The sequence below is a fragment of the Oncorhynchus keta genome, chromosome 35 (genome assembly GCF_023373465.1).
Source record: "Oncorhynchus keta strain PuntledgeMale-10-30-2019 chromosome 35, Oket_V2, whole genome shotgun sequence".
NCBI lineage: Eukaryota > Metazoa > Chordata > Actinopteri > Salmoniformes > Salmonidae > Oncorhynchus > Oncorhynchus keta.
In genome coordinates, this window is record NC_068455.1 from 22,161,621 (window position 1) to 22,305,799 (window position 144,179).

A 144,179-nucleotide genomic window follows, 5' to 3' on the forward strand; every position below is an offset into this window, starting at 1 on the left:
CACAAAATAGATGCAACAATTCAAGCAACATCTCAAAACATCAGTTAAAGCTTGGTCGCAAATACGTCTTCCAAATGGACAATGACCCCAAGCATACTTCCAAATTTGTGGCAAAATGGCATTAGGACAACAAAGTCAAGGTATTGGAGTGGCCATCACAAAACCCTGACCTCAATTCACCCAACTTATTGTGGGAACCTTGTGGAAGGCTACCCGAAACGTTTGACCAAAGTTAAACAATTTACAGGCAATGCTACCAAATACTAATTGAGTGTATGTAAACATCTGACCCACTGGGAATGTGATGAAAGAAATAGAGGCTGAAATAAATAATTCTCTCAACTATTATTCTGACATTTCATTCTTAAAATAAAGTGTTGATCCTAACTGACCTAAGACAGGGCATTTGTACTAGGGTTAAATGTAAGGAATTGTGAAAAACTGAGTTTAAATGTATTTGGCTTAGGTGTATGTAAACTTCCGACTTCAACTGTAACTACACTGACCAAAAATATAAACGCAACATGCAACAATTCATATAAGGTAATTCGTCAATTTAAATCAATTCATTAGGCTCTAATCTATGTATTTCACATGACTGGGAATATAGAAATGCATATGTTGGTCACAGATACCTTTAAAAAATAGTCCGTATCTGGTGTTATCTCCATTTGCCTCATGCAGCACGACACATCTCCTTCACATAGTTGATTAGGCTGTTTTTTGATTGTGGCCTATGGAATGTTGTCCCATTCTTCAATCGCTGTGTGAAGTTGCTAGATATTGAGGGGAACTGGAACACAATGTCATACATGACAATCCAGCACATTCCAAACATGCTCAATGGGTGATATGTCTGTTGAGTATGCAGGCCAAGTAAGAACTGGGACATGTTTCAGCTTCCAGGAATTGTGTACATGTCCTTGTGACATAAGGCTGTGCTTTTTCATGCTGATACATGAGGTGATGGCAGCAGATGAATGGCACAACCATTTTTATTTGACCTTTATTTAACTAGGCAAGTCCGTTAAAAGACCTAAATCTGATTTTCAATGACAGCCTAGGAACAGTGGGTTAACTGCCTTGTTCAGAACGACAGATTTGTTCCTTGTCAGCTTGGGGACTCAATCTTGCAACCTTTCGGTTACTAGTCCAACGCTCTAACCACTATGCTACCTGCCAACAATGGAACTCATGATCTCATCACAGTATCTCTGTGCATTCAAATTGCCATCGATAAAATGCAATTGTGTTCGTTGTCTGTAGCTTATGCCTGCCCATACCATAACTCCACCGCCAACATGGGTCACTCTGTTCACAACGTTGACATCAGCAAACCCGCTCGCTCACATGATGCCATACACGCTGTCTGCCCGGTACGGATCGAAGGTGAGCATTTTCCCACTGAAGTTGGTTACGATGCCGAACTGCAGTCATGGTGAGGAAGACAAGCATGCATGGGGTGGCAGCGTAGCCTAGTGGTTAGAGTGTTGGACTAGTAACCAGAAGGTTGCGAGGTCAAACCCCTGAGCTGACAAGGAACAAATCTGTCGTTCTGCCCCTGAACAGGCAGTTAACCCACTGTTCCCAGGCCATCATTGAAAATAAGAATATGTTCTTAACTGACTTGCCTGGTTAAATAAAGGTAAAATTTAATTTAAAAAATTCAACTAAAATGCAGATGAGCTTCCCTGAGACTGACAGTTTGTGCAGAAATTCTTTGGTTGTGCAAACCCACAGTTTTATCAGCTGTCCGGGTGGCTGGTCTGTGGAGGTCCTGGGCTGGCGTGGCTACACGTGGTCTGCGGTTGTGAGGCCGGTTATACGTACTGCCAAATTCTCTAAAACAATGTTGGAGGCAGCTTATGGTAGAGATATGAACATTCAGTTATCTGGAAACAGCTCTGGTGGACATTTCTGCAGTCAGCATGCCAATTGCACACTCCTTCAAAACTTAAGACATCTGAGGCATTGTGTTGTGTGTTTAGAGTGGCCTTTTATTGTCTCCAGCACAAGGTGCACCTGTGTAATGATCATGCTGTTTAATCAGCTTCTTCTTGACATGCCACACCGGTCAGGTGGATAGATTATATTGGCAAGGGAGAAATGGTCACTAACAGGGATGTAAACAAATGTGTGCACAAAATTTGAGAGAAATACACTTTTTGTGCATATGGAACATTTCTGTAATCTTTTATTTCAGCTCATGAAACATGGACCAACACTTTACATGTTGCATTTATATTGTCACGTATTCCTCCGGTACTGCCAGCCCCAGAGGTCTACGTCACCGGCCACAACAAACCTAAAAAGAGAGGGCCGCCCACCAAAACTCATGGACCAAGCAAGGAGGGCATTAATCAGAGAGGCAACAAAGAGACCAAAGATAACCCTGAAGGAGCTGCAAAGCTTCACAGCGGAGATTGGAGTATCTGTCCATAGGACCACTTTAAGCCGTACACTCCACAGAGTTGGGCTTTACGGAAGTGTGGCCAGAAAAAAAGCCATTGCTTAAAGTAAAAATGTAACAAACACGTTTGGTGTTCGCCAAAAGGTATGTGGGAAACTCCCCAAACATATGGAAGAAGGTACTCTGGATAGATGAGACTAAAATTGAGCTTTTTGGCCATCAAGGAATACGCTATGTCTGGCGCAAACCCAACACCTCTCATCACCCTGAGAACACCATCCACACAGTGAAACATGGTGGTGGCAGCATCATGCTGTGGGGATGTTTTTCATCGGCAGGGACTGGGAAACTGGTCAGAATTGAAGGAATGATGTATGGTGCTAAATAGAGGAAAATGATTTTGGAAAACCTGTTTCAGTCTTCCAGAGATTTGAGACTGGGATGGAGGTTCACCTTCCAGCAGGACAATGACCCTAAGCATACTGCTAAAGCAACACTCGAGTGGTTTAAGGGGAAACATTTACATGTCTTGGAATGGCCTAGTCAAAGCCCAGACCTCAATCCAATTGAGAATCTGTGGTATGACTTATAGATTGCTGTACACCAGTGGAACCCATCCAACTTGAAGGAGCTGGAGCAGTTTTGCCTTGAAGAATGGGCAAAAATCCCAGTGGCTAGATGTGCCAAGCTTATAGAGACGTACCCCAAGAGACTTGCAGCTGTAATTCCTGCAAAAGGTGGCTCTACAAAGTATTGACTTTGGGGGTGAATAGTTATGCATACTCAAGTTTTTTTTGTCTTATTTCTTGTTTGTTTCAAACCCCAAAATATTCTCCATCTTCAAAGTGGTAGGTATGTCGTGTAAATCAAATTATACAAACTCCCCCAAAAAAATCTATTTTAATTCCAGGTTGTAAGGCAACAAAATAGGAAAATTGCCAAGGGGGGTGAATAATTTCGCAAGCCACTGTACGAACAGTATGATCACTTTGATCGTTGTTGCTATAATCCCTTCTCCCATCTTCATGCTCTCCTCCTCTCACCTTTTCCCTTCGCTTGTGGATTTCAATACACAACACATCAGCTGTCAGTGACCAGGCAAAAACATATTTCCAAGCCAAACCCTCATATCATAATCACTTTGAATATCAATATCACAAAAACGTCTACCCCCCCCAAAAAATAGCAAATATCCATTCTGAATTGAAAAGTAATCCTAGAAGTAATAATCTAGTAATCTGATTACAATATTCTTTTGCTAGTAATGTACCTAACGGATAACACCATTGTGACATAGCTACACAGCTCTGAAGCATCATTCACATTACCCATAAGCACTTAGTTACGTTGTGTCGGATGTCATGCATTTCAATGGGAACGTCCATAATGGAGTGGAATCGCAACATCCCCTTTAGTCCAGCCGGAGTCCATGGAAGAACAGGAAGTTATCAAACCACAGACGAAGATGAAAATATGTGGTTTTCATTGATGGCTTTATGGGATTTGATTTGGATCTCTTTTAGTCCCCATTTGGACGAATCTTCCAAGAGTCCTTAAACAGTCGAACACATTTTCACATATAACACACTATTACAAACATAATGACCCAATAAATATTGATTCTTCATCTACTGTAGTCCCACAACATTTCTTTGTATTATATTTAAATGGTTTTAAAATAATGTTTACATTTATATATTGAAAGATTTCTGGTTTGCTCAGTTAATTTATTCAATTTCTTTATTGCTCTAAATCGAAATGTTACTTTGCCTATTTCTCTTTTCTGTCTGGATAACGCATAGATGGTGGACAATCTATTCCTAGTATTTACATAATGTCTGTCTCTTACCAATTGAATACCGTTGTGAATAGAAGTTGGCCGTTTTAAATGATGTATATTATGAAATAAAATAAGCATGTTTTTTCCAATTATCTTCTCGATTGATGACCAACCAAGAACATTGCGCATGACTGCAACAGAAGAACCACATCCCCACCTTTAAAAAAATCCTTGCTGCTTTGTTCTGTGCAATCTGCAGCCTCCGAACTTCACTTGATGATGCATTTCCCCAGACCACAGAACAGTAGTTCACCTGACTCTCAATTTTTCCTGGTAAATATTTAGCTATCCTTCTGATTATGCATGCCGTTTTAATAATTGTTTTACATAGATGAGTTATTTGAGAGGACCATGATAAGCAGTTGTCTGGCTGCACTCCCAATAGTTTGGTTTCTGCCCACTTCTTCAATTTGTACTCCTCCCATAATTAATTGTAATTGTAATCTTAATTGTTTTGTCCTTTTCCTAGTGGAACAGACCAACATAACTTTGGTTTTCTTGGTGTTTAAAACAAGTTTGTTCTGGAAAACCCACTCCTTGATATTCTCCAAATCTCCTTGTAAAGCTTGCTGTACCTGTTGAACCGATTGTCTTGCTTCATAAATTGTAGTATCATCTGCAAATATAGTAGCTTGAGTTTCAGCTAAGGCATAGGGAAGGTCGTTGGTATATGTTAAATAAAGAAGTGGCCCAAGGCAGCTGCCCTGCGGTATTCCACAGTTTAACACATGAGGGGTAGAAAATGAACCTTTGATATAGGTGGACTGTTTCCTGTCAGTTAGATATGACTGTACCCAATTCAATGCTACCTCCTTAAAACCATAATGATAGCTATCAACTGGTAAACAATTACCCATTCCTATAAGTGAGTATTATGTTAATAGTAACAGCCAAAAGCACACCTCCCCAAAATTCGCAACCAACACATCTCCGGTATGCATTCTCAATTAATTTGAGTGTGTTGACAGTTGGAGAAAATGTTTGTGCTGCACTCAGAATTCAAACAGATGAAATCCAACTGTCCAATATTCTAGAACACTGCTGTGTATTGAAAGGAAATACAAAATGCCACAAGACACCCAGAGAAACCGTTTCTCTTATCAGAACTCTGCCACATGCAATGATTGTATTCTAGATTAATGTTTTCCAACAGAGTGATTCTCAAGACATATTTCACAATCCAATGGGTGTTCTTGCAGACAAGTAAAAGTCTTTACATAGAGTTTTTCGAAACGTTTCAACTAAGAGAATGTTTTAAAAGCCATGCTCTGGTAAAGTGTTCTGGAGGGTCTTCTCTACTGGGATTCAAGTCTTTTCTTCCTAAAAATGTTCCACCACAGAGCAGTGTGTTTTTAGAGCCAAACTGCACTACAAAGAGTATTTCCAGAGTCTCGCAGATTGCCTGGAGCCTGTGAAGGGTCTCTCCCCCTCAAAGAGATTGGAGAGCGGCAAAATATCTTTGGAGTTTATGACTGGGAGTTACAAGGTTATGTGAAGGAAAGGCTGTCAAAAACACAAGATATGATGTAGCATGATCTGTGTGTTTGATGTGTGTCACAATGAACAGAAGTCGTGTACGTGATGGACTCTCTCCTCTCCTAGAGAGAGAACAAGAGAACGAGATCAAGTGTTGGACAGACAGACAGACAGACAGGCAGACAGACAGGTTGGAATTATCATCATCCATCTGTCTGAAGCCTCCCTCTCTTCAATTTTCCCTCCATCATCACTGAAGCATGTGTCATCTCAGATGCAGAATTCTGTACTTCAACTCTCTTCCTCTTTTCCTCCCCCTCTACCACATACTACCAACTTCACTCCCCCAATGCCTCCCTCCATCTACTCCTCTAGTTAATTGTACAGTCGTTCCCCCCATCTCTTCCCTTTCCCCATATCCACCTGTTTCCACTCGTAGAGATGCTATTCACACATTCATGATAAATGATACACCTCTACATCATTTCAATCACGTCTGAAGATGATTCAATCTACTGTTCCATTCAAAACTGGCCTCTGAAAGAGCATGTCTGTGTCTCAAATGGCAACCTATTCCCTACATAGTGTGATACTTTTGACCAGTCATATATGGGCCCTGGTCAAAGGTAGTGCACCATATAGGGAATAGGGTGCTATTTGGGATGCAACCATGTCTCTCTGCCAGGTTTCATGAACCAGTACCTGAGGGAGTTGGGTCTCATGTTCCAACCACTATTTAATGAGTTCATTAAAACAATCCTTCACTCAGTTCTGATACATAGCTTCTATCATTGTCAACACTTTCAAAATATTTAGGTTGGTGTATTTGTCATGTAGACTAGAGGTTTGTAATTATGTATCTTCTAGTAAATACACATACCTGCTTTTAGTCTGTTTAATTTTAATTAGTGTGGCAGATTTGACGTCCTTCACACAGGCACTGAAAGAGAACTGATAAACACAGCACCAGTTCCAGAATTACGATTTTTATTTTTAAAGAACAAAGCAGAACCAGCAGGTTACTTTCCTCACAAAGTTGGAGAGAACTGGGAGGCTTGTTTGAATGCATGCATTGCATCCCCGCTGCCTGGCCCTATCCCGTATCTGCTACAAATAACATTTACTCAGTTATGATACGCTGCTTTGAAAATCCCCTCCATAAGTCACTCTTGGCAGCACGTAGCTGTTTGCAGTGAGAGTCTGAATGGAGTTTATCGCTTGACTCATCAGCAGGCGTCCACTCTCCACTTTGCAGCTGGCATGGGACTGTTGTTGTGTGTGAGTGTGTCGGACTGACCTGCTCTCTGGGGTTGGTGTCAAAAGCGTTACAATGTGTTCAAATTCAGATAAGCATTTCTCTGGTACGTTTTCCAGACCGTGGATGTTTTGAATCAGTTTGAAGATTTGTGTTCTTTCACGTTTCCATTTCTCAGGGTTTTGGGCAAGATGGAGAACGAGACCAGAGCTTGCAAAAGGTGTTTAAAGAGGCCTGGAAGCTAAAACATCACCCGAGAGAAAGTAGGTTCAGCCTAAGTATCCTTGCAAATAAATATTGTATCATTCTAATAAATCAGAAAGACTCTTATCTTTGTCTTTAGATTCAGTCTTTATCTTATCAGTCAATACTAGTCTAAAAACCAGCCGTCATAGAAATAAACGAGATCCCAGTGTGAAAGCATTCTTATGAACCATTTCCTTGGAATGTCTCATTTTGAATAGACATTCCACTGGGTACAGATGTCAATTCAACGTATATTCCACGTTGGTTCAACTTAATTTCATTGAAATGATGTGGAAACAACGTTAATTCAACCAGTGTGTGCTCGGTGGGAGGGTCCAACTGCCATAGTGGCAGTGCACAGAGAGAGCAGTTTTGCTCTACTAAGAAGAAATTGCCCTTCTGATTGGTGTGGGGTTTTTTTTGTTGCTAATTACTTTCTATTTTATTTTTAGTCTGTTTCTCTTTTGCAAATGCAACAAATTGTCCATCCAATTGCGCATCCAACTACACTGAACAAATATATAAACGCAACATGCAACTGTTTCAAAGATTTTACTGAGATACAGTTCATATAAGGAAATCAGTTATTGAAATGAATTAATTAGGCCCTAATCTATAGATTTCGCATGACTGGGAATACAGATATAGATATGTTGGTCACAGATACCTTTAAAAAAAAGTAGGGCGTGGATCAGAAAACCAGTCAGTATCTGGTGTGACCACTGTTTCAAGCAGACCTCCATAGTCCCTGTGGCTAAGAACACTAAGGCAACCTGCCTAAATAACTACAGACCCGTAGCACTCACGTCTGTAGCCATGAAGTGCTTTGAAAGGTTGGTAATGGCTCATATCAACACCATTATTCCAGAAACCCTAGACCCACTCCAATTTGCATAATACCCACAGATGATGCAATCTCTATTGCACTCCAACCTGCCCTTTCCCACCTGGACAAAAATAACACTTATGTGAGAATGCTATTCATTGACTATAGTTCAGCGTTCAACACGATAGTACCCTCAAAGCTCATCACTAAGCTACGGATCCTAGGACTAAACACCTCCCTCTGCAACTGGATCCTGGACTTCCTGACGGGCCGCCCCCATGTGGTGAGGGTAGGTAGCAACACATCTGCCACGCGGATCCTCAACACTGGAACTCCCCAGGGGTGCGTGCTCAGTCCCCTCCTGTACTCCCTATTCACCCACAACTGCATGGCCTGGCATGACTCCAACACAATCATTAAGTTTGACGATGACACAACAGTGGTAGGCCTGATCACTGACAACAACAAGACAGCCTATAGGGAGGAAGTCAGAGACCTGGCCGGGTGGTGCCAGAATAACAACCTATCCCTCAATGTAACCAAGACTAAGGAGATGATTGTGGACTACAGGAAAAGGAGGACCGGGCACGCCCACATTCTTATCGACGGGGCTGTAGTGGAGCAGGTTGAGTGCTTCAAGTTCCTTGTTGTCCACATCAACAACAAACTAGAATGGTCCAAACACACCAAGACAGTCGTGAAGAGGGCACGACAAAGCCTATTCCCCCTCAGGAAACTAAAAAGATTTGGCATGGGTCCTGAGATCCTCAAAAGGTTCTACAGCTGCAACATCGAGAGCATCCTGACTTGTTGCATCACTGCCTGGTACAGCAATTGCTCGGCCTCTGACCGCAAGGCACTACAGGGGGTAGTGCGTACAGCCCAGTACATCACTGGGGCTAAGCTGCCTGCCATCCAGGACCTCTACACCAGGTGGTATCAGAGGAAGACCCTAAAAAGTGTCAAAGACCCCAGCCACCCCAGTCATAGACTGTTCTCTCTGCTACCGCATGGCAAGCGGTACCGGAGTGCCAAGTCTAGGACAGAAAGGCTTCTCAGCAGTTTTTATCCCCAAGCAATAAGACTCCTGAACGGCTACCCATACTATTTGCATTGTGTGCCCCCCCAACCCCTCTTTTTACGCTGCTGCTACTCTCTGTTTATCATATATGCATAGTCACTTTAGCTATACATTCATGTACATACTACCTCAATTGGGCTGACCAACCAGTGCTCCCGCACATTGGCTAAACGGGCTATCTGCATTGTGTCCAACCCACCAACCCCTCTTCGACGCTACTGCTACTCTCTGTTCATCATATATGCATAGTCACTTTAACCATATATACATACATACTACCTCAATCAGCCTGACTAACCGGTGTCTGTATGTAGCCTCGCTATTTTATTTTTATTTCACCTTTATTTAACCAGGTAGGCTAGTTGAGAACAAGTTCTCATTTGCAACTGCGACCTGGCCAAGATAAAGCATAGCAGTGTGAGCAGACAACAGAGTTACACATGGAGTAAACAATTAACAAGTCAATAACACATTAGGAAGAAAAAAGGGGAGTCTATATACATTGTGTGCAAAAGGCATGCGAATAATTAGAATTTTGCAGATTAACACTGGAGGGATAAATGATCAGATGGTCATGTACAGGTAGAGATATTGGTGTGCAAAAGAGCAGAAAAGTAAATAAATGAAAACAGTGTGGGGATGAGGTAGGTGAAAATGGGTGGGCTATTTACCAATCGACTATGTACAGCTGCAGCGATCGGTTAGCTGCTCAGATAGCAGATGTTTGAAGTTGGTGAGGGAGATAAGTCTCCAACTTCAGTGATTTTTGCAATTCGTTCCAGTCACAGGCAGCAGAGAACTGGAACGAAAGGCGGCCAAATGAGGTGTTGGCTTTAGGGATGACTAGTGAGATACACCTGCTGGAGCGCGTGCTACGGATGGGTGTTGCCATCGTGACCAGTGAACTGAGATAAGGCGGAGCTTTACCTAGCATGGACTTGTCGATGACCTGGAGCCAGTGGGTCTGGCGACGAATATGTAGCGAGGGCCAGCCGACTAGAGCGTACAAGTCGCAGTGGTGGGTGGTATAAGGTGCTTTAGTGACAAAACGGATGGCACTGTGAGTAGAGTGTTGGAAGCAATTTTGTAGATGACGTCGCCGAAGTCGAGGATCGGTAGGATAGTCAGTTTTACTAGGGTAAGTTTGGCGGCGTGAGTGAAGGAGGCTTTGTTGCGGAATAGAAAGCAGACTCTTGATTTGATTTTCGATTGGAGATGATTGATATGAGTCTGGAAGGAGAGTTTGCAGTCTAGCCAGACACCTAGGTACTTATAGATGTCCACATATTCAAGGTTGGAACCATCCAGGGTGGTGATGCTGGTCAGGCGTGCGGGTGCAGGCAGCGAACGGTTGAAAAGCATGCATTTGGTTTTACTAGCGCTTAAGAGAAGTTGGAGGCCACGGAAGGAGTGTTGTATGGCATTGAAGCTCGTTTGGACGTTAGATAGCACAGTGTCCAAGGACGGGCCGGAAGTATATAGAATGGTGTCGTCTGCATAGAGGTGGATCAGGGAATCGCCCGCAGCAAGAGCAACATCATTGATGTATACATAGAAAAGAGTCGGCCCGAGGATTGAACCCTGTGGCACCCCCATAGAGACTTCCAGAGGACCGGACAGCATGCCCTCCGATTTGACACACTGAACTCTGTCTGCAAAGTAATTGGTGAACCAGGCAAGGCAGTCATCCGAAAAACCGAGGCTGAGTCTGCCGATAAGAATATGGTGATTGACCGAGTCGAAAGCCTTGGCAAGGTCGATGAAGACGGCTGCACAGTGCTGTCTTTTATCGATGGCGGTTATGATATCGTTTAGTACCTTGAGCGTGGCTGAGGTGCACCCGTGACCGGCTCGGAAACCGGATTGCACAGCGGAGAAGGTACGGTGGGATTCGAGATGGTCTGTTTGTTGACTTGGCTTTCGAAGACCTTAGATAGGCAGGGCAGAATGGATATAGGTCTGTAACAGTTTGGGTCCAGGGTGTCTCCCCCTTTGAAGAGGGGGATGACTGCGGCAGCTTTCCAGTCCTTGGGGATCTCAGACGATATGAAAGAGAGGTTGAACAGGCTGGTAATAGGGGTTGCGACAATGGCGGCGGATAGTTTCAGAAATAGAGGGTCCAGATTGTCAAGCCCAGCTGATTTGTACGGGTCCAGGTTTTGCAGCTCTTTCAGAACATCTGCTACCTGGAGAGGCTTGGGCGAGTAGCTGGGGGGGGGCGGAGCTGTTGGCCGAGGTTGGAGTAGCCAGGTGGAAGGCATGGCCAGCCGTTGAGAAATGCTTGTTGAAGTTTTCGATAATCATGGATTTATCGGTGGTGACCGTGTTACCTAGCCTCAGTGCAGTGGGCAGCTGGGAGGTGCTCTTGTTCTCCATGGACTTCAGTGTCCCAGAACTTTTTGGAGTTGGAGCTACAGGATGTAAACTTCTGCCTGAAGAAGCTGGCCTTAGCTTTCCTGACTGACGGCGTGTATTGGTTCCTGACTTCCCTGAACAGTTGCATATCGCATGTCTTTTAACTGTTTTATTTCTTTACTTACCTGTTGTTCACCTAATACCTTTTTTGCACTATTGGTTAGAGCCTGTAAGTAAGCATTTCACTGTTGTATTCAGCACACGTGACAAATAAACTTTGATTTGATTTGCCTAATGCAGCGCGAAACTCCTCTTTCACATAGAGTTCATCAGGCTGTTGATTGTGGCCTGTGTAATGTTGTCCCACTCCTCTTCAATGGCTGTGCGAAGTTGCTGGATATTTGCAGGAACTGGAACACACTGTTGTACATGCCGACCCAGAGTATCCCAAACATGCTCAATGGGTGACATATCTGGTGAGTGTGCAGGCCATGGAAGAACTGGGACATTTTCAGCTTCCAGGAATTGTGCACAGATCCTTGCAACACGGGGCCATGCATTATCATGTTGAAACACGAGGTGATGGCGGTGGATGAATTGTACAACAATTGACCTCAGGATCCTGTCACGCTTTCTCTGTGCATCAAATTGCCATCGATAACTGCCCCACCTCCACCATGGGTAACTTTGTTCACAACGTTGACATCAGCAAACTGCTTGCCCACATGACGCCATACACAAGGTCTGCCGGGTACAGTTGAAACCGGGATTCATCAGTGCCAGTGGCCATCGAAGGTAAGCATTTGCCCACTGAAGTCGGTTACAACGCCGAACTGCAGTTAGGTCAAAACCCTGGTGAGGACGATGAGCACGCAGATGAGCTTCCCCGTGATGTTTTCTGACAGTTTGTGCAGAAATTCTTTGGTTGTGCAAACCCACAGCTTCAGCAGCTGTCCGGGTAGCCGGTCCCGGCCAATCCCGCAGGTGAAGAAGCCGGATGTGCCAATGGCACGCTCCCTCAAAACTTGAGACATCTGTGGCATAGTGTTGACACAAAACTGCACATTTTAGAGTGGCCTTTTATTGTCCCCAGCATAAGGTGCACCTGTGTAATAGCCATGCTGTTTAATCGGCTTCTTGATATGCCACACCTGTCAGGTGGATGGATTATTTTGGCAAAGGAGAAATGCTCATTAACAGGGATGTAAACAGCACACAAAATGTGAGAGAAATAAGCTTTAGGAGGACTGGCTAATTGTAAGGCTGGAATGGAATGGATGTCATACAGGTGGTTACCATATCTTTGTGTTTGATACCGTTCCATTTATTCCATTCTTTAAAATAAGCGCATCCTCCTATAACTCCTCCCACCAGCCTCCACTAACGTGTAATGGATGTTAAATTTTGCCTTCCTATAATATACTTAAACTAAGCCATTTACTTTGTTCGTATTCTTCTATTTTATTATTATTATTGTTGTTGCATTGTCAAGAAGGAACCTGCAAGTAAGCATTTCGTTGCATGATGTACAGTGCAGTCGGAAAGTATTCAGACCCCTTAACTTATTCCACATTTTGTTACATTATAGCCTTATTCTGAAATGTATTTATTTTTTCCTCATCAATCTACACACAAAACCCAGTAATAACAAAGCGAAAACACTTATTTACATAAATATTCTGACTTCAGATTTTCTATGAGAATCGAAATTGAGCTCAGGTGCATCCTGTTTCCATTGATCATCCGTGAAACGTTTCTACAACTTAATTGGAGTCCACCTGTGGCAAATTCAATTGATTTGGAAAGGCACATACCTGTTTATATAAGGTCCCACAGTTGACAGTGCATGTTAGAGCAATAACCAAGCCATGAGGTTGAAGGAATTGTCCGTAGAGCTGAGACAGGATTGCGTCGAGGCACAGATCTGGGAAAGGGTACCAAAACATTTCTGCAGCATTGAAGGTCCCCAAGAACACAGTGACCTCCATTCTTAAATGGAAGAAGTTTGGAACCACCAAGACTCTTCCTAGAGCTTGCCGCCCGGCCAAACTGAGCAATCGGGGGAAAAGTTGGTCACTGACAGAGTTCCTCTGTGGAGATGGGATAAACTTCCAGAAGGACAACCATCTCTGCAGCACTCCACCAAGCAGGCCTTTATGGTAAGGTGGCAAGACGGAGCCCCTCCTCAGTAAAAGGCACATGACAGCCCGCTTGGAGTTTGCCAAAAGAAACTTAAAGGACTCATAGACCATGAGAAACAAGATTCTCTGGTCTGTTGAAACCAAGATTGAACTCTTTGGCCTGAATGCCAAGCATCACGTCTGGAGGAAAGCTGGCACCATCCCTACAGTGAAGCATAGTGGTGGCAGCATCATGCTGTGGGGATGGTTTTCAGCTGCAAGGAATGGGAGACTAGTCAAGATCGAGGGAAAGATGAACGGAGCAAAGTATAGAGAGATCCTTGATGAAAACCTGCTCCAGAATGCTTAGGATCTTGTAGCGTCATACCCAAGAGTCTAGGCTGTAATCGCTGCCAAAGGTGTTTCAACAAAGTACTGAGTAAAGGGTCTGAATAGTTATGTAAATGTGATATTTGTTTTTATAAATTAGCACAAAAAAAATGTTTTTTTGCTTTCTCATTGTGGGTATTGTGTGTAGATCGATGAGGGATAAAAAAACATTTGATCAATTTTAAAATAAGGCTGTAACGTAACAAAATATGGAAAAAGTCAAGAGGTTTGAATACTTTCCGAATGCACTGAATACAATGTGTATTCCATAAAGACGACTTTTAAAACTTCAAACATGTTGCCTCACTTTTTTTAAATTGTTGTTGAGGAGCTTTTTCCACTTTGAACTCCTGCTCCATTAAAGGTCTGTGTATGGCTGTTACGAATCCCTTTTGGCCCGACAGTCTAGGGGAGATGGTAACGAGACCCGTAACATAACTCATGCAAATTATAATAGTGAAAAAAGTAAAAGTGAGAACGAAATAACCACAGACAACTAAATTACCGTCAAACACATGGTTTATTAGAAAACACGCGGTAATGGACAAGGGGCTGAGCTGGACCCAAAGAAAGAAACTATAAGCATCCAAAACACCCCTAATCTAGACTAGCCTAGTTCAACAACAGCTAACTACCTAACCAAAAATACAGTGGGTGGTCCGCCCAGTTCTAACTAGTGTTTAACAAAGTTTACCTACGTGTAGTGTATGCCCATGAGCGACTTGTCTTGGTTCCCCCTTTTCCCACCAGTAAACAAACACCATAACCAAAAACAATACTCACAGGTGAGGACAAAGTGATATGGAGGTGCTCAATACATAAAGAGTGATAGAGAGACATAGTAGGAGAGGGTGAAACAGAGACATCTACAGTCATATGGCCTTTACAGAGAGATTGAGCTCTAGAGCAAACAACTGACAGGGTTTTTAAACCAAGGGAAAGGAACTGTGATTGGGTAGGAAACAGGAGGAGGTGTGTCTTCTGATTGGTGACTGATTGGGAAGTGATGATTTTCACCTGTGAGGGGAGGAGAGAAAAGAACACAGGATACACACACACAGGATACCTGTATCCGTAACAATGGCCCTGCACAGTGATGACTCATGTAGTCATCTGCCTCACAACAGAGCGAGAGAGAGCGAGAGAGGACACATTGAAAATGTAAAGCCTCTAAGCCATCAAGAGTCCATAAAGCCATGCTTAGTATGGAGCAATAAAGTCAAGGCTCTCAAGGTTTTGTGTCAGTGACTCACAGAGTGCTCTAACTTTAGTGCTCTAACCGAACTGTTATTTAGTGCTCTAACTTTAGTGCTCTAACCGAACTGTTATTTAGTGCTCTAACCTAACTGTTATTTAGTGCTCTAACCTAACAGTTATTTAGTGCTCTAACGTAACGGTTATTTAGTGCTTTAACCTAACTGTTATTTAGTGCTCTAACCTAACTGTTATTCAATAATAATTTGCTACTTTGTGCTCAAACTTCACCTCCATTGGGTTCACTGTGTCGCTCCATTAATTCCATCCTCAGGCAGTTTTACCATCTCTGAGAGCTGCATGATGCACATCCAGCATTATTACATTAGACTGCTGTTTCTGCTCTTCACTGAGCATGTGCATTCCCCTCTGGAACTCAATTACTGTCATTAACCACGTTTCCATCCACAGTTTTTACGCGAGTAAAATGTCACGTTCTGACCTTAGTTCTTTGGTTATGTCTTGGTTTAGTATGGTCAGGGCGTGAGTTGGGTGGGTTGTCTATGTTCCTTTTTCTATGTTTTGGGATTTCTGTGTTTGGCCTGGTATGGTTCTCAATCAGAGGCAGCTGTCAATCGTTGTCCCTGATTGAGAACCATACTTAGGTAGCCTGGTTTCACTTTTGAGTTGTGGGTGAATCTTTTCCGTGTCAGTGTTTGTGCCACATGGGACTGTTTAGTTTGTTTTCGGTATTTCACGTTGTTATTTTGTAGTTTGGTGTTCATGTAAATAAAGGATCGTTATGGACACTTACCACGCTGTGCATTGGTCCGATCTCTCCTACTCCTCCTCAGAGGAAGAAGATGAGCGTTACAGAATCACCCACCAACCAAGGACCAAGCAGCGTGTTAACGGGCAGCAGCAGCGATCTCCAGACTCCTGGACATGGGAGGAGATTTTGGACGGCAAAGGACCCTGGGCACAGACTGGGGAATATCGCTGCCCCAAGTCAGAGCTGGAGGCAGCGAAAGCGGAGAGGCGGTGGTATGAGGAGGCAGCACGGCAGCGCGGCTGGAAGCACGAGAGGCAACCCCAAAAATGTATTGGGGGGGGCACGGCTAAGTCAGGTAGGAAATCTGAGCCAACTCCCCGTCCTTACCGTGGAGAGAGGTGGACCGGGCAGGCACCATGTTATGCCGTGAGGTGCACGGTGTCCCTGGTGCGCAGGCATAGCCCGGTGCGGTACATAGCAGCGCCTCGTATCGGCCGGGCTAGAGTGGGCATCGAGCCAGTTGCCATGAAGCCGGCTCAACGCATCTGGTCTCCAGTGCGTCTCCTCGGGCCGGGGTACATGGCACCAGCCCTACGCATGGTGTCCCCGATTCTCCAGCACAGCCCAGTGCGGGCTATTCCACCTCGCCGCACTGGCCTGGCTACAGGGAGCATTCAGCCAGGTAGGGTTGGGCAGCCTCGGTGCTCGAGACCTCCAGTGCGCCTTCATGGTCCGGTCTATCCGGTGCCACCTCCACGCACCAGCCCTCCGGTGGCAGCCCCCGCACCAGGCTGGCTGTCTCCTCCCTAAAGATGCTCCCATCTGTCCTGAGCTGCCAGAGTCTCCCATCTGTCCTGAGCTGCCAGTGTCTCCCGTCTGTCCTGAGCTGCCAGTGTCTCCCGTCTGTCCTGAGCTGCCAGAGTCTCCCGTCTGTCCTGAGCTGCCAGAGTCTCCCGTCTGTCCTGAGCTGCCAGAGTCTCCCGTCTGTCCTGAGCTGCCAGAGTCTCCCGTCTGTCCTGAGCTGCCAGAGTCTCCCGTCTGTCCTGAGCTGCCGGAGCCTCCCGCCTGAATTGTGGTTTATTAGTTAGCATTGCGTAATGTGACTGATTTTACTAATTGCATTAGTACAGTACAAAGTTAGAGGTACGCTATTTGATAGATTCCCCCACTCACCCTACCTCGGTTTGCAGTGGGGAGACCTGAGGTCAATCTACCACTGCCCCCTCCCCATCTCATACTTCTGAGTGGGAGACCTTCCCAGGCAGTAGTCTGCCAAGCCAGAAACTAGAATCAGGGTGCCCACTCCGACAAGGTTAATTGACCCACAGTCCCACACAGTGTCATGATATCATTGACGTGATGTGCAAATGTGCAATAGAAAACCAATGCACAAATGTCACCATTCCGATATTGTTGTTGTTTTTTTGTTTGTTTTTGTTGTGCAGGCGCCCTGTGCAGCCCCCAGAAATATGCCTCCCTGGGCGGCTACCCATGTTGCCTATACCTAAATCTGTCAATGTCGATGCTTGACTGCCATTTGACTATTGAAAATATTCTCGCTCTTATTCATAATAATCTCATCATGTAGACTAGCCTACCCAGTACTCACACAGCCTACCTGCAGAGTATCTGCTAGGTGTTTGCTAAAGCGCATGTGTCAAGACCAGAGTTTAGGAACATTTGCTATTAACTATAGGTAGAGTTGAACATTATTATTTATCCGCAACATGTCTAATTTGTAAAAAAAAAAAAAAAAAAATTAAAACACCACTGGTGGAAAAATGCACATACTGACTTTATGCGGATTTCAGAATATTGGCATGAAAATCTGTCCCCAATCGGATGGAAACCTAGCTACTGTAACAAACATCTTGTGTGTCTATGTTGGGCTATGTGCTAGTGTGTCTATGTTGGGCTATGTGCTTGTGTGTCTATGTTGGGCTATGTGCTAGTGTATCTATGTTGGGCTATGTGCTAGTGTGTCTATGTTGGGCTATGTGCTAGTGTGTCTATGTTGGGCTATGTGCTTGTGTGTCTATGTTGGGCTATGTGCTAGTGTGTCTATGTTGGGCTATGTGCTAGTGTGTCTATGTTGGGCTATGTGCTAGTGTGTCTATGTTGGGCTATGTGCTAGTGTGTCTATGTTGGGCTATGTGCTTGTGTGTCTATGTTGGGCTATGTGCTTGTGTGTCTATGTTGGGCTATGTGCTAGTGTGTCTATGTTGGGCTATGTGCTAGTGTGTCTATGTGTGCGTGCATGTCCTTCTATCTAAACCAAGAAGAGCGATTACATTTTCAGAAATACAATTATGTCAGACACTTCCATTAATCTGGTCCATTGAATTTGAAACATTCTATAATTCATTAGAGAGAGAGAGAGAGAGAGATTTTTTCCCTCAACCCTTTATACAATATTGATATTAGAAAGTAAAGTACATTGAAAACCTGAACTATTGAAAAAGCTTGGTAGAACTGGATCAGTGACAGTAAATCTGTCACAGCAGTTTCACAAGATGCAGATCAGGTCTGAGTTTTCATATAACAGATGAAGAAAGAAACAAGCAGAGTTAAATCTGCAGTGGCAGCATGCTGCAGTGGTGCAAACTGTGTGTAGACTATCTGTAATTAGTTTGTGGCATAGTAGTGCAATAATGAATGAGGTTCAGGTGTCCTCTCCACTCAAAACCCAGTTACATCCTAATAGAAACAAACCCAGTGTCCCACTTTGCTTGGGGGTAACTTTGTTGGCTCCTGCCCTCCTGTCTGTGCTGATGTTGCCGTGAACAACATCTTCCAAAATCTGAATTATCCATTCATCTGCATGTTTTAATGCCCGACAACTAGCCTAGCGGGGACACGCTAACGCAAACAAGCCTCCCCTCTGTTTCTGCTGGTTTATTTGGAACAGGATGCGATACGGTATTAATTCCTCACACACACACACACACACACACACTCATAAACAGACATAGGGGGCCTGCACTGCAGCTGTGGAAATGGATTATGTATTTTTTGAGGTGGAAGGAATCAAAACTCGGAGACAAATGAATTCCACATACAACTTAATGACTATGAACAGGAGGGAAGCAGGGAGAGCACATTCTCTCACTCAGTGTCACTTTCCTTACCCTTCCCTTCCAAAACACACACATTTACATAATGTACATATATCTACACACACACACACAGTCAAAAACCTCCAGGGTCCCAGCTCTCCAGCAGTGATACTCATAAACTACTGTGTTAAGAGAGCTAACTGACAAGCAGTCCATTTCCCATCTCCCTCTTTCTCTCCATCCCTCCATTTCCATCTTCTGTTTTTTTCTCCATTCTTCCCTCCATCTCCCTGTGATCTGTGGGCTGTAGAGACTGAGGACTGGCCGCTCCGTTTTGCTCGTCTTCTCTCCCTCTCTCTCCCCTCCCACAATCTGTCTCTCCATCCCTCCCTCTAATCCGTGGGCTGTAGAGACTGAGGACTGGCCGCTCCATTTGCTAGTCTTCTCTCCCTCCCCTCCCACAATCTTTCTCTCCATCCCTCCCTCCAATCCGTGGGCTGTAGAGACTGAGGACTGGCCACTCTGCTTGCTACAGGCTTGTCTGTCTCTCCCTTCCCTCAATCTCTCTCCATCCCCCCTGTGATCTGTGATCTGTAGAGGACTGGCCACTCTGCTTGCTACAGGCCTCTCTCTGTACTCTCCTCATTAATGAGAATCACTTCTCTCCTTCCCACAATCCCCCAGGAGTTTATCTATAAAAGCACAATTCATCCTGCAGCTTGTTACTGGACAGCCAGGATCTTAAAGCTACAGTCTGGGATTTGGGGAACTGTTCAAGGGTCTTTTCAATTCTTGATATTTACCCACTGATTCTTGAAGAACATGACTTAGAAATTCCTCATGAGCTGAGCACAAGTGTCTGTCTTTATCACAACCCCAAATCTAAATTATTACTCCATTGTTTACAAACAGCAAGAATGTCAACAAACAATGTATACAATGTATAGCTTCAAAATATGATCAAAACAGCCTCTTAGATGTCATGAACTGTCCCTCATTGCACCTACAGTGCTGTATATGGATTTGAGAGAGGTTACATTTCCCTAGCCCCATCCTTCAGATGTATACCAAAAAAAAGTGTCAGGGACACCATTTTGTTGTTTTTCGAATCTCGGACTGTAGCTTTAGTGTAACGGTTTTCTTCCGTTGAAGGAGAGGAGGACCAAAATGCAGCATGGTTAGTGTTCAACATGTTTAATAAGGACAATAAACATAAACACTACAAAATAACAAATGTGAAGGAAAAACCAGTCCTATTTTGTGCATAGACACAAAGACAGAAGACAACCACCCACAAAATACCCAAAGAACATGGCTGCCTAAATATGGTTCCCAATCAGAGACAACGATAAACACCTGCCTCTAATTGAGAACCAATCTAGGCAACCATAGACTTACATAATCACCTAGACTAGATAACACCCCATAAACATACAAAACCCCTAGACCAGACAAAACACATAAATCCCCCGTCACACCCTGACCTAACCAAAATAATACAGAAAACAAAGATAACTAAGGCCAGGTCGTGACATTTAAAGAAGGTATTTTCACAAACAACCAAACAGAGCGCTCAGCTCAGAGCACCACACAGACTGACTGTTGTCCACTGGGCTCCAGTTGTTCATTTCAGCCCTTCGGAGGTGCTCTTAGAGTGGGTCCAACGTCTATCTTAATATCAACTGCAGAACAAAGCCATTGGAGAAGAAACATTTGACTGAGGATCAGCGACTGGGATTGGATCAATTGATCGGGCTAAACTAGATCTAATCAACTAGCAACTCCCTCTTGATAAAACCCACATGTTGTTGTGCTCCATTGCATCTCCAATGAGGACATGCATTTTGTCTTGCCTGCGAAAACAATAGTAGTTACAATAGGGATTATATTTATTTCTACAGCATCATCTGCAGACCGTATTGAGTAGTAAAGCACAATTTATAGTAGAGCGGCTCGGAGGCAGATTTTAGCGGAATTTCACACACAGCTAGGGTAAGCCTGACTAATATTTGGTATGTCAACAAGGACAATCTCTCATACAAAAATGTTCAACCATACTAAGCAGTAAAGCCCCAGTGATTAGTCCTATTTAGCATGTTATAGAGTTATTTAGATTTTTTAAAAGTAATAATGGTAAAGGAAGTCCCAAGTGGCGGTGCAGGAGGAGTGAGACAACATGATGGCTGTGAAGTGACAGAACGACCAACACGGGAAAATGACCAGCAACATGAACTTCACAGTGCATGCAGAAACACGAAAGAGGATCATTCGCTCTCATTCGCTCTTATCCTACAGTCTTTAACAGGGGAGCTACATTTCATTATCTACGCAACAATTCATTATCTACGCTACAACAGGCAGCACACTACTTTATATAGTAGCACATACTGTATGGTGACCTTTATCTTAAAAAGAGGGCATGAAGTACTGTACTGTGGCTAAAACATCACAGCAGCTCAAGAAGCCAGCAGATGTTTTGGACAGACATGTTCTCATTTATTACTCACAAGTTATCACTCTGTTATTTACTCCATTACTAGTCACAGTGACTTTCTCAGTTATTTACTTCGTTACTAAACAGTGACTTTCTCACCATTTATTAGAAAATGTGAAAAAGTTCATACATTTTTCAAACACCAGATGTGAACACTTAAAAAATATATATATTTAACCTTTATTTAACCAGGTAGGCCAGTTGAGAACAAGTTCTCATTTACAACTGCGACCTGGCCAAGATAAAGCAAAGCAGTGCGACACAAACAACACAGAGTTACACATGGGATAAACAAATGTACAGTCATTAACGTCATAGAATAATCTATATACAGTGTGTGCAAATGTAGTAAGATTAGGGAGGTAAGGCAATAAATACACCATAGTGGCGAAATAATTACAATTGAGCAATTAAACACTGGAGTGATAGATGTGCAGAAGATGATTGTACAAGTTTATTTATTTTACCTTTATTTAACTAGGCAAGTCAGTTAAGAACAAATTCTTATTTTCAATGATGGCCGAGGAACAGTGGGTTAACTGCCTGTTCAGGGGCAGAATGACAGATTTGTACCTTGTCAGCTCGGGGATTCGAACTTGCAACCTTTCGGTACAAGTAGAACACTAGTACAAGTAGAACACATATGATTCTTGGTGATGGAATTCCCCCTTGTTTTAAATTCCGTTCATGCTGAATGTATATTAAAGTAGGAATATATTAAACAAACAGGGCTTAGGCCAAACAGTCACAGAGCACTCTGTATCCACCTTTATTCTATAGAAGTGGCACTACTTCTTTATGTAGTGCTACTGAAAGCAAAACACTCACAGCCCTGGCCAGACAACACACTCTGGATCCAAACATCTGTTGTTTAAATGTGGGGAGAGAAAGGGAGGAGCAAGACAATGTAATTGAAGAATCCATAGACTCTAACCACTTCTGGGAAAATTGGAAAACACTAAACAAACAACAACACAAAGAATTATCTATCCAAAATAGAGAGGTATGGATAAACCACTTCTCCAATCCTTTTGGCTCTATAACAAAGAACAAACAGCAAAACATATACATGATCAAATACAAATCTTAGAATCAATTATTAAAGACTACCAGAGCCCATTGGTTCTCCAATTACCTTGAATGAACTACAGGACAAAATAAATTTAAAAAACAAAAAGCCCTGTGGTGTTGATGGTATCCTCAATGAAATGATAAAATATACAGACAACAAATTCCAATTGGCTATACTAAAACTCTTTAGCATCAGCCTTAGCTCTGGCATCTTCCCCAATATTTGGAACCAAGGACTGATCACCCCAATCTGCAAAAGTGGAGACAAATTTGACCCCAATAACCACCGTGGGATATGCATCAACAGCAACCTTGGGAAAATCCTCTGCATTATCATTAACTGCAGACTTGTACATTTCTTCAGTGAAAACAATGTACTGAGCAAATGCCAAATTATCATACGACAGACTACGTATTCACCCTGCACACCCTAATTGACAAACAAACAAACCGAAACAAATGCAAAGTATTCTCATGCTTTGTTGATTTCAAAAAAGTATTTGACTCAATTTGGCATTCGTCTGCTATACAAACTGATGGAAAGTGGTGTTGGGGGAAAAACATACGACATTATAAAATGAATGTACACAAACAACCGGTGTGCAGTTAAAATAAGCAAAAACACACACATTTCTTCCCACAGGGCTGTGGGGTGAGACAGGGATGCAGCTTAAGCTCCACCCTCTTCAACATATATATCAACAAATTGGTGAGGGCACTAGAACAGTCTGCAGCACCCGGCCTCACCCTACTAGAATCTTAAGCCAAATGTCTACTGTTTGCTGATGATCTGGTGCTTCTGTCACCAACCAAGGAGGGCCTACAGCAGCACCTAGATCTACTGCACAGATTCTGCCAGACCTGGGCCCTGACAGTAAATCTCAGTAAGACCAAAATAATGGTGTTCCAAAAAAGCTCCAGACGCCAGGACCACAAATACAAATTCCATCTAGACACCGTTGCCATAGAGCACACAAAAAACCTATACATACCTCGGCCTAAACATCAGCGCCACAGGTAACTTCCACAAAGCTGTGAACGATCTCAGAGACAAGGCAAGAAGGGTATTCTATGCCATCAAAAGGAACATAAAATTCGACATCCCAATTAGGATCTGGCTAAAAATACTTGAATCTGTTATAGAACCCATTGCCCTTTATGGTTGTGAGGTCTGGGGTCCGCTCACCAACCAATAATTCACAAAATTGGACAAACACCAAATTGAGACTCAGTGTACAAATATCCTCAGTGTACAACGTAAAACACCAAATAATGCATGCAGAGCAGAATTAGGCCGATACCCGCTAATTATCAAAATTCAGAAAAGAGACGTTAAATTCTACAACCACCTAAAAGGAAGCGATTCCCAAACCTTCCATAACAAAGCCATCACCTACAGAGAGATGAACGTAGAGAAGAGTCCCCTAAGCAAGCTGGTCCTGGGGCTCTGTTCACAAACACAAACAGACCCCACAGAGCCCCAGGACAGCAACACAATTAGCCCCAACCAAATCATGAGAAAACAAAAAGATAATTACTTGACACATTGGAAAGAATTAACAAAAAAACAGAGCAAACTAGAATGCTATTTGGCTCTAAACAGAGAGTACACAGTGGCAGAATACCTGACCACTGTGACGGACTCAAACTTAAGGAAAGCTTGGACTATGTTATGTACAGACTCAGTGAGCATAGCCTTGCTCTTGAGAAAGGCCGTCGTAGGCAGACCAGGCTCTCAAGAGAAGACAGGCTATGTGCACAATGCCCACAAAACGAGGTGGAAACTGAGATGCACTTCCCAACCTCCTGCCAAATGTATGACCATATTAGAGACACATATTTCCCTCAGATTACACAGATCCACAAAGAATTTGAAAACAAACCCGATTTTGATAAACTCCAATATCTATTGGGTGAAATATCACAGTGTGTCACGCCTGCTCCCGCTCTCTCCCGCCAGCACTCCAGGGCGCCAGACTACCCTTCATTACGCACACCTGTCACCATCATTACATGCAGCAGCGCTCATTGGACTCCTTCCCTTTGTTGATTGCCCCGTCTATAACTGTCTGCTCCCCCGTTTGTTCCCTGTGTCTGCATTAATGTCGTTATGCGTTCATGTCGACACTGTTTTGTCCTGTTCCATGTCTGTTGGTAATTAAATGTTCACTCCCTGTACCTGCTTCTCGTCTTCCAGTGTTGATCCTTATACAGTGTGCAATCACAATCACAGTTGACCTGTTGCCACAAGAAAAAGGCAACCAGTGAAGAACAAACACCATTGTAAATACAACCCATATTTATGTTTATTTATTTTCCTTTTTGTACTTCAACTATATCCACATTGTTACAACACTGTATATATATATAGACATAATATGACATTTAAAATGTCTTTATTATTTTTGGAATTTTTGTGAGTGTAATGTTTACTGTTCATTTTTTATTGTTTATTCAACTTTTGTTTATTATCTATTTCACTTGCTTTGGCAATGTTTCCCATGCTAATGAAGCCCCTTAAATTGAAATTGAGAGACAGAGAGAGAGCGACAGAGAGACAGAGAAAGAGCGAGAGACAGAGACATGGAGAGAGAGAGACAGAGAGAAAAAGACAGAGAGAGAGACGGAGAGAGAGAGAGAGAGAGAGACAGCAGTACTCAAACAAATGAGTCACACCAGACAGCAACTCAACTCGGTAGTGTTTTACATCAGGTTTATTAAAACATTATTAAACACACCAAACCAATTGGCATTCTGTGTGAATATCTGAATATCGTAGAGACAACAATGCACATAATTCCCATCACTACAAACAACTGTAGATTGACTGTTTTCATTATCAGAAGAAAGAAAAAAATGCGTAATTTTTTATTTTAGACTACCATTTTCATACAGTCAAAATGACCATATTTTTGTTATTTTGGCAGCTCAGACCAGAGGGACACACAACACAACAGATCCATCAAGTAACTCATAACACGAACTGTGTCTGAATCTCTCTACTTCGGCTAAGGTAAATGAACAGACTACAACAGAACCCCCTGAATCAGCATAGGACTGTAATTAGGAAGGGAAGTTCATTTTTCACCAGGTGACAGTGGAGCGATTAAGGCTGGCTGCCAGATAGTGCTTGAGGTGGCTGGCTTGTCGACCCCCGGCTGAGGCCCTAATGGCTCTGAGAGCCTGGGAGCAGCAAACAAAGGTAGAGAGAGGATGAGGAACAGTTATGTGATTCAGTGCCACAACAAGAGTCTTACCACCAGATCAAAGTCTCCCTCCGTAGACTATGGGGGAAGAGTGATCAATTGGCCTGAAAGGACAAGGTAAACAAAGTGAAGGTTAAAGGTTTGGAAAGCAAAGGCACTTCCATTCAATAACCACTGTTGTTGGAGGAGCAGGGTGTTTTCAAGTGGTGATTTTTCACACGTTAACTAAATGCATGAACATAGTCATTTGGGTCTATTCTTCTATCTGGCTCTTTCTACAAACATTTTACTAGAGTGGCCTACAAACATTTTCCCAGCCTCACAGTTACTTCTCCACACTGCCTCACAGTTTATAATAGGGGAACAGAGTACAGAGAACAGAGATCTATCCAAATCACATAATCTGCTTGTGGAGATCCATTCAAAAGCTATTTTATTTTATTTCACCTTTATTTTAACAAGGTAGACAGGTTGAGAACAAGTTTTAATTTACAACTGCGAAACCTGGCCAAGATAAAGCAAAGCAGTGCGACAAAAACAACAACACAGAGTTACACATAAACAAACATACAGTCAATAACACAATAGAAAAATCTATGTACAGTGTGTGCAAATGTAGAAGAGTAGGGAGGTAAGGCAATAAGTAGGCCATAGAGGCGAAATAATTACAATTTACCATTAACACTGGAGTGATATATGTGCAGATGATGATGTGCAAGTAGAGATACTGGGGTGCAAAAGAGCAAGAGATGAAGTAATACTATGGGGATGTTGGGTGGGCTATTTACAGATTGGCTGTGTACAGGTACAGTGATCGGTGAGCTGCTCTGATAGCTGATGCTTAAATTTAGAGAGGGAGATATAAGACTCCAGATTTTTGCAGTTCGTTCCAGTCATTGGCAGAAGAGAACTGGAAGGATAGGCAGCCAAAGTAAGTGTTGGCTTTGGGGATGACCAGTGAGATATGCCTGCTGGAGCGCGTGCTACGGGTAGGTTCTGTGATGGTGACCAGTGAACTGAGATAAGGTGGGGCTTTACCTAGCAAAGACATATAGATGACCTGGAGCCAGTGAGTTTGGCAACGAATATGAAGCGATGGCCAGCCAACGAGAGCATACAGGTCGCAGTAGTGGGTAGTATATGGGGCTTTGGTGGCAAGACGGATGTCACTGTGATAGACTGCATCCAATTTGCTGAGTAGAGTGTTGGAGGCTATTTTGTAAATGACATTGCCGAAGTCAATGATATATTTTTTTCACCTTTATTTAACCAGGTAGGCTAGTTGAGAACAAGTTCTCATTTACAACTGCAACCTGGCAAAAGATAAAGCATAGCAGTGTGAACAGACAACAACACAGAGTTACACATGGAGTAAACAATAAACGTGTCAATAACACAGTAGAAAAAAAAGGCATGAGGAGGATCAGTAGATAGTCAGTTTTACGAGGGTATGTTAGGCAGCATGACTGAAGGAGGCTTTGTTTCGAAGAAGGAGGCTTTGTTTCGAAGTAGGAGGCCGATTCTAGATTTAATTTTGGATTGGAGATGCTTAATGTGAGTCTGGAAGGAGAGTTTACAGTCTAACCAGACACCTAGGTATTTGTAGTTGTCCACATATTCTAAGTCAGAACCATCCAGAGTAGTGATGCTAGTTGGGCGGGAGAGTGCAGGCAGCGATCTTTATAGGGCTAGATTGAACAATTTACAAAATCCACAAAACTGAAATAGGAAGCCGATTCTAGATTACATTTTGGATTGGAGATGCTTAAGGTGAGTCTGGAAGGAGAGTTTACAGTCTAACCAGACACCTAGGTATTTGTAGTTGTCCACATATTCTAAGTCAGAACCATCCAGAGTAGTGATGCTAGTTGGGCGGGAGAGTGCAGGCAGCAATCTTTATAGGGCTAGATTGAACAATTTACAAAATCCACAAAACTGAAATAGGAAGCCGATTCTAGATTACATTTTGGATTGGAGATGCTTAAGGTGAGTCTGGAAGGAGAGTTTACAGTCTAACCAGACACCTAGGTATTTGTAGTTGACCACATATTCTAAGTCAGAACCGTCTAAAGTAATGATGCTAGTCGGGTAGGACAATTGAACAATTTACACAATCCCCAAAACTGTACAAACAGATCATCAGTGACCTGCCCAGAACAAACAAGGAGAAAGAAAAAACAATGAAAATCCATTTTCAACCACTTAAAAAATCTCTAGAGTGGAGTGTGATGTATAACTTAACAGTGGATTGGTTTCCAAGGCAACCAGCATTATCTGTCTCTTTGATAGGAGCTGGCTGGCTGGCTTCTGTCTATTTGGTACAGGAATGAAACTCACCTGAGGCTCTCGGATGTTTAAAAATAGAACGCCATTAGAAACCGTATGCAGAACCTGCCGCACGGGCGGGAGGCGCTCAGAAAAGAAAAACTGCCACAGTCAGAACACCTTATCAAATGTTAACGTCAATACACTAGAGTCTCAGCTAGAGAAATATGGTGATGACTCAAAAAATAATGGTCACTTTCTTCAAGCAGCTGTGCTACTTTTCAGACCAAAAGGCAAAAGGCAGAAATAAAACACACATAAAACACAATTTAGACAGATAAAGTCATGAGAGGTGCTGTACTGTACGAAAAACAATAGAGAAGTTATGGAGAACTAACACTCACCTTGCAGCAATAAGATAACAGGGATTTGTTTGCCACTCACTGTTCTGATATAAGCAGGAAGTATCTGATAGACTGCCAATAGACCAATAGTTGTTAAGAAAACACTCCCATTCCTCAGAGGAGACCTGAGCTCAAAAACGTTATCCCTGGCCAACATTCCACAACAGCCCTCACCTCCACAAATGTAAATCCTCACAAAATAACCCTTTCCTTTCTATATTTAAAACATTTTGCTTCACTGAAGAGAAGCATCATATTTTTCACCTGAAAGCCTTAAAACTCTCAAATTAAGATAACGTAACCTGGGGAGTATGGTTACGTCCCAAATGGCACCCTATTCCCTCTGGCCAAAAGTAGTGCACTATCTGTCGTTCTGCCAGTGAACAGGTAGTTAACCCACTGTTCCTAGGCCGTCATTGAAAATAAGAATATGTTCTTAACTGACTTGCCTAGTTAAATAAAGGTAAAATAAAAAATAAACTATATAGGGAATAGGTTGCCATTTGACACCCTATTTGGCACCCTATTCCATATGGACTCTGGTCAAAAGTAATACACTATACACAGAATAGGTTGCCATTTGACACCCTATTTCCTATGGGTTCTGGTCAAAAGTAATACACTATACACAGAATAGGTTGCCATTTGACACCCTATTTCCTATGGGTTCTGGTCAAAAGTAGTGCACTATATAGGGAATAGGTTGCCATTTGGATTCTTCATGCAGCCCTCTGAGGATGCCTGACATGAGACAGGGACATGGTCACAAGATTCAGATTAGAACCGCACAAAATGACTGTTCTTATCCTAATATTCATCCTGTAACTGGCTGTGACACAGTACACAGTAGACCTGCAGTAGATTACCCAAGTGATCAACCCCCCACTGCCACGACACAAAATCCTTGCCCAAAATGAGTTAAGGAATAAGAAACTCAGTCATTTACAACTGGTAGATATTCTCTGTGACAAAACCCACAGACCCAACGAGACTTGCTAAACTCTATTCCAAGGTGAAAACAGCACTTGGTCTGGCAGCTCATCTTTTAACACTTTATGTCTCTCCAGCTACAGCACTGTGCACAACGCAGATGTCTCCATCACTCACTATAGGATATTACTCTTTGGCTGATGATGTAGATCCACATTGTACATAACAATGTATGGATTCATTTTGTTAATATTTCAAAGCACACTGAATGCAAACATGCAGATAGTGTTAAGCATTTGTAGCTTTCTCTGTCCCCTCATTTCACATTGAACACAGTGCTTTATTCATACAACTGTTATGTTTACACATGGTAATACCAATGCTTACCATTGTGTCTTACTGCAAGATGGACATCAAATGGACATTGTTCTATGAAAAAGCTAGCAAAAACGATATCGCCAACTAGAGCTGACAAAAAGCAGTGTAGCAGCACAAAAGTACACAAGGGTTTTTCATTCTAACATCCCTCCCTGATACTGTAAATCAAATGGTAGCTCAGATTATCCACACTTTTCTCTGCTATCCTACTGCCACTTTCCTGATTTGGTGTCTCAGCCCAAGTGGTCAGAGCAGAGGATAGGCTACAGTACCCCCGGATCACAAGGCTCAGCCACAGGCTTTGATTTACATCCCACCAGACAGGCTCAGCCACTGGGTTGTAGGTGTGTTTGTATCCAGGCTGCTGGCTGCATGCGGGGACCAGTCAGGCCCAGGCTTTGTAGTAGGAACTGTCAGAAAGACAATGGGAACATGAGTAACTCCTACACTCTGCCTGTCTGGTGCTGCCCTTTGTGTAAAAGGGACAGTACTGCCAACCTACTTCAGCTGGCCAACACTACAAATGGAATAGGATATTCATGTCTCTCTTCCTCTCTTGAGTAATTGAAGGCCTGTGTGTATGCATGTGTAATGCTAAGAGAGAGGTAATAGTGTGTGTGTGTGTGTGTGTGTGTGTGTGTGTGTGTGCGTGCGTGCGTGCGTGCGTGCGTGCACGTGTTGCTGGGTGTAAGTTATGCATGGGGAAAATGCACATTTGGAATATTAATGGGTTATATAAATTCACTGCCAAAACATGTGGCCCAGGAATCCATTTTACTAAACACAGATAGCTGCAGTGCTTCAATACAGCATCATATGATGGGTGCACTTCATTGGAATGCTTGGCTAATAACATTATTTCTGGACACATTTTGATACTCACAGGCAACATAAGACCATAATAGTGTTTCATACCTTACATCCACACTCTCTCTGCTAACATGTTGGTGCTGTAGCACTTTCCCGCTAACAGCTATAAGTGGAGCTGATCTGAGTGCCTCCGCACGCAAGGGAAGCCGGTTAGGTATAGTAAGGATGGATGATAATGGGTGGTACAAGTCAAGAAAATGGTAGCCTTTTATAGTCACAATCCTGCTGTTGCCATGGCACTGTCTGCAGGTGATGTCTTCATCGTTCTGTAAGGTCTCCAGGAGCGTGTAGTGCAAATCTGTTTTTATCCTTTTAACCAGGGAAGTCACATTGATATTGATATATCCTTTCATGCAGAGCCCTAATTTGAAGTGTGACCTAACCATATGGGCCCTGGTCAAAAGGAGTATGCTATAAAGGGAATAGGGCACAATATGCAACATAACAAAAATGAATGTGTGATGGGATCCACCAATTCCCCACTGGTCAGCATATACAGTGCATTCGGAAAGTATTCAGATCCCTTGACTTTTTCCACATTTTGTTACGTTACAGCCTTATTCTAAAATGCATTAAATTGTTTTTTCCCCTCATCAATCTACAGTTGTGGCCAAAGGTTTTGAGAATGACACAAATGTTAATTTTCACAAAGTCTGCAACCTCAGTTTGTATGATGGCAATTTGCATATACTCCAGAATGTTATGAAGAGTGATCAGATGAATTGCAATTAATTGCAGTCCCTATTTGCCATGAAAATTAACTGAACCCCAAAAAACATTTCCACTGCATTTCAGACCTGCCACAAAAGGACCAGCTGACATCAGGACCGTCTCCTAAAGTTGATTCAGCTGCGGGATCGGGGCATCACCAGTACAGAGCTTGCTCAGGAATGGCAGCAGGCAGGTGTGAGTACATCTGCATGCACAGTGAGGCAAAGACTTTCGGGGGATGGCCTGGTGTCAAAGAAGGGCAGCAAAAAAGCCACTTCTCTACAGGAAAAGCATCAGGGACAGACCGATATTTTGCAAAAGGTACAGGGATTGCACTGCTGAGGACTGGGGTAAAGTCACTTTCTCTGATGAATTCCCTTTCCAATTGTTTGGGTCACCCGGAAAAATTTTTTGTCCGGAGAAGACAAGGTGAGCGCTACCATCAGTCCTGTGTCTTGCCAACATTAAAGCATCCTGAGACCATTCATGTGTGGGGTTGCTTTTCAGCCAAGGGAGTGGGCTCACTCACAATTTTGCCTAAGAACACAGCCATGAATAAAGAATGGTACCAACTCCTCCTCCGAGAGCAACGTCTCCCAACCATCAAGGAACAGTTTGGTGACAACAATGCCTTTTCCGGCATGATGGAGCACCTTGCCATAAGCCAAAAGTGATAAATAATGGCTCGGGGAACAAAACATTGATATTTTGTGTCCATGGCCAGGTTAATCCTATTGAGAACTTGTGGTCAAATTCTGACAAACTCCAAGCATTGATTATGCAAGAATGGGCTGCCATCAGTTAGGATGTGACCCAGAAGTTAATTGACAGCATGCCCGGGCGGACTACAGAGGTCTTGAAAAAGAAGGATCAACACTGCAAATATTGACTCTTTCTCAAAACTTTTGGCCACGATTGTACACACAATACCTCGTAATAACAAAACAAAAACAGGACTTTAGAAATGTTGGCTAATTTATTACAAATAAAAAACTTAAATATTACGTTTACATAAGTATTCACACCCTTTACTCAGGACTTTGTTGAAGCCCCTTTGACAGTGATTACAGCCTCGAGTCTTCTTGGGTATGACACTACAAGAGTGGCACACCTGTATTTGGGGAGTTTCTCCCATTCTTCTCTGCAGATCCTCTCAAGCTCTGTCAGGTTGGATGGGGAGCGTCGCTATTTTCAGGTCTCTCCAGAGATGTTCGATCGGGTTCAAGTCCAGGCTCTGGCTGGGCCACTCAAAGACATTCAGTACTTGTACCGAAGCGACTCCTGTGTTGTCTTGACTGTGTGCTTAGGGTCGTTGTCCTGTTGGAAGGTGAACCTTCGCCCCAGTCTGAGGTTATGAGTGATCTGGAGCAGGTTTTCATCAAGGATCTCTGTACTTTTCTCTGTTCATCTTTCCCTTGATCCTGACTAGTCTCCCAGTCCCTGGCGCTGAAAAACAACCCCACAGTTTGATGAGGCCTTCACCATGCTTCACCATAGGGATAGTGCCAGGTTTCCTCCAGACATGATGCTTGACATTCAGGCCAAAGAGTTCAATCTTGTTTTCATCAGACCAGAGAATGTTCTCATGGTCTGAGAGTCTTTAGGTGGCTTTTGGCAAACTCCAAGGAAGCTGTCATGTGCCTTTTACTGAGGAGTGGCTTCCGTCTGGCCACTCTACCATAAAGCCTGTTTTGTGGAGTGCTGCCGAGATGGTTGTCCTTCTGGAAGGTTCTCCCATTTCCACAGAAGAACTCTAGAGCTCTGTCAGTGACCATCAGGTTCTTGGTCACCTCCCTAACCAAGGCCCTTCTCCCCCGATTGCTCAGTTTGGTCGGGCGGCAAGCTCTAGGAAGAGTCTTGGTGGTTCCAAACTTCTTCCATTTAAGAATGATGAAGGCCATTGTGATTTTTTTTTTCTGTGCCTCGACACAATCCTGTCTCTGAGCTCTACGGACAATTCCTTCGACCTCATGGCTTGGTTATTGCTCTGACATGCACTGTCAACTGTGGGGCCTTATATAGTTAGGCATGTTCCTTTCCAAACTATGTGTTATCAATTGAATTTACCACAGGTAAACTCCAATCAAGTTGTAAAAACATATCAAGGATGATCAATGAAAACAGGATGAACCTGAGCTCAATTTTGAGTCTCATAGCAATGGGTCTGAAAACTTATGTAAATAAGGTATCTGTTTTTTTTTATGCATTTGCAAAAATTCTAAAAACCTGTTTTCACTGTCATTGTGGGGTATTGTGTGTAGATTGCTGAGGATTTTATTTATTTAATCCATTTTAGAATAAGGATTTCCCAAAATGTGGGAAAAGTCAAGGGGTCTGAATACTTTCCAAAGGTACCGTATAGCTAGCAGCATATCTAGTGTGTTCCAGCTTCTTCGGGGTGGCTTTAAGGGACACGCAGCACCTTCTAAAGGGCCCTGTTGTCTCATTAAGCCCAGCTCAACCCCCCTGGCTTTGAAGCTTGAAGGGAAGAATCTCACTATTGATCTGAAAATCGGACTACTCTCCCTAGAACAGCAAACCGCTGACCACTGAGAAAGTACTGCAGCGAAAAGTACACCTACATGCAAGTCAGGAGGATTACATAATTACGTTCCTCTGCATATGACAAAGGGCCAAGAAGAGAAGTATCATAACTTATTATTAACCTCTGAAATTACTGTTGACATAGTTTTTCCAATACGCAGCATACAGTCATTAGCTAACATCTTTCACACAGTCACCTGAACATTTTGGCAAGTACTTGATTTTGTAGGAAGGCCGGGAACCAAATACATAAACAGAACAGAACAGGGCTTCGGGCAGCCGAGCGGAAATGGAGGAAAACTCGCCTCCCTGCGGACCTGGCATCCTTTCGCTCCCTCCTCTCTACATTTTCCTCCTCTGTCTCTGCTGCTAAAGCCACTTTCTACCACTCTAAATTCCAAGCATCTGCCTCTAACCCTAGGAAGCTCTTTGCCACCTTCTCCTCCCTCCTGAATCCTCCTCCCCCTCCCCCCCCTCCTCCCTCTCTGCAGATGACTTCGTCAACCATTTTGAAAAGAAGGTCGACGACATCCGATCCTCGTTTGCTAAGTCAAACGACACCGCTGGTTCTGCTCACACTGCCCTACCCGGTGCTCTGACCTCTTTCTCCCCTCTCTCTCCAGATGAAATCTCGCGTCTTGTGACGGCCGGCCGCCCAACAACCTGCCCGCTCGACCCTATCCCCTCCTCTCTTCTCCAGACCATTTCCGGAGACCTTCTCCCTTACCTCACCTCGCTCATCAACTCATCCCTGACCGCTGGCTACGTCCCTTCCGTCTTCAAGAGAGCGAGAGTTGCACCCCTTCTGAAAAAACCTACACTCGATCCCTCCGATGTCAACAACTACAGACCAGTATCCCTTCTTTCTTTTCTCTCCAAAACTCTTGAACGTGCCGTCCTTGGCCAGCTCTCCCGCTATCTCTCTCAGAATGACCTTCTTGATCCAAATCAGTCAGGTTTCAAGACTAGTCATTCAACTGAGACTGCTCTTCTCTGTATCACGGAGGCGCTCCGCACCGCTAAAGCTAACTCTCTCTCCTCTGCTCTCATCCTTCTAGACCTATCGGCTGCCTTCGATACTGTGAACCATCAGATCCTCCTCTCCACCCTCTCCGAGTTGGGCATCTCCGGCGCGGCCCACGCTTGGATTGCGTCCTACCTGACAGGTCGCTCCTACCAGATGGCGTGGCGAGAATCTGTCTCCTCACCACGCGCTCTCACCACTGGTGTCCCCCAGGGCTCTGTTCTAGGCCCTCTCCTATTCTCGCTATACACCAAGTCACTTGGCTCTGTCATAACCTCACATGGTCTCTCCTATCATTGCTATGCAGACGACACACAATTAATCTTCTCCTTTCCTCCTTCTGATGACCAGGTGGTGAATCGCATCTCTGCATGTCTGGCAGACATATCAGTGTGGATGACGGATCACCACCTCAAGCTGAACCTCGGCAAGACGGAGCTGCTCTTCCTCCCGGGGAAGGACTGCCCGTTCCATGATCTCGCCATCACGGTTGACAACTCCATTGTGTCCTCCTCCCAGAGCGCTAAGAACCTTGGCGTGATCCTGGACAACACCCTGTCGTTCTCAACTAACATCAAGGCGGTGGCCCGTTCCTGTAGGTTCATGCTCTACAACATCCGCAGAGTACGACCCTGCCTCACACAGGAAGCGGCGCAGGTCCTAATCCAGGCACTTGTCATCTCCCGTCTGGATTACTGCAACTCGCTGTTGGCTGGGCTCCCTGCCTGTGCCATTAAACCCCTACAACTCATCCAGAACGCCGCAGCCCGTCTGGTGTTCAACCTTTCCAAGTTCTCTCACGTCACCCCGCTCCTCCGCTCTCTCCACTGGCTTCCAGTTGAAGCTCGCATCCGCTACAAGACCATGGTGCTTGCCTACGGAGCTGTGAGGGGAACGGCACCTCAGTACCTCCAGGCTCTGATCAGGCCCTACACCCAAACAAGGGCACTGCGTTCATCCACCTCTGGCCTGCTCGCCTCCCTACCACTGAGGAAGTACAGTTCCCACTCAGCCCAGTCAAAACTGTTCGCTGCTCTGGCTCCCCAATGGTGGAACACACTCCCTCACGACGCCAGGACAGCGGAGTCAATCACCACCTTCCGGAGACACCTGAAACCCCACCTCTTTAAGGAATACCTAGGATAGGATAAAGTAATCCTTCTCACCCCCTAAAAGATTTAGATGCACTATTGTAAAGTGGCTGTTCCACTGGATGTCATAAGGTGAATGCACCAATTTGTAAGTCGCTCTGGATAAGAGCGTCTGCTAAATGACTTAAATGTAAATGTAATAAAGTAAGTCATCAAAAGAGTATGTCTAACATATATTGTATCTAATGTGGTGGAATGTATACATACTTGGCATAAGTTGATGGTAACAGGCTTCTCCTGTCACTCACTGCCTCTAGTTTCAAACGCAGTGTACGCACATCCAATAACTTGCAGTTGCTTGGAACAAAAAATATCACTGTCCCTCCCTCCCTGGCCCTAGCACCTCTCCGCACCGATGGGCAGCCCTCCAAGAACTATCCGTAACCCACTCCTGTTCCTCCCTCACACAGCATTTCTCTGCCCCTCTTCCGCAACACCCATCTCCTCCAGTGGGCAGCACTCCCAGAACAAACCCGTTCCTTAGACTACTCTACTCCTGTACCATTCAGACCTGGGTTCAACTACTATTTCAAATCTTTCAAATACTTTGAGCGTTTGCTCTAGCCTGCCTGGAGTGGCGGGGTGCAGTTATTGGACTATTATATTGGTTCCATTGTGCCAGGCAAGCTCAATCAAGCTTAGATAAAGTATTTGAAAAAATATCAAGTATTTGAACCCAAGTCTGGTAATGTTTATACAGCAGCTTTCCTCCTGTGGGTCAGTTGGTGGGCCGTTAGGTGGAGGGAGAGAGGGAGGATGAGGATCAATAGAAGGGCTTCCTCGTCCGGGCTCATCCGAGACGCAGGACGCTAATGAGCCGAGAGAAAGAACAGCTGACTACTCACTTTCCGTCCCATATACACCCCGGTTGGACCACAGAGGACTCGGACTTACACACACACGCACACACTGTACTGTGACAAAGTGAAAGCAGATTGCAGGGTGATATGCAAATGAGTTGCTGCATGGATCATTGACTCATATCGGAGCGAACCATGGAGGAACAAAAAACATCATGCAGCCACATTCCTTTGTTTAACCTCTCACTACCCCACTCCATAATGCATAGCAGTAGCCTAGGAATACTATAAAGGTTTTAAAACATTTAAAGGAATGCAGGCCTCTCATTAAAATGAAAGCTAGAAGACAGTTATTGTAAGAGTCTTGTTGATAAATAGAATTGAAACGTGTGTCTCAATATGGTAATTGGTGATATAATTATAGCCAGTTATAATTGTAATAGCAGATAATAAGAAAATACTATAAGTATTTACCTGGCTAAAAGAGAAGGAATAGGGAATATTTCTCCCATTAATAAAGAAATTCAAAAGGGGTGATGATATTAATTAACAGTAATTTTGATCCAAATGTGCAAATTGTCCAAACAGATCTTCAAGGTAGACGGATGATTTTAAATATGTTATTGGACCATAAACAGACATGGCTTATTAACCTATATGGTCCAAATAATAATTTATCAACTCTACAAGCAACACAATACTCTATTATTATGTTGGGAGATTATAATATGGTTTTAAATACCTCTATGGACCGTAGAGGAAATAAATGTCATGGATATATTGGAATTAGTGGATATATGGAGGCTTAAATACCCTGACCTAGTGTGATATACATGGAGGAGGCTTAATCAAGCTCGTCGTCTTGATTACTTACTTATGTCATTCTCTCTGGCACCAAAAGTTTAAAAAGTGTTGATAGGGGACAGAAAGCAGTTGGACCATCACATAATTGGCATATATATTACTCTTAAAGAATTTCCACGTGGGCGAGGATATTGGAAATGTAATCAAAGCCTACTGGATGATAACTTGTTTTTAACTAGGACAGAATAATTTATAACTGACTTTTCCAACATAACATAGGTACAACAGATCCCCTTATTGTATGGGACACTTTTAAATGTACCTTTAAAGGCCATGCAATTCAGTACTCGTCTATAAAACAAAAGCAATTTAGGTCAAAAGAGTCCATATTAACAAAGGATATTCAAGGACTAACAGTACAGATAGATAGCAATAAAAACTGTACCATAGAGGCTCAGAGTAAGTTAGAGGAAAAGCAAAAATAAATGGAGGAACTTATTCAAGTAAAAATAAAGCGAACTGGATGGAATATGGGGAATAATGCACCAAATGATTTTTTAATCTTCAATATGGAAATGCTACCCCAAAGAATGTATTGAAACTTCTTACAAATGATGGAGTCACTCATGATTCACCAAACTACACTGCTCAAAAAAATAAAGGGAACACTAAAATAACACATCCTAGATCTGAATGAATGAAATATTCTTATTAAATACTTTTTTTTATTTACATAGTTGAATGAGCTGACAACAAAATCACACAAAAATTATCAATGGAATTCAAATGTATCAACCCATGGAGGTCTGGATTTGGAGTCACACTCAAAATTAAAGTGGAAAACCACACAACAGCCTGATCCAACTATGATATAATTTCATAGATAATTTATATCCTTAAAACAAGTCAAAATTAGGTGTGTGTGTGTGGCCTCCACGTGCCTGTATGACCTCCCTACAATGCCTGGGCATGCTCGTGATGAGGTGGCGGATGGTCTCCTGAGGGATCTCCTCCCAGACCTGGACTAAAGCATCCGCCAACTCCTGGACAGTCTGTGGTGCAACGTGCCGTTGGTGGATGGAGCGAGACATGATGTCCCAGATGTGCTCAATTGGATTCAGGTCTGGGGAACGGGCGGGCCAGACCATAGCATCAATGCCTTCCTCTTGCAGGAACTGCTGACACACTCCAGCCACATGAGGTCGAGCATTGTCTTGCATTAGGAGGAACTCAGGGCCAACTGCACCAGCATATGGTCTCACAAGGGGTCTGAGGATCTCATCTCGGTACCCAATGGCAGTCAGGCTACCTCTGGCGAGCACATGGAGGGCTCTGCGGCCCCCCAAAGAAATGCCACCCCACACCATGACTGACCCACCGCCAAACCGGTCATGCTGAAGGATGTTGCAGGAAGCCGAACGTTCTCCACGACTCTGTCACATCTGTCACGTGTGCTCAGTGTGAACCTGCTTTCATCTGTGAAGAGTACAGGGCGCTAGTGGCCAATCTTGGTGTTTTCTGGCAAATGCCTCATACCACCCTCATGGAGTCTGTTTCTGACCGTTTGAGCAGACACATGCACATTTGTGGCCTGCTGGAGGTAATTTTGCAGGGCTCTGGCAGTGCTGCTCCTGCTCCTCCTTGCACAAAGGCAGAGGTAGCGGGCCTGCTGCTGGGTTGTTGCCTCCTACGGCCTCCTCCACGTCTCCTGATGTACTGGCCTGTCTCCTGGTAGCGCCTCCATGCTCTGGACACTACGCTGACAGACACCGCAAACCTTCTTGCCACAGCTCGCATTGATGTGCCATCCTGGATGAGCTGCACTACCTGAGCCACTTGTGTGGGTTGTAGACTCCGTCTCATGCTACCACTAGAGTGAAAGCACCGCCAGCATTAAAAAGTGACCAAAACATCAGCCAGGAAGCATAGGAACTGAGAAGTGGTCTGTGGTCACCACCTGCAGAACCACTCCTTTATTGGGGGTGTCTTGCTAATTGCCTATAATTTCCACCTGTTGTCTATTCCATTTGCACAACAGCATATGAAATGTATTTTCAATCAGTGTTGCTTCCTAAGTGGACAGTTTGATTTCACAGAAGTGTGATTGACTTGGAGTTACATTGTGTTGTTTAAGTGTTCCCTTTATTTTTTTGAGCAGTGTATATACCAAATAGAAATCAAACTGGGTGGACATCAGAAATAGAGGAAGGCCAGGACTAAAAACAAACTAAATATAACTATTGTAAAATAGATTGTGTCTGTAAAATGTGTATAGTATGTATAAGCTGGAAGTAGAAGCCTAAGTGGTGTTTATTAGTTTCCTCCAACTGGGAGATGGGTGATTGGGTTTGCAGGGAATACAAAAGGAAGGTATATATTTTTATTAAAGTGTGTGTATTATGTATGTATATATATATATATATATGTGGGTATGTGTATGATATATATATCAATATACAGTTGAAGTCAGAAGTTTACATACACCTTAGCCAAATACATGTAAACTCAGTTTTTCACAATTCCTGACTTTTAAACCTAGTAAATATTCCCTGTCAGAAGTCAGAAGTTTACATACACTCAATTAGTATTTGGTAGCATTGCCTGTAAATTGTTTAACTTGGGTCAAACTTTTCGGGTAGCCTTCCACAGCTTCCCCCTATTCGTCCTGACAGAGCTGGTGTAACTGAATGAGGTTTGTAGGCCTCCTTGCTCACACACACTTTTCAGTTCTGCACACACATGTTCTGTAGGATTAAGGTCAGGGCTTTGTGATGGCCATTCCACTACCTTGACTTTGTTGTCCTTAAGACATTTTGCCACACCTTTGGAAGTATGCTTGGGGTCATTGTCCATTTGGAAGACCCATTTGCGACCAAACTTTAACTTCCTGACTGATGTGTTGATGTTGCTTCAATATATCCACATAATTTTCCTGCCTCATGATGTGATCTATTGTGTAAAGTGCACCAGTCCCTCCTGCAGCAAAGCACCCCCACAACATGACGCTGCCATCCCCATGCTTCACGGATTAGATGTTGTTCTTTGCCTCGCAAGCCTCCCCCTTTATCCTACAAACATAATACTGGTCATTATGGCCAAACAGTTCTATTTTGTTCTCAGACCAGAGGACATTTCTCCAAAAAGTATGATCTTTGTCCCCATGTGCAGCTGCAAACCGTAGTCTGGCTTTTTTATGGTGGTTTTGGAGTAGTGGCTTCTTCTTTGCTGAGCGGTATAGGACTCGATTTACTGTGGATACCAGTTGTACCAGTTTCCTCCAGCATCTTCACAAGGTCCTTTGCTGTTGTTCTGGGATTGATTTGCACTTTTCGCACCAAAGTACGCTCATCTCTAGGAGACAGAACGCGTCTCCTTCCTGAGCAGTATGACGGCTGCATGGTCCCATGGTGTTTATACTTGCATACTATTGTTTGTACAGATGAATGTGGTACCTTCAGCTTCAGGCTTTTGGAAATTGCTCCCAGGGATGAACTAGACTTGTGGAGGTCTACAATTTTTTTTCTGAAGTCTTGGCTGATTTCTTTTGATTTTTCCATGATGTCAAGCAAAGAGGCACTGGGTTTGAAGTTAGGCCTTGAAATACATCCACAGGTACACCTGCAATTGACTCAGATGATGTCAATTAGCCTATCAGAAGCTTCTAACGCCATGACATCATTTTCTTGAAATTTCCTAGCTGTTTAAAGGCACAGTCGACTTAGTGAATGTAAACTTCTGACCCACTGGAATTGTGATACAGTGAATTATAAGTGAAATAATCTGTCTGTAAACAATTGTTGGAAAAATTAATTGTGTCATGCACAAAGTAGATGTCCTAACCGACTTGTAGAGGTCTGTAATTTTTATCATAGGTACACTTCAACTGTGAGAGACGGAATCTAAAACAAAAATCCAGGAAATCACATTGTATGATTTTTAAGTAATTCATTCGCATTTTATTGCATGACATAAATATTTGATCACCTACCAACCAGTAAGAATTCCGGCTCTCACAGACCTGTTAGTTTTTCTTTAAGAAGCCCTCCTGTTCTCCTCATTACCTGTATTAACTGCACCTGTTTGAACTCGTTACTTGTATAAAAGACAGCTGTCCACACACTCAATCAAACAGACTCCAACCTCTCCACAATGGCCAAGACCAGACAGCTGTGTAAGGACATCATGAATAAAATTGGAGACCTGCACAAGGCTGGGATGGGCTACAGGACAATAGGCAAGCAGCTTGGTGAGAAGGCAACAACTGTTGGCGCAATTATTAGAAAATAGAAGAAGTTCAAGATGACAGTCAATCACCCTCGGTCTGGGGCTCCATGCAAGATCTCACCTCGTGCGGCATCAATGATCATGAGGAAGGTGAGGGATCAGCCCAGAAATACACGGCAGGACCTGGTCAATGACCTGAAGAGAGCTGGGACCACAGTCTCCAAGAAAACCATTAGTAACACACTACGCCGTCATGGATTCAAATCCTGCAGAGCACGCAAGGTCCCCCTGCACAAGCCAGCGCATGTCCAGGCCCGTCTGACGTTTGCCAATGACCATCTGGATGATCCAGAGGAGGAATGGGAGAAGGTCATGTGGTCTGATGAGACAAAAATAGAGCTTTTCGGTCTAAACTCCACTCGCTGTGTTTGGAGGAAGAAGGAGGATGAGTACAACCCCAAGAACACCATCCCAACCGTGGAGCATGGAGGTGGAAACATCATTCTTTGGGGATGGTTTTCTGCAAAGGGGACAGGACGACTGCACCGTATTGAGGGGAGGATGGATGGGGCCATGTATCGCGAGATCTTGGCCAACAACCTCCTTCCCTCAGTAAGAGCATTGAAGATGGGTCGTGGCTGGGTCTTCCAACATGACAACGACCCGAAACACACAGCCAGGGCAACTAAGGAGTGGTTCCGTAAGAAGCATCTCAAGGTCCTGGAGTGGCCTAGCCAGTCTCCAGACCTGAACCCAAAATAAAATCTTTTGAGGGAGCTCAAAGTCCGTATTGCCCAGCGACAGCCCCGAAACCTGAAGGATTTGGAGAAGCTCTGTATGGAGGAGTGGACCAAAATCCCTGCTGCAGTGTGTGCAAACCTGGTCAAGAACAACAGGAAACGTATGATCTCTGTAATTGCAAACAAAGGTTTCTTTACCAAATATTAAGCTATGCTTTTCTGATGTATCAAATACTTGTCATTCAATAAAATGCTAATTAATTACTTAAGAATCATACAATGTGATTTTCTGTATTCTTGTTTTAGATTCTGTCTCTCACAGTTGAAGTCTACCTATGATAAAAATGACAGACCTCTACATGCTTTGTAAGTAGGAAAACCAGCAAAGTCGGCAGTGTATCAAATACTTGTTCTCCCCACTGTATATATATATACATATATATATACACAGTGGGGCAAAAAAGTATTTAGTCAGCCACCAATTGTGCAAGTTCTCCCACTTAAAAAGATGAGAGAGGCCTGTAATTTTCATCATAGGTACACTTCAACTATGACAGACAAAATGAGAAGGAAAAAAATCCAGAAAATCACATTGTAGGATTATTAACTAATTTATTTGCAAATTATGGTGGAAAATAAGTATTTGTTCACCTACAAACAAGCAAGATTTCTGGCTCGCACAGACCTGTAACTTCTTTAAGAGGCTCCTCTGTCCTCCACTCGTTACCTGTATTAATGGCACCTGCTTGAACTTGTTATCAGTATAAAAGACACCTGTCCACAACCTCAAACAGTCACACTCCAAACTCCACTTTGGCCAAGACCAAAGAGCTGTCAAAGGACACCAGAAACTAAATTGTAGACCTGCACCAGGCTGGGAAGACTGAATCTGCAATAGGTAAGCAGCTTGGTTTGAAGAAATCAACTGTGGGAGCAATTATTAGGAAATGGAAGACATACAAGACCACTGATAATCTCCCTCGATCTGGGTCTCCATGCAAGATCTCACCCCGTGGGGTCAAAATGATCACAAGAACGGTGAGCAAAAATCCCAGAACCACACGGGGGGACCTATTGAATGACCTGCAGAGAGCTGGGACCAAAGTAACAAAGCCTACCATCAGTAACACACTACGCCGCCAGAGACTCAAATCCTGCTGTGCCAGACGTGTCCCCCTGCTTAAGCCGGTACATGTCCAGGCCCGTCTGAAGTTTGCTAGAGAGCATTTGGATGATCCAGAAGAAGATTGGGAGAATGTCATATGGTCAGATGAAACCAAAATAGAACTTTTTGGTAAAAACTCAACTCGTCGTGTTTGGAGGACAAAGAATGCTGAGTTGTATCCAAAGAACACCATACCTACTGTGAAGCATGGGGTGGAAACATCATGCTTTGGGGCTGTTTTTCTGCAAAAGGACCAGGATGACTGATCAATGTAAGGGAAAGAATGAATGGGGCCATGTATCGTGAGATTTTGATTGAAAACCTCCTTCCACCAGCAAGGCATTGAAGATGAAACGTGGCTGGGTCTTTCAGCATGACAATGATCCCAAACACACCGCCCGGGCAACGAAGGAGTGACTTCGTAAGAAGCATTTCAAGGTCCTGGGGTGGCCTAGCCAGTCTCCAGATCTCAACCCCATAGAAAATCTTTGGAGGGAGTTGAAAGTCCGTGTTACCCAGCAACAGCCCCAAAACATCACTGCTCTAGAGGAGATCTGCATGGAAGAATGGGCCAAAATACCAGCAACAGTGTGTGAAAACCTTGTGAAGACATGCAGAAAACGTTTGACCTCTGTCATTGCCAACAAAGGGTATATAACAATGTATTGAGATCAACTTTTGTTATTGACCAAATACTTATTTTCCACCATAATTTGCAAATAAATTCATTAAAAATACTACAATGTGATTTTCTGGATTTTTTTCCCTCGTTTTGTCTGTCATAGTTGAAGTGTACATATGATGAAAATTACAGGCCTCTCTCATTTTTTTAAGTGGGAGAACTTGCACAATTGGTGGCTGACTAAATACTTTTTTGCCCCACTGTACTTCCATATTTCCAAGACCTGTTCTTGAAGTTCAAGGGGTATAACATTTATTGGAATTCTGAAAGACTTTTGTTTTTAATGTAAAGATATAATTTAATCGTATTATATGTAGTAGAAAGCGTTGGGTTAGAAGAAGCCGACATAAAGTAAAATTTAACATCCATATATGACCGTGTAAACTTGAACACTGACAACTCCTGCAATAGATGTCGTTCAATTGGTAACATACATTGTTCTCTTCCCTAATGCCTTTTAAAGGGAAAGTTATCCAAAAGTAAACAGAATGTAATCAGATTACGTTAATGAGTTTGGGTAATCCAAAAGTTCTTACTGATTACAATTTTGGACAGGTAACTAGTAACAGATTACATTTAGAAAGTAACCTACCCAACCCTGAGACCTCACTCTCCATTAGTAGGCCCAGTAAACCATCGGTATCCTTGCACTGACCCCAAATCAAAAGTCTATTTATTTTCTATACTATTAAATATAATGAACGATGTTGCAGTTGGTTATACAGTCTAGCCTAGTGATTCTAGCAATAATATTGTTTGTCCATGAGTGCTTAGTGAGCAAGGAAAACGCAGATGGGGCTTTGGGTTTTATACCCCTGGGGCACTACTGTCACCAAGTGGACATTACAGCTACTGCACCTCTGGTATAATTCATCAAATCAAATTTAATTGGTCACATACACATGGTTAGCAGATGTTAATGCGAGTGTAGCGAAATGCTTGTGCTTCTAGTTCCGAAGGACTGCATAGAACCCTCAAACTCAATTCTGGACCTCGAAGCCAGTTCCACTGCATTTTTTTATTGTCCCGTGACACTAGGTGTGCAATTAATAATCAGGTAGAACAGAAAACCAGCAGGCTCCGGACCTCGTAGTGTAAGAGTTGAGTACCCCTGGCATAAAACATCCAAAACACCCGTCTTTGCATTCTTGAATTTGACATTGGAGAGAGACTGTGAAACCTTTTGTGTCCAATGTGATCAGCAGAACAGGTTCATTACTTTTTCATCTAGTCACTGTCAAACGGTCCTGTTATCATGAGCTTCATTGTGCATCACCTGTATATTTAGTATCGGACTCGTTCCAAGTCACTTGAGCAGAATAATATAATTTGCATTACCATTTGCAACAACATGACTCTTTGCCTGCAGCATGTTCAAAACCGGACTACCTTTAATCAAGTAATTTTGCAGGACGCAGTATATAAGGGCTGGGCAGTATGGCAGTGAATGACATATTACAGGTTGAATGTACAGTGCCTTCGGAATGTATCCAGACCCCTGGACTTTTTCCACATTTTGTTAGGTAAAAGCCTAATTCTAAAAATGTAATCTACACACAATACCCCATAATGACAAAGCAAAAACTGTTTACACATTTTTGCAAAAGTATTAAAAATACAACTGAAATATTACATCTACATAAGTATTCAGACCCTTTACTCAGTACTTCATTGAAGCACCTTTGTCAGCGATTTCAGCCTAGAGTCTTCTTGGGTATGACGCGGCAAGCTTGGCACACCTGTATCTGGGGAGTTTCTCCCATTCTTCTCTGCAGACCATATCAAGCTCTCTCAGGTTGGATGGGATCGTCGCTGCACAGCTATTTTCAGGTCTCTCCCCAGATGTTCGATCGGTTTCAAGTCCAGGCTCTGGCTGGGCCACTCAAAGACATTCAGAGACTTGTCCGGAAGCCACTCCTGTGTGTGTCTTGTATGTGTGCTTAGGATTTTTGCCCCCCAACCTGCTCCAGGTTTTCAGCAAGGATCTTTGCTCTGGTCTTTGCTCTGTTCATCTTCACCTCAACCCTGACTAATCTCCCAGTCCCTGCTGCTAAAAAACATCCCCACAGCATGATGCTGCCACCACAATGCTTCACCGTAAGGATGGTGCCAGGTTTCCTCCAAACGTGACACTTGGCATTCAGGACAGAGTTCAATCTGGTTTCTCGTGGTCTGAGAGTCTTCAGGTGCCTTTTGGCAAAGTCCAAGCGGGCTGTCATGTGCCTGTTACTGAGGAGTGGCTTTCGTCTGGCCACTCTACCATAAAGGCCTAATTGGTAGAATGCTGCAGACTGTTGTCCTTCTGGAAGTTTCTCCCATCTCCACAGATGAGCTCTGTCAGAGTGATCATCAGGTTTCTTGGTCAACTCCCTGACTAAGGGCCTTCTCCCCCAATTGCTCAGTTTTGCCAGGCAGCCTGCTCAAGGAAGAGTCTTGGTGGTTCGAAACTTCTTCCATTTGAGAATTGAAACCAAACTGCAGGAATTTTTTGGTACCCTTTGCCATGCCTGTGCCTGGACACAATCCTGTCTTGGAGCTCTACGGACAACTCCTTTGACCTCGTGGCATGCACAGTCAATTGTGCGTCTTAAATAGACAGGTGTGTGCGAACTTTTCCAAACCATGTCCAATCACTTGAATTTACCACAGGTGGACTCCAATCAAGTTGAAGAAAGGTCAAGGATAAATCGATGAAAACAGGATGCAACCGTGCTCAATTTCGAGTCTCATAGCAAAGGGTTTGAATAATTTGACGCATATCTTAAAATCAAACATTTGTCGTAAGAAAGACACCCAAATCTTGGAAATCAGCTTTTGTTTTACCACTCAAGGTGATGGTAATAAATTGGATAATTATTAGCCCACCTAAGCTCTCCTGTTTGGCCAAAATTCTAGTAATTGGTGAAAAAGCAACTACAATATTTAACTGTTAACACTTTCTAATAATCAATCTGGCTTCAGTACTACTATGGCCACTGTACGTGTTGTAAATATTACTAATGCCCGAGATAATAGAAAGTACTGTGCTGCCTTGTTCATAGACTTATTGAAAGCTTGTGACACTGTAGACCATGCCACTAAACTTAAGACTTGTCCATTTTAAATATTTAATGGATTTTTATTTTTGTAGTAATGCAAGTTCTTGTGCTGTAAAGGCAATAACCCATGTAAATGTAATCTATTGCTGTATTATCTGTGATCGTTGTTTGTCTTATGTAGTTTCTTAATCATTGTATGCGTAAACATGTATACGCAGGGACCAGCTGTAAGAGACCTTGGTCTCAGTCTGTGTTCCTTGTTGAAAAATTATAAAGTTAATATTTTTTGCAAAAATTCATAACCCGTTTTTGCTTTATCATAGGGTATTGTGTATAGATAGAATGCTGATTAAATCTATCCATTTTAGAATAAGGCTGTAATGTAACAAAGTGTGAAAAAAGTCAAGGGGCCGAACATTTTCCAAGGGCACTATGACTGGAGCATCATGCGTCACGTATCCATTCTAAAAAGGTTACCGGTCTACCAGAGGGTGTCCACCAATTATATAAAAACAGGCTTTTAAATCAGTTAACCTAAAACCATATACATTGAATATGCATGTGGTTTAAGTAGTTCTGCATTATAACCAACAAGTAGCATTTAATGACCATTAAGCTATAAGAAATCATTCAGATGTGAGCCATTAATGACAAGAATATGACCCGTTTTTTCTTTTAATTGATGCTTAGATTAGATTTTTTTTTTTTTAAACATTACTTTCCAAAACAAGTGTCATGCACAACGCAGAGCTAGACATTGCACAGTCAGACTGAGGCTTTGGATGAATAAAAAAAAGCTGCATGTTACACTTCAACATTACACTACTACCCTATCCCTTAACACTGGAGTCAAAGAAAAACACATCCTCTTCACATTGCACCTGTTTAGGAACAATTAAAAACCAAACAAAAAATCTAAGAAATCTAGGTAGAATAAGTCCAGACCCCGGCGCAGCAGGGCTGTCAACTGAATGGGGACTAGAGAAAGAAATTTGATTAAAAACCCACATTGTTCCAAGAAATACACTAAGGCAGTTAAGTTTCCCTACCCTGTGGAACTCCATTTATGGAAATCCACAACATTTCACTTATGAAAATGTATTTATCAAAAGGATAAACAAAACTAAGCATGACAGAAGAACCAACTTTAACGTCTTTTTTCCTTCCTATCAGACTTGCGATCCCGGTCACTGCGAGAGGACATCTTCCCTGACCGGCAGCCCTCAGAGCTGGTCCTCTTCCTGTCAGACTTAGAGCCCTTGTCTTTGGAACCTTTGGATTCACGACCACTGGCCATGGACGACTTCTGGCTCTTGTCACCACCTCCCTTCTTCCTCTCGGACGGCTTCCTCCTGTGCTTCCTGTCCTTCCTCCCACGGCTGCGGCTCCTGCTAGAGGAGCTGGAAGAGGAGCTGCCGCTGGAGGAGCTGCTCCTGCTGGAGGAGCCGCTAGAGGAGCCGGAGCTCCCGCTGGATGAGGAGCCAGAAGAGCTACTGGAGGAGCTACTGCTGCCACCATCATCTCCCTTCTTGTCCTTTGACTTGGACTTTCCACGTCCCCTGCTTGATTCCCCGATCAGAGGCTCCAGCTCCTTGGGGGCAGCATCATACTGGGCAGGCTGGACATCAACAGTCTGCTTCATTGCACCTTGATCAGCCTCTTGGCTCTGCTCTGTTGTGAGAGGCTCTGTTCCAGCCTCCAGCAGCGGGATCTGAACCTCAGGGGCTATAGATGCTCCATCAGAGACTTCCAGACTAGGGTTGGGCTCTGAGAGCAGGGGTATGGACACTTCTGTATGTGGCTCTTCATCTTCAGTTGGTTGCATTTCAAAGCTTTTGTCCTGGTCGTCTGACACAGCTGTGGGGTCCTGATTCTGAAGCAGCTTATTTTCCTTTTCTACCTGAACCTGTTGCTGTTCTGCTTCCTTCTCATTATCTACCTCTGCCCCACCTATCACCAAACTATCCTCCATCTTCTTATCCTGATCCCCGACCTGCCATTCAGCCTCCCTCACCACTGCAGTAACCTCCATCTGCTCTTCCACCTCTCTGAACTCTATTATTCTAATGTCTTGACCATTTTCCTCATTCTCCCCCTTCATAGGTGCCTGCTCCCTGACTTTCTCTCCTGGCTTTTTCTTTCTGTCCTCCTTACGCTTTACACCCACATCCCCCTCTAGTGTTGTCTCATCCTCCATCTCCACATTAAACCGATTACCTGTCGCTTTGACTACCTGACCCGGGGGCTTACCCTCCTCTTGTTCTTCTTTCTTCAGGTCCTTACCCAGAGCGTTGTCCCTCAGAGACTGGCGTCGAGGCCGAGCCTCCATCTTATTCAGATACTCGGCAAACGCCTCGCATCTCTCCTCAAACATAACTGGAAACAGGGATAAAACAAAAACAGATTCAGTGAGACAACGCAAACCAAGGACGTGTATTATTGCCACTTGTCGAGTGCAGAGGAATGGCTAAAGGCACAATTGCTTACCATTCATTTTTTTCTGCGACTCATCAAAGAGCTTCTGAGTGGCTGAGCACATCCTCCCAGGCAGATAGAATATGGGTGGCTTGGTCTTTGTGCGGATGTACTTGACAATTTTTGTATTGTGCTCATTCCACTCCTCTTGCTAGAATAAAAAAAAGTTAATGAGCACAGAATCTCCTCATTGACATGTGGGGAAAACGCACGAGGGTTTAATTTAATCTTACTGCAATGTTCCTACTGGTTTAACATTTCCTTTGTTTTCTAAGGCTACACCATAACCAATAAGATTGAATATTGCTTTCAAGAAAGGTCCTTACCAAGTGAGCAAGCTCCACTTTCTGTTCCAACAGTTTTAGCTCTGTCTGCTTGGCACGCCTCTCATCAAAGAGCTCTCGTCTTTCGCCCTCTACTTTCTTGCGTTCTTGTTCAGCTTGAACTTCCAATTTCTGTTCAATCTCAATGCGTTTCTTTTGCTAAATCGAGATAAAACATTAAACAAAAATGAATTTCCCATTGGGAAATATTCCAAACTATAGCTTAATTGCTGGAATCATTTTCACCAAGCATAAAGCTAAGGCCAATTTTTATGCATTTACAGTATTTGAACAGCAGTGATTAGTTTTATTGATGCACATAGAGTAAAACGTTATCCCTACCCTATCTGTTGCCACATTAGATTCCTGCTTAAATTTCTGTAACGTTCCCATCAACAGGCCAAACATGCGTCGATTCCTATAGATGAAAAAGAAGCAAAAGCAATGACTAGCATGATAACAGATGATTTACTGGAAATAGAAAAGTTCAATTTAGCACATGCTCTTACCCAGAGCAACTTAAGAGGCAGAATTAGGGTAAAGTGACTTACTCACGGGCACAGATTAGCACCTAGTCTGCTAAGGGATTCGAACCAGCGACCTTTCGGTTACTGGCGCTCTTAATCACTAGGCTACCTACCACCCACTTATTCCTCACGCATACGTAGTGATGCATTACCTTTGTTTTCCCCTCTCATCCATGGTCTGATCCTGAATCAGGTCTCGACGCGTACGCTCCTTGGAGGTAGCTACTACTGATGACTGCAACGCTGGCTATGTATGGAGAATGGCAAGCAGGGAGTTAAAACATTGAGGGAAAGATTAAAGATATTCAGTGTACAATGATTTACCTTCTTGACATCGTCATCATCCTCAGCGTCACTGTCATGGCGTGAATCTCTCCTCGCTCGCTGGTCACCGGCCAGCCTATACAATAAAGACACGCAAGAGGACAAATACGTGATTTACCGGCCATATGAAATAGAAATCTGTTTGAATACCACCAGGTGTAGGTAATGCCTTTGTAGGAGAGCACCCTGACGATTCATTGACACCACATGGAAGTGACTGCAATAATTGTAAGGAGGAATGGCAGCCTACCAAGTGAAAGTTGGCTTCTTGCACATCTGCATCTATTTGGGCTCTATGTCTATTTTTTCACTTGTCTGTGCAGCCATCTTTGGTACAGTAGCTAACTGATTGCCACCAATTTTTTTAAAGCCAACTACTTGACCAGGCTTTAGAGGGAGAGAAACAAAAGTGACTTCATTTAAATATGAGGGAATTCTCTTTCAGGGATATTAACCCAGCATAACATCCAAAAATACCACAACACTTCACCCATACAACTTATGCTGTCACGGAGCTGATGGCACGGGAAGGTTTGCGCCCAGAACCAGTTGATAAAAAGTTCCAATTGACAGACCACTCAAGACAGTGTGGACAGGCAGAGTAGAAAGATGACTAAATTGAAAGACAACCTGAAACAACTTCCACGCAAAGCAAATATGATTGAGGATATTTATTTTTCGGTGTATATTCTGACAATTTCTTCTTATTGTAATTATTTAAAAATGGGCCAACGGCTGGCTAAAGGAAACGCAACTACACTCCCTAAACAAATCACAATCAGAAACACCAAGCTCTAAGGCCAGGGAGAAAGCCCCCTGCAGTAATGGATAGCAGATTCATGCTGAAAACCAAACAAATTAGGCATGGCTATATACCCTACATTGCATGTGATTTTTTACTGTGAAGGTGTATCCAAGCATGAAAATCATTGATGCAATTCTCTGTCAAGGGTGAGATCTGAACCGCAGTCTTCAGCTCAGGAAACCAACCAAAACAGTAGTAAATGTATCACCCGATTTACTTAGAGGCACGTTAATAGAGCAACAATGATTTTGAAGTTGCAGGCAGAGCCATCACTTGAGAACTCACTTCTGTCATCATGAAGTGATTTGAGTAGCCAAGGATCATATGACCATATGACCTTACCAGCCACCCTAGACCCAGACCCACTTCCGTTTGCATACCACCCCAAAAGGTCCACAGATGATGCAATCGCCATCGCACTGCTCTTACCCATCTGGACAAAAGGATTCAACACCATAGTATCCTCAAAATACATCAAGCTGGGGGCCCTCTGTCTCAACCCCTCTCTGTGCAAGAGAGTCCTGGACTCTCACATGGGTGCGTGCTCAGCCCCCTCCTGTACTCCCTGTTCAACCATGACTGTGGCCATGCACGCATCCAACTTAATCCTCAAGTTTGCAGACGACACAACAGTAGTGGCCTTGATCACCAACAATGCGACAGCCTACAGGGAGGTGAGGGCACTCTGAGTGTGGTGTCAAGAAAACAACCTCACACAAAGTCAACATAAAGGAGATGATCCTGGACTTCAGGAAACAGCAGAGGGAGCACCCCCCCTAGCCACATCAAAGGGACAGCAGTGGTGAAGATGGAAAGTTAAGTTCCTGGGCATACACATCACAGACAAACTGAAATGGTCCACCCAACAGCGCCTCAACCTCAGGAGTCTAAAGAAATTTGGCTCGTCACCTAAAACCCTGACTAACTTTAACAGATCCACAATCAAGAGCATCCTGTCAGGCTGTATCACAGCCTGGTACAGCAACTGCAAGGCTATCCAGAGAGTGGTGCGGTCTGTACAATGCATCATCTGGGGGCAAACTACCTGCCCTCCATGACACCTTCAGCACCCAATGACAAAGGCCGGCCAAAAAGTACAAGAACAATAACCACCCAAGCCACTGCCTGTTCACCCCACTATCACCCAGAAGGCAAAGTCAGTACAGGTGCATCAAAACTGGGGCCAAGAGACTAAAAAAAATATCTCTTGACCATCAGACTGCTAAAAAGCAATCACTAACAGAGGCTGCTGCCTACATTGAGACCAATCACTGGCCACTTCATTAAGTGGATCATTATCACTTCATACAATGCACTTAAATGTATACATATCTTACATTACTCATATCACACTATTTTACACCCTCTCTTGCACCTTGCCTATGCCTCTCAGCCATTCCTCATCCATATACGTACATGTACATATTCACCCCTTTAGATGGGGTAGTTGGGGTATTGTTTGATTACTTGTTACATATTACTGCACTGTCGGAACTAGAAGCACAGGCATCTCGTTACACTCAAATCATCTGCTAACCATGTGACGAGTAATTTGATTCGAGTAGAGAGAGTACCACTCCCGCAGGAAAAGGACCAGATCTATAGATTATTCTAACCTCAGAAGGGCCCCTTCAATGTCCCTCTGTTTAGCTGGGGGTCCTCCAGGTCCTCCACCAATGTCGGAGAGTCCACGTCTGTAGACAAGTATGAATGTTACATAAAGCTCTGACAGAGATAATGACACCAACTACGGAAAGTAAGGCTAAATGTTTTACCTCAACAAGTTGATTCCTCGTCCCCTACCTCCAACGCCTGGGATGGTTGGCCTTCTAGCTTGGCCAGGTCTGAAAAGAAGGTAGAGAGATTAGTTACTTCTTATGATTTAGCTGTAACATAGACGGACCAGAGCTGTAGTCATAGCTAGCGATAGATTTGAGAAAACCTAGCTAGCTGACGTTATATAGGGGTGTTAATCCATTTGGAATAGAGACAATAAATCAGTGTGGAAAAGCTGGATAAGTCTGGACATGAAACTGAATCGAAACTATCGTGGCTAGTAGTTATTAATTAGCAAGCTAACGTTAATGGGAGAATAAAACGTAACTGACAAGGACTGGGTAAGTTAGCTTGCTAGCAGAAAAAATATGATAATATTAGTACTCTCTCGCTAACTTAACGTTACTTCGCGAGTTCAACAATAATGAATGGGCAACCGCAAACGCCCAGCTGTCACCTACCGGTAAGTAAAAACTCCAGTAAGCCATTTAAGTATATGTACTTCCATTTAACTAGACAACTACCACATGGCCGATTCGATTATATAGCACGCACCCTGGTTGTGCACGAGAATGGGAGATGCCATTTTTTTCTTGGGACTGGCGTATTGCTAGATAACGTTAGACGAATAAAGGCTGACACATAGAATACAATGTTGCGTTTCAAAATGCAGTATGTCTTACCTCAATTCATTAGGATCCCGGCCAGTTAATTTACGGATATTATCGTCTACATTTTTCAAACTCTCTTTAGCTTTCTCAAGCTGGGCTTGCAAAGAACCTACTGCCACCGCCATCTTAGCTAACAAGCTTTCCTCACAGGTCGCTCGATGCAATGCATCATGGGGGGGTGATAAACGCGTTTCACTACGTTGATTGACAACTCAAATGCCCAATTGGGAAATTCATTAGCGTAAACGCACACGTCCATAAAGTGTGGGTTACTGTTTTCCGAAATAGTAAACATTGCAAATGGTTGGGGTAAGGATGTCCCAAGGATTCCAGAAAGCAATGATCATAAATGTGAGCATTCTCCAATCGCGACATGTCCAGTATTTTCTTGACGATAATTAAATATTTTCTTTGGACGAGATCGTTTGCATGGCACGGTGCCCCGGGACCATTCCATTGGTCCTGAAGTGAAACTCCACCCGGACACCGGTCCATGCAAAACGAACTCACCCATTGATTCTGACTCGGCCCTGTATATTGTTTAATTAGGTCACATGACCTTGATTTGACGCTTTTTCATCTAACTGTCCCGTTTTCTTTTGGTCAGCAGCACCATCCTCAGACACTTACTTTTGGTCCAATTCTCATTTTTGTAAAATACTTAAAATAAAGGCTATAATTCAGGTCATGTCACATTATTAACCAAAACACAGGGCCCTAATGATGACAAATAATAATTTGGATGTTTTGATCCTAAAGTTACACCACAAAAAAGTGGCATTTAAAACATCTGGTTACTAAAACACTCCTTCAGAACAATGGATTTATGTGTATGTCTGATGTCCGTGTGGCATACAGTTTTTCTTTAAGGTACATAGCAGTGGTGGGCTTGTAAAGATGAAAACACAACAATTGTGAAAGCAAACATTATATTTAATTCCAACAATAGCAGAAGTTGAATACTAACTATAATAGAAAAAAAACTGTCAAATTTCACCATTTATTGGGTACATTTTCCTCACAAATTACCACAGTGCAACTTCCCATGGATCCCAAATCTGAGCATGATGATGGGTTCATAGCGCTACAGTTCATGGTGTGATCAGTTTCAGCCTCAAATCGTGGATTTCACCACATTAACCCATTTAGTCCTCCTTATCGGCCAAGTCGTTCTGATCAAAGTACCTATGTAAAAAAAAAAAATATATATATATATATATGTATATATATATATGATTATCAAACGACAAGTTTTCCTGGCTGTGAGTTTTTGTGAAGTCAAATAACGTAGTTTACCTAGCAACAAGGCAGATCATCAAGTTTAGAGGAGACAACCTTTCATCTTCCTGGCTTTCCTGTAATGGTAAAGAAAGAAAAAAATAAGAATGACTATCATACCCTGTTCATCCTTATCAAACATTTGACCATCTGCTGTATTTGAACATTTGAATTCTACCCATCTCAACATCCATTAATACCAGCCACTATATCATCCTACCAGATTGGCCCGCACTTCAGAACTCCGTCTGGCCAGCTGTCTTATTTGGGAATGTGCTTCAGGGAGAAGAGGTTTCTCAAGGCAAGCCAGCAGTGCATACAGCCATCTTCCCTAGAGAAGTTGAACACATATTAGCCATGAAAGCATCATGGTTGTGGTCAATTCCATTTAAAATTCCAGTCAATTCAGAAAGTAAACTGAAATTCCAAAGTCAATTCCAAATTCTCTTCAATGCTTTTTCATTCGAGGCAATTTGGAATTGGGTTTACTTTCTGAATTTACTCGAATAGATATGAAATTGACCCCCAACATGGAAAGTATTAAAAATGCCAAATTGTGTTGATGACATTAAAGAAACTGAACTTACCAACTGCGGGACAAACTCTCTCTCTTCAAACCAGTTTATCAAGTACTCCAAAACTGCAGAGATTGTGGCCTAGTAGGGAAGATATAATTGAGTGTCAAACACAAGTACCGTCATTGAAGTCATGATTAGAAGCATCAACTGATGAGGGAGGATTGCAGTGAGTGCCATGCCATTGCTGTAAAAACACTCACCTGATTTAATCTGCTCACTATACTAAGGAAAGGTGGAAAACCAACCTGGTGAAACAAGTGGTTAAATATCAGACGCATGATTAATGGAAAATTCTTTATACAAAAATCTTACATGATGTATATTATCTATGGTCAGATATTTCCACTATAACAGGGGTTCTTAAAGGGGAACTGTCAATCCCAATTTCAGCATTTGCCCAAAACCTTCAAATAATAAAAAATAAAATGCATTCAGATGAGAAGTTGTGTGTGGGGGAGGGGGATTGCTCATAGATATTCTTTTTTGGGGTGGGTAAACATTATTGTACCGGAGCCAGACATTTTCTCACGAAAGCATAATAACTGCATTATGTGAATGCAAGCATATAGTGTATGGCTTTAGACAGTTAGCTTACAGTGTTATGGCATTAAATTCCAAACATATATTGCCACTTGCGGTGTCAGTTCGAATCCCCCATGGGGCGTAATTTATTTTTGTTGAAATGTGAACTCACATTTATTTCAGTATTGTGTTGGGAAGAAAAGTGCAATCATCACCTTGAAAATTAAAATTAGGGGCTCAATTCAATTCAACCAGCATTGCAGTATTTAATCCAACTGTAAAATTAACTCACAGATGAGGTTTTTATACAGTACCCAAGACCACAACTACTACGAGGGCGACGCCTCTCACAGGTAGGCATTCACTTTTCAGAATTAGAAGTGTGGGCACGGTATGAATATTGTAAATAAAGCATATAAAGAAAAATATATATCTGCCCAATGTGGGATTAGAACTCACAACTATTGAACTAAGAGCCAAACTATCATGGTTCAAACACACCAAAACAGTCTTGAAGAGGGCATCACAACACCTTTCCCCCCTCAGGAGACTGAAAAGATTTGGCTTGGGTCTCCAGATCCTCAAAAAGTTCTACAGCTGCACATTGAGAGCATCCTGACCGGTTGCATAACCGCCTGCTATGGCAACTGTTAGGCATCCGAGCGCAAGGCGCTACAGAAGGTAGTGCGTACGGCCCAGTACATCACTGGGACCAAGCTTCCTGCTATCCAGGACCTATTTACTTGGCGGCGTCAGAGGAAGGCCGAAAAATTGTCAAAGACTCCAGTCAACCAAGCCATAGACTGTTCTCTCTGCTACCGCACAGCAAACGGTACCAGAGCACCAAGGCTCTTTAACAGCTTATACCATAAGACTGCTGAACAATTAATCAAATGATTTTACACTGCTGCTACTCACTGTTTATTATCTATGCATAGTCACTTTACCCCTACCTAAATGTACAAATTACCTCGACTAACCTGTACTCCTGCACATTGACTCAGTACCGGTACCCCCTGTATATAGGCTCCCGAGTGGCACAGCGGTCTAAGGCAAGAGGCGTCACTATAGTACCTGGTTCGATTCCAGGCTGTATCACATCTGGCCGTGATTGGGAGTCCCGTAGGGCGGCTCACAATTGGCTCAGTGTTGTCCGGATTTGGCCGGAGTAGTCCGTCATTGGAAATAAGAATTTGTTCTTAACTGACTTGCCTAGTTAAATAAAGGTTAAATATATATTTTTTTATGTTTAAAAAAATATAGCCTCGGTATTGTTATTTTATTGTGTTACTTTGTATTTTATATTTTACTTTAGTTTATTTAGTAAATACTTTCTTTACTATTTCTTGAACTGCATTGTTGGTTAATACCTGTTGTATTCAGCTCATGTGACAAATACAATTTGAACTGTGTCATAGGAGCACCACCAATCAGTCATCACAACTGAGGAAAAAAAACAAATACTTTGACATGACCACCACTGTCATCTATTTCTTGTTACGATGGATGTAGACACGAATATAAATGTATAATCCTCATAGCCTACATGTTTTTTTCTCGTAAAAGCACAGTGTATGAAATGGTAAGCAAAAACATTGCATTTGGTCATGTGCGGAAATGTGCCTTACTGCATTTTGAATTTGGTGTATGGTCAGTAGTTTAGTCATGGAAGTATCATTCAAAATATATTGGCACACTCCACATAGCAAGACCATTGTCAAATTAGGCTAACTTTCACCTGCTTTTATAGTAAGCCTTGAAGTGGAACCCCCCAGCACATCTTGAAGGGAGTGTATTTCATACCAACCCCTCCCTTGAGGTGGGACCACCCAGCACATCTAGAAGGAAATGTATTTCATACCAAACCCTCCCTTGACATGACGTAGAGGCACCTTCTCAAGGTGCCTCTACATCACGATTTCAATGGTAGAGTTGAACCGCTATGGGGAAAGAGATAGATTTACTGCTAAACTATTTCACTTTTGCAACAAACTGTCAAAAATTAAGACAATAAATGACATATGACTATAGTATACTCCAAAACATCTGGTTTTCAATTAAATAAATGTTTTTTCATTAAAGTTACTCTTTAAACTTTTTCAGCTCGAGCCCCAAATGAGAAATGTACCATCCTCCCATGACCCAAATCGTCCTCCCATGACCAAAATTAAGAAAAAATAGTGTGAGACTATAGATGTATTCTCATAACTCCCACTGCTCACATGCCCAGGGCCCGCTTTGGGTCTGGACCCATAGTTTAAGAAACCTGGTCTAGATTACCTTCACATAATCAAGGGCTCGATCTTCAGCACCAGGGTCAATGGGAGGGGAGTTCAAATAAACATTTTCACCCAAGCAGAACTTTTTCCATTGTTCCTCCGCATCCTGTTTTGGCTGGAGATAGACAAAACACATAGTTAGAGAGTGTATGTTGTATTTTACAATTCACTTTTACCAATAACAACAACAAAAAATCATAATCACCATTAACACATTGTCATCCAATGCATGACCACTCCAGTGTTGTCTATGCTTACTGATACTCTGCAAGTAGTAAAACATGATCAGAATAACTCACTTCAACCCAACATGACAAATAAATTTAAATGTATAGGGGATAATATAATCTATAGTTACCTGTCTTATTTCTGAGAAGTTGCTGACTTGCTGTCGCTGCCATTTTAAACTCGGTGAAAATCCTTGAGGAGCAGCTTGGCAACCTGTGAGCTACAAAATAAAAGTTGACAAGAAATTATACATACATAGTCAGATAGACTGTCTGTCTCTCTAGTTACATTTTATTTGTGGCAGTGGCCTACCCTTATGGTGAAACTTACCGACACGTTCACTGATTGTTTCTTTCTCAATTTCTTTGGATCAATCTTCGCCACCACAACATCAGGACAGAGAGACGCCTCTAATCTGGAAAAAAGAGAAAGGCAGCGTATTTGTTTTATTACATGAATGCGTGTTTCCTGGGAATATGCGTGAAAACTATGAAAAGACAGTGCTATGCGGGACTTACTGAACCTGTCTCAAATACTCCTGGGGATTTCTTGGAGGCTCGTTTAGATTGAAGTCTTCGCCAGTGTCGCATGTTTCCACAGGCAGAAGCCTGGGCATCAGTTCCTCCACGTCGGATTTCATGCTGAAACTCCAAATTATTTGCTCAGTGTCGGATTGATATACTGTTAGATTAACAGGCAACCAATGACACTTGTATTTACTACTGTACCTCTGTTATCACGTTATAAAGGTTGTTTTGTTGGATAAGGACACAAGTCTCACATCAAATTAAACTTTGACGCCATTTTGTTTCAAGTGCGAATCATGACGCGTTTAGAATGTGCCCGTTGCCATGGTGATTTAAAGATAACGCCACATGTGTATTTTGGCATTCCAAATTCCACAGGTCAAGGTCTACAACATAATTTTCCACGCGTTGCTTTCCAACATAATGACCAATAACATATTGTTTTTACAACAAAATATACAACGTCATAATTACTGTACAAATAATTAAAATCACCTGAAGGGAGATACTTCTCCAATAAACATTGATTGTTTGTATTGCTTATAGATCAGCCCTTGCCTTGGTAAATTAAATCATTCTTGTTGCAAGCACTGTTGCCACGTTAATCATTACTCCTCAGTTACCTTGTATCTTGATTCCCTCCTCATTTAGCCATTGAAACATGTTTACTTGTTGAGATGTGACCGCAACAACTTGAAGGCAATGTTCATTTGGCACAATGGAATTCAACGCAACATGACTATTCAACTTGGAACACCATTTCACCACAGTTTTTTAACTACCCAGTTTCACTGTGGACCATTCTACATGACTGGACTTCCAGGGTCGATATGGCTGCTTCACAGATATACATTTGGACATTTACTATTTTCCTTTTTCCAACTCTAACTTGGGGATTGCTGTCTGACTTCAAAATTTGTGGCGACTCTGAATGTGAAAGTAAGTAGATAGCCTAACCATTTATTTTCTTGTTATGTGCAGCACATATTACAAATGAATTATTCATACATTACCTTATGTGGCTTTTGTGTGTATAGGCCTGCTGAGTCGGGTCAGGGCCACAAGAGATCACAGAGGAAAGGATTGTAGATTTCTGAACTTCAAAAAAGGGGATGTGATATTTGTTTACCACAAACTCTCTGGCAAAAGAGATGATTTATGGGCAGGAAGTGTAAGTGTTTTTTTTTGTCACTGAAATCACATTGAATGACATATATTTTGTTGTATGTTTGTTATGCAATAATTTTTTGTGCCCTATGCTGTATTTCAGATTGACAGACAATTTGGTTATTTCCCAAAAGACGTTGTGAATGTTGATGAAATTTATTCAAACACAGAGAAAGAAGTGGCCACACAGGTAATTTTTCCACTTTAGTACTCTATGAATTTTAGGCCTATTTAATGTATGGTTATACATGTGCATTGAAGGGTGAATAAGCAGTGCTTTAAATTATTTTGTTAAACACATTCTGTTAATTAAAGGTACTCTTATGTTCCTTTTAGAAACAAGACTTCTTCTGCATAGATGAGTATGGCTCATTAATTGATAATGACTCCAGTGAGTGGGACAATGAAGAAAATCTAGTTTCAGAATTTCAGGAAATCGCAGCCAATGATGCTCAGGATTCTAAAACTTCCAAAGATGCCTTTCTGTCCCAAAGTTTTGCACAGAGCAGTGATGAAACAGGAAACAAAGATGCCATTCAGGTCGTAATGGAAGACTTCTCTGATGATACCAAACCTGAACCTCGCGAACAAGATGGGTCTCAGTGGATTGGCTCTACAGTAACTGGATGGTTTAGTTTAGGTGGTGAAAACCCAGATGATAATCCCAAAGAAGACAACCCAGAACAAGAGTCTTTCAGGAGCAGGAAACTTGCTTTGGACATTGACGCAAACCAATTGAAGGAAGAGAAGAAAAATGATGAAAACTCTGGCTGGTTTGGAGATGGACTGACTAGCGCCTTTGGTTTTGGTCAAAAAGCTCCAGAGGAGGAGAAGCCCATTGAAAAGGAAGTGGAGGAGCAACCCCCACCCTCTAACTCCTGGCTGAATATTGGCATTAGAGATGTCTTACATTTTGGTCAATCTAATCAGGATAAGGTTGAAGAGATAATAGAAGCAGCAGGCAGAGATGAATCGACAGGCACAATAGACCCACAGGACCTTGGCACAAGTCAGTCTCATCATGATGCCACAGTGGAGCAAATAAAAGAAACAGAGCACCAGAGAGATGATACCACTGGTAAGAAGGCAGAGAGAACAGAGACACACCCCTCAAAACCTGTTAAGGATTATAACCAAGAGGACCGTCATAGTCAGGAAGAAGATGGTGAGTTAAGAAAAGAGGAAGATGCAGGGTGGTATGGTAGCATCTATAACAATATTGTAGGCCTTTATGGAGAACAGGGTTATGTTGAGGAGGAGGAGGAGGATATACTTATAGCTGAGGATGAAGAGGATAAAGATATCAGCCTTCAGTCAGAAACAGAGTCACAGTCTGTGTTCTCATCCATGTTTGACACTCTGGTATCACCGTTTCAGGCCGATACAACTAACAATGATAAAAATGCCCAAAGTGATGAGGTAACAGATATAAAACCGGCAGAAGCAGATGGAGATACAGAGACCTCCCTTACATCTCAGACGGCTATCCCATATGATTCTACTGAGGCTTCTGTAGGTAGGAAGGATGATAATGATGGTAATGACAGCAATGAGGTTCCACATCCCCCTCCATTAGATATAGATACGGTTCAGAGTGCCAATAAAATACTTGAAACTAGCAAGTATATGTCTTTGTCCCACGACCCTCAATTACAAGACACAGACGGAATAGTGAATCTTGAAGTTGATCCTGAAAAAGCTATAGCTGAGATGGAAGTTGTTGATCAAGAGGAATTTCCCTCCTCTGATCATTCCAAGAAGTGGCACGTTGAGACCGATCCCATAGATAACACAGGGTTTATAAACATTATCCTTGACCCAGTGTTAGACTCAACTATACTAAATGCTGACGCTACAAGTAACAATCTTCTATCTGATAAAGGTAATGATGATGGGGGACGTTATATTGTGGACAAAGCATCTGAGAGAGAGGAAGCAGAGTCAACTAATGAAGTTACTGAGACAGAGGGGATAGAACAAAAGAAAATAGTTGAAGTTGAGAGAGACCACGGGGATGAAGCTACTTTCTCTACACATGTCTTTGAATATACACAGAGCAATTCCGGACCCAATGCTAAAATTGAAATGTATCCTGACAGCTCAGATCTAGTTCCCCCTGAGACAGTAACAGGAAATGAACAGAGACAGACAGAAATCCTTGAGGAGGCAGACACAGAAAACATGTTAGTGGAAGATTTCATTCATGTCCACTGGGTGTCCCATGAATCTCAAAAAGACAGTGACGAGAAAAACGTCCTGAATGATAGATCTGGGATGACGGATGACCAGACGACAGCAAATGAGGACAGTAATCTGCCGCTAAATGACAGAAATCATACAGATGACAGTAATGAAATGCTGGAGGCATTCAAACAGCTACTTGGAAATAGCAAGTATATGTCTTTGTCCCACAACCCTCAATTACAGGACACAACCGGAATAGTGAATCTTGAAGATGATCGTGAAAATTCTATAGCTGAGATCAATGAAAATGATGAGCACGATTCTGCAGGTAGATTAGAGCTAGATGATGTCACTACTAATGAACCTGTCAGTTCCCAAGGAGGTGTAGAGCCAAAGCAATTAGTGTCGGACCCCAAACCAGACAATGAAGAGGATGTGAAAATATCAACTGTGCTCCCCGAAGCGCTTTTGCATGATAGTGATGAGAATGCCCTTAATCACCATCAAGAGAGTCCTGCTGCTGACCTTGCTGAAAATAGCCTGGATGATGTTGAGACTGATCATTCAGTTGGTCAGGATGCTTTAGAAGGATCAGGGATTCCAAATCTCTCTGATTCGATTCCTATTCAGACAAAAGCAGAAACACTGACAGAGGAGCTACCTAATGTATCAGAGGATACATCTGTAATGCATGATGAGGTGGAGGACATTGACATTGACACTACAGGTATTGAAGTGGTATCCTCCAATCAGAAAGGAGACGACAGTATTCTAGTGCCTCAGAGCCCAGCAGAAGAGGACAATGGGGACAGAGTAGGGATGCTATATAGTCAGACAAGCATGCCAGGTACAGAGGATGCTTCAGTGCTGGAGGAGGTCACACAGACACCTGACCCCCATCTGCATGATGCCCAGGACCCTCACATAGCTGAACTTATCCTGAACTTATCTTTAGTTGAACCGGTCAGAGTTGATCCAGTCATTGAAAATGTATCAGGAGAGGAAATACATCATTTGATTACCTCAAGTGGGGATGAGGAAAGTAAGGACAAGAATGAGAATACATTAGAGGTGCCAGATAAGAATGTTCATTTTGGAGACATAGATTCAGTTTTGCTGAAAGACTGGTTATCTTCTAACTATGAGGAAAGTAATTCCAATGTAATGGAAGTTGTTGATCAAGAGGAATTTTCCTCCTCTGATCATTTCAAGGAGTGGCACGTTGAGGCCGATCCTGTAGATAACATAGGGATGATAAACATTACCCTTGACCCAGTGTTAGACTCAACTATACGAAATGCTGACACTACAAGTAACAATCTTCTATCTAATAAAGGTAATGATGATGGGGGACGTTATATTGTGGACAAAGCATCTGAGAGAGAGGAAGCAGATTCAACTAAAGAAGTTACTGAGACAGAGGGGATAGAACCAGGGAAAATAGTTGAAGTTGAGAGAGACCATGGGGATCAAGCAATTCTCCCTACACATGTCTTTGAAAATACACAGAGCAGTTCCGAACCTGATGCTAAAATTGAAATGTATCCTGACAGCTCAGAGCTAGTTCCCCCTGAGACAGAAATTGGAAATGAACAACGACAGACAGAAATCCTTGAGGAGGCAGACACAGAAAACATGTCAGTAGAAGATTTCATTCATGTCCACAGGGAGTCCCATGAATCTCAAAAAGACAGTGATGAGAAAAACGTCCCGAATGATAGATCTGGGATGACGAGTGACCAGACGACAGCAATTGAGGACAATAATCTGCCGCTAGATGACAGGAATCACATCTCATCAGTCAGTAGCCAGGAAGTACATTCAAAAGGGACCAAAGGATTGTATAATGAGATCACTCTAGAAAACGAGAGAGCACAGGAATTAGGCCTACAGGATAGGGAAACCAATGATGGACGAAATAGCTTTGATCAGTCACATGCAGTTAGTCAGCTTTCCCCCACTGATGAAGCTTATGATGTCATTACTCAATCAGAGAGAACAATAGACCATGATACATTGTATTCAGGTGAGAATTTCCTCTCAGACAGTTGGTCTAATTATCAAGAAGCAACAGATGTAAAGAGCACAATTAGTGATGAAGATAGGCAGCAGGATTTTGAAAACGTGGACGTTATTGAGAAGGTTGATTTTGAGAAAATCAGTTATAGGGATATTGAATCTATTCACAATGGTGAAAGAGAGGGTGAGACTTCCACTTCTCACAGCGAACCCCCTGAAAAGCAAGACATGCCATCAGATCAGATAGTAGGCCTAGACCCCACTCAAGAAGAATTTGTGAACAAATCAACTTCTCACAGTGAACCCCTTGAAAATCAAGACATGCCATCTGACCAGTATTCAGTAGGGCCCCCCCAAGAGGAAATTACAGACACATCAGTCAACAAGGGTACTAGGAGTTTCTTTGAAAATGCAATGGACTTTTTGATCCCAAGCACTGACTCCAAAGACTTAGAAGACCCAGAACCAAAGGGGCAAGAAGAGGAGGAACAAGAACCCCCACCTGATCTTCCTTACCTGGACCTCCATGAACCAGAACCACAGTCTCAGTCAACCACAGTAGAAGACTCGATGAAAGCTACAGCATTTTTGAAAGAATACAAGAATATCCAAAAGCAAATCAGCACAGATGAAATAACTACTTTGTTGGACATGTTTGGGAAGCATAAATTCCTGTGGCTTGACTACAGCCTAGGAAGCTCAGAGACTTTTACTGATGGCCAAGATGGTGATAATGACCTAGCTATTATATCAGACTTTGAAATGCTCCTGCAGTATCACATTGATGAGACAAAAACTCCATCTGGTGGAGTACTGGAGGATGAAGACCAATCCAGAAAATTTGTGTCATTACGAAAACTAGAAATACTCTTGTCAAACATAAAAAACAGATTCACCCAAGTGAAAGCACCTGTCAGTATAAAAGACAATCAAGGTACTACTCAAGTAGTATGAGAAACATTTATTGATTTTGGTTGCATGTCTCTTCCATGTCTTTTGCATGTCAATATTGAAAAGGTTAGCAGTTGTCAAAGTGTTATATCTGACAACCATTTATTGACAAGGTCTTACATGTTTTTTAAATGATTTGGTATCATAATGTCTATATGTTATCCAGCAGAAACAGACAAGACAAACTGCATCAATGACGATTGTTTCACTCACAATGAAAACGAAGACCTAACCAACCTGAAAGGAGTATATTTATCTGGGGAGGGAGACATCCAAACCCCAACACTAACAGACAAATGTAATGCATTTATGTCCATTCTTAAAAATAACATACTAATTATATAGATGAAAATAGTTCCATCTGTGGCTGGTAAAAATATATGATCAATTATTATGACACTCACTATTGTGTTATGTATACCTTTTAAATATATTTAACAGATAAACCTGAGCCTGCAGTGATGGAATATCTTTTTTCTTCTGCACGTCAAGTCACTGGTGATGCTGTTGCTCATATGCTGACAGTTAAGGCTCTTCTAAAATGGCTCACTGTACAGGTAAGAAAGTTATATGACTACTATATCCCCCTTGTAATCTGTTGAGATGAAATTAGCTAAACAGCCCATACATTTAAAATGATTGGACTGCACTATGGATGTCTCCATCATCCTCAATAGAATGTCATATTTTTCCATGATAGGGAACTTCGGTTGTGGCATTGGACTTAGACAAATACAGCACAATACACACATGACAATAATCATTGACTAGATAGCTGGAAAAGCTGGTCCTTTAAAACCTCTGGTATGTGTCTCTGGTATGCAACATGTCATCTGCACTACCCCTATGAGTCATCCAACACTTTGAAGAGTTGTAGTTGGCTCTGGCTTCGGTGACAAGGCTTTTCCCCGCACTATGGTAATGCAATAATAACATGAGGACTTTAAATTGAGAATACAAATGGAGGTTCAGGATGTTGACCAGGTGAGTAAAGGGTAGTGTTTTGGACACTGGGGACAGCACTGAAAAGCTACAGGAAAGGTCAACACCCAACCAACAACAACAACTTGGCCTACTCTGATAGGGCAAGGCAGTTGACAGCAGAGGGACTTTGGTGACAATCTGTCTCAGCTGGAGAAAAAGGTCAATTTTTCCTTGACTATTTAAGAATAGGGATGGAGGTTGACTAATATGTGTTGTTTTCCCACAATTTGCATGTTTCGTCAGGTTCAGTGTTACTTTAAATACGCCTCAGTCTGCCAGTGTGGCGTTCTACGATTGGTGACGTTGAGAATATACCAACTCAACGTTAGGCAGGAAGTGGGAGTGTTGTAACAATTACAAATAACTATTTTGATTGAAAAGTCAGATAACATATATTATTGTGTAGGATTACAATTATATAAATCAATAAATATTCGTTTTAGGAAAAAATAACCGAAAGTGAGTCGTTTAAGTGATTTTGGCGTGCATAAAATAGCAACAACCTCCACCGTACGTTTCAGCGTCATGACGTTACCCGCTACTACTATCAGGTCCAAGTAACAGCTGAGCATTCGTTTTTTCAATGTTAGCTAAAATAATCCTGAAAATAATATTTAAATGAAATATTCGACAAATGGAAGATCAAACAAGTGGCGAGACAGTCGCTACTCAAGTGACTGATTTCAAAATGACAGCAAGGACCTATTACACTATTGCCTTGGAGAAAGCGAACGATGTGAGTCACGTGTCATTATATCTTACATTAACTTGGACCCATCACTGCTAAAAACATCAACTGGTGTTATCAAGCAAGCCAGCCAACTAACGTTACTACATCATTTAATTCGTCAGAAAAGGCTTATCTAGCCAATGTCTCGTGTCTTGTTGGTTATGAGAGCACTGTTGCCTGGTAAGCTAGCTAAATACTTAGCTAGATAACTAGCTAACGGTTGTAGTTAGCTATCTATCTAAGTAGCTGGCTAGCTAGTTAGCGTGTTGATGCTCCTAAAAGCATTGACAATCACTTTACGTTTGAATTGTCATGTATCCACAATCCAGGGCCTGAAACAAAAATCTATAGCAGCTCTATAATGATAATAAGTCATTTCTCTGATTTGGTTGATACTTTTTCAAAATTAGTATTATTATTAATTTTGTTTCCTACCTAGGTCCTGTCATCCCTTCCTGATGACATAAAGCCAGGTCCTGACCTGTATGGACTGCCATGGGAAGCGGTCATCGTCACTGCCTTACTAGGGTTGGGCACCCTCCTATTGTTCAGCTGCAGGTTCTACCAATGTGTAAGTTGTCTGATATTATTATCAGCATGCAAGTATAGGGATGAACAACCACGTTCTTTATTTTGATTGGAGAGTGACCAAGCTCACAATTGTTCCATTGTTTCCACAGATAAAGAGCAGACTGTATTCAAGCAAAGAGAGGCGGATGGGCCTGAAGGTGGCTGAACTATTAGATGAAAAGTGCAAAGTCCTTGAGACTTTGAGTGAGGTTCAACGAAATGTGAGGCCTATGTCAAATAAACCTTTGTGTGACTGACTAGATTTTCAAACTATTCAATGCAATTCCCTTTGAAATTACATGTTTTGTATGGACCTGTGTGTTATGAATGCCTTTGCTACTGTTTGTTTATTTATGTACCTTTTCAGTATGAAGAACTGGAAACTTCCCTGCGGAATAGTGGTGTTTTGGCTCATGTCGCAGAGAGAGAGAATCTGGAGGTAAGACAGAGATACTACATGGTATGATTGTTCTCAATACTGAAGAGACATTCCCATATATCACAGCTAAATAACACTGCCAAGTCGTATAAAAGGACTTGGTGTGCATGCGACTTTCAAGTCCCAGTAAAACTATAATGGTGTCCTCCTCAGGTGATGTCCCAGAGGCTGAAACAGTCAAATACACAGCTTGGAAATGATATAGAAAAGTTAAAGGAGGACCTGAATATCCAAAGAGCGAGGAGGTTGCAGCAGGAGGAGACAGTGCGTTTGACTTAAGACTTTTTTCTCATCCCCTTTTTCTGTGTTTTGATGTTTATGCTTTGACATGTTTCAGCTATTGTTATTATTTTCCTCTTTGCTCTCATATTTCAGTTTGTTTTTGAGATATGGTGTTGTGTGCAATTCTTCAGATTGCAGATATGCAGGAAACCTTGAAAACCTTAGAAGAAGAAACCAGGGACCTCAAGTCCCAGACAGAACAGGTAAAGTCTGATGTCCCCATTACAATGTTATATATTATGAACAAAATGTTAATTGTAATTCCTTCCCATAATGCATTTGAAATCTGACACAGTCAGAGCCAGGTTAGATGTAACTCATTCTGTTATAATTTCAGGCACAGACAACCCTGAAAATATTTGACATGAACAGTGAAAGGAATCAGAATAATCTGGAGGCAGCAAAAGAAGAGAAGGTGTTGCTCCAGGAGAAAAATGGCCAGGTATGTAAACTGACATCTAAAATGTCAATTTTCATCTATATCTAGGCCTATTCACAAATCAGAGCCATAGATACAGTATCTATGTGGGTGGCTCTGTCACTAATAGTGGTGTATACTCCAGTTCCATATCAGCCTTTGTTGCCATTAATGCAAAACAAAGCATTTGAAGTTTCTTGTTACACAAAGAGCCTGTATGGGTTGTCCTGAACAGAAAGCAGAAAGAGTCCTATAGTCTGGTGGGGTCCTCACCCTCTCCCCTCTTCCCACAGCTGGTCCAGGAGGCAGAGGGCTGGGGGGAGCGGATGAGTGAGCTGGAGGAGGAGATGCGGATGTGTGAGAGCTCCTACACTGGAATGCTGCAGGATGCTACCAACAAAGATGAGCGCATCAAGGTTTGCATTCATATTAATGCACTGGCAAAAACCACATGCAGTAAGCTGTCTAAAACAAATATTTGTGTACTGTGCCCTGTACTGGAAAAACCAGTCAACACCCACTATGAAGATTACTTGGGGTTTCAACTGACCATAAGTTAAACACCCTAAATGGCTCAACCTATTTGAGGCTATGATAATCTTCATAATGGAAATCCTTTATTGCTTGTTATTTAATTATAATTTGTATGTACTGTGTTTTGTTGTGTGTGGTGTGTATATATATATATATATATATATGCGCGCGCAAATGTATTTGGACACCCCTTTTGAATTAGTGGATTTGGCTATTTCAGCCACACCTGTTGCTGACAGGTGTATAAAATCGAATGCACAGCCATGCAATCTCCATCGACAAACATTGGCAGTAGAATGGCCTTACTGAAGAGCTTAGTGACTTCCAATGTGGCACTGTCATAGGATAGCACCTTTCCAACAAGTCAGTAAGTCAAATTTCTGCCTTGCTAGAGCTCCCCCGGTAAGCTCTGTTATTGTGAAGTGGAAACATCTAGGAGCAAGTGGCAGGCCACACAAGCTCACAGAAAGGGACCACTGAATTGCTTAGCGTGTAAAAGATGGTCTGTCCTCGGCTTCAACACTCTCAACCAAGTTCCAAGCTGCCTCTGGACTCAACGTCAGCACAATAACACACAAGCCTAAGATCACTATCCGCAATGCCAAGTGTTGGCTGGAGTGGTGTAAAGCTTGCCGCTATTTGACTCTGGAACAGTGGAAACGTGTTATCTGGAGTGATGAATCACGCTTCACCATCTGGCAATCTGACATACGAATCTGGGTTTGGGGCTGTTTTTCATGGTTCTGGTTAGGCCCCTTAGTTCCAGTGACGGGAAATCTTAATACGACAGCATACAATGACATTGTAGACAATTCTATGCTTCCATCTTTGTGGCAACAGTTTGGGGCCCTTTCCTGTCCAGCATAATGCACAAAGTGAGGTCCATACAGAAATGGTTTGTCAAGATCAGTGTGGAAGAACTTTACTGGCCTGTACAGCGCCCTAACCTCAATCCCATCAAACACATTTTGGATGAATTGAAACAAGAGTGGAGGCTGTCAGAGCAGCAAAGGGGGGGACCAACTCCACGTTAATGCCCATGATTTTGGAATGAGGTGTTCAACAAGCAGGTGTCAAAGTGCTTTTGGACATGTAGTGTGTGTGTTCTGTTGCAAGTATACAACACACAAAGTTCTCAAGACTAAAATAAAGTTTGAGTGGTAAAGCCTTCTCTCTCCATCAGTCCTTGACAGACTGCCTGTTGAAGATGAAGGACTGGGACTCAGTGCTGGAGGACGGCGCCAACAGAGAGGAGAGGAGTGGGACACAAGGGACAGAGAATGAAGGACAAGGTGAGATTCTCTTGATATACACAAGGCTGACCCCATTTTATTTATTTTTATTTAACCAGGTAGGCCAGTTGAGAACAAGTTCTCATTTACAACTGCAACCTGGCCAAGATAAATGAAGGCAGTGCGACATAAACAACAGAGTTACACATGGAATAAACAAACGTATAGTCAATAACACAATATAAAAAAATCTATGTACAGTGTGTGCAAATGAGGTAAGGCAATAAATAGGCTGTAGTGGCGAAGTAATTACAATTTAGAAATGAAACACTGGAGTGATAGATGTGCAGAAGAGAAATGTGCAAGTAGTGATACTGGGTGCAAAATAAATAACAGTATGGGGATGAGGTAGTTTGATGGGATATTTACAGATGGACTATGTACAGGTCAATGATCTGTGAGCTGCTCTGACAGCTGATGCTTAAAGTTAGTGAGGGAGATATGAGTCTCCAGCTTCAGTGATTTTTGTAATTCGTTCAAGTCAGTGTCAGCAGAGAACTGTAAGGAAAGGAGGAATTGGCTTTGGAGGTATCGTGACATTGTATTAGTTAATGTGACGACTGCTCATCGAATGATTAAAGGTTTCTAATTGCGTGATTAACTGAATCAAGCGATTATTAACTCATTAACCTTGGGCACCATGGGATATTGATTAGGACTTAGTATAACGGGCCAACACACTATGGCGCGTGTTACCCAAAATGGGGATTTAAAAGAGAGCGAAAAATAAAGTACACGAGAGACCTATACATTTGGGTGAATTAGTCAACTATGCTTATTCTTAGCCTTGCCAACTGCCGCTCTTATGGGTCAGAATATAATGATGTAATTCCGTGGATTCTCCGCGTGGACCGTCCTGGCTGCTCATTGACTCACTTCTCCGGTGCAACTCTGGTCATCCTCACGATGTCAGTGTCCTTTTGGCTTAGGAGTCTGTTCCCTCACCCTTGTTCTGGAAGGGCTCTTCTGAGGACAGACAGCTCAGCGCTCACAGCGTAGGAATGAAACAGTGTAGATGACATGATTCGATGGGAGGTGGAGGCTAGGTGGTTCGACTTGAATTCACCCTCTTAGACACAGCTACTCATCCGTAGCTTGGGTAGAAAAATATTTATTTGTCTTCAAACTTGTTTTGGGTTCGTTGACTTTTTAGACCTTGGGTCACTTAGCCTTATCTGTAAATTCTTCACTCACAGGTTTTATACCCTCGGGTCAGAAGTGGGCGTAACCGCCTTTAGGGCAATTCTCTGGGCGTACCAAGTTAAGAGGCAAGGTCTAGATTTGACTCAAATCCAATTTTAGACAATTAACTTCACATTTAATCATTACCAAAACATTCTCTTTGATTTGGACATTTTCCATACAACGTAAAATGTATTAACATCAAACATACTAGGTAAACTGTTGACGTTACAATGTTTTCGTAATAACGTCACCTATTAATAACAAAACAAAAATGACATTTTCATATTCCATCTATCGTCATGACCACCATTGTGGCTGATGGAAACCATTGTTCCAAAGTCCCTTTATTTCATGGTTAAGGTTCTCCATAGTAACAGGACAAAAGGAATTTGTCTGTGGCCTAAGATTTACCAGGGGCGTGAGGGGTCATAAAAACCCCACATCTTCAGACCCCTAGATCTCTCCTACTCTGTTGGGGTTGAGAGAGAATCTGTAGGGTTGTGGTCTCCTGTAACCTGACCTGATCAGGACAGTCATGACAATGGTGACCAGTGAAATATACCTGCTGGAGCGCGTGCTACAGGTGGGTGCTGCTATGGTGACCAGTGAGCTGAGATAAGAGCGGGCTTTACCTAGCAAAGACTTGTAGATGACCTGGAGCCAGTGGGTTTGGTGACGAATCTGATGTGAGGGCCGGCCAACGAGAGCATACAGGTTGCAGTGGTGGGTAGTATATGGGGCTTTGGTGACAAAACGGATGGCACTGTGTTAGACTGCATCCAATTTGCTGAGTAGAGTGTTGGAGGCTATTTTTGGCTTATTTGTTTGTGTTTTTTGGTCCACAGATAACGATCAACGACGAAGAATACAGAAACTCATTCATGCAGCCAAGGTATGTCTTCTCTTCAACAACTGAAATTATGGCTTAAAAACAACTCTTATCAGCGATAAATGGAAGATATGAGACTTTTTTTCCCTTCTCTTTAGATGAATGCAGACTTGAAGTCGGTGGATGAAGACAAGGACAGGGTGTTTGCTAAGCTAGCAGATGAAGTCAAGGCCAAGGAGGACCTCCAAGGTAAGCAGAGTAGTCAGCTGTTCAATAGTAATTCCTCTGATCACGGTGGGTAACAAAACGTTTGTTTTATAATGTATATAAATGTAGTTCTATTGAAAGACGCTTCAATAGCTGTTTTCATGATAACAGACCATTTTTACATTTTGGTCATTTAGCAGATGCTGTTATCCAGAGCGACTTACAGTTAGTGCATTAATATTAAGATAGGTGAGAACCACATCGCAGTCATAGTAAGTAAATGTTTTTCCTCAATGAAGTAGCTATTTAGCAAAGTCAGTGCAAGTAAGAAAAGCCAAATACTTGGGTTAGTTCAAGAAAAGCGAGGGTGTTTTGGGAATAATCAAGATGTAAAGACATGGTCGGTTTCCCAGACACAGTTTAAATGGATACTTAGCATTACTAGTAGATACCGATAGACTTCCAGTTATTGCACCAAAGCTAGTTAGCATTGGGTCGTGAAACTACTTCTAACTTCCTTCATACTGGACAGAGATTACATAAAACTGGTATCCACAAGTTCATCTGACTTTGGGGAAGTTGATTTAAAGGGCCTCATTACCAAAATCCCAAAGTATCCCTTTGAGCCTAGACCTGGACTTAACAGCTTTACTGTTGTGTTGCAGAGGGGATTAAGAAACTGGAGAATGAGAAGGCCTCTCTGCAGACAGACAGTGAGAAGTACACGGGCCAGGTGCAGACACTCCAGCAGAAACTGCAGATCATGACAGAGATGTACCAGGAGAATGAGCTCAAACTACACAGGTACTGTACGGGAGCCACACCAACGCTCACCCAAATGCACAGCTTCATCTATAAACATTCAAATCAAATAACATTTTATTGATCACATACACGTGACTGGCAGATGTTATTGCGGATGTAGCGCAATTCTTGTGCTTCTATCTCTGACAGTGCAGTAATATCTAACAAGTAATATAAAAGAAATTACACAACATATACACACATCTAAGTAGGAATGAATTAAGACTATATACATATGGACGAGCGACGTCAGAGCTGAACGGATACAGTAGAATAGTATAGAAAAACAGTATATACATATGAGATGAGTAATGCAAGATGTATAAGAATTAAGTGTCTAAGATACCGTAGAATAGTATAGAATACAGTGGGGCAAAAAAATATTGTCAGCCACCAATTGTGCAAGTTCTCCCACTTAAAAAGATGAGATGTGATTTTCTGGATTTTTTTTCTTCTCATTTTGTCTGTCATAGTTGAAGTGTACCTATGATGAAAATTATAGGCCTCATCTTTTTAAGTGGGAGAACTTACACAATTGGTGGCTGACAATACTTTTTTGCCCCACTGTATATATGAGATGTGTAATGCTAGATATGTAAAACATTATTCAAGTGACTAGTGTTCCATTCCTTAAAGTGACCAGTGATTCCTAGTCTATGCCTATAGGCAGCAGTCTCTAATGTGCTAGTAATGGCTGTTAGAAGCTGTTTTTCAGTCTCTCGGTCCCAGCTTTGATGCACCTGTACTGACCTCGCCCTCTGGATGATAGCGGGGTGAACGGGCAGTGGCTTCGGGTGGTTGATGTCCTTGATGATATTTTTGGCCTTCCTTACTCCCCGTTCAAAAATGTAGAACCAAGAAACCGATATAGCCCTTGGTTCACTCCAGACCTGACTGCCCTTGACTAGCACAAAAACATCCTGTGGCGTACTGCATTAGCATCGAATAGCCCCCACGATATGCAACTTTTCAGGGAACTTAGGAAACAATATACACAGGCAGTATGGAAAGCAATAGACAAGTTCTGGGACAATATAAAAAGTTCTGGGACACTGTAAAGTCCATGGAGAATAAGAGCACCTCCTCCAGCTGCCCACTGCACTGAGGCTAGGAAACACTGTCACCACTGATAAATCCACAATAATTGAGAATTTCAATAAGCATTTTTCTACAGCTGGCCATGCTTTCCACCTGGCTACCCTACCCCGGTCAAAACAGCCCTGCACCCCCCACAGCCTCTTGCCCAAGCCTCCCACATTTCTCCTTCACCCAAATCCAGATAGCTGATGTTCTGAAAGAGCTGCAAAATCTGGACCCCTACAAATCAGCTGGCTAGACAATCTGGACCCTCTCTTTCTAAAATTATCTGCTGAAATTGTTGCAACCCCTATTACTAGCCTGTTCAACCTCTCTTTCGTATATCATCTGAGATCCCCAAAGATTGGAAAGCTGCCACGGTCATCCCCCTCTTCGAAGGGGAGACACTCTAGACCCAAACTGCTACAGACCTACATCTAACCTACCCTGCCTTTTCTAAGGTCTTCGAAAGCCAAGTTAAGAAATCCCACCATCCCTTCTCCGCTATGCAATCTGGTTTCTGAGCTGGTCATGGGGGTACCTCCGCCGCGCTCAAGGTCCTAAACGATATTATAACCGCCATCGATAAGAGACAATACTATGCAGCTGTATTCATCGACCTGGCCAAGGCTTTTGACTCTGTCAATCACCACATTCTTATCGGCAGTCTCAATCGCCTTGGTTTCTCAAATGACTGCCTCGCCTGGTTCACCAACTACTTTATGATTAGAGTTCAGTGTGTCAAATTGGAGGGCCTGTTGTCTGGACCTCTGGCAGTCTCTATGGGGGTGCCACAGGGTTAAATTCTCGGGCCGACTCTCTTCTCTGTATACATCAATGATGTCACTCTTGCTGCTGGTGATTCTCTGATCCATCTCTACGCAGACGACACCATTCTGTATACTTCTGGCCCTTCTTTGGACACTGTTAACTAGCCTCCAGACGAGATTCGATGCCATACAACTTTCCTTCCGTGGCCTCCAACTGCTCTTAAATGCAAGTAAAACTAAATGCATGCTCTTCAACCGATCGCTGCCCGCCCGTCCAGCATCACTACTCTGGACGTTTCTGACTTGTGGACGTTTCTGAATATGTGGACAAATACCTAGGTGTCTGGTTAGACTGTAAACTCTCCTTCCAGACTCGCATTAAGCATCTCCAATCCAACATTTTTATTTAGATTCGGCTTCTAATTTTGCAACAAAGCATCCTTCACTCATGCTGCCAAACATACCCCCGTGAAACTGACCATCCTACCGATCCTTGACTTCAGAGGTGTCATTTACAAAATAGCCTTCAACACTCTACTCAGCAAATTGGATGCAGTCTAACACAGTGCCATCCGTTTTGTCACAAAAGCCCCATATACTACCCACCACTGCGACCTGTATGCGCTCGTTGGCTGGCCCTTGCTTCATGTTTGTCGCCAAACTCACTGGCTCCAGGTCATCTATAAGTCTTTGCTAGGTAAAGCACCGCCTTATCTCAGCTCACTGGTCACCATAGCAGCACCCACCAGTAGCACACGCTCCAGCAGGTATATTTCACTGGTCACACCCAAAGGCAATTCCTACTTTGGCCGCCTTTGATATGATATGATATATGCCATTTAGCGGACGCTTTTATCCAAAGCGACTTACAGTCATGTGTGCATACATTCTACGTATGGGTGGTCCCGGGAATCGAACCCACTACCCTGGCGTTACAAGCGCCATGCTCTACCAACTGAGCTACAGAAGGACCACAGCCTTTCCTTCCAGTTCTCTGCTGTCAATGACTAGAACTAACTGCAAAAATCACTGAATCTGGAGACTCATATCTCCCTCACTAACTTTAAGCACCAGCATTCAGAGCAGCTCACAGATCACTGCACCTGTACACAGCCCATCTGTAAATAGCCCATCCTCACTACCTCATCCCCATACGGTTATTTTATTTATTTTGCACCATTGCACACCATTTCATCTATCACTCCAGTGTTTAATTGGTATAAGGTAATTATTTTGCCACTATGGCCTGTTTATTGCCTTTCCTCCCTCATCCTACCTCATTTGCACACGCTGTATATATACTTTTTCTATTGTATTACTGACTGTTTGTTTATTCCATGTGTAACTCTGTGTTTGCCACACTGGTTTGCTTTATCTTGGCCAGGTCGCAGTTGTAAATGAGAACTTGTTCTCAACTAGCCACCTAAAGGTGAAATAAATCTGACTTTGGGTGCTGTAGGTGTCCTGGAGGTCGGGTAGTTTGCCCCCGGTAATGCGTTGGGCAGATTGCACCACCCTCTGGAGAGCCTTGCTGTTGTGGGCAGTGCAGTTGCCATAGCAGGTGGTGATACAGCCCGACAGAATGCTCTCAATTGTGCATCTGTTGAAGTTTGTGGGTTTTAGGTGACAAGCCAAATTTCTTTAGAGGCTCTGTTGTGCCTTCTTCACCACACTGTCTGTGTGGGTGAACCATTTCAGTTTGTCTGTGGTGTGTACACCAAGGTACTTGAAGTTTTCCACCTTCTCCACTGCAGTCCCGTCGATGTAGATAGGGGGGTGCACCTTCTGTTTCCTGAAGTCCACGATCATCTCCTTTTTGTTTTGTTGACATTGAGGTTGTTTTCCTGGCACCACACTCCCAGAGCCCTCACCTCCTCCCTGAAGGCTGTGTCATCATTGTTGGTAATCAAGCCTACTACTGTTGTCGTCTGCAAACTTGATTCAGTTGGAGGCATGCTTTGCTACACAGTCATGGGTAAACAGGGAGTACAAGAGGGAGTGGATGTGATGTTTCCTTCCTTCACCCCCTGGGGGTGGCCCGCCAGGAAGTCCAGGACCCAGTTGCGCAGGGCAGGGTTCAGACCCAGGGCCTCGAGCTTAATGATGAGCTTGGAGGGTACTATGGTGTTGATGGCTGCGCTATAGTCAATAAACAGCATTCTTATAGGTATTCCTCCTGTCCAGATTGGATAGGGCAGAGTGATGGCGACTGCCTCCTCTGTGTCTCTATTAGGGTGGTAAGCAAACTGAAGTGGGTCTAGGGTGGCAGGTAAGGTGGAGGTGATGTGATTCTTGACTAGCCTCTCAAAGCACTTCATGATGACAGAAGTGAGTGCTACGGGGCGATAGTCATTAAGTTCAGTTACCTTTTGCCTTCTTGGGTACAGGGACAATGGTGGCCATCTTTAAGCACCAGCCAGCTGATCTGCACATGCTCTGAGGACGTGGCTAGGGATGCAGTCTGGGTGGGTCTAGGGTGGCAGGGAAGGTAGAGGTGATATGATCCTTGACTAGTCTCTCGGCCACAGAGAAGGAAAGCCCACATTCAAGGTTTCACTAATTAGAGTGGGGCTATTGAACTGTACTATGCCTGATAATATCCGTCTGATACTGGGTGTTCTCCCCTGGTGTCAGGATGTTGACTGTGGAGGAGAGGGCGCGTCTTCAGAAGGATGAGAAGCTGACCAAGGCTGACAAGAGCATCACCCTGGCCGTGGAGGAGCTCAACAGCTACAGGTCAGTTTCTGCATGGTTTTTGCCTTAGCACTAGACCGCTGATTCCAATAACTCATCAAACTTTGATTATTTGAATCAGCTGTGAAGTGCTAGGGCAAGAACCCAAAGCGTGAACCCAGAGGGAGTTCCTGTCAATCAAATAGATCCAATGTGTTCTATGAGACTCTACTTTGCGGGGTGTTTTTGTTGTGAGTGCTTGTCTCAGGGTGCAGTTTTCACACATACAGGCAAAGGGCACAAGACCTGGAGGATGAGCTGGAGAAGACTAACCAGGCCTACAAAACCCAGGTGGGAGATCTGACACTGTTGTATCATAAGAGACTGGAGGAGGGCAAAAACATTCACCATGTGCAATGATGATGTATGGCCAATAACTCATTTAATTCTCTTTCCATCTTTCAGATAACTTCTCAGGAAAAGAAGGCACACAATAACTGGGTAAGTACATAGTTGCATCATACATACACTATGGAGCACACCTCAGGCAACTCTTCTGTAATTTCTGTTGTCTGCATTGTAGCTAGCAGCACGAGGTGCTGACCGCGACCTGGCTGAAGTTAAAAGAGAGAATGCACACCTCAGGCAGAAGTAAGTACTAAAGAATACTTTTCTATTGAAGTCAGTTTCACCAGACATGGCAGTTGTCGCTACAAAATAGTATTTCCCTGTAGTGAGAAGTATTCTCCAGCTGTGGTTTGTCTCCATGCAGATTGACTGATACTCAGTTCAAGCTGGATGTTGTGGAGAAAGACCCCTATACTCTGGACAACATGGACAGACCTCTGTTCAGAGGTGAGTCTCTAATAAACCTCTCTAACTGGAATAATATCTTCTGCTAAATCTCAGCTCGCCCGGTAACCCCTACATTGAGAGGGTTGGATAGGGGGAAGCAATATGGTGACAATCCAAATGCAAGATGAAGTTAACACAACTGCTTATAGCATAAAACTGGTTATGGGCGACAGGTAGCCTAGCGGTCAGGACAGTTGGACCAGTAATTGAAAGGTCGCTGGTCTAAATCCCCGAGCTGACTAGGTGAAACATCTGTCAATGTGCCCTTGAGCAAGGCACTTAACCCTAATTGCTTCAGGGTCACCATCAATAATGGCTGATCCGTGGCTCTGTAATATGCAAAAAATACACATTTCGAATTCATACATGCACTTGTACATGTGTGAAATGGCACAGATGTACAGGTCAGTTTCTGCATGGCTTCTGTCTGGCCACTCTACCTAATTATTATTTGTATAATATCCATCCTCTCAGATCTACAGGAGTGCATCAAATCAAATGCTATTTGTCACATGCTTCATAAAAACAGGTGTAGACTAACTGTGAAATTCTTACTTACAGGCCCTTCCCAACAATGCAGAGAAAAAGAATAACAAATACACAATGAGTAATGTTAGCCAAGTTATCATTTAAAATCTATATACACTTGGTACCAGTACTATGTGGATGTGCAGGGGTACGAGGTATATATGTACAGTGTATCTGGAAAGTATTCAGACCCCTAGACTTTATCCACATTTTGTTACGTTACAGCCTTATTCTTTAATTGATTGGTGAGGGGGAAAAACCTATTCAATCTACACACAATACCGCATAATGAGAAAGCACTTCTTTTTTTTTGTGCAAATTCATACATTTCAAATGGAAATATCAAATTTTATAAGTATTCAGAGTCTATACTCAGTACATTGAAGCACCTTTGGCAGTGGTTAAATCCTTAATATTCTTGGGGATGAAGCTATAAGCTTGGCTCATCTGTATTTGGGGAGTTTCTCCCATTCTTCTTTGCAGATCATATCAAGCTCTGTCAGGTTGTATGGGGAGCATCGCTGCAGAACTATTTTCAGGTCACTCCAGAGATGTTCGATCGGGTTTTGAGACTTTTTCCGAAGCCACTCGTGCGTTGTCTTGGCTGTGTGCTTAGGGTCTTTGTACTGTTGGAAGGTGAACCTTTGCCCCAATCTGAGGTCCTGAGTGCTCTGGAGCAGGTTTTCATCAAGCTCTGTACTTTGCTCCGTTCATCTTTCCCTCCATCCTGACTAGTCTCCCAGTCCCTGCCCCTGAAAAACATCCCCACAGCATGATACTGCCACCACAATGCTTCACTGTAGGGATGGTGCCAGGTTTCCTCGAGGCTTGGCATTCAGGACAAAAATTTCAATCTTTGTTTCATCAGACCAAAGAATCTTGTTGCTCATGGTCTTGAGTCCTTTAGGTGCCTTTTGGCAAACACCAAGCAGGCTGTCATGTCTTTTACTGAGGAGTGGCTTCTGTCTGGCCACTCTACCATAAAGGCCTGATTGGTAGAGTGCTGCAGAGAGGGTTGTCATTCTGAAAGGTTCTCATCTCCACAGAGGAACTCTGGAGCTTTCAGTGACTATCGGGTTCTTGGTCTCCTCCTTGACCAAGGCCCTTCTCCCCCGATTGCTCAGTTTGGCCAGGCGGCCAAACTTCTTCCATTTTAAGAATGATGGAGGCCACTGTGTCATTGGTGACCTTCACTGCTGCAGAATGTTTTTGGTACCCATCTACGGACAATTCCTTCGACCTCATGGCTTGGTTTTTGCTCTGACTTGCACTGTCAACTGTGGGAGCTTATATACGGGTGTGTGCCTTTCCAAATCATGTCCAATCAATTGAATTGACCACAGGTGGACTCAAATCAAGTTGTAGAAACATCCCAAGGATGATCAATGGAAACAGAATATACCTGAGCTTGATTTTGAGGCTCATAGCAAAGGGTCTGAATACTTGTATAAACAGAAATACCTCATTTACATATTTAAAAAAAATCTAAACCTGTTTTCACTGTCATTATGGGGTATTGTATGTAGATGATAAATTGTAATGTAATCCATTAATGAAAAATGCTTTAATGTAACAAAATGTGGAAAAAATCAAGAGGTCTGCATACTTTCCCACTGTACATGTAGGTAGGGGTAAAGTGACTAGGCAACAGGATAGTTGGACAGTGGCAGTCAAAGAGTTAGTGCAAAAAGGTTCAATGCAGATAGTTAGTCCTTATAGCTACTGGTTAACTATTTAGATGTCTTATGGCTTGCCTATCATGTTCTGGGTGTTGATTTAGAATTTCTGTCATTATTCTGTACGTTGAACCATATGTCCCTCCCTGTCCTGCAGGTGAAAGGTCACCGTATGGGCCCTCCCCCCTACATCGCCCCGCCTCTGAGAACAGAGCCTTCCTGTCTCCGCCTACCCTGATGGATGGCCCACTCCGCCTCTCTCCAAACTTCCCCCCCATGGGACCAGGAGGCAGAGGTGACCTCTCCAGTCCACGCCAATGCACTGCAGGCCTGGGTCATTCCGGTCATACAATAACACCACAGCTGAATTTACATGTCTTGTGACATGTGTGCCCTTTTACCATCAGTGCCGTGTTATACTCCTTGGAATGGCGTGTTATGAGTTTGTATTTAGCATAAATATTTTTACCTTTGTAATTTAGTACCAATTTCCTATGTGCCATGACCTTGTAAAAATGACATTAAGAAAAATGATCTGCAGGATAATTTAAATAATTCAATGATATTAGAGTTTTGATTTTATAGTCTTCTTTTTGACTAAAACAATGCTGAAAACCTGTTCTTAAGCACATAATACAAATGCGTACCAAGTCTTGATTGGCTAGAAGATTGGCACAACATCTGTTAAAGATGCTTATCTTTATAGTCTAAATTGCCTTGGCAGTGAGCATGCACCAGCAAGATGGATATACTGCAGCAGCATAGCATTTCCTATCACCTACAGTGAGGGGAGTGTGATCTTTGCACATGTTTTGGTCTTGTCATCCATGCTTCATGAACTCATTGACATTATGTTGGCTCTCCCTTTCTCACTCACCAACCACTCCCACATATCTCACCTCTTTCTCATATACTCTTTGTCATGATTTCTCTTTCTGCCCTCCCTCTTTCTCTCCACCCCCCCCCCCCCCCTTTCTCTCTCCCCCATAACCAGTATCCCGAGGCCTGTTAGATCCCCCTGGTGGGGTGGACTCTGATCGTAGTGGTGGTCCTCACTCTGACAGCGGCTCGATATCTCCCACCTGGGAGAGGGATCGCAGGGGCCCACCTATACACCCTCCAGGTACAGTGATGACCACCTGCTATCGCCCCCCCCTATGATCTCAGGCAGCAGCCGCTCCAATCACAATAGACAGAAGTTATTCTATCCTTCTGATATTCAAATCTTCTAGTCTACTCTTTGACACATTCATTTGTTTTTTTAATATCAGCCCTAAAGGGTTTGTTCTTTATTTACTTCAGCATGTTTTACCATCTTTCTACGTAAAGAGGCCCTGACTTTCTTTTGGGTTTTAGATAACTCACTCTAACCTGATACTAATTATCTTTATTAACCAACTGTCAGATTTGTTCACAGCAAAATATTTCCCCTCAGTTGGGTTACTATTTAAATTTGACAGTGAAGTCTACATCTGTTGTATTTGACATGTGACAAATGCATTTTTATATGATTTGATTGTGGTGCTGTAGTGTGGTCAGCCGGCCCTGTGAAAGGTTTGAGATTCTGTCTTTTGGCTGTCGGTCTGTGAGGCATAGGTCAGTGAGTGTATGGCTACTATTTGTCCAGTACTGATGTGGTCGGTTGTCGTAGTTCCAGCCTAATCTCTGTCTGAGTCATGTGACAGGACCACAGAGATGGGCAGAGTCAGCAGGTTGGGCACACTGACTGCAGACCACTGCATTGAGGAGCCTGAGCCTCCACTGGTTTGTTCTAGAGTTTTCCCCCACCCACACTTTGGCCTTTGTCACCTGGGCCCCTACGCTACTCTAACCCAAGTCTGGCCTCAGCCTGGTTTGAGATGTCTAATATTCACTTGAGTTAGGAACTATTATTTATTTAGTTGAGTTATCATGGGGGAGCAATTAGCATGTGGCATCACTGTATTTTGATTATACATTGACAATTCCATCATGCCCACCCTGCCTACTACTGTCACTGTTTTGATGTGTACTAACTCAATGCATCATGATTTAAATGTGTGCTTGTTTTTTGTTTCTGATATGATGGAGAGGCTTTTGCTTTTTGCTCCAATCCCCTTTGGACCAGTGGAGGCTGCTAAAGGGAGGATGGCTCATAATAATGGCTAGAATGGAGCGAATGGAATGTCATTAAACACATAGAAACCATGTGTTTGATATTATTCTGCTCCAGCCATTACCATGAGCCTTTCCAATTAAGGTGCCACCAACCTCCTGTGCTTTGTGCACTTCTGACTGTGTGATCCCCTCCTTCGGCTCAGCTGGTCTAAATAAATCTGATGACACAGTGCTCTCTCTCTTTTTTTTTTCCCCCATAAAGGGTATATGTATCTAGACACAGGCCTTCCCTACAGGAGACCTCTGCCCGGAGCCCTTCCTATGGGCCCCCTTCCACCCAGGGGCCCCGGTCCTGCTGAGCCCCACAGCTTTGGCCACCAACCTGGTGAGAACCTTCCTTTCTAACATGTATTACAGGACCATAGATTTAGTTTTAAAATGTCTGAGATTATTTCTGTGTCTGCACTATAGCCACTCTGTCAAATTAACTTCAAAAAGGTGTTTGTGCTAGGTGTATGTAACTAAAGTGATTAAATATATTTCGAAGACAGGATCTTTAATGCTGACGTGATTCAGACCGATCTCCTTCGTCAGCAGTGAATAGTAGGAGTGTCGATGATTAGTATACCCCTGAAGAACAATCCAATGTTAGAGAATGGGCAGGATATTGTGCCTAATCTGGAAACTCCCTTGGTTTAATAGAGTTAAGCTTATAGAATTATCGAGGCATGAATGAGCCCTCTTCATCAAATAAACCCACCAAAGACTGAAGTGGATCTAGCTAGGTCATTACTGTTTTCTCTTGTTCTTGCAGACTCGTCATTTATGGGAAACAGTATGGGTCCTGGTGAAAATGAAAGAGATGTAAGTTTTCTCACCCTTCTACTAACAATAGGGGTCCAATCATGCACTCTCTCTTTCTCATGTTTATATATAACTAATTTCCCCATGGGGATAATAGTGTTGTACCACTACAGTGCCCTCCATCATTATTGGGTATTTGAAATGTGTTCCCTCAGTCCCATCTGTCAGCACCTGGAGATCTGCGAGACATGAGGATGGGACCTCCTCTCTTAGTACCCCCTGGTATGGGTCCCCTCCCACCCATGGACCACAGGGACCCTTACTTTGCACGCAAAGGCCCTTACGGACCTCCAGACTTTTTCTCCCCACGAGGTCCAGCCCCCATGGGCAGTAAGTATGCTGTTTTCCCTACATAATAAAGGCATTACGGGCCTTCCGTGTGGCGCAAGGCACTGCATCACAGTGCTAGCTGTGCCACTAGAAATTCTGGGTTCGAGTCCAGGCTCTGTTGCTGCCGGCCGCGACCGGGAGACCCCATCGGGCGGCGCACAATTGGCCCAGCGTCGTCCAGGTTAGGGGAGGGTTTGGCCTTGTCCCATCATGCACTAGCGACTCTTGTGGCGGGCTGGGCGCAGAGCACACTGACACGGTCACCAGATGTACAGTGTTTCCTCCGACACATTGGTGCGGCTGGCTTCCGGTTTAAGTGGACATTGCGACAAGAAGCAGTGCGGCTTGGTTGGGTTGTGGAGGATTCACGGCTCTCGACCTTCATCTCTCCCGAGTCCGTACAGCAGTTGCAGCGACGAGACAAGACTGTAACTACCAATTGGGGAGAAAAGGGGGTATATTAAAAACAGACATTTATAATGCATTTAAACTGCAGGTTAAGTAGTATTACATGTTTTTATGTCATTTGTTTCTATTAAGTTTTGGGTGGGAGATGAAGATTGTCATTCCATACATCATTTGCTACATCTTGCAGATTAAATGTCTCTGCCTTCATACTGTTAGACTGACTAAATGTAATCCTTTCCCCCTTATTTCCCCTGTAGTGCGAGGACCACCTCCCCCAGGAATGTTCGGGCGAGTCCCCCCTCCACCACCGCAGCATATGGGGTACCCTCCCATGAGACCCCACCCAGACAGTTTTCCCCCTGGACCCCCTCCAAGGCCCTCCCCACCTGGCAGTGAAGTGTCTTCTGACCAATCTCCCTCTCCACATGATGTCATCTGAGCCATCTCTCTCTCTCTCTCTCTCTCTGTGCGGGAGAAACTCTCTTGGCCCGCTTCCTGTGTGAAACTTAATTTCCTGTTGTTGTGATAGTAGTGAGCGACTGAGCGTGTGTTCAGGGACTGTTTCCTGAAGTGTAACTTCAACATTCATGACTCTTTCTCCCTTTTCTAGAGGCTGGGAGTGGAATTGTTTCCCCCACAGTCTGTTGCACACACAAACATAGATCACTGTGTCTTAGGACTTAATGATTGAACAATACAGTACCACGAGGAGTACTGAGCGATCATTTATGTAAGTTTTTTTTTTGTAGATTCACATAGCTGTATGAGTCATAATACTCATAAAACCTAGCAGTCAAACAGGGAATTGTTTCCAGTTGTTTTTCCAACCATTTCTCCCATAGGGGATTTTAGAAACACTTAAAATGGATGAATTGAGGCAAAGGTAAGATTCTCTATTAAAGATCTAATTTTCACTAAATGTATACTGAACAAAAATATGAACACAACATGCAAGAATTTCACATGACTGGGAATATTGATATGCAACTGTTGGACATAGTTACCTTAAGAAAAGGGCTTCCCGATCATGTCATGGTATTTCTGTGCATTCAAATTGCAATTGATAAAATGCTATTTTGCTTATGCTTGCCCATACCAAAACAAAGTTCACAACATAAAAATCAGCAAACATGACACCATACACATGGTCTGCGGATGCCAAATTCTCTAAAACAGCGGAGGCGGCTTACTGGTGAGAAATTATCTTGAAATAGCTTTGGTGGGCATTCCAATTGAACGCTCTCTCAACTGCACATTTTAGAGTGGCCTTCTATTGTCCAATGATAATGCTGTTTAATCAACTTCTTGATATGCCTTTCAGGTAGATGGATTATCTTGGCAGAGGAGAAATGCTCACTAACAGATGTGTGCAAAACATTTGAGAGAAATAAGCTTTTTGTACATATGGAGAATTTCAGGGGTCTTATTTCAGCTCGTGAAACATGGGCCCAACACTTGTTGCGTTTTATATTTCAGTGCAGTAATAAATTGGTTACATTTCTGTAAACTGTCTTAAGTTTTAAATTGACCTTACCTGTTGGCAAAGGTGTCACCAAAAAATGATGTTCAGGGGCTTGCAGGGATTTGCCATTTTGCATGATGTCTAGTAATTAGCATTTTTGAATCTGAATAAATAGAGCTGACTGTCTCCTTTGTCCAAGGGAGTTATCAAAATGTCACGCCAGGGTAAGCCTACACAGCCCTCAAGTGTTTCTGAAATCCCTACAGGAAAAGTGGAAAAATGAGTTCTCTGATCACACTAGGTGTTATGGGTATGATGATTCTAGCTATGTGAATCTGCCTTGTTCTGAGTGGCGACTTGGACTAACTTGAAGAGTGCATTTGCTTGTATTGTTAAGATTGATTTAAAAGGTCTTTATGTCCCTTGCATTCTTGACATGGGTATAGAGATTGAAGGAATTGTCTAAGTAACTTTTTTAGCATTGAGGTCTTGACCGTCCATAGTTTGATCATTAAAGGTCATGGAATATGAGACTTGTAAAAATGTAAAATGTTATGCTCAAGTAATTCAATTGTTGCTGTTGTAATGTTCATATAGTATCAAATGTTTCATTAAAAATGACATTGGTCCTATTCAGGTATAGCTGTATCCTCATGATCTAAACCATAAGCTGTGCCAAGTCAAACGTCCAATGGCGTCTAGCTCTGACATGTTCCTGTAAGGTCAAATTACACCTGATGAATATTAAGGGTGAGATATTGCACAAGATTAAACACTGCAATAACTAAGGATCAGAAACACAAATGAATAAAACAAAAGACCATGTGTCTTTATAATGCTTTTATTCACTGATTAAAAGAAGCATTCAACATTGATTCAAATCAACATTCGGCTGGTTTACCCAATCTGTCAGTTAGGGTTTTTTTTTCATAGGATTTTCCTTCTTTAGCTATCTTAACCTTGGATCACTTTTCTAAATCAATAAAATTCTCTCCACACCTGGCATTTTCACACATGCGCCAGTGGATTTCCCATTAGCAGATGTACATATAAAATCCAATGCTATGTGCTCACTTGAAACAGAACACACCTGTCCAAATATTTAAACATTTAAGATGGTAACAAACATCGTTCATAAATAGAACCCAGACATGTTGCATAAGAGTATATGTATTGATATATACAAATATGCAATGAGAGTTTTCTTCCCCAAAAGTGTATAAGGACGCAGCCCAGGTGTTCGCACTGCTCGTGCCCCCGTGGTTGCCACTTGTAATGTATGACTTATTTTATTGCAAACTGTCCTGATTTTAAACAAATGCACGACATTCGTACCACTTAACTGGGGCCTGCTGGCCAGTCTCATAGAGACCATGTCTGTAACCCACGGTTGCCTTTGAAACAGTTTGGCTTCCGAAGAATCAAGATCTTTAAACAATAATAATTGTAATAAGGCCAAGTATCGTAGCAAGTTATTTCCATTTGTAAGTGACAACAAAAAATCCACTGGATTATATGCATTCCACTTGCATAGTTTGACTGCTGTAATGCAAGCCAGCCATTAAGAGATGTGGCTTGTTTTAAGCTCGCCTCCCTCCTGACCCTCACAACAGTGGACCTGTGGTATTACAGTGGTTCAGGTTTTTAATAATGGAATAAAACCAAAGACAGAAAGCATCAGTTCTCCTCACTCAGGTCTCTTAACTTCAAGCATTTACACTCTTAAGGCTGGCATGAGTTCATTTAGCTGTAAGGTACTGTAGCTTTCCGAGTGCAATACACTTCTATAGGCAACAGTTAGACCTGCCCTCCAAGCAGCTCACTGTAGCTACACAGCTTCATCCTACTCAAGAGATTTGGATTGCAAATGCATATAAAAAGTGTTCAGAAATAATAAAACAATAGCAAATAAAAAAGGGGATCCAACCTCACAGTTGTAACCTACAAATGACCCAACTGGTCTTTTTGTCCATAGTAACAAAATATCCTGTCTGCTCTCCTGTGCCTTTTAACATGCAGAAAGACTGGGCTACACAACCTCTGCAAACAATTATTTTCATCAAAAGACCAGTTGTGACCTACCTACTGGATCCCGTTACCCTTCAAAACAAAGAATAAAACAGTAAAAAAAATAAGTCATCTCATGCAGACATTTGGCCATTTTGTTTGTTTTTAACTCCCCAGTGGAATGTTCCTTACACGTTTCTTAGCAGCGTACTGGTCTGATAGAATCAACCAATCTTGATTTTATCTATACTTAAATTACATTCACTCTTCACAGTGATACAGGTGCATTTGTAAAGAGAGAGAGCTCTACTGTTGTTGACCAAACCACAGCTCAGCTGTGCACCACATGTGGTCCAACTTCACCCCCTATTCAGTAAGTATATCATATTTCTAGAAGTATAGTAGTAGTTGTAAAGGAGTAGTCGTAGTAGTACATCACAGCTGATCAGCCATGGGCCCTGCCCTCTGCCAGCATGTGGGCACTTTAAGAGTTGTTTCACACCGTGATCTTTGGCAGCTGACGCAGACGCGCTGACACAACGTTTTTAAAATCCAGTGACTTGTTGGAAAAAAGATTGATCCTAACTTTCATTATGATGTTGAGGCCTGAGCGATGGAAATAATTTCCTCCTCTCCCGCAACTGACAGTAACCCTGAGAAAGGCTGTTTCCTGCTCACTGGTGAGAAAGTGGTACACCATGTTTTACTTCAAACACACCATACACCCCCTTCTCTGATGTATGCACTTTTGAAACTTTAAACAAAACACACACCAAAAAAAAAAAAAAACACTGATGCGTAAATGAGCTATGTTTCTGTAACGGTAGTCAAATGCGGTACTAGACAATGAACTGGAAACGAACGCAGAACAAATGGGACATTTGAATTTAAAGCTCCTCTGGATTTAGGCACAGCATGAATGCAACATTAGGATGTTTTACACATTGTAACAATTGACTGGCATTCGTCATCCTCTACCTCTAACAAGGTCTTACCCTACCCCTGTTCAGCACAAACAAGTTAACTCCAAATATAGAATATTATCTATCCTTTTTGGTGTGGTACTAAAAATAGACAGGACTTGAACACTTTTAGAATCCCTCTTAACATGCATATAGTTTCAATATTACTTTTTCCCCATATTGATGCTTCTCATGCATAAACCGTAGATAGACTAAGTTTACTCCGAGTGGAACCTTGCATGCAGGCTCATATCTGACTGCAACAGCTAAACAGATTAGTAGTGGATTCCACAGGCTGATTGTGACATTGTGATCCATGTTTCAAACACACACACTTCTTGCCATCTGATGTCAGATGTTTCTATGCAAGATCATTTTTTCCTCAATATACAGTACTTTATCTATTCTTTAACTGAAATGGCTGGCTTTGGTAGTACCAATGAAAGTCATGGGCACGGAGGAACGCAACAAGAAGCAATAGCCGACCGACGGCTTCATAACCACTCAAGGTCAAGAGATGTAGCCTACTCTCGTCTCTCTGGAATGTTACAACATCTCAGCAGCACAGAACAAGCAGAGGCCTACCAGAGAGGTCACCTATTCCAGGCCCCACACACTGTACTGCCTTATCAGTCAGGACTGGTTCCCTAAGCTTTACAAGCGAGGATAAAGAAGAAGATATTCGTACGTAGGGGGAATTCTGGATAGCAGACAACTTTACACATTAAAAAAGGTTGTTAGCTTCACATTTACATTCTACCACTGAGCAACCAACTTCAGATTCCCTCTACTACTCTGAGCTCTAAAACAGCAAGTACACAACAATAGAAAACGTCATTAAAAGTATTTTCACAGACGGACATCACAGATCTTAACCTTCTTAAAAGTTCAATTGAGGGAACGAGGCGGGGCTAGAAAAATAAAACCAACAACCTCTGGTGTGCGTTGTGTTGGAAGATTTCTTTCCCCAGTATTAGTATCCAGTATTCAGTCCCACCACCACGCACACTGGTCCTTAGAACAACAGATAGCTTTGCATTAAAATAAAGCCTTCATTGGAAAAAAGTACAGAAAGTGCAAAAATCCTGAGATATGGAACAAGCAAATATATGCCTCCCTCCATCCAACGCTCAGCAGGTGAAACACTGTGGCCCTGGAGTCAGTCAACACAGCAAGTACTTTGCCCTAAAACTGTGAACAAGAGAAATACGTGCAAGGAGTAGTTTGCCATTCTTTAAACTCTTTCAACACCTTAATCTTAAAACAAATGTACGACTAAGTTTGTTTACCCCGTGGTAAAAGGGGCAGATTTGATGGCAAAAACGATTGAATCCAGAACACAAGGGGATTTCCAAGGCAACTGTGACTCAAGAAAAACTGGATTAAACTGACAGACTAGCTGATTGTTTCATAGTATACATCATCATCACCCCCACCACCATCTTCATCATCATGTTTTGCCTACCTGAGACAGACAGAGAGGATTTTTCTGAGAGCAAACTGCAACTCATAACTGTCAATGCTGACCCCTGACTAAAGTACTGCAGCTGTACGTAGGCAGCTCAAAGGGCCTCAGCATGAGTGTCAGTGTGGAAACCTCAGCAATTGGTTTCACCAACAGAACTGTATCACATCCCACCTCTAGGCTGAGAAGAACCAGCAGGATCTTAGTCCCGTAACATAGCAATCATATTATCTCCAAAACACAAAAGTAAAGAGCAGACAGGAAGGGAGGGGTTAGGGGGGGCCTAACAGTCCACCAGCACTCTCCCCCCCTCTGCCGGAAGACCACTGGACTAATCTCCCCTTAAAAAGGTGAACAAGCAATTACAAAGGATTCCGTCATTGCAAAAAGCCAAGGTGGATTAACTGATAAGTTAGTTTACGGTAACTCAGCACTCGCTAAGAGAAAAACAACAAATAGACAAAACCAAAAAGAAAACTTGCAATACAAGTAAGCTAGCTGTGTAAAAAAAAAGCCCCCTCCATACACCAATCGCTCAATTAGCTACTAATCAAATACCCAACTATACTCTCCTATTCATAAGCAGGATATATATAGATAGATATAAATATAGAGCTAATACTGATTAAACACAGCACATATAAAGGATTAGTTCATTCTACAAAGAAAGAAAATATAAACTAAAAATAAAGTATGCAAATGAGATAGGACCCATAAGGTTTAGATTATATCATCATGACAAGCACTGAGCATGTGCAGCAGGCCAGACCAGGGTCGTGTTCTTTAGGGCACGCAACAGAAAACATTTCAAAATGTTTTGCAACAGAAAACAGAAGATGAGCGTTTCTTACTGGACAAGTCCGGGTAGTCCCTCCCTGTCTTGTTTTCTTCCGTTTGGTGCCTAATGAACACGACCCAGATGGAGGCACGGCCTGGCGGTTGTAGCTCTAGTCTACATGCCCAGGCTGAAGCTCTGCATCTCCCTGTGGAAGTGCTGGGTGGGCTCGCTGAGGACCAAGTTGGAGTCCATGGAGGGGTGCCAGATGCGCCCCAGGCCCTGGGACACCTCCTTCACCAGGTTGTGGACGGGGTCACCTTCCATGAAGACTCCCTGGTCCGGGTCGAAGTCGATACTCTCCTCAGACACAGCCAGGACCTTGAGGCTGGAGCCACGTAGACGGGAGATGGCCACCAGGTTGTGGGACCACACAGTGTAGCCTGTGGTGTTCAGACAGAGGAGAATCACATTGAACACCACTGTAGAAAAAACATACTGCATACTGAATGTAAACCAACTCCATTTGATCTATGGTATACAAATCAACATGCTGCCAATATGACCTCTACACTATACACACACTAGACATAACATTACTCCTATAGAAAATATCTATAACTGGTTATTTTATCTGCGCAACTAGAACCCATGATATTTTAAAATGTAAATCACTCCCATTAAAATGTTAGGCTACACTAAAAGTGTTGTGCTATGTAATACTAGCTTTTGACCCAGGCTGACTCACCATGGATAACCAGGACAGAGAGGTGTACGCAGCGCCAGGCCAGTAGGACCAGCGGGTCCTCGTTGCGGTTGACGCTGAGGTCAGGGAAGCCGGTGTCATCCCTCATCAGGACGAAGTGGCTCAGGGTCTTGTTGTACTGCTGGGAAATGAGCTCCAGAGTGCCGTCTGTGACCAGGGTGGAGTAGCTGTCCAGGTGGATCCTCTCCAGGGGCAGGCTGGGCTTGAGCACCCTCAGCAGGTCCTGGCTGGACACATCCAGGGCCATCATGTAGACCCGCAGGTTAGCGCAGCGTCGGACTAGGGCCTTCCAGTCATCCTCACTGGCGGTGCAATCCAGCGGCTTGGCCTCCAGAGCGGCGCCATTCACCATCAAGGAGAGGCGGTGTAGTGGAGCACGGTGTCCTCCAGCCAGCAGGCGGCACATCTCAGAGGTGAAGTCACAGAAGTCGAGGGCCAGGGAACGCAGGTGGACAAGGCGCTCCAGCTCCACAGGGGAGGACAGGCAGGGCAGCTGGTTGTCCAACAGGCTGAGGTGCTCCAGGGAGGCAGCGCTGGGGTTGGACAGAGAGGCCAGGGAGCAGGGGGTCACCACACCCAGCATGAAGGCTGAGGACAGCCACTTCATCTGCCTGCTGTTAGACAAAACTTCCACTAACAGCTGCTGGATCCTATTTCAGGCCAGAGAAATACAAACACAAAGACAGAGAGAGAGAGGAGAGAGAAAGTTAAAATCTTTATAACGTCTAACTCTCATATCTGCAAATAAAAGCCTACTCTAAATGAATACAGGAAAAAAAAACTAGGCAGAACATAAATCCTATTAGGTTACCTGGGGCAGCAGGTAGCCTAGTGGTTAGAGCATCGGCCCAGTAACGAAAGGTTGCTAGATTGCTAGACCAAATCCCCAAGCTGACAAGGTCAAAATCTGTCATAAGGCACCTTCATTGTAAATAAGAATAAGTTCTTAACTGAATTGCCTAATCAAATAAAGGTTAAATAAATAAACCTAGTTATGTAATTCTATGAGGCAGAATTTCAACTGAGGACAGTTTGTACTGTGATTGTGATTTTGTCAACTTGGGCAAGATATAAAGCCACTCACTCTTTGATTTTCACTCCTCCTTGGTCAACTTGGTTGAGATAGGCACTGTCCAGAATGCCCTCATCCTGAAGAATGCAGGTATCCCCATACAGACTCAGCTTCTGGAGATTTCTAGAGCGAGAAAGTAGTGAGCTTTAGACAAAACCAGACACAATCAGACATAGTGGAGGTCAGTGACAGTATGTTCTAATTGTACACTGCAACAAACACGCCCTCACCAATTTTCCAGAAGGCCTGTGACAATCAGCACCTTTCAACATCACTGGTGTACACCACAAACCCAGCATTCCTCATATGACTGTACATCTCTAGAGCTGTCTTTCACAAGTGTGCTGTTATTGAATGAGTACTACCAACAAATAAATGCCTCAAGACAGCTTTAGTCTCCCTATGTGGCAGTGCAACTGGAACTTTTCAGGACAGTACGTGTCCAAAAGATATTGGCATATTGCTAGTACATTGCATATTGCTAGTACAGGTTCGAGAAGCCGGACTTGAAAGCATGCTGGCAATGTCATTGCTGACCTTAGTGGTTCCGTTTATAAATTACCTGAGCTTGACCACCACTGCTGCAGCAATGCAGTTCAAATTATAAACATGCCCTAGCAACATTTGCATACCAGGCAGAAAAACAGACTTCAGACTGACATGTCCTATATACCAAGTAGCTAGATTATAGCTTGAATAAGCGAAAAACGACACGTCAATCAGGCAGTATAAGCAGAAATCCGTAGAGAACGACATGGCCCGATTACGTAATGACATGGTGGGTTTGTTTATACTTAGGCTAGCTAAAGGTTAGCTCACTGACTACGCAGACCCAACACACTCAAATTGTCGAGTATGGCGTAGCTGACGCACTTCGCATTAAACATTATGTTGATGTATCCAACTACCTGTTGTTTCGAATACATCCGAGGACACACAACACCTGGTCCAGATAGGTGATAATTGCCTCTTTCCAGCGGCCAGGGAACTGAGGGTCGCTTTCGACAGATTCCATCCTGCCCTCCACGCCATTCAATGGCCTTAGATATCCTTCAACTGGGGCAAACTCGAGCTGTAGCTCGCGCACGAAGGAGCCAAACTTCCTCATGAGAAAGTCTAATCTTGGGGTCTGTTCGGAGCCATAGCCTCCCCCATTCGAGCCACCTCCGACACGCAACTTGAGCTCCATCCAAAGCGATGGGTAAAACAGACACTCCCTCCAACGAGAGCATACGGACGAGGCCCGAAGCTTGTCACGGTCGGACAAGAATGAAAATATGTGGACGATAAGCTCGCTTGGTAAAGCCATGGCTCCAACACCCCCGCACAGAGCCATGGCGCAGGCCACTAAACTATTATTCGCAAACAAAAGTGTAAATATAACCGTTGTAAGATTGTGCGACAACGGTAATGTTCCGCTACTCTCTGTGTGGAAAACAAACAACATTCAGCAGCTTTGCGTTCAATACTATTGGATCATACCACTTCTATGACTACGTGGGGATGAAAACGATACTCTGCAAAATCCCACTTATGAAACAGGCCGACATAGTTTGTTTTCCTTATGAAAATACATCTGTTTGATACACTTTTAGTTTCCCTATAGTATGTTGTCCATTTAGTTGTACTGACGCCATCTTCAAATGTAGTATTATTTTATCAAGCCATTTAGAGAAATGGTTTGACCCAAGTGCTGTTATTTTTGCCATACCGCTCAAGTGCGCAAGGTGGAGGACTTTCATTGCAGTTGAGCCCCGCACTTTCATTGCAGTTGAGCAGGTTCAAATAATAATAATCACAGTGGCTGTAGAGGATGCAACAGGTCAGCACCTCAGGAGTAAATGTCAATTGGCTTTTCATAGCCGAGCATTCAGAGCTCGAGACAGCAGGTGTGGTAGAGAGAGAGAGTCGAAAACAGCAGGTCCAGGACAAGGTAGCACACCCTGTGAACAGGTCAGGGTTCCATAACCGCAGGCAGAGCAGTTGAAACTGGAGCAGCAGCACAACTAAGTGGACTGGGGACAGCAAGGAGTCATCAGGCCAGGTAGTCCTGAGGCATGGTCCTAGGGCCTCAGGTCCTCCGGGGAGGGAAGGGAGAGAGAATTAGAGGGAGAAAACTTAAATTAACACAGGACACTGGATAAGACAGGAGAATTACACCAGATATAACAGAAGGACTCTAGCCCCCTGACACAAACTATTGCAGAATAGATACTGGAGGCTGAGACAGGAGGGGTCGGGAGACACTGCGGCCCCGTCCAATGATACCCCCGGACAGGGCCAACCAGGCAGGATATAACCCCACCAACTTTGCCAAAGCACAGCCCCCACACCACTAGAGGGATATCTGCAAACCACCAACTTACTACCCTGAGGCAAGGCTGAGTATAGCCCACAAAGATCTCCCCCACGGCACAAACCCAAGGGGACGCCAACTCGGACAGGAAGATCACGTCAGTGACTCAACCCACTCAAGTAACGCACCCCTCCTAGGGACGGCATGGAAGAGCACTAGTAAGCCAGTGAATCAGCACTCGTAATAGGGTCAGAGGCAGAGAATCCCAGTGGAGAGAGGGGAACCCACCAGGCAGAGACAGCAAGGGCGGTGCGTCGCTCCAGTGCCTTTCAGTTCACCTTCGCACCCTTGGGCCAGACAACACTCAATCATAGGACCTACTGAAGAGATAAGTGTTCAATAAAGACTTAAAGATTGAGTCTGCGTCTCTCACATGGATAGGCAGACCATTCCATAAAAATAGAGCTCTATAGAAAGCTCTAGGGACAATAAGGAGGCCTGCGTCTTGTGACCGTAGCATACATGTAGGTATGTATGGCAGGACCAAATCAGAGAGATGGGTAGGAGCAAGCCCATGTAATGCTTTGTAGGTTAGCAGTAAAACCCTGAAATCAGCCCTAGCCTTCACAGGAAGCCAGTTTAGAGAGTCTAGCACTGGAGTAATATGATCACATTTTTGGGTTCTAGTCAAGATTCTAGCAGCCATGTTCAGCACGAACTGAAGTTTATTTAGTGCTTTATCCAGGTAGCCGGGGAGTAGAGCATTGCAGTAGTCTAATTTAGAAGTAACAAAAGCATGGATTAGATTTTCTGCATCATTTTTGGACAAAAAGTTTCATAGTTTTGCAATGTTATGAAAATGGAAAAAAGCTGTCCTTTAAATAGTATTGATATGTTCATCAAAAGAGATATCAGGATCAAGAGTAACGCCAAGGTCCTTCATAGTTTTATTTGAGATGATTGTACAACCATCAAGATTAATTGTCAGATCCAACAGAATATCTCTTTGTTTCTTGGGACCTAGAACTAGCATCTCTGTTTTGTCTGAGTTTAAAAGTAAAAAATATGCCCCTATCCACTTCCAGGGAGGGCAATTTTGGGGCTTTGCCATATTTTATCGAAATGTAGGGCTGTGTATTGTCTGCATAGCAGTGAAAGTTAACATTATGTTTCCGAATGACATCACCAAGAGGTAAAATATATTGTGAAAACAATAGTGGTCCTAAAACGGAACCTCGAGGAACACCGAAACATACAATTGATTTGTCAGAGGACAAACCATCCACAGAGACAAACTGATATCTTTCCGACAGATAAGATCTAAACCAGGCCAAAACTTGTCTGTGTAGACCAGTTAGGCTTTCCAATCTCTCCAAAATAATGTGGTGATTGATGGTGTCAAAAGCAGCACTAAGGTCTAGGAGCATGAGGACAGATGGAGTGCCTTGGTCTGACACCATTAAAAGGTAATTTACCACCTTCATGAGTGCAGTCTCAGTTCTTTGATTGGGGTCTAAAACCAGACTGAAGCATTTCGTATACATTGTTTGTCTTCAGGAAGGCAGTGACTTGCTACGCAACAGATTGTCCCATTTTTTTGAGAGGAATGGGAGATTTGATATAGGCTGATAGTTTTAATTTATTTTCTGGGTCAAGGTTTGGCTTTTTCAAGAGAGGCTTTATTACTGCCACGTTTAGTGAGTTTGGAACACATCCGGTGGATAGGGAGCCATTAATTATGTTCAACATAGGAGAGCCAAGCACAAGAAGCAGCTCTTTCAGTAGTTTAGTTGGAATAGGGTCCAGTATGCAGCTTGAAGGTTTATAGAAGCCATAATCATTTTCACGAATGTGTCGAGAGATATAGGATTTTAAAAACTTGAGTGTTTCCAATGATCCCAGGTCCTGGCAGTGTTGTGCAGACTCAGGACAACTGAGCTTTGGAGAAATGTGCAGATTCAAAGAGGAGTCCGTAATTTGCTTTCTAATGATTATGATATTTTCGTTGAAGTTCATGAATTCATCACTGCTGAAGTGAAAGCCATCCTCTCTTTCTGCTTTTTTGTTAGATTTGCGACAGTATACATTTTTTATTTATTTTGGATTGTTCTTATTCTGCTCAATTCGTTTGGAAAAATAGGATGATTGAGCAGCAGTGAGGGCCCTTCGATATTGCACAGTACTGTCTTTCCAAGCTAGTCGGAAGTCTTCCAGTTTGGCGGAGTTCCATTTCCATTCCAATATTCTGAAAGCTTGCTTCAGGCCTCTGGTATTTTCTGTATACCAGGGAGCAAGTTTCTTGTGACAAATGTTTTTTGTTTTTAGGGGTGTGACTGCATCTCGGGTATTACGCAAGGTTAAATTTAGTTCCTCAGTTTATTTTATTTATTTATTTTTTTATTTTTTTATTTCACCTTTATTTAACCAGGTAGGCTAGTTGAGAACAAGTTCTCATTTGCAACTGCGACCTGGCCAAGATAAAGCATAGCAGTGTGAACAGACAACACAGAGTTACACATGGAGTAAACAATTTAGCAAGTCAATAACACAGTAGAAAAAAATGGGCAGTCTATATACAATGTGTGCAAAAGGCATGAGGAGGTAGGCGAATAATACAATTTTGCAGATTAACACTGGTGATAAATGATCAGATGGGCATGTACAGGTAGAGATATTGGTGTGCAAAAGAGCAGAAAAGTAAATAAATAAAAACAGTATAAAAACAGTATGGGAATGAGGTAGGTGAAAAAGGGTGAGCTATTTACCGATAGACTATGTACAGCTGCAGCGATCGGTTAGCTGCTCGGATAGCTGATGTTTGAAGTTGGTGAGGGAGATAAAAGTCTCCAACTTCAGCGATTTTGCAATTCGTTCCAGTCACAGGCAGCAGAGTACTGGAACGAAAGGCGGCCAAATGAGGTGTTGGCTTTAGGGATGATCAGTGAGATACACCTGCTGGAGCGCGTGCTACGGATGGGTGTTGCCATCGTGACCAGTGAACTGAGATAAGGCGGAGCTTTACCTAGCATGGACTTGTAGATGACCTGGAGCCAGTGGGTCTGGCGACGAATATGTAGTGAGGGCCAGCCGACTAGAGCATACAAGTCGCAGTGGTGGGTGGTATAAGGTGCTTTAGTGACAAAACGGATGGCACTGTGATAGACTGCATCCAGTTTGCTGAGTAGAGTGTTGGAAGCCATTTTGTAGATGACATCGCCGAAGTCGAGGATCGGTAGGATAGTCAGTTTTACTAGGGTAAGCTTGGCAGCGTGAGTGAAGGAGGCTTTGTTGCGGAATAGAAAGCCGACTCTGGATTTGATTTTTGATTGGAGATGTTTGATGTGAGTCTGGAAGGAGAGTTTGCAGTCTAGCCAGACACCTAGGTACTTATAGATGTCCACATATTCAAGGTTGGAACCATCCAGGGTGGTGATGCTAGTCGGGCATGCGGGTGCAGGCAGCGATCGGTTGAAAAGCATGCATTTGGTTTTACTCGCGTTTAGGAGCAGTTGGAGGCCACGGAAGGAGTGCTGTATGGCATTGAAGCTCGTTTGGAGGTTGGATAGCACAGTGTCCAATGACGGGCCGAAAGTATATAGAATGGTGTCGTCTGCGTAGAGGTGGATCAGGGAATCGCCCGCAGCAAGAGCAACATCATTGATATATACAGAGAAAAGAGTCGGCCCGAGAATTGAACCCTGTGGCACCCCATAGAGACTGCCAGAGGACCGGACAGCATGCCCTCCGATTTGACACACTGAACTCTGTCTGCAAAGTAATTGGTGAACCAGGCAAGGCAGTCATCCGAAAAACCGAGGCTGTTGAGTCTGCCGATAAGAATTTGGTGATTGACAGAGTCGAAAGCCTTGGCGAGGTCGATGAAGACGGCTGCACAGTACTGTCTTTTATCGATGGCGGTTATGATATCATTTAGTACCTTGAGTGTGGCTGAGGTGCACCCGTGACCGGCTCGGAAACCAGATTGCACAGCGGAGAAGGTACGGTGGGATTCGAGATGGTCAGTGACCTGTTTGTTGACTTGGCTTTCAAAGACCTTAGATAGGCAGGGCAGGATGGATATAGGTCTATAGCAGTTTGGGTCCAGGGTGTCTCCCCCTTTGAAGAGGGGGATGACTGCGGCAGCTTTCCAATCCTTGGGGATCTCAGACGATATGAAAGAGAGGTTGAACAGGCTGGTAATAGGGGTTGCGACAATGGCGGCAGATAGTTTCAGAAATAGCGGGTCCAGATTATCAAGCCCAGCTGATTTGTAGGTGGTTAACCAATTTTTGTACTCCTTGGGTATGTGGAGGGAGTCTGGAAGGGCATCTAGGAATCTTGGGGTTATCTGAGAATTCATAGCACGGCTTTTGATGATCCTTGGTTGGGGTCTATGTAGATTACCTGTTGCGATTGTAAACATAATAAGATGGTGGTCCGATGGTCCAGGATTATGAGGAAAAACATTAAGATCCACAATATTTATTCCACGGGACAAAATTAGGTCCAGGGTATGACTGTGGCAGTGAGTAGGTCCGGAGACAAAACCCACTGAGTCGGTGATTGCGCCGAAAGCCTTTTGGATCTGTGGACTTTTCCATGAATATTAAAGTCACCAAAAATGTGAATATTATCTGCCATGACTACAAGGTCCGATAAGAATTCAGGGAACTCAGTGAGGAACTCTATATATGGTCCTGGAGGTCTGTAAACAGTAGCAATAAAAAGTGAATGAGTAGGCTGCATAGATTTCATGACTAGAAGCTCAAAAGACAAAACACAGCCATTTTGTTTTAGGTATATTGAAATTTGCTATCATAAATGTTAGCAACACCTCCACCTTTGCGGGATGCGTGGGGATATGGTCACTAGCATAACCAGGAGGAGAGGCCTCATTTAACACAGTAAATTCATCAGGTTTAAGCCATGTTTCAGTCAAGCCAATCACATCAAGATTATGATCAGTGATTAGTTCATTGACTTTAACTGCCTTGGAAGTGAGGGATCTAACATTAAGTAGCCGTATTTTGAGATATCATAATCTTTTTCAATAATGACAGGCATGGAGGAGGTCTTTATTCCAGTGAGATTGCTAAAGTGAAACTCGATCGAGGCACAGACACGGTCTCAATGGGGATAGCTGAGCTGACTACACTAACTATGCTAGTGGCAGACTCCACTAAACTGGCAGTCTGCTGACAGCCTGCTGCCTGGTCTGCACCTTATCTCATTGTGGAGCTAGAGGGGTTTGAGCCCTGTCAACGATTAGACAGCATGTTGTGGATGAGTCCCAGAAAGAGGGCATGTTATCTACATATTGTATCTTTTGGGTTGCACAGAAAACAGTTTTCAACCAGCGATTGAGTTGTGAGACTGTTGTAGAGCTCATCACTCCCCCTAATTGGGAGGGGGCCAGAAACAATTAATCAATGCCGACACATCTTTCTAGCTAATTTACACGCTGAAGCTATGTTGTGCTTGGTGACCTCTGGCTGTTTCATCCGAACATCGTTGGTGCCGACGTGGATAACAATATCCCTATACACTCTACACTCGCCAGTTTTAGCCTTAGCCAGCCCCCTCTTCAGATTCGTTTTAACGTCGGTAGCCCTGCCCCCTGGTAACTTACTTATGCGTTACATTTATTGTCCTGTGTAAGTAAAAGCAGGAAATGCATCACCTATGCCTTTACTGCCATTCATTCCAATTCGACAGGTTTTGGATTTCTCCCTGACCAAGGTGGCTGCCATTGTAACCATTCTGGATATTTGAGGGTTTATAAAAAATCCGTCTTGTAATTTAATAGGATCTCTATGGCCAAACCCCTATCTACGTCACTTCCGAAATTTGAGAGAGAAGTGAGATGGCAGAGCTGTCGCTATATCTCACTAATGTCAACATCTCTTTGGGGAAAACTATGGACGCTGAAAAGGTGCGATTGTGTCATAATTACAATTTTAGACCTGTTCTCATGAGTTTAGCCAATAAAAAAACAGTGTGTGTTGTGTTTGTTTTAGCTAGCGATCTAACGTTAATACTTCCTTGTAGCATCAGCAGCTAGCTATATATCTAGCTATCTCGAACATGAATAAATATGTGCATTCTGTAGGTTATTTGTTCACAATTATAACACAGACATAGCTGGCTATGAATCAATCACTCACAGAAACTGCTTGAAAAACCTGTTGGAATGTTTTCATTCAAATGGTGATTTACTAACCTCAAAATAACGTGAGACAAATGTAAACAGCCCTATAATGTAGCTACTAAGTTTTCTAGCGCTAACATGATAGTAAAATCCTGTTTCTACCAGCTGTAACCAGACATGTTTTGAGAATATACTGTTTTTGTTGGTGATGATGATTGACAGAGCTCCAATATGGTGAAGGAGTTTGAGAGTGTGGAGCTGGGAGACATAGGGATGAAGAAGCAGAAGGTGCCCCGAAGAACAATTTACTTTGCCAGTGGAGAGACCATGGAGGAATACAGCACAGATGAAGAAGAAGAGGAGGAAGTGCAAGCTTCTATAGCTGTTAAGACCTCAGCTGACCCTGTTAGTTCCTATGTCCTTATAAATTCAAATGGGACTTTACTCCATGACATGAGCTTGAATAGAATGAAATATTCCTGCATTTTGTTAACATTTTCTTATTGTGTCATCATTTTGTTATAGTCCAGGTTGACTTGGGGTCCATATTTTTTGTTTCACATGTGGAGAGTGGCAACCTCCACTATTTCAGGTAAATGTGTTATGTGTACTATACTAAAGATACACACATATGAGTGTCGTAATGTTTTGTGTCTTGGTAATACTGTGCCTCTGCCTTGTGCTTTCAGTTTGTGACTATCTTGGGGAGAGAATGGCCTCATTGTTTGGCATTACGTCACCTAAGTACCAGTATGCTATCGACGAGTACTACAGAATGAAAAAGGAGGTACGTTGTCTTGTCAATGGGGAAGCATCTACTGGCAGACCTTGGAATGCTTAATTACTACTGTGTTACCACTATTTTCACTACTTTTTACTACTCCAAGGTGTAGTTTAGTATCCCTGCTCCTCATTCATGTTGTGACTGACAGGAGGAGGAGGAGGAGGAGGAGAACCGGCTGTCTGAGGAGGCAGAGCGTCGTTTTGAGGAGGAGCGTGAACAGGAGATGCAGCAGCCAGCCATGGAGCAGCCGGAGGGTAAAGCCTCCTTCGTCAACGTCACCTTTGAGCTGGATCAAGATGCCACATCTGATGCCAACAGATTCCCTGCCCCCATCCCCACCTAACAGTTCAATTAAATGGACATCTTCACATTTCACGATGTAGCCTCAGCATTTTTGCTATAGTGTAGTTCTTATTTTTGTATCATATTGATCATGTTCTATTAATACTGTAAGTCAGACATGAGACAGAATACATATTTTTTAGTTGCTGCGTTGTCAATAACTTTTGTGTGCAATGAACATTGCTGTGCGTCAGTGAATGAGCACACACATTATAGATATGATGCTGATTTGAACTATTTGCCGGTTTAAGAGATCTGATACATTTTTTCAGGTACTTAATAACATTGTTATACAATAAGTTAGCAGCGAGATAAGTGACCTTTCTAAAACCATTCCAGAGGTGCATAATGTTATTGGAATAGTTTATTTATTTCAGTTGGAAATAGTTTTTTTATTTTCATTGTCAACCGTGACAATTTTCCCCTTAAAATACCCACAAAAATCTTATTGTTTTACTATGACTAGTTCTCCAGTACTTTTCAGAAAGGTCATCAAAATGATGTTGAGAACTGTCCTCCAGTTCTCCTTTAACAAAACTTCACATGTTGTTTGTTGGCATCTGTGCTCACACTTCAATCATTACTATTGTCCAGATCCATACATTTAGAAATAGTTTTGCTGAAGTTTATCTAATCTGCCATGATCCCTTCTGAGTGTGTGTATAAGGCTTGAGAAGGAAGCCCAAGGTAAAGCGAAACATGTTTAAAACATATCTGCTGCTTTTCTTTTGAACAGCAGTATTGTCAAGATGACTACTTTTCACAGTCCCCAAATAATATGAAATGCCACTTTATTAGGGCTGGTTGTATAAGGAAAATATTTTCCCATCCTACGGTATTCACACTACACACCTTTACCCAAGGAAAGAAAAACTGAAAGGCCAACATAATTATGTAAAATCATTTTATAATGTGTTAATGGAAAAACAGTTTAATTTGAAGGCTTTTTATAGTCATTTTTAGAGTAAAATACATAGCATTTTCATTTTCTATAGTATGTACACTACATTAATAAACATTTAAACAGGTCATACGACTGTTGTATTTCAAAGTCTTGACAAGTTCTTTTTAAAACAACTGAGTTCCCGTGAGTGTGTCTAGAATCTTTACCGTAACATTTATCTTCTTCTTGCTGAGTCTAGTAGTCCCCGGTTTGACTGAAGATTCATGTATCGTCAAGGTCAACTGTGTTGCTGTCGTTGTCATTAGCAACCAGAACTTCCCTGTTTTCATAAGTCCAGAATCCGTTGAGATCAATGAGGATGCTGGTTACTGTGTCTCCTTGGCTGCTGTTCACTAGATCCTGCAGTGTGATCTTGTAGGGATCCTTTGGCTTCACCATGTCAAAGATCTCATCCTGAAGGCACAACATTGCAACTTTTTTTTAAACAACTTATTAAAATCATTTGAGTTAATTATTGAAATCATTATTAAAGATGGAATCCACAGTGGGGAAAACAGCGCCACTGTCTGCCCCACAGCTGTTGTTTTTGTTTTGTTGAAGCAGAGCTGGGGAGCATCACGCATCATGGTAAAAGAAATGTCAGAAGATATGTTGCTGTTCTATCACGCATGCAATGACGTCTGACGGAAAAAACTGTTCTTTGCAGTAACTTCTTGTAATATTAAAGATTCCAGTTTTAAAAACAAAATACTAGTACAAATGAGAATGCAGTTTGAGACTGTAAAAAGCTTCAGGGAACTTCGATTTTATGGCATGACAAATTTGCATCAATGTAAAATTTGTATAAACAAACTCAGAATAGAGCTTGGGGAAACACTGAACACCTACTGAGCACGATACCTTCTACAAATGCTTGATGCCCACACTAATATGCTGACCAGAACAATCACGTTGTGTGCGTTCCAAAATAAATGGACACGCATGTTATTCAATAATTTCACCCACACTGCTCGTGCACGCCAAAATAGAAGTCAGTTCTATTTGTGACACTGAAAGCAGTGTAATTCCTGCCTCTCCCATCTCCTCATTGGTTTATAGAAGCATATACCCACGTGCCATCTCCTCATTGGTTATACCCACGTGGGCAATTGAACGATGAACAGGTTGGTGGGTCAGTTGTGGTAATACACCTTATTATGAAAGCTAGATGCCAATCGCCATATAAAGTCAAAAAAAAACCCTGGAAGGAGGAGAGATGACTAGAAATGATTCAGTTGACCGTTTTATGTGTGGATTAATTGTTGGAGTAGATGACCGTGTGTATTTCAGGTAAAATAACAACTCAACGTTTATATCCCAGGACAAATGAGCTAATAACAGCAAGCTTGCTAAAGTGGACAAATTTGCTAGCAACTGCAAGCTAGCTAGCTAAATTGCCATACATTTGTCATACTTTTTGACCTCTCTTCAAATTAATATAATTGCTTCAGAGTTTGTTGTGATATTTCAACCTGCGAGTTGTGAGGGTGTGGGGGGACAAAATCAATTTGCGCCCAATGGCTTTTGGGCATGGTGTAACCAACCACACAATATTTCTGGAGGAAATAGATACTTTAAGCTGATTTACAGTAACCAGTAGTATACTTCAGATTTACTTCCTCCATGGTGAATACGGTAACAGGGGACAAAGTCCATTTACCTTGACATCCTGGAAGGACACCGACTCCTGGCCATGGATTTTCATCTGCTCCTGAATGGCCTGGTGGAAAATACATGAAGCAAAAATACATGATTACAACAGTTTTCAGATGTAGATCAATTATTATTATTCTCATTGATTGTTTTGATAAAGTGACTTAATAAATAATAATTGTTCACAAAAAAAGTTGATAACTGATATATATATTTTGTTTTCTCCCCAATTTCGTGGTATCCAATTGGTAGTTACAGTCTTGTGTCAGCGCTTCAACTCCTCTAAAGACTTGGGAGATGCGAAGGCGAGAGCCATGCGTCCTCCGAAACACGACCCTGCCAAGCCCGGCCCACCACAAGGAGTCGCTAGAGCACAATGAGACAAGGACATCCCGGCCCGACAAACCCTCCCATAACCCGAATGACGCTGGGCCAATTGTGCGCAGCCTATTGGGTCTCCCGGGCACAGCCGACTGTGACACAGCCTGGGATCGAACCCGAGTCTGTAGTGATGCCTCGGCACTGCCATGCAGTGCCTTAGACTGCTGTGCCACTCGGGAGGCCCATGACAACACTTTTTATTCAGTGGGCAGGATTTCAGATGGAGAGGTCCCACTGTCTACTCTGCTGTCTCTATTTATCCCTCTGATGTCTCACCCTGAAGAAGTAGTTGAGTGCGAAGACATTGAGATAGCCCTTATTCTCCATGTCCAGCAACTTGAAGATGTACTGCAGCGCTGCAGGCTCCTTCCTGTTCTCCAGAGCCAGGACAAAGTCCAGGTACGTCTTATAGTCCTGTGAGAGACACATAGTCAAGACCAGATTAAGCATCAAATCATGTCATAACACATTTCGCACTTACTTTGATAAAATCTTAGAACGACTATGTGATAATGGTCTTATGCCATGTGAAATCTGAGCAATTCTGAATAAGAGTGTGTTTTAGATGGTTTCGTACAGTTCAAAGTCATTGTATTTGGTTAAAACTATTTTAAATTTAGACAAATAAAGAGCTATAAACCTGCAAGGAGAGTCTTTGCAACACACCAACATCAATCATCTATTCTAAGTGCGCACATGTATAGTAAAATAGGTCAGAACAGCAGGCAAGGTTCTTACCATCTCTCCGTCGTAGGTGAGGCACTCCTGGTACACGCGGTCCAGAAATATGCTGGTCAGAGTGCCAGTGCCGTAGCGAGACAGCTCCTCCTTACTGAGCATGCCGTTGTGGTCCTTGTCAAGATTCAGGTACTGACCTACAAAAGGGAACACATGATCGACCATCTTACCAAGAGGGCAAGGACAAAGATCATCTAGAATCTCTTTTTAATTTGAACATTCAGGTGTTACTGGCTTCAGATTAGCCTAATGTCTATGAGGCATTTTTTTTATCAAATAGCTGCTGCATACCATAAACTCTAAGAGCAGAGGGTGCAGAAAACCAGTTGGATTCCTGGCTCTCCTTGGAAAGCTCCTCATCTCTCAGCTCGAGTAGATCATCCAAAAAGCTGCAGGCCAAGATGTCTTGAATCTTAATTTTCCCTGAGAATAAACATGAATAAATGGAACAAGATGTTATTTTGTCAGAGCAGGCAGTGACAAACAAGTTATAGGCATGACAAAGGAGTTATAGGAATCTTACAGAAATATGCACATTTGACAAATATGTTTTTGGTTAGTTATCATAAGTAACAAACCAGTCCGTAGGGGATCCAGGAAGAAGAAAAACTTGCGGACAGCGGTGCAGACATAGAAGGAATAGAAGGACTTCTCCAGGCCATCCAGCTGAGGGAGTGTGGGAATCAGCTCTAAAATGTAGTTCTCCAAGTCCTATTACATTACAAAACATACACATATCATCTCGACAATAAGTCAAATCTGAATTCTAAACAGTCTGATGTTCAACCTATAGTGAATCTGGGGCAACCTGGACAATTTACACTCCAAAAGTCATAATATTTGTCGCTTTGCTGGAAAGAACAAATTAAATTAAATTGTATTAGTCACATGTGGTCGGAGGCAGAGCAGTTGCCATACCAGGCAATGATGCAAGCAGTCAGGATGCTCTCGATGGTGCAGCTGTTGAACCTGATCTGAGGACCCATGCCAAATCTTTTCAGTCTCCTGAGGGGGAATAGGTTTTGTCGTGACCTCTTCACGATTGTCTTGGTTTGCTTAGACCATGTTAGTTTGTTGGTGATGTGGACACCAAGGAACTTGACGCTCTCAAACTGCTCCACTGCAACCCCGTCGGTGAGAATGGGGGCATGCTTGGTCCTCTTTTTCCTGTAGTCCACAATAATTTCCTTTGTCTTAATCACATTGAGGGAGAGGTTGTTGTCCTGGCACCACACGGCCAGGTCTCGGACCTCCTCCCTATAGCCTGTCTCGTCGTTGCCGGTAATAATTGGCAAACTTAATGATGGTGTTGAAGTCGTGCCTGGCCACACAGTCATGATTACAGGAGGGGACTGAGCACGCACCCCTGAGGGGCCCCTGTGTTGAGGATCAGCGTGGTGGATGTGTTGTTACTTACCCTTACCACCTGGGGGCGGCCCGTCAGGAAGTCCAGGATCCAGTTGCAGAGAGAGGTGTTTAGTCCCAGGGTCCTTAGCTTATTGATGAGCTTTGAGGGTACTATGGTGTTGAACGCTGAGCTGTAGTCAATTAATTGCATTCTCACATAGGTGTTCCTTTTGTCCAGGTGGGAAAGGGCAGGGTGGAGTGCAATAAAGATTGCGTCATCTGTGGATCTGTTGGCGTCGGTATGTAAATTGGAGTGGGTCTAGGGTTTCTGGGATAATGTTGTTGATGTAAGTCATGACCAGCCTTTCAAAGCACTTCAAGGATACAGACACGAAAGCTATGGGTCGGTAGTCATTTAGGCAGGTTACCTTAGTGTTCTTCGGCACAGGCACTATGGTGGTCTGCTTAAAACATGTTGCTATTATAGACTCGGACAGGGAGAGGTTGAAAATGTCAGTGAAGACACTTGCCAGTTGGTCGGCGCATGCTCGCAGTACACGTCCTGGTAAACATTCTGGCCCTGCGGCCTTGTGAATGTTGACCTGTTAAAACGTCTTACTCACGGCCTCCCGGGTGGCGCAGTGGTTAAGGGCGCTGTACTGCAGCGCCAGCTGTGCCACCAGAGACTCTGGGTTTGCGCCCAGGCTCTGTCGTAACCGGCCGCGACCGGGAGGTCCGTGGGGCGACGCACAATTGGCCTAGCGTCCTCCGAGTTAGACCGGTAGGGATATACTTGTCTCATCGCGCACCAGTGACTCCTGTGGCGGGCCGGGCGCAGTGCGCGCTAACCAAGGTTGCCAGGTGCACAGTGTTTCCTCCGACACATTGGTGCGGCTGGCTTCCGGGTTGAATGTGCGCTGTGTTAAGAAGCAGTGCGGCTTGGTTGGGTATCGGAGGACGCATGACTTTCAACCTTCGCCTCTCCCGAGCCCGTACGGGAGTTGTAGCAATGAGACAAGATAGTAGCTACTAAAAACAATTGGATACCACGAAATTGGTGAGAAAAAGGGGTACATTTTTTATTTCTTATAAGCTTCCGGGTTAGAGAGCTCCTTGAAAGTGGCAGCTCTACCCTTTAATTCAGTGAGGATGTTTTTCCTGTAATCCATGGCTTCTAGATTGGGTATGTATGTAAGGTCACTGTTGGGACGACGTCATCAATGCACTTATTGATGAAGCCAATGACTGATGTGGTGTACTACTCAATGCCATCGGAGGAATCCCGGAACATATTCCAGTCTGTGCTAGCAAGACAGTCCTGTAGCTTAGCATCTGCTTCCTCTGACCACTTTTTTATTGATCTAGTCACTAGTGCTTCCTGCTTAAATTTTTGCTTGTAAGCAGGAATCAGGAGGATAGAATTATGGTCAGATTTGCCAAATGGAGGGCGAGGGAGAGCTTGGTATGCATCTCTGTGTGTGGAGTAAATGTGGTCCAGATTTAACATGCTGATAGAAATTTGGTAAAACGGATTTAAGTTTCCCTGCATTAATGTCCCTGGCTGGTGGGAGCGCCGCCTCTTTTGTGAGCATTTTCTTGTTTGCTTATGGTGGAATACAGCTCAGCTTCTGACTGTGGTGGTATGTAAAACAGCTACAAAAAATACAGATGAAAACTCTCTAGGTAGATAGTGTGGTCTACAGCTTATCATGAGATAAGGCGAGCAAGCGTATAACCAGACAACTGTATGTTGATAGTGTCGTCGTTCAGCCACGACTCCATGAAGCATAAGACTTTACAGTTTTGAATGTCCTGTTGGTAGTTTAAATCTGCACGTAGGTCATCAATTTTATTCACCAAAGATTGCACGTTTGCTAGCAGAATGGAAGGAAGTGGGGGTTTATTCAATCGCCTACAAATTCTCAGAAGGCAGCCCAGCCTCTGGCCTATTTTTCGCCGCCTCCTCTTCATGCAAATCACGGGGATCTGGGCCTGTTCCCGAGAAAGCATTATATCGTTTGTGTCGATCTCATCAGACTCGTTAAAAGGAAAAAGTATTCTGTCAGTCCGTGGTGAGTAATCGCAGTCCTGATGTTCAAAAGTTATTTTTGGTCATAAGAGATGGTAGCGGCAACATTATGTACAAATTAAGTTTTAAAAAATCAGTTACAAACACAAATAAATTAACAAAAAAACACCATTGGTTGGTTAACCAAAGGCAAAAGGGTCACTGAGAAGAACATGTCATAGAGAAGAACAACACCCTATAACCAGAGATGCTTCACAGGAGGGTGGTTCCTGCATCATGGTCATAGTAAATATCATCTTTCAGATCTCTGAAAAGCACAAATGGGCCGCAATAGGAATCATGAGAAAGTAGGGAAGGAATATCCCTATTTCACTAAGGAGCCACCAACACAATATTTTGGTGTAAAAGTAAAGTAGTGAGAGTGCTTACAGACTCACGGAGGTAGCCCTGTCCAGCCACGTCATAGAGACTCAGTCCTATCCTCGTCTGGTGAAGCCACACTGGAAGAAGAGACATCAATATCAAAATCAGGACAAGGCACTTATCGAACACTGTTACAAAGTACCAACTTCACTTTCCCACCAAACTCAACACATTTTCACTTAGGGCCCTCAAAAAGTATTGATGTGGGTTCGTAGACCCGCAAGCCACTGCGGCCCTCATGATGAGTTCCGATTTTTTGTGGCTCCCATCCTATTAAAGTTGCCCATCCCTGATGTATAACATGCCATTACACCAGACTTAGTTAGATAGCACATTTTATGTGATAATTTTCTTCTGTAGTCCCTAGGCAGAAAACAGCAATATAACAGTAATATACAATAATATACAATATAATGAGAATATTTTGTTTAAAGGTATCTGACATCTTAAGCGTAGGAATGTATTAATTTTCACATGACTGGTTTGTCTTCCGCCACTTTTTCATGTTTGCTTTGATGCTAGTAAAGGTACTACACTCTCTTGGTTGGCAGGGTGTTCCATTATCCAGATGCTCTGACTGAAAAAGTTGTCTGGCCAAATATGTTGGACCTAAGTTATGGATGACTTATGGATGCAAGACAATAGGAGACATGGATAAGAAACTGACCTTTTCTCATGACATAGTTAAAGAACTGCATAATTGATATCCTGCCATATGGATCGTTGTGGAGAAGTTTGGCATACACCCTGGCAGTGAAGAACTGCCTAGGAGCGAAAGGCAGGACAAAAAAAAACTGTTAGAAGAATTCTACGTTCCATTCCAAGATATGTCAAAAATGGTTAATGAGCTTAGTGTTCCATATGCTTGTGACACACATAGTCCTGGGGTGTATTCATTAGTTGCTCACCATTGCAAAATGTTTTACACTGCAAAAAAAACACACTTTGCAACAGAAACATTTACTCTAAACCAGGGATCATCAACTAGATTCAGTTGCAGGCAAATGTTTTCTTGAGCAGATGGTAAGTGGGCAGAAACATAATTACAAATAATTTGTAGACTGCAAATTTACAACAAGAAACTAATATAATATTAGACTAAAGCAAAATATTTTCAAAACTTGCTTACATTTGTATACAATCACATATCCTGTACCTCTCTCTCTATTATTCGTGGGAATACTTTGGAGCAGATTTACAAAATAAAAATTGCTACGGTGCAAAACGTTTTGCTACGACTAATAAATCCACCCCTAGTTTACACATACAGTATGTCTCATTATGGTATTCATGTTGCCTTTTCACACCAGCTAAAAACATGCTTTTGGGCTAATATGAATGTAAACAGTGTTAATTCTGCTCAAGTGATTAGCACAAAATGTGTGGCTCCAAAACGTAATATGCCGAGTACTCACTTGCACTTAACTCCTGCTTTTTCTCCAACCTTCAGAAAACTGTCATAGCTTATCATTGCCTCCTCTCCTGTCATGGGTGGTACTTGATGTTTGTCCAGCAGAAACCACAGATTCTAGATAACAGAAAGAAGGTGTAGGTTAAATAATTAGGTTTGATTACTTTAATAGTGCCATGGACTTACCAGATTCCAGTGCTTGTAAATCTTTCCATTTCACTAAATAGTTGTTTGATCGAACCAGATGTCAGTCTCACCTGTAACTCCTCATTGTCCAGAAGCTCCCGGCTCTTCCTCTGCAGAAAGACGGCTCTGGACTCCTCTCGCAGCTTCTGCAGGAGAACTTCATCCTCTGCAGGAAGCTATAGGGATCACACAGATATATAGAAGACTTCAGAAAGCATGATTCTTTCAGCCCCTCACAAAAGCACTTCAGTCCTGTTTGGCTCAGTTGGTAGAGCTTGGTGCTTTGCAACTCCAGGGTTGTGGATTCCATTCCCACGGGGGAAATGTATGCACTGATTCTGTAAGTCGCTCTGAAGAAGAGCGTCTGCTAAATGACCCTCACATGTATTTTAAATTGACACGTTGTGAATATCACAACTGCTATAAAGATGTCAAAACACCCCCCAAAAATGATCTGATTAGTCAGCTAGAATGTTTGTCAGAATGTTCAATTGCCCTGTAGTAGAAGCGTGGAATGTTCCTGTAGTTCTCTCTGTTGCCTCCACCCCTCCACTCTGTGTAGTATTTAGTGAAGAGTGCTGTCTCCTCTGCTTTCTTCTCCTCCTCAGTCCTCTCATCTGAACAGAAATGGATACACGTTGACACAACAAGGCTTAGTGAATGTTCAATAATTGAGTGGGTAGATTGCTAGTTATCTAGTTTTTCTAAACACGAAAATAAATAAGTAGCTAACTAGCTATTCATAAATATGACTAGCTAGCTGAAATGAGCCTAACGTTAGCTAGCTAACTTGCTATCTAAATAAACACAACAGATCTAGCTATGGACGTAGAAAACCTTTCTTGGAGGATGCCAATCTTCTTTTCAAAAGTTCCTTCCAGTGTACTACCGTATCGTTTGACATTTTAACTTATCTTTATTCCTAATAACATGAAAGCAAGCTAATCAATGTTATGATAACTTATTTTTTCAGCTTCTCTGAAATGTCTAAGCAATCGTTAGCTCGCTTGGGATTGGTCGGTTTACGACTTCTTCTTATTCGGTGGGGTTTATCGGCGCTTGGCATCCAATATTATGGTGCATTACCGCCACCTACTGTACTGGGGGTGTAGACCAGAGACGGAGAAACAAAATTCTACCTGCCCCATTGCTCTTAAAAAATATAAAATATTTGAGACTATATCTAATGACGTTCTAATCAATATACTCTTTCAACTCATTCCCTGTATCCCCTTCTCCAGCGTCACTACAGACCCTGGTTCGATTCCAGGCTGTATCACAACCGACCGTGATTGGGAGTCACATAGGGTGGCGCACAATTGGCCCAGCATCGTCTGGGTTTGGCAGGGGAAAGCCGTCATTGTAAATAAGAATGTGTTCTTAACTGACTTGCCTAGTTAAATAAGGGTTAAATAAAATAAAATAAAATAATTAAAATTTTCCCTCATACTTGATCTGCCCACACTGTAGCAAAACATGCTCCACCATCTCTGTTTCCTGGCAACAATCACACTTTCCTGTTGGATGCTTTCCTATCACATTTAAGGACTTATTCAACAGGCTGTGTGCCACCCTTAATCTTGTAAAAATAGCCTCCTCTCTTCTATCCCTTCCTCCCATCCTCCCCTCCCTGACTTTCCTCTGTATTTGAAATAAATGCCTGCCCTTAGTATCTCTATTCCACTGCTCCTGCCATCTCTGCAGCATCACTGTCCATATCAGGCTTTTTGCCTCTGCCTTGCTCATTGAAACTACAACATCAACATCCCAACCTCTAACGGGACCCAAGTAAACCTTCTCTGTATACCCATCTGTCTAATCCTGCAATGGGTTTGTCGGCTATCGACAGGATTATGACATCATGAAATTCAACTTTCTGATCACAGGCATTCATTCTCAATACTCCGTAAATTCTTCTTCAGCTATATTATTTAGTCAAAGAATAAAGAATAAAATAATTGAACCTGTTATTATCAGCTGTTAACTGGTTGTTACTTGTAGACAATGACAACGGATGTGTCTTGACACTTCCAGCTAGCTAGCTAATGTTAGTTTGACCTTCACTTAACTGTTTTTGGAACAACAGAGGCATGAGACCGCACAGTTGACACTGACAGTGTGTACAAAATAATATTGTTAAAGTAGTTGGTATCATCAAAATATTTTCTGTAAACAAACCAAGAAAACATCAAATACATTAGCCCACACTTTCATCCCAGCACTCCTGGCTTTATTGCCCTAAATAATGCGATTAGCAAGCTATCAGGTTGTACCAGACTATTATGCATGAAAGGAGTGAGTTGACATGAAGGTACCAACAGGAAAGAAGACAGACAGAGGGACTTCAATATCAGAGATAGGCCCCTTTTTCCAAGTCAGTGTTTGCTGCTGGAACAGCTAAGATAATGATGAATACCAAAAGAAGAGGGCTGAGGCGGCCCTGTAGGAGGAAGAACCAGACTTCCCCAGAAAGAATAAGAGAGTGGAACCCCCAGACCACCCTCTCAGAATGGGAGAGACTCAAATTGACTTCACCGAACCCCCCATCGCTTTGACGATGATGGCATCAATGCTGGCCGATGGGACAGACATTAGCGTGGCCAAGTCCCTATGTTACCATGGACACCGGGACACTGTCTTACGAGCTGCTTCTTCAATACCTCACCCTGTGTGTCGGCAGTGGCCACCACCTGGAGGTGTTTAACAAGTATGACATCATGAGGAGCCAGATCATTACGTTAGACACCAGGGCCTCCAGCCTGCTCATAAATGACTTCAGCCGATCAGAACGCTGGAAGGAGGCGCTATCACACCCATCAAGAGGGCCATCACTGCGTAAGTATGGCGATGCCATCATGGGGGCAGTACTGCATGGTGACGGTGCCACTGCCGGGGCCCTGTATGCCGAACTGATGGAGAAGGGCCTCATTCCCAACCAGGAGACATGGCAGGCCCTATTCCAGTGTGGCCTCTCTCATCGGGGCCACGGGGACGGGCTGCAGTCCATCCTGCTTCATATAGAGACAACCAGACAACCTATCAGACAACCTATCCCATGGAGACTCTGGATAAAGATATCAAAGCTTGGTTTGAGAGGTAAGTCCTGAGTATAGGTTACTGAATAGGCCTACAATCACACAATATTATTGGGACAAAGCATGGGTTGTGCCTATTTTAGTTTGATGATGATATCTTCCTCTCTTCTGCCAATCTTCTAGACCAGAAGTGGAGTGGGAGCTGGTCCACCGTAGACCCCAGGTAACGACATAAACATTCTCCTCTTCATTAAACCATTAGACCTAATGAATTCAGATTTTTAATCAGCACTTCATAGGCTACTTCTATACTTCTAAAATAAATCTAGATGGCTGGAAAATTTAATTAATTTTTTACCTCTGGCCTCTTTACCCCCTGTAACCAGGGGATTATGTCTGAGCTGTCAGGCAGAGCTGGAATTCATCACACAGAGTCAGGAGTAGTACGCCCAGCTCAAGGACAGGGTTATGGGGGATGTGATCCAAGGCAGAGGTTTGGGAACCTCTTTTTCTTTATTATTTGTCTCCCTCTTGTCTATCACCACACTGATAGTCTCCAAAAACATTATGCAAACTGTCTGCACTACAGGTCAGCTTTATGTTTTTTTATCAGCTGATCCTTTTGAGTACATTTGGTTGAACAAACACATAATGTAAAAGTAGATAGATACAATGGCCAGTAGATGGTGCTAGTGTCATATTAAATCAAGTCTGCATGATGTGAATGTAATGGCAAAGGGTTGCAATTATCAAGCAACTGCAGATTTCTCCTGCATTTCTCCAGATGCATGCAGTGAGATTTGCACATTTTTGATTTTGCATTGAACACCTTTGGTGCTGGATGTTTGGGCAAACATTTTTAAAAACATTTTTAAAGTATTGGTCAAACTAATCAGCTGCATGATACAGTGTTGTTCAGGGCTGATCTTGCTTTATTTAGTCTTAGAGTTTGCTGTAGTTTAACAATTTATCTCATTCCTGAATTAGACAAGATCATTTGCTGGATGGGGGACTCTTGTATGAGCTGGGTGTCTACTGATTAAATAACAAGATGTCCTCCAAAGAATCAAGCATGTTTCACAATTAGATGAGATTATGGGGATTTCCAGTTGCAGCACATTTAGCTCCCTGTGTCTCTCTATGCATCCCCCACTGAGCCCGCTCATAGTCAGTCAGCTCAGTCCAGCCACACATTGCAGACACTAGCAAAGGCTGGTCAATATCCAAATTCTTCCGCCTGTCAAAATGCAGTGTTTGATGATAGCTGCTTTTAGGCTCTTCTCGGGTCAAAATTTTTGTACAGTATCTAGCTTACCTCCATTTATCACTGTTCCTATATGTGGCCATTTATGTTTCATCACTAAGAAATCTTCAGACGCATGGGAGGAAACATACAATTCTTTGAGACTGAGTCTTATCTTATGTACCTAATGCTCCTTAGGGCTCAGACACTTACTTAGTGTAACAGTATACTTTTAAACCGTCCCCTCGCCCATACCCGGGACCTTCTGCACACATCAACAACAGTCATCCACGAAGCATCGTTACCCATCGCTCCACAAGAGCCGCGGCCCTTGCAGAGCAAGGGGAACTACTACTTCAAGGTCTCAGAGCAAGTGACGTAACTGATTGAAACGCTATTTAGCGCACACCGCTAACTAAGCTAGCCGTTTTACATCCGTTACACTAGCACCTCTGAACGTAATTTGCCCACCGATTTTACATATAGAATTTTGTGAAAATGTTGGCAGCCAGACGTCTACCGCGGGTGGTACTTAAAACACAGCGCACTGAACGATCGGCAGACGAACGCTAGATACACATTCATTGCGATGTGTGAAAGCCTTTATACACAATATAACCTACAGACTACTGTGGGGAAAACACCTTGTTAATTCTGTTTTGTCTTAATGGGAGCATGGGAACTCCTTTTTGTACAGATACACTACATTACCAAAAGTATGTGGACAGCTGCTCATCGAACATCTTCCAAAATCATGGTCATTAATATGGAGTTGGTCCCCCTTTGGCTGCTATAACAGCCTTCCAATTCAATTCCAATTCATTGATGGGGTTGAGGTCAGGGCTCTGTGCAGGCAAGTCAAGTTCTTCCACACCGATCTCGACTAACCATTTCTGTATGGACTTATTTATCATTTGCAAATAAATTCATTAAAAATCCTACAATGTGATTTTCTGGATTTTTTTTCTCATTTTGTCTGTCATAGTTGAAGTGTACCTATGATGAAAATTACAGGCCTCTCTCATCTTTTTAAGTGGGAGAACTTGCACAATTGGTGGCTGACTAAATACTTTTTTGCCCCACTGTCTATGGATCACTCCAATATATTGGTATTAATCCACAGCGGAGGGATAAATCCGAAGTGAGGATTTACAGATTTACTCCTGTGTACACCTGTGTCACGGCTGTATATATATATATATATAGACCCCATGGCCATGACACATGTTCTCGACATCATTTTTGAGGTGCCTCTAGGATGCTAGAGGATTAGAGTGATCCATATGGCTCACATAACTGTGGCTACATACGTAACCTTCGTTATGTTTCACTATATTGGATCACGGCAACATATTGCTATACCCGTATCAGATTTAGTCGGTGCTAGAGGGACCTGGCCAGCCTGCAGCGAAGTCCCAGCGAGGGATCGAGACACAGGGGCCGTCAATGTGGAAGGGGGGCCACGGCACAGTCCCTGGAAGGGGAGACGCCGCTCAGGACCGCTGAACCAACCGCAGAGGGAGGTGCCACATTTACCCATTAGTACCTAGAAAAGTTGCAAGAGGAAGCCCAGCTGGCCGCAGCACAGATATCAGTGAGGGGCACTCCTCTCAGTAGAGCCCAGGACGCAGCCACACCTTGAGTTGAATGTGCCACCTCAGATCCCAGAACTGGCCTTCCAGCCAGGCGGTATGCTGGCATAATCATGTCTATGATCCAGTGAGAGAGCCTCTGCTTTGATACCCCAGCCCCCAGGACTCTCTCACCATAGCAGACAAAGAGCTGGTCTGTTGTTCTCACTGACCGTGTCCGCTCCACATAGGCAGCCAGTGACCGCACAGGGCACAGCATGCCGGAGTGAGGCCCAGGCTCCCCCGCCACTGCCGGGGGGGGGTCGTAAGCAGACAGGATTAAGGGGATGTTCACATGTTTATCTGACAGAACCTTCGGGAGGAATGAAGGGTTGAGGCGGAGAGATATACTCCTCCCACCGGGGTCCTTCCGGTAGCTCTCAGAACTTACTGAAAGAGTATGGAGCTCACCCACCCTCTACATGGAAGTAATCGCTACCAAGAAAGCCACCTTCATATAGAGGTGTTTCAGGGAGGCAGACTCCAACGGTTCATGGCAGCTTTGCCAAAGCTGCATAGACAACATCCAGATCCCAGCTCGCCATTGAGCGGGTCAAAGCTGGATGCAGGCGACGAACAGCCTTCATAAACCTGGAGACCAAGGGATGTTGCCCCACTGGCCTGTCCATCCACCCCACATGGCAGGCAGATATAGCGGCCAAATACCCTCTCAGTGTAGAGGTTGCCAAGCCCTCATTCAAGGGAAACTGCAGGTATTGGAGGACATACTGCACCCCGCATGACTCGGGCACAACCTCAATACCAGTGCACCAAGAGCATAATAACCGCCAGTGCAACTGGTATGCCGCGGTTGTAGCCGGTGCCCTTGTACTCTGCATGGTGTTCATTATGCCCACCTCTAGTCCTAACATGGACCATTGGTGCTGTTTAGTGGCCAGGCCCACAGACTGAGGCGGTGTAGTCTTGAATGCCACAGAGTTCCCCCAGCCGCAACAGCAGGTTGGGTCTCAGGGGCAGTTGCCAATGTGTCCCAGTCAACAGGGCAAGGAGAAGGCTGAACCAGGATTGTCTGGGACAGTATGGGGCCACCAGCAGCAGACGATGCTCCGCCATCCTGGTCCTGTCCAGCACAGCCTGGATCAGGGGAAAAGGGGGGAATGCGTAAAGCTCCATCCCTGGCCAATCATGAGCTAGAGCATCCAAGCCCAGAGGCCCTGGTGGCTCTGACATGGAGTACCACAGGAGGCGGTGTGCATTGTCCAGGGAGGCAAATGGGTCCACCTGCGACTTCCCAAACTTGTCCCACAGGTGCAACTCCAGTCCCATGGTGGCGGGCCCTCCCTCGAGAACATATCCACAGCTACATTCAGGATGCCAGGTATGTGCGCTGGGCGTAGAGACTCTAGATGTCCCTGAGACCAGAGAAGGAGCTCCCGTGACATAAGATGGAGGTGGTGGGACCTCAGTCCACCCTGATGGTTGATTGAAACCACCACTGTGGTGTTGTCCGTTCTCACCAGGACATGTCTTCCCTTCAGATGTGGAAGGAAAGACTACAGGGCCAGCAGTACATCTCGGAGCTCTAGTGTGTATTGATGTGCCTGCTGCCCCAAGGGGGTAGCCAACAGCCGCTGGCTTACCTGCCCTTGGTCACATCCCCCCAGCCGATCTGGGAGGTGTCTGTGCTGACCAGCTCCCGGCAGCATATCCTCAGCATCTCCAACCCACCTGAGAGTAAGGAGTGACAGCGCCACCTCAACAATGCTTTGAGGAACAGTGCGGTCACCCACAGCTGGCGGTGACGGTGGTGCTTCGGGTGCGGCTGGTGGGAACTGAACAACCGTTGAAGAGGCCGGAGATGGAGCAGGCCCAGGGGAATCAGCAACGAGGCCGCCGTCAGCAAGCCCAACAGGAGTTGGCAGGTCAGGGCGGATACCACCCGCTCCTGCCGAAAGTGGTCGACACAAGTTAAGATCGCCTGAACCCTTCTGGTGGGCAGGCGTGCTCTTATGAGAACTGAGTCCAGTTCCATGCCAATGAAGGCCATCCTCTGGGTGGGCGCCAAACCCAGCCCGCGATGTGGGTCAGGAGCATGTCTCTGTCTGACAGGATCTAGGTCCTGGTCAGGGCACAAATCAGCTAATCATTCAGGTAATTGAGTATAAACAATCCTCAGGACGTGAGAGGTGCCAGGACAGCGTCCATGCACTTTGTGAAAGTGCGTGTGCCAAGGAGAGGCCGAACGGAAGAACCATGAATTTGTTAGCTGTCCCTTCGAAAGCGAATCGGAGGTACGGCCAATGAGCTGGGTGAACAGGAACATGGAAGTACGCATTGAGGTTTCGGAGGTTCAGAATCGGTCGAAATCCTCCGTCTCTTTTTAGGAGCACAAATTAGGTGGAGTAGAACCCACCTAACCGTTCTGATGTCTCGATCCTGCGGATGGCACACTTCTCCTGGAGTGAGGAGATCTCCAGCAGCAGGGTTTTCTTCAGGAGGTCGGCCACCGCGGTGACACAAAGGCCCCTGAAGGATGAGGGCCGGCACCGGAATTGGAGTCGGTACCCCTCGAGCATTGTTGACAACACCCAGTGGGACTCCACACCCTCCCCCCACTTTGCCCTTTGAGACCGGGAGAAGCGGCCGAGGCTGGGGAAGGGTGTGTCAGAGGTCCTACCGTAGCCCGCCTCTCCTCTGGTGCCCTGAGCGCCTGGGTTCCCCAGGTACGTCCCTGTGGTGGTGACGGTTGACAGGTTGTTGCTCCACCGCATGCTGTGCCCCTCCCTGCTGTCGTCCCTCGGCATGAGGCGATGGGGCAGGAGAGGGACCCCACTATCGTTCGGGTGTGGGTGGCATGTGGGTGGCGGCGGTCCGTCTGCCTTGGACCCGGACTGAGGAGGCGGCATGAACCGTCTCAGCGTCTCCCGGTCCCTATGAACCTTATCGGTCCGCTCCAGAATGTCATCAACTCCTGGGCCAAGCGTCCGCCCTGGGGGGATTGGGAGAGTGGCAAATGTGCTCTGGAGAGCTGCTGGCAGACCGGATTGGGCCAGCCAGAGATGGTGCTGGGAGATAACCACCTGCGCCATGGCCCATCCGTTGACGCGGGCCACATCCCTCAAGAGCAGGGAAAGCAGGCGAGACACCTCCATCGCTTCCCAGAGGAGCTCCTCTGTGCCCTCCTACAGCCGGGGCAACAGAGCCTGCAGGTAGGCCTGCACCACTCTAAAATGTGCAGTTTTGTCACACAACACAATGCCAAGTATGTCTCAAGTTTAGAGCGAGCATGCAATTGGCATCTTCAGTATTGATAAAGATATGCATATTGTATAATAAAGTAATAAGCTATTATGCAATTCGGAAATGCAATTCGCTGCTGCTGCATGTCAGTTAAATCCCTGTTTTGAGCTGTAATCCTTCTCTGTTGCTTTAGGTAACACTAGCTTTTTGTGACATGTTTATTTCTGGGCGTAGCTTGGACAGTTTTTAGCCCACTGTAGTTGTAAGCTGCACAAAAGAGTTTCACATTTCAGCCCTCAATAGGCTCTCACATGAGTGACCCTGGAAAGTCCCTGCCTGCTCTGTTTGTGTGTGTGTGTGTGTGTGTGTGTGAGTGTGTGTGTGTGTGTGTGTGTGTGTGTGTGTGTGTGTGTGTGTGTGTGTGTGTGTGTGTGTGTGTGTGTGTGTTGTGTGTGTGTGTGTGTGTGTGTGTGTGTGTGTGTGTGTGTGTGTGTGTGTGTGTGTGTGTGTGTGTGTGTGTGTGTGTGTGTGTGTGTGTGTGTGTGCGTGCGTGCGTGTGTGTGTGTGCATGTGTTTGTGGGTGGACTCTAACCCCCCATGTCTACATGAGTGAGTAGTTTATGTAGTGAAACCACTGTGGGGCACTGAAAACTAACGCCTTCAGTCCTGGCGCTGGAGCGTTGCTCCTTGCATGCTCCTATGCAGCATCAGTGTTTTCTTTTCAAGGTTCAACTTTTGTTAAGTCTGTCGCATGAAACAGTGGGCTATACTCGGCCTTGTCTTAGGATGGTAAGTTGGTGGTTGAAGATATCCCTCTAGTGGTGTGGGGGCTATGCTTTGGTAAAGTGGGTGGGGTTATATCTTTCCTGTTTGGTCCTGTCTGGGGGTATCATCGGATGGGGCCACAGTGTCTCCTGACCCCTCCTGTCTCAGCCTCCAGTATTTATGCTGCAGTAGTTTATGTGTCGGGGAGCTAGGGTCAGTTTGTTATATCTGGAGTACTTCTCCTGTCTTATCCGGTGTCCTGTGGGAATTTAAGTATGCTCTCTCTAATTCTCTCTTTCTCTCTTTCTTTCTCTCTCTCGGAGGACCTGAGCACTAGGGCCATGCTTCAGGACTACCTGGCCTGATGACTCCTTGCTGTCCCCAATCCACCTGGCCGTGCTGCTGCTCCAGTTTCAACTGTTCTATCTGCGGCTATGGAATCCTGACCTGTACACCGGACGTGCTACCTGTCCCAGACCTATTATTTGACCATGCTGGTCATTTATGAACATTTGAACATCTTGGCCATGGTCTGTTATAATCTCCACCTGGCACAGCCAGAAGAGGACTGGCCACCCCTCATAGCCTGGTTCCTCTCTAGGTTTCTTCCTAGGTTTTGGCCTTTCTAGGGAGTTTTTCCTATTGAACGTGCTTCTACACATGCATTGCTTGCTGTTTGGGGTTTTAGGCTGGGTTTCTGTATAGCACTTTGAGATATCAGCTGATGTACAAAGGGCTATATAAATACATTTGATTTGATTTGATTTGAAGAACAATGCATTCAGAACCAATTGAAAAGCATCTGCATAATTTTTGTCTATGATTCACAATACAGCTTTGTATTAGCCGATTTCTCTTTCTGTCCCAATCAATACTTTTAGAGGTGACAAGAACTGACAAGAAAGAGTTTCTGGTAACATTTTGAAACAAGTTGACAGGGCTTTTTAGAATATAGACCCAGCCATAGAACTTAAACAACCGGTTTATTTTGCTTTAGACTAGACGTAATTAGATCACAGACATGGGTGGTGTCACAACTCCTACCGAAGGTGGCTCCCCTTCCTGTTCGGGTGGCGCTCGGCGGTCGTCGCCACTGGCCTACTAGCTGCCACTGATCCCTTTCCCCCTTTCTGTTTATTGGTTTCACCTGTGTTCATTTTAGGCTGATTGGTCGGGCTTTATTTACCAGCAGGCCCGCCTTTTGTTTTGGGAGGTTGGGGAGGTTGGGGGAGTTTTGTAGAATAGTTGTGGAATGTCACTGTGTAGCCTAATGCATTTAATATGTAGGCTCCTCAGTGCTTTTAGACATTGTATCTTGTTGATAAAATTGTTTCTCAGACTTCTGTCCTTTTTCCACATTGATAACTTAATTGTGCAAAAACAATGAAGAGCCAAATGTGAAAGAATCTCTTCCTACTTGTCACAAGTGTAGAGAGGAGCAGGCAGGAGGCAGTCACAGGTTTAGAACTACTGAATTTATTAAAGCAACATATATAAAAGCGGGACAAAACCCAAAGTGCAAAATAATAAAGTACTCAGGAAATAGTAGAAGGGATTCCTCTCAGGAAAACAAGCAACATTTACAATGACCGACAAAGACAAATGACAGGGAGTATATATATACAGTGATGGAGTAGGAATTGGAACCAGGTGTGTGTAATGATGACGTGACAAGTCCGGGATTGACGAGTGAATGGCGTTTGCCAGTAGCAGGTTCGGCAGCAACTAGAAAGCCGGCAATGCTGAACGCCTGAGCTGGACAGGAGGGGGAGGTCAATCAGCCCGACGCCTGTGGAAGTCCCGAATGAGAGACCGGTCTAGGACGTCCCGCGCCGAAACCCAGCACCGCTCTTTGGGACCGTACCCCTCCCAGTCGACCAGGTACTGGAGAGACCCCTCACAACGCCGTGAGTCCAACAGGCTGCGGACAGAGTACGCCGTGGGCCCCCTCGCCGTCCAAGGGAGGGGGAGGTGCGTCGTGGAGTTCAGCCAAGGGACATACATGAAATGAGGGTGAGAGATGGTAATTGACGACGTGCTGGAGATGGGTGTGCGCTGTGTTCCATACATCCTCGGCGCCCTCGAACCAATTCGTCCACCGCAGGAGCCTCTATCTGACTCCAGTGCCAGGGTGCCAGGGCCAGGGCCGGTCCTGACAGTAACTACGAAGGTACCTACCCAGTTCCTGACCTTTCCACCTGCCAATTTGATTGGGGACGGTACCCAGAGGTGAGGCTGACCGTGACACCCAGTCGTTCGATGAAGGCCTTCCAGGCATGGGAGGTGAACTGAGGACCACACGGTCAGACACAATGTCCCCCGGAATCCCGTAGTGCCGGAAGACATGAGAGAAGAGAGCCTCCACGGTCTGCATGTCCGTAGGGAGAATAGGCAGAGGAATCAAACGACAGGCTTTGGAAGACCAGTCCACAACGACCAGGATGGTGGTGTGCCCTCCGAGGGGGGACGGTCTGTGACAAAGTCCACGGAGAGATGGGACCAGGTTCGTTGGGGAACCGGCAGCAGGTGGAGTTTGCCATAGGGGAGGCGTCTCGGTGTCTTGCTCTCTGCGCAGGTGGAGCATGAAGAGATGTAAACCCCTGAGCCAAGATGGGCCACCAGTACTTGGCGGAGAGACACTCGATAGTACGGCCTATACCCAGATGCCCCGACACAGGTGCTGTGTGTGCCCAGGTGAGGAGACAGTCCCGCACATCAGAGGGCATGTAGGTACTCCCCTCGGGACAGTGGGCAGGTGAGGGCTCCTGTCGCAGGGCTTAACGGATGTCCACGTCCACACAGCAGGAGCCACAATGCGGGACGGGGGAGCAATGGGTGTCACTTTCTCCCTCGGATCCTCTGTATCATGCACTCGGGACAACGTATTGGCCTTGGTGTTCTTAGATCCCGGCCGCTAGGAGAGGGTAAAGTCAAACCCACTGGCTCCAGGTCATCTACAAGTCTTTGCTAGGTAAAGCCCCGCATTATCTCAGCTCACTGGTCACCATAGCAGCACCCACCTGTAGCACACGCTCCAGCAGGTATATTTCACTAGTCACCCCCAAAGCCTATTCCTCGTTTGATCGCCTTTCCTTCCAGTTCTCTGCTGCCAATGACTGGAACGAATGGCAAAACCAACCAAAAAATCACTGAATCTGGAGACTCATATCTCCCTCACTAACTTTAAACACCAGCTGTCAGAGCAGCTCACAGATCATTGCACCTGTACATAGCCCATCCAACAACCTCATCCCCATACTGTTATTTATTTATTTTGCTCCTTTGCACCCCTGTATCTCTACTTGCACATTCATCTTCTGCACATCTGTCACTCCTGTGTTTAATTGCTATATTGTAATTATTTTGCCACTATGGCCTATTTATTGCCTTACCTCCCTTATCCGACCTCATTTGCACACACTATATATTGGCGTTTCTATTGTATTATTGACTGCATGTTTGTTTATTCCATGTGTAAATGAGAACTTGTTCTCAACTAGCCTACCTGGTTAAATAAAGGTGAAATAAAAAAATTAAAAAATAAAAGTCAAACCTGGCAAAGAATAGGGCCCATCTGGCCTGACACGGGTTCAGCCTCTTCACTGCTCGAATATACTCTAGGTTCCGGTGGTCCATCCAAACCAGGAATGTGTTTGAGCACCCTCCAGCCAGTGCCACCATGTTTTCAGTGTCTTCTTGATGGCCAGCAACTCACGATACCCCACGTCCTTCTGTAGCTCAGTTGGTAGAGCATGGCGCTTGTAACGCCAGGGTAGTGGGTTCGATTCCCGGGACCACCCATACGTAGAATGTATGCACACATGACTGTAAGTCGCTTTGGATAAAAGCGTCTGCTAAATGGCATATATAATGTATATATATATAACGTCGTAATTTCGCTCTGCAGGAGACAGCTTCGGTGACTAGAAGGAGCATAGATGGAATTTAGACAGCGATCCAGTGCATTGGGAGGGAAGAGTTCCTACTCCAACTTCTGAGGCGTCCGCTTCCACGATGAAGGGCACAGACGGATCAGGATGAACCAGAACAGGTGCATTCGTAAAACGTTTCTTGAGCGCACGGAAGGGTTTGTTGGCCTCAGTCCAGCGCAGCTGTTGTGGACCTCCCTTCAGGAGGGTGGAGAGAGGGGCACATGGCAGAAGTCTTCGAAAAAGCCACCTGCAGGTCCCATTATTCCTCCGGGATAGGGACGTGGGTGGCCTGGTCCGGACTTTCCACAGAGGTGGCACAGATAGACACCTCCCCTGACACTCCTGCGACCAACTCAACAACCTCCTCTCTGTCCACAATATCCTGGGGTTATGCAACTGTAACCAGGGGAAACCTAAAACTACGGGGTGTGCAGGAGAGTCTAAGATGAGGAACGTGATGGGTTCATGGTGGTTGTGGCAACTGTGAGGGAAATGGGAATCATGGTCTGGCACACCAGTCCTGTTCCTAGAGGACAGTTGTCTAGGGCAAGGACTGGGATAGGAGGTTGTAAAGGGACTAGAGGAATGTGTAAGGATAAGGCCTCTGATTGGTCTAGGAAATTGCTTGCAGAACATGAGTCCACCAGGGCAGGACTCAGTGGGGGGCCAGGATAGTCCGGGAAGGTGACAGGAAGGAGAACGGGCTGGGTGGACAGAGAGAAGGAACCCCCGGGATGGGCGACAACGGGCACGCAGGAGATTATCCAGGCAGATGGCAATGGCGATGAGCTGGTCCAGCATAAGGTCCTCATCGGAACAGGACAGCTCGGTCTGGACATCCGCCTGTAGCCCACTGCGGGAAACCGTCAACAGGGCCTGGTCGCCAGTGGACGCAGCCACCGTCCGGAAATCCAGAGCGTACTCAGACACTCTCCTGGACCCCTGGAGTAGACAGAGGAGATGCTCACCTCCCCATCGGACCTCTGTAGGGTGGTCGAAAACGGCACGGAAGAGTTGGGTGAAGCGCTCATAGGACTGCACTTCTGGACCGTCCCTCTCCCAGACAGCTTGTGCCCATTCCAGATTCCGGCCTGTCGACATCACCATTGCCACCTTGTCCCTCTCGGAGGCCGTCCCAGCATGACAGGCAAGGTGAAAACCCCTACAGTGAGCTGGGGTGCCGTGAAACCGCTCCGGGAGGTGCAGGTGGAGGTTTCTAATCAGACCGGGTAGATGGTGGTGGGGTGGCTGGAACGACCGCAGGGAGCTGGGAAGGTGGTGGTTTAGCCTGCAGCTGGCGTACAGTCTGGAGCACCTCGTCCAAGGCAGTCTTGAGGTGCTCCAGGCACGAGTCATGGTAGTGGAACTTCGTTCCTGTAGCGGAGAGGTCAGGATGTCCTGCTGCTTCCTGTTCTCTTGGGTCGGTCATTCTGTCACAAGTGTAGAGAGGAGCAGGCAGGAGGCAGTCGCAGGTTTAGAACTACTGAATTTATTAAAGCACCATATATAAAAGAGGGATGAAACCCAAAGTGCAAAATGGCCTGAAACAGGGCCTGAACATTTCTTGACTTCTGAATGTAATTTATTTCAGAACTTTCTCCCTTCTGCACAAAAGAGGGATTCCCCAAATATTCTTCCCCTTACCATTCTATACAGATGTCTCACTGCAATGCTGTTAATAATAAAAGTAATAATAATAATAATAATTTATTACATTTGCAAAGTGCTTTTTATTATACAGAATAATCTCAAAGCACATAATATAAAAAATGTAAACCAAATGGAAAATGTAAAAACATTGACAACACTAGACAGAGCAACTGACACAACTCACACAGCTGACACTACAAGGGACAAGTTACTAGCTTTAGTCAAATAAGCTACAATTATTTTTAGAATTATTATCTGCATTTCTTATTCTCAAAGGTACAGTACAATCAAGCGTTTGGAGCCTACTTGAAGAATGGTTAGTATTTTGCAAGGGTATACAGTACTGTTGTTCTGGTGGACTTTGAGGTTTGTGTTGGGGTGTGGTGGGGATTTGTCAGGCTATTTGCATCGTGGAGACAAAGAAGTGAAAGTAGTGGTCTGTTCCCATGGCTACAGTATTATACAGTATTGTATAATAGACACTTACACAACAGACCAGTATCCCTTCTTTCTTTTCTCTCCAAAACTCTTGAACGTGCCGTCCTTGGCCAGCTCTCCCGCTATCTCTCTCTGAATGACCTTCTTGATCCAAATCAGTCAGGTTTCAAGACTAGTCATTCAACTGAGACTGCTCTTCTCTGTATCACGGAGGCGCTCCGCACTGCTAAAGCTAACTCTCTCTCCTCTGCTCTCATCCTTCTAGACCTATCGGCTGCCTTCGATACTGTGAACCATCAGATCCTCCTCTCCACCCTCTCCGAGTTGGGCATCTCCGGCGCGGCCCACGCTTGGATTGCGTCCTACCTGACAGGTCGCTCCTACCAGGTGGCGTGGCGAGAATCTGTCTCCTCACCACGCGCTCTCACCACTGGTGTCCCCAGGGCTCTGTTCTAGGCCCTCTCCTATTCTCGCTATACACCAAGTCACTTGGCTCTGTCATAACCTCACATGGTCTCTCCTATCATTGCTATGCAGACGACACACAATTAATCTTCTCCTTTCCCCTTTCTGATGACCAGGTGGCGAATCGCATCTCTGCATGTCTGGCAGACATATCAGTGTGGATGACGGATCACCACCTCAAGCTGAACCTCGGCAAGACGGAGCTGCTCTTCCTCCCGGGGAAGGACTGCCCGTTCCATGATCTCGCCATCACGGTTGACAACTCCATTGTGTCCTCCTCCCAGAGCGCTAAGAACCTTGGCGTGATCCTGGACAACACCCTGTCGTTCTCAACTAACATCAATGGCGGTGGCCTGTTCCTGTAGGTTCATGCTCTACAACATCCGCAGAGTACGACCCTGCCTCACACAGGAAGCGGCGCAGGTCCTAATCCAGGCACTTGTCATCTCCCGTCTGGATTACTGCAACTCGCTGTTGGCTGGGCTCCCTGCCTGTGCCATTAAACCCCTACAACTCATCCAGAACGCCGCAGCCCGTCTGGTGTTCAACCTTCCCAAGTTCTCTCACGTCACCCCGCTCCTCCGCTCTCTCCACTGGCTTCCAGTTGAAGCTCGCATCCGCTACAAGACCATGGTGCTTGCCTACGGAGCTGTGAGGGGAACGGCACCTCAGTACCTCCAGGCTCTGATCAGGCCCTACACCCAAACAAGGGCACTGCGTTCATCCACCTCTGGCCTGCTCGCCTCCCTACCACTGAGGAAGTACAGTTCCCGCTCAGCCCAGTCAAAACTGTTCGCTGCTCTGGCCCCCCAATGGTGGAACAAACTCCCTCACGACGCCAGGACAGCGGAGTCAATCACCACCTTCCTGAGACACCTGAAACCCCACCTCTTTAAGGAATACCTAGGATAGGATAAGTAATCCTTCTCACCCCCCTTTAAGATTTAGATGCACTATTGTAAAGTGACTGTTCTACTGGATGTCATAAGGTGAATGCACCAATTTGTAAGTCGCTCTGGATAAGAGCGTCTGCTAAATGACTTAAATGTAAATGTAAATGTTGAACAATGAATGGACTCTGCAGTGTCCTACTGTAATCTCCTGTGTGTAGGCTGCAGTTGGTCAGTCTCGTTGCATTCTCTGGAAACATGAGGAACATATTTGCATATACGTGATGAAATCCTTTTTTTAAGAAACATTTTAGTTCAGCAAAAATTTTTAGATTTAGACATGTATGACCAGTATTTACCAACCTCCTACCAATGAAATGTAAATGGATCTCTATTTCCAATGCAGCAGTGACAGCAACACGAGAGACCTATGCATACAGACAGTGTGCAATGTATATGATAGACAGACATGTAGAGGTGTGGCCTGGAGTTGGCATGTGGTCCAGCCAGAAATTCCCCCACTGTACTGTGTACTGCCAGACTCATATCTGGAGCTAGTCCAGGTTCCCATTGAAATGGAAACAAGAAAAGAAAAACATGACAAAAAAAGGGAAGGTCTGGCTGTCAAGTTCAGTAAATATTGAACAAGTCTTGCCCTGTTACTAAAAGTCATCCTGTGTCATCTTGTGTACAGTCAGGCATGCAACGTGAGCTGGTGCTTGTAACTTTCAAGTCTGTTTTTGTCATGAAGTGATATTGTTCCAGCATGTGAATCCCCCCCACCCCCTTTATATTTCACCTAAGATTTAAATATTTGATTAGCTGTGAGACATTGAAATGCATCATAAAAATGTCAATATTACATATGATATGCACTTGACATGCATAAACATTTAAAATGGAAGCAGAAAGCATTTCACCAAATATTTAAACCAGTAGCTTGGGTAACCAAATGTTTCTCCCTCTCCTAGGAGCTGGAGAGCTTCAATAACTTTGTCAAGTGGAAGCCGGCCTTTGACATGGTCATAGATGGTTTCAAAGTTGCCAACATGGGCATCAAAGGGAACCAGTCGCAGATGGTGAGTGCTCTGCCAGATCTCTCATATCTGGCAGTGTGAATCCAGAATATATAATTGTCATGAGTTAAGGCACGGCCTTATCTATTTTCTTAAGGCAGTGACCTGCCAAACTCAATGGAGCAACAATCTGAGCAAGATGGTACGAAATGTCCCGAGCCTAGGTTGGCACTGTTGATCTGACCATAAGATCTGACACATAAGGTTGAGATGTGTTATTGATGTGGCTTCTGCAGTGCTATTAGACTGCACCTGATGGAATCTCCACGTCCCAGCCCTGCCCTCTCCTGCCGTGCAGTGCCCTGCCCAGCCCTCTCCTTCCATGCCTTCTCCTGCCCTTCTCTCTCCTTCCCTGCCCTCTCTACAGTAGCTATTAGAACATAATGAACACCCACAGCTGGTGTTACCATTTCCAGTTGGCAAGGCAACAGCTCATGTTAGTGTGTTTAGGTTCATGCTCACTCACTGTTACTCTTCCTCTGTCTTCCAAACTAAGCAAACCACAGTCCATGTCACTCAAAAAGCGATCTCCCAATGCAATGGGTGGATTTCCTTAATCTGGATTTCCTACTACTTGAGTGGTCGAGCATCAGTCATCATCATCTATCTAACCATTAGGCTACCTGCCTCCCCCTCGGATAGACCCCTCGGATAGAGCCAAATATAAATATCCTGAAAGGGAACGTCTTGAATTGCATTGAAGTGACTTAGTTGTAATGCCAGTCTTCCCCCACTTGAGACACAGTGGACAGCTGCAATGTGATGTGGGAGGCTGTTGTTTAGATTGGATCCTGTGGGAAAGATGGGTATACATTTGTTCATAGCCTAACCATACTCTGTGGGTTTCTATCTGTAAGCAGAACCCTCAGTCACCACAGTCTGACCACACAGTGTGAATAATGACATTCCTTTTCCTCCCTCCAACTCCCCACAACTGTGTGGCATTATTGTTTCTCTGACAGGTGAAGTGAGCAGGAGGGGCTGTGGCCTCAGGTCACTGACTGCATAGAGTAGATATTAATCCCCTGCTTTCAAATAAATAAATAAATAATACAATTTTTTTAAATATTTAAAAATATAATAGTTCTGTGTTTGTATAATCGCAGCACAGAGAGTATTGTTTCAGCACACCTACAGACCCTGATGCCTTATTGGGGGGGTTTCCTCTCCGGTTCTCACATGACTAACATCAGTATTTCAAGTGTGTGTGTGGGGTAAACTTCCATCCCAGTTATGAGCTAAAGGCCACATCTCCCCAACCCACACGTCTGCAGCATCAACCACATCGGACAACTCGACATGTAGGAGTTTTTTGTGTGTGTAAAACCACGAATCTACTATTAACAGATATTTGCAATAAGCAATGACTTTTAATATAGAAATCATTGCGTAATTAAATAATTATTCTGTGTTGATTTTTTTTTCGAATGAGAAACTACAACGGATACAACAATGAGGTGGGAAATATAAATTACTTCAGGTTACAGCTAAAGGTTCATGGCTCTTATCTCACGCTTTACTTGGTAACCCTTACTTACACCTGCTGCTCCAAGCTCACTTCCCCCATGATGAGTTAGCAGAACACAGCCACACCCACCGGCTGTTCCCAGGTCAACACTTCCTCATCTAGAGTGGACAGAAAGAGAACAGGGTGTGATTAGGGCTGTTGCGGTGACCAAATTACTGCAACACCTGCAGTCCTGAGTCATGACCCCAGTAAAAATTCTAAGTGACCGTTGAATCATGGTAATCTCCTTTTATGCACTCTGGACATGCATTAGTAGTACTCAACTCGCTAACGATCACCAGGTCCTAATGGCCTGGTACTAAGGGCTCTATTGTCCCTCTAACCACTCTGACATCAATGCAAACGCAATCGATAATCACATCAAACACTTCCAGTTCCAGTCAAAAGTTTGGACACACCTACTCATTCAAGGGTCAGGTGATTGTGGAGGCCATCACTTTCCTTCTTGGTCAAATAGCCCTTACACAGCCTAGAGGTGTGTTGGGTCATTGTCCTGTTGAAAAACAAATGATAGTCCCACTAAGCTCAAACCAGATGGGATGGCGTATCTCTATCACACCATCACACCTCCTCCTCCAAGCTTCATGGTGGGAATCAAACATGCGGAGATAATCTGTTCACCTCCTCTGCATCTCACAAAGACACGGCGATTCAATCAATCAATCAATCAAATTTTATTTATATAGCCCTTCGTACATCAGCTGATATCTCAAAGTGCTGTACAGAAACCCAGCCTAAAACCCCAAACAGCAAGCAATGCAGGTGTAGAAGCACAGTGGCTTGGAAAAACTCCCTAGAAAGGCCAAAACCTAGGAAGAAACCTAGAGAGGAACCAGGCTATGTGGGGTGACCAGTCCTCTTCTGGCTGTGCCGGGTGGAGATTATAACAGAACATGGCCAAGATGTACAAATGTTCATAAATGACCAGCATGGTCGAATAATAACAAGGCAGAACAGTTGAAACTGGAGCAGCAGCACAGTCAGGTGGACTGGGGACAGCAAGGAGTCATCATGTCAGGTCGTCCTGGGGCACAGTCCTTGGGCTCAGGTCCTCCGAGAGAGAGAGAGAAAGAAAGAGAGAATTAGAGAGAGCATATGTGGGGTGGCCAGTCCTCTTCTGGCTGTGCCGAGTGGAGATTATAACAGAACATGGCCAAGATGTTCAAATGTTCATAAATGACCAGCATGGTCAAATAATAGTAAGGCAGAACAGTTGAAACTGGAGCAGCAGCATGGCCAGGTGGACTGGGGACAGCAAGGAGTCATCATGTCAGGTAGTCCTGGGGCATGGTCCTAGGGCTCAGGTCAGTTGAAACTGGAGCAGCAGCATGGCCAGGTGGACTGGGGACAGCGAGGAGCCATCATGTCAGGTAGTCCTGGGGCATGGTCCTAGGGCTCAGGTCCTCCGAGAGAGAGAAAGAAAGAAGGAGAGAATTAGAGAATGCACACTTAGATTCACACAGGACACCGAATAGGACAGGAGAAGTACTCCAGATATAACAAACTGACCCTAGCCCCCCGACACAAACTACTGCAGCATAAATACTGGAGGCTGAGACAGGAGGGTTCAGGAGACACTGTGGCCCCATCCGAGGACACCCCCGGACAGGGCCAAACAGGAAGGATATAACCCCACCCACTTTGCCAAAGCACAACCACCAACAGCGATTGGAACCAAAAATCTTAAATTTGGACTAATCAGACCAAAGGACAGCTTTCCACCAAACTAATGTCCATTGCTCGTGTTTCTTGGCCCAAGCAAGTCTCTTCTTCTTATTGGTGTCCTTTACAAGTGGTTTCTTTGCAGCAATTCAACCATGAAGGCCTAATTCACACAGTCTCCTCTGAACAGTTGATGTTGAGATGTGTCTGTTAATTGAACTCTGTGAAGCATTTATTTGGGCTGCAATTTCCGCGGCTGGTAACTCTAGTGAGCAGACGTAACTCTGCAGCAGACGTAACTCTGGGTCTTCCTTTCCTGTGGTGGTCCTCACGAGAGCCAGTTTCATCATCATAGTGCTTGATAGTGCATAGTGCATAGTGCTTGGTTTTTGAAATTCTGGAAATGTTCCGTATTGACTGACCTTTATGTCTTTCAAGTAATGATTGACTCATTTATCTTTGTCTATTTGAGCTGTTCTTGCCATTATATGAGATTGGTCTTTCACCAAATAGGGCTATCTTCTATATACCAGCCCTACCTTGTCACAACACAACTGATTGGCTGAAATGCATTAAGAAGGAAAGAAATTCCACAAATTAACTTTTAACGAGGCACACCTGTTAATTGAAATGCATTCCAGGTGACTAACTTGTGAAGCTGGTTGAGAGAATGCCAAGAGAGTGCAATGAAATGGACAGCACTTTCAGAGGTGATGATTAATTCCAAACACCCATATGCATATTAGACCTTATACATAGGCCTAAAGTAATGATGGACTGAGTAAATTCAGAAATTTTTCATACCCTTTGACTTTTTCCACATTTTGTTACGTTACAGCCTTATTCTAAAATGTATTACATAATTGTTTCCCCTCATCAATCTACACACAAAGAAAATTTAGCAAATGTATTAAAAATAAAAACTGAAATACCTTATTTACATAAGTATTCAGACCATTTGCTATGAGACTTGAAATTGAGCAAAGGTGCATCCTGTTTCCATTGATCATCCTTGAGATGTTTCTACAACTTGATTGGAGTCCACCTGGTGTAAATTAAATTGATTTCGAACATGATTTGGATAGGCACACACCTGTCTATGCAAGGTCCCACAGTTGACAGTGCATGTCAGAGCAAAAACCAAGCCATAAGGTCGAAGGAATTGTCTGTAGAGCTCCGAGACAGGATTGTGTCGAGGCACAGATCTGGGAAAGGGTATCAAAACATTTTTGCAGCATTGAACATCATTATTCTTTTATTTATTATTTTTAGTTTACACCCTTTTTCTCCCCAATTTTGTGATATCCAATTGCGATCCAATTACGATCTTGTCTCATCGCTGCAACTCCCCAACGGGCTCGGGTGTAGTTACACAGCCTGGGATCGAACCTGGGGTTTTAGTGAGGTGAAGGTTCAACAGAATAGGTGGAATGAATACACCCCTAATCACACGCTAACAGTTCACTTTCATAGCAGCCACATAAAAACAGCATGATCACTTTGCTCGTTGTAGACCTATATATAATTACTTCTCGCAACTATCTATTCAGTCTCCTCCTCACCTTTTCCCTTCACTTGCACAACACATCAGCTGTCTGTGACCAGATGAAAAAACCTTTCCAAGCCAAAACTTCATATCATGACCGCTAACCGCTACACACAGCATACATCGTTGTCACATCATAGTCAACTAGAACTACTAATAAACTCGCTAAAATCATGCAGTACAGTGTACATGCAGCAATCAGATTAGCAGTTACACTGGCCGGCCCCGGTAGCAATACATTAATAAAACCAAATGCTTACCTTGACTTGGAAGAGTTCCAGTGACCAAAGCTTATGATTTCAGTACTAGATTAATTCTCTGATCCTTTGATTTGGTGGACGAAATGTCAGTTTATGCTGCAAGAGCTCTGATAGGTTGGAGGATGTCCTCCGGAAGTTGTCATAATTTCTGTGTAAGTCTATGGAAGGGGGTGAGAACCATAAGCCTCCTAGGTTTTGTATTGAAGTCAATGTGACCAGAGGAGAAAGGAAACTAGCTGTCCTCCGGCAACACCATGGATCTCCCCTACAGAATAATGGCTGAGGCAACTGTAGAAAATTGCAAAACTGTTTTTTAAAATCAATTAGTTGGTGACTTCAATATATTTAGTATAGTTTTATTTATACTGAACAAAAATATAAATACAACATGCAACAATTTAAACGATTTTACTGAGTTACAGTTCATATAAATGTCCTTGGAAGAAATGACAGCAGTTTTACGGGTGTCTAACCAACTGTGCTAACAAAAATATAAACACAACATGCAACCATTTAAACGATTTTACTGAGTTACAGTTCATATAAATGTCCTTGGAAGAAATGACAGCAGTTTTATGGGTGCTTAACCAACTGTGCTAACAAAAAAATAAACACAACATGCAACAATTTAAACGATTTTACTGAGTTACAGTTCATATAAATGTCCTTGGAAGAAATGACAGCAGTTTTACGGGTGCCTAACCAACTGTGCTATTATGTGGGGTTTTCGGGTTATTTGTAACTTATTTTGTACATAATGTTTCTGCCACCGTATCTTATAGCAAAAAAGGGCTTCTGCATATCAGGACAGCAATCACTCACCTCGGATTAGACAACGATTTTTCTTCAACAAGCAGGACGAACAGGAAATACTGCTAACATCCGACAAGGCCAACATCCCCGTTATTGGCAAGAGAAAGAGATGCAGGTACAGAGGACACAGAGCGGGGTGCCTCGTAAGGATCCGCAGAAGGCGAGTGGGAAAGCTGCCATTACCGTCAGTATTACTCGTCAATGTACAATCATTGGACAATAAATTAGACGAAGTACGATCACGAATATCCTACCAATGGGATATCAAAAACTGTAACATCTTATGTTTCACGGAATCGTGACTGAATAATGACATGGATATTCTGTTTATTTACCACCACAGTGTGGCACTAAGACCACACTTAGACTGCACTTATAAGGAAATAAGCAAACAGGAAATTGAGCTCCCAGAGGCAGCGCTCCTAGTGGCCGACGACTTTAATGCAGGGAAACTTAAATCACTTTTACTTAATCTCTATCAACATGGTAAATGCACAACCCAAGGGAAAAAATTCTAGATCACCTGTATTCCACACACAGACACGTGTACAAAGCTCTCCCTCGCCCTCCATTTGGTAAATCTGACCACAATTAGGCCTCCCGGGTGGTGCAGTGGTTAAGGGCGCTGTACTGCAGCGCCAGCTGTGCCACCAGAGACTCTGGGTTCACGACCAGGCTCTGTCGTAACCAGCCGTGACCGGGAGGTCCGTGGGGCGACGCACAATTGGCCTAGAGTCGTCCGGGTTAGGGAGGGCTTGGCCGGTATGGATGTCCTTGTCTCATCGTGCACCAGTGACTCCTGTGGTGGGCCGGGCGCAGTGCGCACTAACCAAGGTTGCCAGGTGCACAGTGTTTCCTTCCTTCCTCCTCCAGTGTGCGCTGTGTTAAGAAGCAGTGTGGCTTGGTTGGGTTGTGTATCGGAGGACGCATGACCTTCGTCTCTCCCGAGCCCGTACGGGAGTTGTAGCGATGAGACAAGATAATAGCTATTAAAAAACAATTGGATACCATGAAATTGGGGAGAAAACGGGGTAAAATATAAAAAAATCTGACCACAATTCTATCCTATCCTCTATCCTGCTTACAAGCAAATATTAAAGCAGGAAGCACCAGTGACTTGGTCTATAAAAAAGTGGTCAGATGAAGCAGATGCTAAACTACAGGACTGTTTTGCTATCACAAACTGGAACATGTTTTGGGATTCCTCTGATTGAATTGAGGAGTACACCACTTCAGTCACTGGCTTTATCAATAAGTGCATTGAGGACATCGTCCCCACAGTAACTGTACGTACATACGCCAAACAGAAGCCATGGATTACAGGCAACATTCACACTGAGCGAAAGGGTAGAGCTGCCGCTTTCAAGGTGCGGGACTCTAACTTGGAAGCTTATAAGAAATCCTGCTATGCCCTCCGACGAACCATCAAACAGGCAAAGCACCAATACAGGGCGAAGATTGAATCTTACTAGACCGGCTCTGACACTTGTCTTATGTGGCAGGGCTTGCAAACTATTACAGACTATAAAGGGAAGCACAGCCACGAGAGCTGCCCAGTGACACAAGCCTACCAGATGAGCTAAATCACTTCTATGCTCGCTTCGAAGCAAGCAACACTGAGGCACGCATGAGAGCATCAGCTGTTCTGGATGACTGTGTGATCCCGCTCTCCGTAGCCAATGTGAGTAAGACCTTTAAACAGGTCAACATTCACAAGGCCCCTGGGATAAACTGATTAACAGGATGTGTGCTCCGGTCATGTGCGGACCAACTGGCAGGTGTCTTTACTGATATTTTCAACATGTCCCTGATTGAGTCTGAAATGCCAACATGTTTAAAGCAGACCACCATAGTCCCTGTGCCCAAGAACACTAAGGCAACCTGCCTGAATGACTACAGACACATAGCACTCACTTCTGTAGCCATGAAGTGCTTTCGAAGGCTGGTAATGGCTCACATAAACAACATTATCCCAGAAACCCAGACCCACTCCAATTTGCATACCGCCCAAACAGATCCACAGATGATGCAATTTCTATTGCACTCCACACTGCCCTTTCCCACCTGGACAAAAGGAAAACCTATGTGAGAATACTATTCATTGACTACAGCTCAGCATTCAACACCATAGTACTAAACACCTCCCTCTGCAACTGGATCCTGGACTTCCTGACAGGCTGCCCCCATTTGGTGAGGGTAGGTAGCATCATATCTGTCACGCTTATCCTCAACACTGGAGCCCCCAGGGGTGCGTGCTCAGTCCCCTCCTGTACTCCCTGTTCACCCACGACTGTGTGGCCAGGCACGACTCCAACGCCATCATTAAGTTTGCAGAAGACACAACAGTGGCAGGCCTGATCACCGACAATGAAGAGACAGCCTACAGGGAGGAGGTCAGAGACCTGGCCGGGTGGTGCCAGAATAACAACCTATTCCTCAACGTAACCAAGACTAAGGAGATGATTGAGGACTACATGAAAAGGAGGACCGAGTACGCCCCCATTCTCATCGATGGGGCTGTAGTGGAGCAGGTTGAGAGCTTCAAGTTCCTTGGTGTCCACATCACCAACAAACTAGATTGGTCACCAAGACAATAAACCATTAAACACACCAAGACAGTCGTGAATAGGGCACGACAAAGCCTTTTCCCCCTCAGGAAACTAAAAAGATTTGGCATGGGTCCTCAAATCCTCAAAAGGTTCTACAGCTGCAACATTGAGAGCATCTTGACTGGTTGCATCACTGCCTGGTACGGCAATTGCTCGGCCCCTGACCGCAAGGCACTACAGAGGATAGTGCGTACGTTCCAATACTACACTGGGGCTAAGCTGCCTGCCAACCGGGACCTCTACACCAGGTGGTGTTAAAGGAAGGCCCTAAAAATTGTCAAAGATCCCAGCCACCCCAGTCATAGACTGTTCTCTCTACTACCGCACGGCAAGCGGTACCGGAGCACCAAGTCTAGGACCAAAAGGCTTCTCAACAGCTTTTACCCCCAAGCCATAAGATGCCTGAACTGGTCAACAAATGGCTACCAGGTCTATTTGCATTGTGCCCCCCCCAACCCCTCTTTTACGCTGTTACTACACTCTGTTTAGCATATATGCATATCACTTTAACAATACATTCATGTACATACTACCTCAATTAGCCCGACTAACCAGTGCCCCCGCACATTGGCTACCCAGACTATTTGCATTGTGTCCCACCACCCACCATCCCCCAAACCCTCTTTTACGCTACTGCTACTCTCTGTTTATCATATATGCATAGTCACTATGTACATACTACATCAATTAGCCAGACTAACCGGTGCCTGTATATAGCCTCGCTACTGTTATAGCCTCGCCACAGTTATTTTTCACTGTCTTTTTACTGATGTTTTTTATTTCTCTACTAATCTATTGTTCACCTAATACCTATTTTTTACTTTAAAATTCCACTATTGGTTAGGGCCTGTAAGTAAGCATTTCACTGTAAGGTCTACACCTGTTGTATTCGGCGCATGTGACAAATACACTTTGATTTGATTTGATATAAGGAAATCAGTCAATTTAAATAAATTCATGAGGCCCTAATTTCACATGACTGGGCAGGGTCACAGCCATGGGTGTTGCCTGGGAAGGCATATGCCTACCTACTCACTGGGGAGCCAGACCCTGAATTTGTTTTTCCCCTCAAAGAGGCTTCATTACAGGCAGAAATACTCCTTAGTTTCATCAGTTGTTTGGGTGGCTGGTCTCAGACAATCGCAAATGTGAAGAAGCCGGATGTGGAGGTCCTGGGCTGGCATGGTTACACGTGGTCTGCGGTTGTGAGGCATGTTGGACCTACTGCCAAATTATCGAAAACAACATTGGAGGTGGCTTATATTAGAGGAATTAACATTAAATTCTCTGGCAACAGTTCTGGTGGACAGTCAGCATGCTAACAGCATGCTAATGTGCAGCCAGCATGCTAATTGCACGCTCCCTCAAATCTTGAGACATTTTAGAGTAAAAACTGCACATTTTCGAGTGGCCTTTTATTATCGCCAGCACAAAGTGCACCTGTGTAATGATCATGTTGTTTAATCAGCTTCTTGATATGTCACTAACAGGAATGTAAAGAAATTTGTGCTCAAAATGAGAGAAATTAGCTTTTTGTGTGTATGCATAATTTCTGAGATTTCTTATTTCAGCTCAAACATAGGACCAACACTTTACATGTTGAGTTCATATTTTAGTTCAGAATAAAAATTATAACTTTTTTAAATTATTGAATATTTTTATTTTTTAGGAAATTCACTGAAGAGGATGGTCCTCCCTTTCCTCTTATGAGGATCCTCCACTGATTGTTAAATGTACAAGCCTTCAGCCTATGCCATGACGTATGGCCAGACAACATACAGTAGGCCAAAACATATTCTGTTCTTCTGAAATACATTTTATTCATGTCATGTTTCTTTAGACCTGTCTAAAATAAATAATGGATTTATTGTCATGGTGTATATTCAATTGATTTATTCGACTTAAATGTAGATGTTCCAAAGGCGTGCATCACCAGCTTGTCGTAATGAATACTCAGGGAGAAAAAGGTGTAGATTCACACACAGAGCACAGCAGATGTTCATTAAGCCTTCACGGAAGGCAGGAACGTGGTCGCAGGCAATGGTCATACACAGGTTGGCAGTCAAAAACAAACAATACCTCAAAACCGTTCAAACATATAGAACTGAACTAATTAGGGAGCTGATGAGACCAGGTGAAAAACGAACACAGGTGAAATCAATGAACAAAAATTAAAGACAGAACTACGTTCCAGAACACAAAGAACACAAGGTTGACTAAGAAAAGAAAAGCAGAACCTTACGCTTGTATGCCGATTGTATGTGTGGAGGCCTAGAGATGCTAAACATGTTTATGTTAATTCACTTTTGCATGACAATAACCAGCGGACAAAATTTCATGACTGCCACGGCCCTAGGTGTGATCTTTTTAAAAAGTGCTAAATAATGGCATGGTGTTTGCACAGGTCCTCTTTATTTAACCCTTATTTCACCAGGTATGTTGACTGAACATATTCTCATTTGCAGCAATTCTCATTTGCAGCAAGGAACCTAGGAAAAAGTTGCAGAGGAGATGAGATGAATGAGACAAAAAAATGTAATTATCTCAGTCAAACAGGTGCAAATTGATAGCAAAGTAATATAAAGATTGCAATCAGCTTTTTAATTTCCCTTTTTTTTTGTCAAAAGTGGAAAATATGCAATATCCTGTAGAAAAGAACTCCCATCATCATCACCTCTGAGAAGGGTTGTCCAGGAACTCCAATCGGATTTTCTGGAAAACCAGGGAAATTTGGGAACGTTACTGGATTTTTGCAACCCTACCTGAGTAAACCAATAGTTAATACCAAAAAAAGCCGAAACCAATGGTTAAGCATTGAGATAAATTAATTTATCTATAGCTGATGTAGGCCGTCATCGTAAATAAGAATTTGTTCTTAACTGACCTGCATAGTTAAATAAAGGTTAAAATATATATATATATATGTGTGTCAATTGTCTCAGACTCAACCAGGGAAATTCCCTACAGAGGAAGTGAATGAAGGTAACACATGACTGACTGAGTATTCATCCCAATGGGAAAATACATTGTTCTTTCATTCATAAAAATCTTACATTGACAGATAGAATGTTAACTCTAAATGCAATGCATTATATTGGCTAACCTTTGTTGATCTTCTAAAAGCAAAATAATGTTTATTAAGGCTGGCATGCAACAAACATTTTGTTAAAATGTGCAAAGAAATGAGTAGTCCTTTGAAATACATTGTTTTCTGTTTGGTGCCTAATTAAAAGGACCGTGGTGTGACATAAGTGATGATGGCTAAATGTCTTTGTGTTTACATGCAGCTCCAGGTGGTGGTGTCAGAGCTGGAGCGACAGGGCCTGGTCATTCTGGTCCTGTGGAGGAAGCACATACAACGGCCCTCACGCAGCTGGGACAGACATGCCATGAGCCTGGTCCAGCAGAAGGCCCACTGCTTCTTCACTGACATATGAGTTCAGCTGTATACTCTGTCTTACAAACTCAGTCCTATGTCTTTACAAACCAAAGCTTTCTGGAGGATCATATTAGGCAACGCAGTATCAGAAAGGTGTTCTTAATGTTTTGTCCACTCTGTGTATTTGTGTGCAATACATTGTGTATTCTTTGGGTTTGTTTGGATCTTGACACCTCTGGTTGTTTGACAGTTCTGAGGATGACCCTTTGTATGTATGCCACACTGCACTCTGGGGACCACTGTAACTTTGAGCTGGGACCTGATGCGGGACCACAAGGCCTGCCTACCCGATGGTGCACCTCAACGCCTCTTCTTCAAGTGGCAGAGAGGGCACTAGCTGGTGCTGAGCAGTTACACTCTGGGAAAGAGTGTATGATTCCAGGTGAAAGTAAAAGGGAGATGGAGCTTGCTTATTTATTACAAATCAATGCATAAATGCATGTTGTCTATATGGGGACCTAAAATGAACATTATGCGCCGCCCTATCGCACAGGGATACAGCCAGGATTTGAACCAGGGTTTCTGTAGTTATGTCTTTAGCACTGAGTTGCAGTGCCTTAGACTGCTGTGCCACTCAGAGCCCCAAATAAATAAATGCATGGCATGTGTGTGTTTGAGGTTATTATAATTCTTGTGGTGTTCTGTTACTTTTTTTTCAGAGGATATCAAGTTATGACACCATTGTCCAGACAAATGGAGGCTCCTGTCACATCCACTATGATGAGAATTGGGGCAGAGTGATATACTCATTTAGTTCCCCAGAAGTGTCTTTGTCTCACCAGGGCAAAATAAGGCACCTGCTTCTGTTTGATCTTCACAAACTGTAAAATACAGTGTTCCTTAATGAAACGATAAAACGTGAAAAAATAATAAAAGACTCAATCACTTTGAGTCCTAGATTATTATATATGATGAATGCTTATATATATATATATATATATATATATATATAAGCATTCATCAAACCAGTGTGAGTAAACCACGCCCCTTCTTCGCCTGACCCGAACATGAATCTACTGTTCCCGAGAACTACTTCCGGGGGTCATTGCCGTGCATCGTTTTTCCCTGAGCTGTTCTATTTTCAGTTTCAACTTTTAT

The 144,179-nt window shown here is 43.7% G+C and overlaps 7 protein-coding genes across 16 annotated transcripts in view; 3 read left to right on the top strand and 4 right to left on the bottom strand.

The window, feature by feature from the left end:
- Positions 1-48,181: 48,181 nt before the first annotated feature.
- LOC118368134 (pinin-like) lies at positions 48,182-54,600 on the bottom strand. The gene is made up of 9 exons (XM_035751933.2): positions 54,436-54,600; positions 53,752-53,820; positions 53,593-53,670; positions 51,172-51,247; positions 51,000-51,094; positions 50,663-50,738; positions 50,324-50,479; positions 50,010-50,148; positions 48,182-49,898 (listed from the first exon to the last, which is right to left on the bottom strand). Exons 1-9 carry the CDS (start codon positions 54,546-54,548, stop codon positions 48,670-48,672), a joined length of 2,031 nt encoding a protein of 676 aa, XP_035607826.1. The 5' UTR covers positions 54,549-54,600; the 3' UTR covers positions 48,182-48,669.
- A 735-nt stretch (positions 54,601-55,335) lies between these two features.
- gemin2 (gem (nuclear organelle) associated protein 2) lies at positions 55,336-60,867 on the bottom strand. Of its 2 annotated transcripts, none has more exons than XM_052496686.1 (11): positions 60,849-60,867; positions 59,827-59,949; positions 59,639-59,723; positions 59,439-59,528; positions 59,286-59,345; positions 59,082-59,195; positions 56,480-56,524; positions 56,289-56,357; positions 55,922-56,032; positions 55,720-55,778; positions 55,336-55,608 (listed from the first exon to the last, which is right to left on the bottom strand). In XM_052496686.1, exons 2-11 carry the CDS (start codon positions 59,946-59,948, stop codon positions 55,569-55,571), a joined length of 795 nt encoding a protein of 264 aa, XP_052352646.1. In that variant the 5' UTR covers position 59,949; positions 60,849-60,867; the 3' UTR covers positions 55,336-55,568. The 2 variants fall into 2 exon arrangements, with proteins under 2 accessions (XP_052352646.1, XP_035607838.1); XM_035751945.2 differs by lacking the exon at positions 60,849-60,867 and adding an exon at positions 60,037-60,205.
- On the top strand, positions 60,601-86,875 carry LOC118368135 (melanoma inhibitory activity protein 2-like). 9 transcript variants are annotated; one of them, XM_035751934.2, is made up of 28 exons: positions 60,601-60,774; positions 60,873-61,006; positions 61,106-61,192; positions 61,339-66,139; positions 66,323-66,454; positions 66,598-66,713; positions 68,310-68,441; positions 68,551-68,661; positions 68,808-68,879; positions 69,033-69,143; positions 69,293-69,364; positions 69,499-69,603; positions 69,873-69,995; positions 71,297-71,405; positions 73,436-73,482; positions 73,578-73,668; positions 74,292-74,430; positions 78,912-79,013; positions 79,241-79,301; positions 79,416-79,451; positions 79,534-79,601; positions 79,723-79,805; positions 82,167-82,304; positions 83,004-83,132; positions 84,369-84,491; positions 84,921-84,970; positions 85,126-85,300; positions 85,966-86,875. In XM_035751934.2, the coding sequence occupies exons 1-28, from the start codon at positions 60,666-60,668 to the stop codon at positions 86,145-86,147; spliced, it is 7,638 nt and encodes a 2,545-aa protein (XP_035607827.1). In that variant the 5' UTR covers positions 60,601-60,665; the 3' UTR covers positions 86,148-86,875. The 9 variants fall into 9 exon arrangements, with proteins under 9 accessions (XP_035607827.1, XP_035607828.1, XP_035607830.1 ...); XM_035751935.2 differs by having other exon boundaries at positions 66,326-66,454; XM_035751938.2 differs by having other exon boundaries at positions 60,610-60,774; positions 61,339-62,167.
- A 1,120-nt stretch (positions 86,876-87,995) lies between these two features.
- Positions 87,996-95,692, bottom strand: LOC118368137 (F-box only protein 33-like). The gene is made up of 4 exons (XM_035751946.2): positions 95,126-95,692; positions 94,230-94,340; positions 93,128-93,795; positions 87,996-92,822 (listed from the first exon to the last, which is right to left on the bottom strand). Exons 1-4 carry the CDS (start codon positions 95,662-95,664, stop codon positions 92,557-92,559), a joined length of 1,584 nt encoding a protein of 527 aa, XP_035607839.1. The 5' UTR covers positions 95,665-95,692; the 3' UTR covers positions 87,996-92,556.
- Positions 95,693-102,291: 6,599 nt separating this feature from the next.
- On the top strand, positions 102,292-104,816 carry fam177a1 (family with sequence similarity 177 member A1). Its single transcript, XM_035751948.2, has 5 exons — positions 102,292-102,445; positions 102,884-103,066; positions 103,187-103,253; positions 103,351-103,448; positions 103,594-104,816. The coding sequence occupies exons 1-5, from the start codon at positions 102,377-102,379 to the stop codon at positions 103,786-103,788; spliced, it is 612 nt and encodes a 203-aa protein (XP_035607841.1). The 5' UTR covers positions 102,292-102,376; the 3' UTR covers positions 103,789-104,816.
- ppp2r3c (protein phosphatase 2, regulatory subunit B'', gamma) lies at positions 104,675-113,928 on the bottom strand. Its single transcript, XM_035751947.1, has 12 exons — positions 113,736-113,928; positions 113,394-113,515; positions 112,970-113,074; positions 112,717-112,829; positions 111,969-112,066; positions 111,308-111,378; positions 108,081-108,213; positions 107,794-107,925; positions 107,503-107,639; positions 107,041-107,178; positions 106,391-106,450; positions 104,675-105,144 (listed from the first exon to the last, which is right to left on the bottom strand). Exons 1-12 carry the CDS (start codon positions 113,800-113,802, stop codon positions 104,953-104,955), a joined length of 1,368 nt encoding a protein of 455 aa, XP_035607840.1. The 5' UTR covers positions 113,803-113,928; the 3' UTR covers positions 104,675-104,952.
- Positions 113,929-144,097: 30,169 nt separating this feature from the next.
- The window catches only part of LOC118368140 (proteasome subunit alpha type-6-like), a 2,454-nt gene continuing 2,372 nt past the window's right edge, over positions 144,098-144,179 (top strand). Inside the window, exon 1 of the mRNA XM_035751949.2 lies at positions 144,098-144,179. This exon is cut by the window's right edge and continues 101 nt beyond it. The gene's annotated coding sequence lies outside the window, so the exon portion shown is untranslated.

Excerpts from the sequence above, each read along its gene's own strand:
- ppp2r3c (XM_035751947.1), bottom strand. The coding sequence starts at position 113,802 with ATGTCAAACGATACGGTAGTACACTGGAAGGAACTTTTGAAAAGAAGA. Across the intron at positions 112,830-112,969 it reads TGGACAATGAGGAGTTACAG|AATCTGTGGTTTCTGCTGGA; the intron begins GTGAGACTGACA and ends TCTGTTATCTAG. Across the intron at positions 112,067-112,716 it reads AAAGCAGGAGTTAAGTGCAA|GCAGTTCTTCACTGCCAGGG; the intron begins GTGAGTACTCGG and ends TTTCGCTCCTAG.
- LOC118368137 (XM_035751946.2), bottom strand. The coding sequence starts at position 95,664 with ATGTTGTTTGTTTTCCACACAGAGAGTAGCGGAACATTACCGTTGTCG. Across the intron at positions 93,796-94,229 it reads GGAGGAGTGAAAATCAAAGA|GATCCAGCAGCTGTTAGTGG; the intron begins GTGAGTGGCTTT and ends GGCCTGAAATAG. Across the intron at positions 92,823-93,127 it reads CTCTGTCCTGGTTATCCATG|GCTACACTGTGTGGTCCCAC; the intron begins GTGAGTCAGCCT and ends TGAACACCACAG.
- LOC118368134 (XM_035751933.2), bottom strand. The coding sequence starts at position 54,548 with ATGGCGGTGGCAGTAGGTTCTTTGCAAGCCCAGCTTGAGAAAGCTAAA. Across the intron at positions 51,248-53,592 it reads ATTGAAGGGGCCCTTCTGAG|GCTGGCCGGTGACCAGCGAG; the intron begins GTTAGAATAATC and ends TTTATTGTATAG. Across the intron at positions 50,480-50,662 it reads CTAATGTGGCAACAGATAGG|CAAAAGAAACGCATTGAGAT; the intron begins GTAGGGATAACG and ends ATCTCGATTTAG.
- fam177a1 (XM_035751948.2), top strand. The coding sequence starts at position 102,377 with ATGGCAGAGCTGTCGCTATATCTCACTAATGTCAACATCTCTTTGGGG. Across the intron at positions 102,446-102,883 it reads AAACTATGGACGCTGAAAAG|AGCTCCAATATGGTGAAGGA; the intron begins GTGCGATTGTGT and ends GATGATTGACAG. Across the intron at positions 103,254-103,350 it reads GGCAACCTCCACTATTTCAG|TTTGTGACTATCTTGGGGAG; the intron begins GTAAATGTGTTA and ends TTGTGCTTTCAG.
- LOC118368135 (XM_035751934.2), top strand. The coding sequence starts at position 60,666 with ATGGCTGCTTCACAGATATACATTTGGACATTTACTATTTTCCTTTTT. Across the intron at positions 68,662-68,807 it reads TGAGTGAGGTTCAACGAAAT|TATGAAGAACTGGAAACTTC; the intron begins GTGAGGCCTATG and ends GTACCTTTTCAG. Across the intron at positions 69,996-71,296 it reads ACAAAGATGAGCGCATCAAG|TCCTTGACAGACTGCCTGTT; the intron begins GTTTGCATTCAT and ends TCTCTCCATCAG.
- gemin2 (XM_052496686.1), bottom strand. The coding sequence starts at position 59,948 with ATGAAATCCGACGTGGAGGAACTGATGCCCAGGCTTCTGCCTGTGGAA. Across the intron at positions 59,529-59,638 it reads AACAATCAGTGAACGTGTCG|CTCACAGGTTGCCAAGCTGC; the intron begins GTAAGTTTCACC and ends TTTATTTTGTAG. Across the intron at positions 59,196-59,285 it reads TGGATGACAATGTGTTAATG|CCAAAACAGGATGCGGAGGA; the intron begins GTGATTATGATT and ends GTCTATCTCCAG.